Consider the following 144,179-nt stretch of genomic DNA (forward strand, 5'->3'; position numbering starts at 1 on the left):
TGGGTGTGTGTGTGAACATATTACTTTAAGCAAAAAGGTGAAATCCTTCTCTAAAAAGGTTAAATGTGAAAGAAAAACACTCTGCTGCAGAAATGAGCTGGAGAATTAATGCATTTTCAGAGGGAGTTTGGAGGAAAAAAGAGTATCTTCCCAAGATGACATATGACTTAATGAGGGGGTGAAGAAATGTAGTGGAGGTGTAGAGGGGAAATAGATAAAAATAATTCCTGTTTCCTCTTACCATCAGACTTCCAGGTGTTACGTGTTCTCTTTGCTTCTTGAGTCTAACAAAAGACTAGTGGGAGTCAATGAAAACATTTTTCCTCTGTATTCTATTTTTCCTCAATAATAAAAATTCTGAGAAAAAATATGAAACACCATGGTAGTCTGAAAGGCATTTGTTTAGGTGATGTAGATGGCAAATGATTTTCTTGCAGGACAAGCAGTGCAATCTTGGGTCATAGTTCAGCTTTTAAACCAGTTCTGATCAATTTTCACAAAACCAAGGCTTTAAGAAAAGTAATTGTCAGACAGCTTCAAAATCTACTTACTTTTGAAAGTGATATATTGAAACATACCTTTTTAAAAATAATTGAGATATCATCAGTCCATATACTACCTGAAATTAACTGTTTTATATACAAAGAGAGGAAAGAGCATGTTTCATAAACTGCTATACTGAAGCTTTAGAACTGCAGCACAGTATTGAATATCTAGATAGTCTAATTAATTGCTGAGACTTTGTAGCCTAATGATTGAGTCTTTTCATTTTCTGGTTGTTAGGAATTTCATCTCTGTTGTGCTAAGAAACTTCTTGCTTTATTTATATTTGTTTTAAACTGAAATTTTAAGCTGCTTTACTAACACGGTCCATTTATTGTGACACTCTTAAAAGTACACCTTAAAAATGGATTTTGTGTAATTGCAGAAGTGGAAAGCTGAGAGGTAGTTCTAGTAATTGAAGAAGGTTAATCTTGTATGGTGGATTTCTTGCATGGATAATAGCAAATATCAGCAAAACTTCAATTGTTTTCTGATGTCCCATTGTCACTAGTTACAATAATACACATTATATTAACAGGACAATTATATTAATATAGAAGTTCTTAGATAATTGTTTTTATAATGGTAGTTTCTAATTCTTGATAAACAAGTGGAAGAAACATCTATAATTAAACAACTGTACATAATGTTGATGGTTTTATGCCAGCCAGCAAGAATCTTTCCCTTGGAAAGGCAGCCAGAACAGCAACAGAAGCATGATGCAGGTCAGTGGACTTTAACCCATGGGTTAATGACATGAAGGTGTGTCAGGGGAAGCTTAGGCTGGATATTAGGAAAAGGTTCTTCCCCCAGAGGGTGGGTGGGCACTGGAACTGCTCCCCAGGGCAGTGGTCACAGCTCCAAGCCTGACAGAGCTCAAGAAACATTTGGACAATGCTCGCAGGCACAGGGTGTGACTCTAGGGATGGTTCTGTGCAGAGCTGGACTCAGTGATCCTGACGGGACCCTTCCAGCCCAGCAGACTCTGTGATTCTTTGCTGCTTGAAGTCAAACTGCAGCTGCAAGTGGTGAGTGATTTCAGTTGAGCACCTTCCTGTGCAGCATCCAGAGGAGTGGAGGGCTGAGCTCATCCTGGATTTGCTCCATATGTGGAACAGGGTAAGGGGCTCATCAGTGTCCTTGTGCCTCTCAGGTCCAGCCCCTCAGCAGCTCAGTGGCTGTGCCGTGCTCATTTAACCAGGGAGCAAAGGCAGCTGTGCCACCCCAGTGCCCTGGGGTGTTCAGACAGAACTGCAGCACTTCCACTGTGCTCAGCCCGTGCAGTGAGCCTGCAGCTTCTGGAAAGTGTTGGATCCACTGAAAATGTGCAATAAATTTAGCACTGAGGAGGTATTTTGGGCTGACTGTGAATGTGTGAATCAGTTGTGCAGGCTGTTAATGGCAGATCTGGAGAATCCAGGCAGTGTCAGACCTGTGTGTGTGAGTGTGCAGCCAGAACCACAGGTGGCTTGGCTTGGGTGGGACCTTTGAAGCCCAGCCAGTCCAGCCCTGCTGTCATGGGCAGGGTCACCTTTCACCAGGCTGCCAGAGTCCCCTCTGGCCTGGCTTTGAACATTTCCAGGGATGGGGCACCCTCAGCTTCCATAGATGGCATGGTCTCCTCCCTCACCATAAAAAATCTATTTTTTATTCCTAATCTAAATGTCTCCTCTTTAGATTAAAGCCATCACCCCCAGCCCTACCACTCTAGATCTGGACAAATCTTCAGGAAATGCATGTCATTTCCAAATGACAAGTAGCTGGAAAAGGGGCCTTGTTTGGGAAAGCCTAGGATAAAGCAGTCCAGCAGAGATTGCTGCAGAGCTGCTCAGCTGGGCCATCTGACAACTGGGAGACTTCAGCCTTCTCTTAGGTTTGTTGTTTCTTTAAGAGGGTTGTGTAAGGCCAGGAAAAAAAAAAAAAAAGAAAAGAAAAAGGAGAAAGTTTTTTTTTTCATTATGGCTTTGCACTGTGTTCCCATAAACTGTGTATGAGGCAGTGATGGAGTGGAGAATGTGGAGCTCCTGGAGATGAAGCATTTTGGGGAAACAAGTATAGGTATGCACCCAAGAAAGCAAAGTGTGCTTTGCCTCTTGCAGCAACAAATCACTTGAAGAATGGATTTTTTTAAAATCACATTTGGAATAATTTTGCTGCCTAGTCTTGAACCTGGAGGCTATTTTTAATTTTAAGAGGATTTCTCTCTTGATGAGGTGATAACCTAAAGTGGCACAGGAGGATCTAATGCAGCATGTTTCCATTCAGGAACTCTGTTTTACAGTCAAGCCTAGCAATACAAGAAGGAAGCTTGGAAAGAAATTGTTAACTTTATTGATCCAAAGTTGTTCACTTTTTTTGCACATGTGTATTTATGGTTTTGAACATTACACCACAACTTAAATGCCAAAGAAATACTTGGATCCCATGTGGTCCTCCAGCTGCTTATGTGTATCCAGAATGTTGCTGTATATGTAGAAATACACATATTTGCACAAAAAGTGTCTTGGAGAAGAAGCTAGGGAAAGCTGCCCAGCACAGGGCAGGAAGGGATTTGAGGATGGACTCCTAACAAAAAATTGAAGAAAATCATCTAATCATAGAATTGTTTAGGTTGGAAAAGACTTTCCATATTACCGAGTCCAACCATTAACCCAGCACTAAGTCACCACTAAACCGTCTCTAAGTGCCAGCTGTACACTCATTTAAATTCCTCCAGGGGTGGGGAGTTGTGAAAGACTGAGCTGCTAAGTGACAATGGCTCAAAGCATTCCCCCATTTGTGGGGTGTGTAGTGGGCAAACCTCTGATCTGGTAAGACAGAGGTGAAAGAATGGGGGGCTATGAGCGAGATAGGAGATGATCTGACTGTACCTCTCATCATGTTAAATTTATTGTTGATCTCTGCTGATGGGCCGTAATCCACCCATCTGCGCTGGTGTGATGAGCAGCTGTGCTGTCTTAGAGGGTGTCAAGGGCTCCCAAGTGTCCCATCAACACTATTGCATCAATCTCCGGCCCCAGGGGAGGTCTCTGGGGGTTCCTGAGTGGAAAAAACCCAACAGAGGGTGCGCTCCAGAGATTTTCCCTGCCACTTGCTCGGGACATCCTCCTCCACCTGATGGATCCAGTCTGTGACCAAGACTACCAGCAGCCAAATCTTGTTGCAGGGCCTGTGGTTGGTGAGATCTTCACTCTGGTCCCTTCTTTCTCTCTCTTTATTTTGTGCTTCATGCTCTTGTCCTTTCTCTCTTTCTTTTCCCTTGTGCATGTCCTTGGATGATGTTGTACTTTAATATTGCAATGCTTCTATGTTGTTCTATTACTGCAGATAATAATAGCCAAAATGGCTGCATACCTGCTTTCCTTTGCAACCAAATTGTTCTACAATAAACCCTACATATGTGTGTCCAGTGACACCAAGCCTTCAGTTTTGTTTCACTCTAGCCTGCCCCAAAGGGTCTAATAACAAGAACCTGGGCTACCCTCACCTCCTGCAGGGGGTTGTGACAGGACTCCATCACTGGGCAGCTTGTTCCAGGGCTTGATAACCCACTTGATGAAGATTTTCTTCCTAATAGCCAATCTTGAATCTTCCCTGATGCAACTTTAGGACATTTCCTCTTGTCTTATCACTTGTTACTTGGGGATAGAGACCAACTCCCACATTTTAAGCAGAAGTACCCCAGGACAACCATGACTAGCACTTGCAGGACTTCTCCCAGTTGCTTATAGAATTTCTCATCTGCCTCTTCATGTTTGGGAGGTCTGTAACAGACTCCCATCATGGTATCTGCCAGGTTCTTAACCATAAAGATTCAATCCCACTGATGCCATCATTAAGCTCCAGACTGTCAAAACTGCCCCTAATGTACAGGGCTTCCCCACCTTCTCTCCTTCCTTGCACATCCATTCTGAAGAGTTTATACCCATCCATTGCAGCTCTTCAGCTGTGTGAGCCATCCCACCACGCTTCTGTCACAGCAAATGTGTCACAGTTCTCCTGCACAGCAGCTTCCAGCTGCTCCTGTGTGCTGCATTGGTGCAGATAGATTTGCACTGGTCACAAGGTTAAAGCCAAAACAAAAGCCAGAGGACAGAAGGAATGTCATGTTGGGAAATATGCACTCACAGCTAATACTGTTGCTGTAGATGGATTTTTTGGGCACAATAGCTGGTAGCTGTGCCAGAACCAGCACAATTGGTGCTTCTGCCCTACAAACAGCTGATTGTGGGTGGTGAAATTGCTGCCTTAAAATCAAGTCAGGCCATGAACATCCTTTTTCTTTGCCTTTATTGTTTCTCTGTAGAGCAACTTCCAGGGCATCTTTAATATCCTTTCCTTGGCACATACACCAAAGATATATTTTTTCCACCTCCCCCTCCCCAATTTTTACCAGAACAGCTGCATATTTCTTCCTGTTTGCAGCCCCCACCTTTGCCCAGAGGACATGATAGTAGGCTGTGAACTTCTGGAGTCAAGGATCTGTCCCTTAACTGCCATAAAAAGTAAAAAAAAAAAATCTCAATGAATCTTGGCATATTTTTCTAATTGATGTGAATGAGATGAAAGGCATAGCTGACTTCCATGACCTCTGCAGGATAATTGTGTATCATGTGTTGCATGAATAAAGGGGTGTGCCATAGCTGCAAAAATGGGAATTGACACCCTTCTGCTCTTTAACAACATCCACTGGTGTGTGACATCCAAGTGCATTAACAGCTGTCACCCTTCATTTCTCTTCTGCTCACCTCCCACTTTCTTTGTTCATTTGCATGAAACAAATGAAACTTGGTGAGTGAAACAGTTTGATGCTTACACTTGTTGAGACTCTTGTTCCAACTTATTTTCATAAATGTAACTGTAATTACCAGTCTGCTGGTAGTCTTTCCATCTTTACCAGAGCAAGACAGCAGGAGAGTCAGCAGAACATCTGGGCAGCTTCTTCCATATCTTGCAGTACTGGAACTTGGAGGAGGAGTGCTTTGACAAAGGTCTATGTTACAGATAAGATACTTATCAAAGGAATAGGTTCTTTAGTGGTGCAAACTGACACATGCACTGTTAGGACTTAAATTGCTCTCCAATATTTTTTTCCAATAAAACTATTTTGAGTTGATTTTTTGGTATTTCTTTCCCAGTCAAGAATGAATAGTATTGAAAAGGTTTTGAGAAAAATCGAAAAATTATATATTTGTGAAAGAAATACTGCTTGCATGTTTTTATTTCATTAAAGCTTTTGTGTCTGGCTGCAAACCAAGCTTCTGTCATGTCTTACTCCTCATGGGAGGTTTTGCGGCAACTGAAGCTGAAGAACATCATCTTCCTACACCATTTCAGTCAACTTAGAGTTGAAATGGTCATGCTTGTGTTTTAAATTATGTATTTAAGTATCTTTTGGAATTGAGAAGGTCTAACACAGACAGTGCAAGCCTGCTTTCCCTTCCCCTGGTTAGGGCAGAGAGTTCTCCTGTTGCATAGAGAAGCTGCATGGTGCTGATCACACTGTAGGAAAACTAGCACATATTCTGTGTGTATGCTGGAGCTGGATTTTTTCTGCTCTCATCTGGTCTGTGGGAATTTATTTGACAGTTGAAAGGATGTTTGAGCTGGCTGCTAAGTACTACAGGAGCATTAGGCAAATGGGACTGAAGATTCTGCTCAGGAGAAGGTCTGCTCAAACATCTGTCTTGCTAACTCATTATACTTATTATAGTTATACTCAGTAAACTTTTTGGTGAGAATTTGACTCTCCTTTTAAAGCTGCAGTTATGCTGTAAAGCTTTTAGTACAAGAACAGTCATATGTCTTATGCTGATACAAAGTAGAATAACTTCAATAAGCATCATAAGGAAATACTGGGATATGGGCTAACAACATAAGTACTTTTACCAGGATGTATCTAGATCCATGGTAAGACTGGAAATTCGAGTTTATGTTGGCACTGTTAAAACTGCAACACCTTTTAGTTTTACAGGGACTAATTTGTGTGAGTCATGGATGATGAAAAGGTTATGCTTGAATAACCTGGTTCAATAACTATTGAATATAGAAGGAGACTTTCCTGGGCTTTGGATCAAGTTATAATTTTCAACTCAAGTTATTTGTAAGTTAGAAAATATTTCAAATGCCTCTGGATTTTCTTTTGATGTGTTGAATGTGTTCCAAAGTGAATAATGGTTTGAAGGAATAACATGTGCTTGACAGAGTGTACTTAGAGTGAAATAGTACAACTTGCTTTTTACCATGTAAATCTTTGCTATAGGAAACTCATAGCTAAAGCCAGACCTGATTGTGACTGCACAGGGGGCAGTGCAAAGGAAGCTGATGAGACCATTTTCTATTATTCTGATTAAAAACCTGAGCACTGCACTCTAGGCTGTGAATTAGTCTGGAAGGTAACATTTTGATTTGTGGAATAAACAGAAGGGGCTAAAGCAGTCTTTGTGAAAAACTTCCTTAAAAAACACATTAAGCTACATAGGAGGTCTGTTTAAAATTACTCTGTTTAGCAAAAAGCAACAATTAGAATTAGAAAGTTTGGCAGATAACATCTAATACTGATTTCCTAATTTAGCTGAGACTTCATGGCAGTTATTTGTATTATATGAAAGACCTAAACCCAAACATTGGTCAAAAAATCCTGAGAAGGTCTGGAAATAACATTCCTATGTGGTCCTTCCCTGGTTTCTTTGAACTATCTGAACTTTTCCACTTTTTATCTTCAGGAGAAATTGTAAAATGTAGCCCTCTGGTTATGCTTGGCCACGAAATCATGTTTCTAGGAGCTGGCAAGTCCCTTAACTCTCTTATGCAAACTCTCTTCTTTAGCTGCCCTATGTAATGACAGAATGTATGCTTGGAAACATTGCAGGTCTGAGTACATGGGCTTTCTTTCCAACCACTCCTTTCTCCCAGACAGACTCTGTATTTATGTGGGCTGTGGCTGCCTTGCAAAAGCTACAGCTGCCCTGGTGCCCACGAGGTGCAGCAAGCACAATTCTCTGAGCAGGGTCCCAGCAGGGTTTCTGCTCTACTCACAGCTTGTGCAACTCATTTGCTCCCTGACTTCAGTTACTCTGATCCTATTATGTCCCAGCTGCATTTTTCACACTGTCTGCCTATAAAGCATGGATTAATTTAAGCTGATAATTTTGATCTACAAAGCATTTAACAGCATAAAGCTTGGCTGTTTGAAGATCATCTTCAGCCTTCACCTTGTGGGTATCTGTGGTCAGCCACGGTTCACTGTGTAATATTTCCCAACCTCTTGCCCTAAATTAGAGATGGATACTTGTCCTTACTAAGGTACAACATGCTTTGTTTCTCACCTGTATGAAAAAGCTTATTTTTTAGTTTCAGTATGCAATGGAATTTGACTAGTAACAACAGCTCTGTAAATTCTTTCTCTGCTGTGAAGCCATTTTTGTCAAGAATCAAACAAATGCTGTTTCAGTAATAATCTTGGTAGTAAGTGTACAGTTGCTCAGTGGCCATGTAGGGCACTGTGCCTTTGGAGAGGGTCTGGATAATGAGCCCTGACCACCAGCACAAGTCAATATATGACAGCAGCTCTTCTCTGGATTTTTTTAAGTATAGAACCCCATTTTGGGAAAGCATTTTTTATTTAAAACATTTTTTTCTAATTTTTCAGAGTAACCATACATTAAAGCATGAGCCTTCAACTGTTATATATATATCAGACTAGGTGACTTTTAGGATATGAGCTGTGATCTGCTTTCCACTGCAGCATCATCCATTGAATGGATGAGCCACATGATGCACCTTCCCTAAGAAGGCAAGCTAGAGCCCAGTTTGCTAATTTAAGGGCTGAACTGAGGGTTCAGGAAGGAAGAGCTGCTTCACAGTGGAGCTTAAGAGGATGACAGTCTTTTCACACCCATCTTCTCATTTGAAGACAGTTCCTCTATCAGCTCTCCCTTGCCCAAATGTGCCCATGAACACAATTGTGTTAGGCCAGACAGCTCAGCACTCTGAAGGAAGCCACAAGGTGTTTGTGGGACTGTGTCTGAGGCAGAGGCTGAGTTAAAACAGAGGGAGATACAGGCTACACAGAGCACGAGGAAATGTTTCTGTCCAAAGAATAGCCCACCCAAACAAAACATTTCCAGACTGGTTTGGGTCACAGACAGAGCTTATTTTGATGATGGAAATGTTCCATGTAGCCATCTTCCTGCTCAGTCTTTTCTGTATCAACATACTGTTGTATGACCCAAGTCCAGCAGTTCAATTATGTTTTACAGGAGTATCTCCTTGAACCTTCTACTACATTGCTTTAAGATATGCTGTGGGTTTAGGTTTTTTAAGGGTTGCTATCATCTGCTTTCTAGGCTGATCAGTTCTCTTTGATTCATTCTACTGCTCTACTTCCAATCTTACACCATAGCATGTTCCCATTATTTTGGCTGAAAAGGTAATTATTGTAAAATGCTTGTGTAGTGTTGTCAGTGCAACAATTTATGCCTTTCCTTTTGCATCATAATCTTCATGGTCTGAGATTCTTCTCTTCTCCCATGTGAGACTGTCCTCTCTGACCCCAGAGCAGATGCAGATAATGCCTAACCCAGGAAGTATATTCTGTGTTGCCTCTTTGTATTTTCTTACCCTCAGCTTTCTTTATTGGCCTCAGTACTGTCTCTTCCTTGCCACGTCAGAAAAGGTTTTTTGGTTTGTGCTCTACCCTAAATCCTTGTTACTGCAATCTGTGGAACCTCATTAGTGAGGAAGCAGAAGGACACTGTGAAAGACAGCATTGAAAGCTTTACAGAAATCCAAAAATCTCATTGTATCAGCGGGCTCCCCTTGATCAACCAGCTGGGTTACCCTGTCACAAAAGGAAATCAGGTTTGATGAGCAGCACTTTCCTCCCATGAAGCCATGCTGGCTGTGCCCAGACACTGCATTGTACAGACAGCACGTTCTTCTCCCTCCAGACCAGGACCTCCAAAAGCACCAACGTACTGCTGGGTCTGTTTCAAGGCCACAAATGCACTCAAGTTTTCCCTCTTTCAGCTGACTCAGTGCCATCCCACTCTCCTGCATCCTGGGGTGCAAGAGCTGCCTAGCACAGAGATGCTGCAGCCTGTGGCATGTGAAACACAACTTGCAAATTTCTGCTCCAGAGCACTTCCCAGTGTAGTCAGATCAAACACTGTAATTCCTTCCACACAGATCTCTGCTGATTGAAGCAGCAGAGCAGTACTAAGCAGGCCAGCATGCATATCACTGCTTAACTAAAAGCAGATTATTTCCATTCTACCCTATGAAGAGATGATCATCATTGCACAGTACAATTTGATATTTTAACACCTTAAATAGAAAGTCGTTGGTGCAGGTGATGTACAAATAAATTTCTATCTACGACTTACTTCTGAACTAAGAGAGAAGAGTGAAGACTTTCAAGGCAGAAAATGTTTTGTTGTGTTATGCAATTCCACAGTGTGAAAGATAGGGCCCTGACCCAGAGTGTAAAGTTCAATTTAGCATTATGTGCATGGTTAAAGTAGGCACTAATTAATCAGACCTACTTGGCAGAAAGGATTCTTTTGCATCACTCAAATCCAAGGGATAAACAGGCACATCTTAGGAACACAGGACTTTCTCTTAACCAGAATCAAACATGACCCTGTTATCCTCAGGTGATGAAGACAAAACAGAATTGTTGTCAGCCCAGCCACTGGAGCTAGCCCTTCTCTCTGCCTTGGTATGACATGTGCACTCTAGACATTACAGTGACTGAGATATTCTTGTAACAAAATAGCTTTATGCATCCACTTAAAAATATAAAGTGGAAAAGAAAGTAGAGTGCTTTGGCCTTGGGCAAGGTGAAATACCAGAAATGTAATGAGTAAAATTACCTTCCAGGCTTGTGTGGAAGTGCTAAACCTCTTCAAAACACAAGGTTCTTACACAAACACCATTTATTCCAATAGGACACATATTGCTAAATAAAATGAGTCACTATGAATGAATGAATAAGATAGAGTTGGAACAAAGTAGAAGCTTTCTATAAGCTCAAAGCATATTGGGCAATAACTAAAATGCCTTTAAATATTCAGAGAACTGGGTAAGAATGACTTTATGCTACCCTGAAAGAAGTACTTTTTGTATCTTAATACTTCTGCCCAAATAATTAATTTATTTGATTATCACTAACAGAGATGAGACAGGATGCTGTGAAAAGGGAATATGATGAGAAAAGCTAAGATGATGACATTGTTTAGTTTGGGAAAAGAGAAAAGCGGTATTTTATTGCAGTTATAGCAAAAACTACAGCTAAGGATTAGCTGTGCTCATATGGAGACTGCACTTTGTGAAAAACAGCAATTGACAACTTTTTAGTAGATGGTAAATTAATGGCTACAAAATTCTCAGAATAGAAATTCAAGAAGCACCATTTTAACTTTTTTTTCTTTTTTAATTAGGCATTAGAGAAAATGGAATAGGCCATTCTGCCTTGTTCAAGCCATTCTGATAATTTTTTTAAATAAGAGAGGGAATATTCAATTTAATATGTGCAAAAGCTAATATTTACACTGTTCAGTACATAGAGGCAGGATCACATTAAGAGAAACTGGAAGAGGAAGAGAATAAAATGTTCTTAGAGTCCACTGTAGATAGAACAAATATTAATGAGCTTAAAGCATAGTAATATAGTCAGGTAAGATTTTAGAAAAACAAAATCTTCGTAACGATAGAGCTAGTGAGGCATGGAAAGAGATAGCACAGAGAAGTCATGGAACTACCCTCCCTGGAAAATATTAACCCAATTTTCACCACTGTTTATTTACAGCTGAACTGCTTTGGGACAGACTATAATCACCTCTTCAAGTCCTCTCCAGACCTCTTTTTTTATCAGTTTTAATAAAACAATTGTTAATGATTTCATCTTATGCACAAGGCCTTTGTCACTTGGCATTTTATTGGACATGCTGACATCCAGAAACAATTCCTGCCATAGAGAAATCAAGACAGAGGTGAAACAGATTTCTCCTTTAAGTTAACTGCTCTCTATTTTTTGTTTTTTTTCCCCCCATTAAATGTTTGAATTTGAGAGAAAAGCACAGCACATATAGAGAGCAGACACTGGGTAAAGGCAGGCTTTGAGACCATCAGAATGCAACAGTCCCACTTGATGCAGGGACTTGCTAATTAGTGTTACTTTGGGAAATAATGTGCACGAGGGAGGGAGCTGGAAATTCAGATTATATGTTTAGGTTATATAGCTGACATAGAAAATTATTGTTTCCAAGAAATTTTAATTTAATAATTTATTTTATTTTATTTTATTTTTTAATTGCAGTCCTTGCATTAACAAGCCAGCTGGATCTCCTACATGGAATATCATCACTGCCTTCAGGAAAGATAACCTTTTCTTACACATTGCCATATACAACTTCTGCTGCAGACAGGGTCCTGCAGCTGCTTGCTGCCCACCGTGGCTAATGGGCCACGTAATCTGAGCAGCATTCCTTGAGCACCATGTTCACACTAAACTCTCAGCAGCTGGAGCAGCTGTGTGAAATGCAACCTTTGATTACTAGAGACATCATTAAGTGAGTAATTAAGAAGCTGAATCTCTCCACTCTGTCATCTCACCTACCTTTAATAGAATAACTCCTCAGCTGCCTTGTCTTTGGGGTATATCTACTTTATCATTAATTCAGTCATGTATTTTACAGGTAATACTATTGGAAATATTGTTCTGCTACATCTGTGCAAAAAACTGAAAAACTCAGAAAGTGACAAATGTATTAAAAGAATTAAAAGTTAAGTTAGAATAAAGACAAAACCACACTTTTCTGCCATTTGCCCACAATGTGCAGTACAAGCTGTATCATGCACTGAAAGCCCCAACAATCAAAGTCTTGAAATTCTAGAACAGAAATCCTTCCCTCCTTTCCCATGAAAGTTTGTACTTATTCCCAAACACTTCTAAAATAATTGGTTTAGCATAAGATCACAGCTAGCAAAGTTCTGCCAATTCTTCTATCAATTAACTATTGTGGATGATCTTCCTGTTTTGATATTAATACTAGGATTTAGTCCACAGATTTGCCAATTACAAACCTCAGTATTCACTCTAAGAGCCAGTCTCAGTCCCAAACCCCAGAGACTAAATGTCTCAAGCCCCTTAAAGTAAGCATGGAAGAAGCATGGTAAAATCTAGTGGAAAACCTCAAGTTTAAATTTTGTCTTACTTTTTTCCTTTGTGATACAGGCATTTAACATCCAAAATTCATCCATAAGCAATCAAAACCACAGGTGAAACACAAGAACAAAGGATTTACCTAGTGAGTCATCAAAGTGCTTTATTTTATAAAGCCTTGCTCATGTTTGGAGTGTAATCTAAGCACTAACATACACAATAAAGAGTCTTCCTTGCCCTGTCCAAATAAAGAGTTTATCAACAAGAGTGAATGACAAAAATGCTACACAGACAAAAAAGAATGCTTTGCTGTAAATGTCTAAAATGGTCTAAAAATGTACACTGGTTGGCCGCAATTAAATACGTACTCCAAGTACCTTATTTTTACTCCAGGGTCTCCCCGTGGCCTCACACCTTCAGAAGCTTCAGAAAACGAAACTTGGGCGACAACCAGGGTGTTTAGGGAGAGGACAGAAAAAAAAAATCAAGCCACAGTACCAACTTATTTAAATACATACAATACAAAAGTATACACATACATTACAGTGCTGCAGACATCACTAAGTCAAACGTAACAAAAAACCCTGTGGGAAAGGTTGGGGAAAGGAAGAAGAATTAGTAGACAGCAACAGGGATAGTATTGCCTTTGGCCACTGAAGAGAGTGTAATTAAGGGGTTGCTGTTGTAGGGGCTCCTCTGAAGTGAACCATGACACAGTTATGCACAGTTGCAGGCTGAGCAGCACTGACATTAGTTATGGAGAAGGCATGCTGGCACTCCTGATCCCAGTTAGAAACCATGAGAGGGAGGTTTGACTTCTCTTATGTTGCCTACAAAATCTAACAATTTCAATAAAGAAATTTTAAAGGCACAGCTTTAGCACAGTGTATAAGTAGATAAACTTTGAAGCATATGTAAATTTGTCTCTTTCAAGCATGGAGTCTTTCTGGGAAAAATACAAGAGGAGAAGGAATACAATGTTGTTTAAAAATTTTAAACAAGTTAAACATGATCAGCACAGTTTCAGGCAATGTACTATACAATCAAAACTGAGTAAATGGTAGGACAGGTCATTTTGATGCTGAAAGACAACCATGGGAAAAATCCCCCCGAAATATCCTTTCGCATTTTATTGTAAAAGAGTCTATCATGGAGCTGAGCGAGACATTCACTTTAGTACACTACTGCACATTACCTCTTGGAAGATGACAAACATTACTTCATTTGTACTGCAAAATAACTTTACATGTAAACTCAAAAGTCTTATATTGTACACGGCTCTGAAATTCAGAAATATCCCTGCTTTCCTAATAAATGTAAACAGTAAAATTCAGGGTTCATTTTTCAAGGGATAATCTATAATAAAATACCGCTATTTCAACAGTACAACATAAGCATTTAAACTTCAAATTCCCAGTAAATTACAAGGGAATGGAATTTCTATCAGTGTGCACATCTTTCAGGATGGGTAGAAGATGGAGCTACTACTGCCCAAAACTATGCACTTCTTCAGATAAGCTTTCTTTACACTTGTAACATTATTAGTTCCTATATTGCAAGAATATAAAACAAATGAAAACTTCAGGTAACAAAGAGAAATAAGCAAAGTTTTCCCTTAATGTAAGTTTACTACAGCAAAAATGTACACATAGCATGAATTATGTTAGCTCTTTGTAAGGTAAGAGATGCCAGCTCTCAGATGTCCGAGAGGCTGAACTTCCTGACACAATGTGCTGAAAAAGAAGACAAAATCCAGGAGAATAAGGGAAGAAAAGAAAAAACCCAACTGCTAGGAACCAAATGGGAAAAGCCTCTGGCACCAAGAGCTGTTGCAGCTGTGTTTTTAAGGAGTGCCAGTGTGCAGGGTGTAACATTCGCAGTAAGGTCTTCATTATTATCACCATCATCATCATCATCATGAAGAATACTGTCATGTATCTTTTTTCAAAAAATAAACTGATCCACAGTTTACAATTTGTTATCAATATTGTAGGTTTAACATGCATTTACTCTTCCCCACCCCCACCCCACACCTCTTTGCTCGTTTATTCAATTTCAGCTGGTAGCATCAGAGTATTACTGTCACAGTGCACTCTGAGTAAGCTGTTCTATTTATTTAAATTATTTTAAATTTTTTTTTTTTTTGCACACACAAAAGAGTCAGAAATAGCTAGAACTATGCTGGGAATATCAGGCAGCTGTTAAAGCGAGTACTCCACCCCACTTCAGTCATCTTTGCCAGCAGATGTAAACAAAGGGGTTGCTTTCTGTAAGATGAGTGCTTCTCCGAGTTCCATTTTTTCCCTACACTTGTAGCCACTGCTGCTGTCCCCAGGTCTTGTGTCTGTCCTGTGTAACACGATAGGTTACGTCAAGATGTTGGCAATAAAGTCCAAGAAGCGCTTTGAATACTGTTCTGGATTAACAGTGGAAATTTCTGCACCAGCCTACAGAGAGAATTGGGAGAGAAGAAAGAAGGAGGAATCAGTGTTTTATTTGATACTTTTGTCATTGATGATGTTAATAAATTTCATGTGCAGTATCAGAACCAGAGACCAGAAACACAGATTGTAATGGCCCTCAAGTAGAATCTTACTGGTGCCCTTTTAGTCTTGACAGGAGGACACAGAGTCAGTACTCACTCCTGTAACAGCTATCTTCCATTTCTGAAATACTTTTTTACTCTCCATGCTTCTCTTTACTTTCACTGTACTTCAGCCTTCTGTATGAATTTTTACAGCACATTAGCCATGCTACCCAGTGATTCACCAGCAGATTCTGGTCTCTTGAACAGCAGTGCCTTCATACAGAGAAGACTGAATTGCCATACTTACATCTGGCATGTCAACAGCTGTGTAACATGTATTGTCATCTGAATGCTACATAGCCTGGTTTGAAATGCATGGTAAGAGTTTATGCATTTAAACCTGGACTCACTGAATAAGCCATACAATTGTTATTTCAATGCAGTCATGATTTCATTCATATTTTTACTTGAGTTTTTCAGAGTGTTACTCACATTTTTATTTATATTTTTCCTGTTTTACAAAACAGGAAAGTTGCATATATGCAATTCATCAATGAACTTCAGTGTCACATGGCTCAGGATGGAGACAGAGAAATAAACAAAATGGATGTACAAAACCAAAGTTCTGCAAAAAGTTCTAATCACAATCACCTTCAATAATCATATCTGTTACTCACAATGTATTTCTGTTATTTAAGCCAGAAGTGTGAGTTTTTAAAGTCTGCTACTTTCAAAGTTCAGTAATAATTGCCAGATAATGGCTGCATATGGTCTGCATCAACTTCCAGCTGCCCAGAAAGCAGAGAGTAATGAGAGCATTGCTTCAGAGAGACAAAAAAATACCTCCTACAGGCCTTTGCAGGTCACATCATTGTCTACTGTAAATAAAAAGCCCAGAGCCCTTTTGCCTAAAATTTCTCACAATGCCCTGACCCTTTGGACAGATAGATACAAGAGGGATTTTAGCCTCAAGAATTAATATGCTCTTTTTAAGAAGTTTATTAAATTTGAATGTTAAATCACCACAGGACTGATAATGGTAGGTATAAATCATAAATCTGGAAGACTGAGCTGTTTCACCATGGTTCTTTGGTGTCTGCTGCTAAGCACCAATTTCAGTCAAAATTAAATAATGGCAGTCAAACAGAAGCCTTCACTGAACAGTCACTGAGTATTTAATATATAAATTATATTTTTATGCCTGATTTTGTAAATTGTAGGTTTTTTTTTTTTAAAGAAGTCTTCTAGAGTGAGTCACATTATATGCCGAAGAACTAACTTTCAGCAGGCTGTATCAAAGAATGAAATTATCATTAGGACCCTGCATCTGAAATTAGATCCATGACAGCTTTCACAGAGTGGTGAACAGCTTTGTTTGCAAGAATAAGGTGCATCTCAGAAATTTAGGACAAAGTCTTAAAAAGCATCTCACTGGAGCTCTTTGTGGGTGAGAAAGCTGTGCACAGCTGAAAAAGGAGTTCCACTCCCAGTATGTAATGCTTAGCAGTTACTCTGTACATTTTCATTGCACATTAAACTTGAAAAAAATTGAAAAAAAAAATTGGATCTATTTCCCCTTTACCTAGATTTACTGTCCTGTATCAGGGCACTAAACAAAAATGCATAAATATAAATGGAGTAAAAGGAAGAAATCAACCCAGGTACTTACCCCATGCTTTACTGTTTTTGCAGCATGGGCAGCTTTCTTTTTTGCATCATAATGAGTAAGAATGTCAATAATGGCCATGAAGTACACTTCCTTCCTGGGTGCATCTGCAAACAGCAAACACAGAGCAGTAAGGACTTCTGAAATCCCTTAACAATGAGCCCTCCTTCTAACAAAGGAGACTTGCTAAGACTCCATCAGCAGCTAAGACAGGTAAATGTCAGTCATAATGAAACTGCATAAAAACCACAAGCTCAAGCTGTCCTTAACTGAGAATTTAACTGCATTCATATATAATGCAAAACCCCTAAATGAGTGCAAAATAAAAAACTAGCATACAGAAATAGGAATTTTTGCTCAGTTAAAGTAATGTGGATTTCATCATTGTGGAAAAATGATGAATATTATGTGAAAGGTAATACTTCTGTGTCAACAAACAGAATCACAGAATTAACTAGGTTGAAAAAGACCTTTGAGATCAACAAGTCCAACCTATGACCTAACACCTCCTCACCAACTAAAACATGGCACTGAATGCCACATCCAGTCTTCTTTTAAATATGTCCAGGGATGGTGACTCCACCATGTCACTGGGCAGACGATTCCAGTGCCCAATCACTCTTTCAGTGAAGAATTTTTTCCTGACATCTAGCCTAAACTTCCCTGGTGCAGCTTAAGATGGTATTTTCTTCATGAATAAAACCATGTATTCATCCATGTCAATGCTTATAAACAAAAAGAAAATGTAATTTTTCTGTCCTGAACAGCTATAGGTACCTAGTTATACTTAATTTTACACACTAACATTAAACTCAGTTTCAGGCTTCTTACACACTCCTTGTAATGACTTTCTCAGCTGCAACACAGAAATTGGGTATGAGTGCACAAATTTTCAAAAAGCAACCAAAAAACTGAAATATAACTTGGAATGCTTCTTTTCTCATTCTTTTTAGACTGTGTTTAACAGTGTTATCTGCCAGAAAAGACCAATTATAGATATTAGACTTTCTGGAAGGCATGAAAACCCCACAAATTAACTGCTGAAGAACTGGTAAACAGGAATAGCTAAGCATTATAGAAATTTTCTCCTTTCTGCTGCATCAAAGAGCAAATTTCCATTTCCACAGAGTGAACTTCTGTTTTGCAGTTTACATTTGCCTTTACATGGTTGTGAGGACTTCAGGATTCTGATGCAAGAATCAAACCACCATAACATAAAAAATATTTCTTACTGCTTACTTTCATGGGATTTTATTCCATAAACATCAATAGCTGGATCAAATTCCCCTGGAGCCAAAGGCAGTGAGCTGTTCAGTGTATTTCCTGGACTGTCTGGAGGGGTTCCAATGGGGTGGGTCCCATCACTTTCACCTTCCTCTTCTCCATCATTCTCTTCACACTCTATTTCTTCTTGTTCGGCTCTTTCAACATCATGAATTCCAACCAGCAAGCTGTAGTCCATGAGTTTTAACTGAGCAAGAAACTAGAAAGTGATAATAAGCAGTCTATCAATATTACTGAAAAATATAAGCTCCACTTACAAACAGAAGTTACATGAAGTTTCTTCCAAAAACCTCAGGGAAAAAAATATGTGAGTAATGAAGACCAGTGTGCTTGCAAGCTGACAACTGTTACTTGTGTCTGTGTTCATTTAAATCACAGATTCATAGAATATCCTGGGCTGGAAGTGACCCCCAAGGATCATCAAATCCAACTCTTGGCCCTGCTGTACAGAAACATCTCCAAGAGTCACACCATGTGCCTGAGAATATTGACCAAATGCTTCTTGAACTCTGTCAGGCTTAATGCTGTGACACCATCCTCTCTGTCCTCCTTTGGACAGCTTTTTATCTTCCTTATGTTGTGGTGCCCAAGACCACACACAGCACTTGAGGTGGGGACTGCTCAGTGTCCAGAGCAGCCTCTGTGCCATCAGGTGTAGACCACACTATGATCTGGTGCTGAACCCACTCTCTCAATCCCTTTTAAATCTTATTAAAGAATCATGAAAAAGTGTTTTAATATTCTTGCAGTGGAAAGTTGTTAAGTTTCACACCCTGAAGACATGAAATGATGTTGTATTCTCTTCACATCTTCTTTACATCATGAAAGGAAAACATGTACGTGAGTGAAAGGGTGGTTTTGAGTAAAGAATAAGGATGGGAGATTTTAGGAAATTGAAAGATAAATACACTGCATATATAAACAAACAGTTATTTTAGTCGAGGAGGACAGGATATAGAAGAAAGAGGAGGATGAAATAAAGAAGGCATAAAAGCAGGAAAGCGGGTGCTCAAGGGGGTGAGGGATAGGCAGGACAGAGCTGTGCTGCAGTTTAAAAGCAGTACTGTGATTTCAAGCTTGTGAAGTCCATGCTTGTGATATACAGATAAAGTGACTGAAAATAAAAACTGCTTCATTTTTTATAAACTTTAATGGTTACAAAAAGGAAGTTAGAGCAGACCAGGGAAGAAGGCATCTGAGCTAGACTTTGGCACAGAGACAGAGATGGTGATGAAAATACTAGGTAATGAGAAACTCCAGTTTGTCAAAACCTGAATCTGAGAAAAGAGACAAGCTGGAGATAACTATAAATTCAAGTGCTAGAAGAAATATTGTGAGATTGAGAGGAGGTTTTAAGAAGAAAAAGAAACTGTTTTTTAATGATTTCAGTATCATTTATTTCAATACAATAAAACAATAGACTTCACAAGACTGGAAGGGATCTAAGTTTGAAGAGATGATGCACAACAGTATAAAAGACAAACAGATGAGACTGGCCAAAGGCAATGGAAGAACTCCAGGCATATTCACTACTTAGTACATACAGGGGGAAAAAAAAAATCTACCAATAATAATACAAAACAACATAAAAGAGAATGGACTCTTGGGGAAAAAACAGTGAGCTACAGATTGGAAGGGAATGGCTCTTAGAAAAACATGTGCTGCTGCTAACAACAAAAAGACTTAGGGAGATCAGCACAAGGAAAAAAATCTGATTTTAAATGGAAAAAATATGTAGTTTTTCTCAGGATACCTGCAATGGAATAAGAAGATGGGAAAACAGACAAGGGGACATCAAAACAACAGTAATGATTTGTACAGGAAGGGGTCATATGACTTGATTAGGAGAGAAATACAGAAACAAAGCTTAACAAAAACCAAGAACAGACCTAAAGCTATATAGCTCAGAACAGTACTCCACAATATGTTAACCATGATATGTTAACTATACATACTGTCTGATAAGATAGTAATATACTAAGTGTTGTGCATTTCTTTTCATTATAGCGAAATGTGAGCTTTTATACATTGGTTACAAAGTGTGTCTATCAGATATCTAACAAGGGCAAAAGAACCAACAAAAGAAAAACAGGGTTAAAGAATAGCTTGCCATTGTCAAAATCAGGAGTCAGATCACTTCACACCAGTAGTTTACATGGATATTAAACAACTCTCTGTATAAACTTCAAACCCATAAAGATAGCCTCTCAAGTCATAATCTAGAATCTGCCATTATATTCCCAGTCTGGTATATGATACAGATCACACACAGCCTACTTTTTGGGGTAAGAAAGTGTCTTCCACATTCCTTCCACACACTTGAGATATTATCTGCAACCTACTTACTGTAAAAGCAGTAGTCAGCAACAGCAGTACATGCTAAAAGAGCACAAAATTTTAACCCAAATAAACTTATCTCTAGAGCTGTGACATCAGTAGAGCACAATATTTTAAATATAAAATAAACACACATTGATATTTCAGAAAGTATTTATGTTTTCATCATCCTCACCACCATAAATTTCGCATTGTTACTATGATGGGAAATTAGATTTCCTCAGAAGCAATTTATTGGGTAAATTCTAAAGTAAGAGTATTTTGTTTTGTACAGCTAATGAGATACAGATCTGAAGAATTTGGAAAGTCAATTCACAGAGCTCTTTTGATATAAATAGCTGAAAGTCTTATTAAGTCACAGACACATTTTGCTACCAAGTCTCTTCCAAATCTGCCTTTTTACTTGAAAACAGATTTTAATCTTTGAGTATAAGGCTGCAAAATACTGTTTAGGAAAAATATTTTAAATTATGTAAACTAAAGGCAAGTTGTGTGAACAAGTTAATCTGATATTTATTTTATTAGCTGAACAAAATCAGTAAAAATATTTCATAAAATTCATACATTAACACTTTTCTTTCAAGTATTTACTATATTCAGCCAAACAAATTACATATTTATATGAAAGACTACATTAAGCTAATGAGAATTCAATTGCTGTATTTAGATTACTGAAGCACTGTACTGCTGTGATACTAAGAATGATTTAAAACTGGATTAGTAATATGAAACAAAAAGAGCATGCACAGCTGTGAGCAGGGGAGATGCCCCTCCTCTATTATAGACTAGTCTGTACTTGGCCTTAGCTCTGGTGGACCCCCACCTGTAAAATACAACTAACAATACTCACCTCTCTCTCGGGGGCATTTGGAAGTACTAGGCTTGTAAAGCATTAAAGTACTAAGCAGTACCATCACTTTAACATCACATCATCAAGGCAGGAACAATGTATGGCAACCAGCTATGGCAGCAAGCCATTTATCACATCAGCAAAGCAGTGATCAACTCCTGAAAGTTTAAATTGTGTTTCATTTAAAACAGCCAGTGTTTACAGTTTTATAAACAAGAGCTTTTATTAATGAATTACAGGTATGATTTCCTGGGATAACCATAATTTGCCACACATTTTAATCACATGAACAGACATGTTCTTACCTCAACATCCTTTTTGAGTTTCTCAAGGAACATCTTTTTGTTATTCTCATCAATATGAATCTTTTGGCCATCATTAATAAAATCATTGTCTTTGAACGTCGGCAGCTCCTTGGCCTAAAACAAACCAAAATTCCTGTAAGAGCAGGATTGCAAAGAGGAGTCTGGTGAAGCTGCTGGCCTGGTGAAGCCCCTGTGCCACCCCTGAGCTGCCTTTCCTCCAGGGCACCCAAGGAGCTCTTTCCTTAGCTTATCCCTCCTGGAAAAGGCCTTGAAGGTTTGTGTTAACTGGGCAGCAAAAGTGGCTGGGACAAAACCTCCACTCAATACCAGATTTGCATTGAACACTGGTTTGCATCGAGCTTCTTCCAAGATGTCATTTGTCAAAGTGACTGGCAATAAGTGAAGTCAAAAACAATCTATACCTCATAACAAAGGGCCTGCAGCAGGTCTTACACAGGATGTCAGACTGGATTGCATTTTGCATAACTATCGTGAATGTTTACAAGTGCCTAGTACAAAATAATTATTGGAAAGCATCAAATGTGAATTATGAAATTCTGCTTAAAAGTAGCAAATGTCAGAGAAGACCACTGCCTCTTCAATATATAATTAAATATTCTTGATGTTGGAATGACTTGATTACCTTCAACTCCCTCATGAAGTGATTTGCAACACCTCAAATGGGCTCTGTTTTTAATTGACAGTGACTGCAAGTTTATTCAAAAAACCCCAGCAAATCAACAAGTTCCTTCAGGACATTCAAGCAAACTAAAAATAATACTAACTCATGTAATCAGAGGTTTTCAAAAATTGGCCCATTAATAGCCTTTCTCCCTGCCCCATCTTTAATCAATAGTATAGAAGAACAGGTTTCCTTTACAAAGAAATGTCACAGGACAACCAGCTATAATTCGTGTTAACTGTCAGTGGCCAAGAACTAGTGAGTACCCTGAATAAAATAATTTCCTCTTAATCTGAAAATCCTCCTGCTAGGAATAAAAGGCAGCTAACATCAGCCTACAGGAATGTCCTCCAGAAGTTTAACTAGTCAGACTGTGCTTATAATCTTACTGGAGATGGTATTTTTCATAAAGTTTATTTTCTTCCTATGACACAGCAAGGAGAAGAATCTGAGAGCTTCTTTCCTCCACTCCAATATATCTATCTTGGAAAGCACAGCATTAAAATGTGAGCACCACAGCAGACTCTGAAAGGCCCTTATGGATCTTCACAATGGCCAAAAGCTCTTTTTGCTGTTGGGCTGTATGCACTGAGGTGGCCAAAATACTCTGTTCTCCAACTGTCCGAATTCATTTTTTGGACCTGGAATTCATGAATTGCTTGGGATCCCACAACGCTACTTTTGCTTAGAAAAGTGATTCTTTTCTTCAAGTAACAGCTCAAAAATACTTAAGAAATAAGTAACATTGTAATAGTTACAAATCCATGGCATCCTGATACTTAGAAAATTTGAAAATAAACAAGGTCCTAGTCTGGCTGCTTTGAATTATTATTGTCCTGCATCTCTGATTCATTAAAATACCCTCTAATAGCAATCGTCTATTTATATTTTTTTAAAAAAGGAAAACAAACACCCAAGCAGCTATAACTACTCATCCGTCCCAGACTCCACTTCCAAATCCACAATCATTCAGCAGTGCTCTCTCTCCTGCTTTACTCAAAAACAATTCTGGACACTTTTTGAAGCTCACAATGAATTGTTTACCACAATATGACTGCACAGTATGCATTGATTTTCTTTCTAGTCAATTCAGTAAGAGATTTAGGACAAAAATGAACAGGGGTAACAATAGGTAAGCATTCCAGGCTAACAGCTGTACAGATTATCACACTCAATTGACCATAGTATCCCATGGACAGGCCTAATTCTGCAGGGGTGGATCTGTGGATCCAGGGATGTTGCCAACACTGGAGGATGGAATCCAGTGCGTGGGATGCTTAAGAATGGAGAGGAGATTTGGAAGAAATAATTTAAGATGAAGCAATAATGAAAAGAATGCAGGAAACCAAGCTTCCTTCATTTTCAGCCTAAAATAGCTTAAAAAAAACCCCAGATTATTTTTCCACCTAGTATATCCAAATGATCGATTAAATTAGGCAGAGGTTAAAGTGAAACACACCCATAAACACAGAACCCCCCCCCCACTAGTGCTGTTTAAAGCTGCAGGGTGAGCACAGAGGGAGGATGTGCTCGTGGGTTAGGATGCTGAGATGCTTGTCTGCCTCCAGGCTCTGCCACAGGCTTCCTGCAGAGCACAGCCCAGCCACACCAGCGGGTGCGAGGGGAAGCTGCCTCGCCACTGAGGACACTCCTATGGTAGTAAAAATAAACTTAAATTACAAGCAGTGTCTTTTTTGGAAGATGCTAGGTCTGGTAAGCCAGTTGTGCAGGTGCAATACTTCACTTTAACCTTGTCTCTGATCTATTTTTAATAAAAGTGAGCTAGCAAAGCTGACACTGCTGAAGCTCTTGCCTGCCATCACAAGACCCAAGGGGCGCTCCCAAGGACATTCTGGGCAGTGACTCAGCACTCCCAAAAAAGCCACACTTGTCACTGCCTTGTATGCAGGTTCCCCGAGTCCATGATCATCCCTCTGACAATATATATCTGAGGTACTTTTTATTCACCCAAATACCCACAGTTGTAAAGACTTGGCAAGTGTAGAACCATGTAAGTTAAAAGCCAATTCTGAAGCAAGTGAAGAAAAAGGACAAAGTAAAAGCAGTGGGTCCCACCTAAGCAACTGAAGCTAAAGGGCTCTGTGCCAGTGGTTGCCCTCACTACATTATTTGCATGATGTGTGTCAGCCTGGTCTCTTCCCTTTTTCTAGGTGTTACTAGACAAAGTTTGATTTTTTTTTTGTGTACTAGGCAATATTATTCTCCCTATTTCTTTAAAGCTGAATAGTCCCTAGGATAGTGTTGCAGTCCCACATATTACTAATGATAGCCACCAGTAGAAGGGATTCTATTAGTACTTTAACTGAAATTTGTCTTAAAATTGATTTGTGAATTTAAGAATCAAAACCCATGAAATATTCAACTAGGAGGGGCTCTTGAAGTTATCCCAAATTAATAATACATTCATTCATGTTGGAAAAATCCCACTATGATCATTTCTTACATGCTGAAATAAACATAAATAGAATCCCATCGTGGCACTTTAGAACACTGAGTGAAAAAAATTGAGACTTTGCTTTAATGAAATAATTGATATGGTTAATTTTTTATGATGTCTCTAATTTTCCACTGAAGCAAAATCCTTGTTGGAAAATGATTCTCCTAGAATGTAATTCATTATAATGAACATATTACTGTCATTAAAGAACTAAATATTTTAAGAGCTGCACAGGAGATGAGCATCTAACTACTTCCACTAAATTAATAATAGATTTTCTTTCTGAACCACCTCCACTTTTTAATCTCCTACTTAAAGACGCAAGAAAGGCACAATAGATTTTACAAATATAAAATATTTATTTATTAAAAACACATGTTATCAGCACATTTCAGGTTTGCATTGACTTCAAAGTTTCCATTCCAAAGTTCGCCACGGTCACAGAGAATGTTAATGGCAGGAAGATTTCACTTCACTGCCTTTAAAAGGCTGAAAATCAATAAAGATTTCTTATTAACTAAGATGACAGAATGTAAAGCCTCATTCAAAATAAAAGTATAGTGTAAGAGCTGATACTGTTTCAAGTTGAAAAAAAAAAACTTGGAATGTAAGAACCAGGTGAAGTTTTATTTCTAGATGAACATGGAAATAGTTTTTGTATATTTCTTAGGACATCTCAATTCATCTAACTATCCTAATGAGCTGAAATGAATATTAGCAATTTTGTTTCCCCCAAAGGGATTTTGTACACATCATGACATGAAAAATAATGGCCATAGCTAACATTAATGCTAGCATTTTGGAAGCAGCTTGCTAAAATAGCAGAAGGTCAGGTAAGTTTCCAAATAAGTGATTGAAAAGGAAAAAGATTAATTGTCCTTGTGACCTGGTAGCAATTTCTCATCTAGCTAAGACAAGATTTAGGTTTTAGGAGAAATGTTGCATAGCAGCCTTATTTTTTCTCTGGAATTAGCCACAAGTTACATTATTCATGCAGCTAACCATGGGAAAATCTGGCTTACCATTTATAAATTTTGGAAATTATGTAAAACATCTGCCAAGAGTGAAGGTCCACACCCTAGACTTTTTAAACAGCAATTGGCCCATATACACCTTATTTTTTAAGTATTGGGCTCATCAGCATACATGGAAGGCAGTGCTTGGGAAAAAAGAAGGGCCATAATACTAAATATAGTTTGCAGTAATTTGGAACAGCTGATGTTGAATTGAATCAAAACTCTGGAGTCACTGGAAGGATAACTTCCTTTGGAATTATGCAGCTTCTTGCCTCCAATAGTTCTGTGAGCTGGGTCCGAACTTTTGTTGAACAAATTGCCTTGTCCTAGACAGGGATTTCATACAAAGGGTCTGCAGCTCCACATCACAGGTGTGTAAAAGGCAATGGAAATAGAGCTGTAACCCCAAAACAGGGTTTGAGAGGAAACACTGGAATGACTTTAGGCAGTACAACAAACATTTTCTGTAGGAAAAAACCAAAAACATGCAAGATGCTGTAGAAGGGTTAAGTACTCAAGCATGTACCAAAAGAGAAACTCTCTTTTCAATGCTCAAGGAAATCCACCCAGAATTATCCCTAGCATTAATGTCTTCCTGCTGCAAAATGAACACGTAACATAAAATGCAACACAAAATTCCCATTATTTTAAAAATTCTTTTAACATATGGAAAGCAGACTTCTAAACAAAAACATCCCCACCGCTAAAAACAAAACAAACTAGTGATTTGTTTTGAAAAACTGGAGTGTGATGTTTTGAAGGTTATAGTCTCAAACTGCAACGTTTAGATTTGTTTCACAGATAAATCTAAGACTTCACAAGTCTTTTGTGTGAGATCAGCACGTGAAGCAGACTGAAATCACTAATAAGATAAATACAAAAATATTCTGAAATTAGCAATTCTAAAACAGCAGGAAAAATAGCTCAGATTTCGGAATTATCTACCTTGAATAAAGTTTTACACAGTGACACCAGAAGTAAAAAAACAGAGTCAAGACTGACTAATCATGTTGCTATGCTCCTCTACTAAAGCCCCTCTTCCTTAGGTTATACTTTCCTCTCAGAAATCAGTTAATTACTATATGTTGCAATATATAAAGTAAACCACAAAGCTAATGTCTAGTGACAACTTCCAATCTAATTATCACAGCTATGTATTTTGCATACAATTTAATTAAGATGCAACATAGCTGTCAACTATGACAATCTTTTTCCCAAAAGGAACTTTAATAGAAAATCCTTTATTCAATTGTATTTACTATAATTTTTCTGCATTTATGAATGGTGATTTATGAAACAACATTGATTTAAAAACATGTAATAATCTCTGAAATTGCTTGTGAAAGATGGAATGTGATAGGCATTGGTTCTATGAGGATTCATTTTTCTTCTTCAGATTTCTTTTTGAACTGCTCACTCACAAGCAACCGCTTCCATTCTTTTATCAGTACAAGTAGATTCAGCTGTTACTGATAATTTAATGTTGAAATGCAAGTATGGCATAACTGTGAGCAGCTAGACCACCAGGGGAGTTATGCATTATCCTTATTTCACTTAAGAGGGCAAAACTGTCCAAAGAATGAATAGAAAATGCCCACTATTAAAATAAAGAAAATTTTAAAAAGAGTGGTAAAGCCCAAAAACCAAAAAGGAGCAGCTGTCAGAATTTGACAACTGTTGAAGCATACCATTCTTTTAAAGTCCAAGGCATCTGTAAGTGCATGTTATGATACATGTTGCCAAGAAAGTGATGCCTTTACTATTAAAAGTATCATTTGTAACACAAATGAAAGGAATTGTGTGTTAAGGTGAAATTTAAGGGAATGGAGCTAGTTTCTGCACTGATTATCACAAAATATTGAAGTGACAGTTTTGGAGCTCATCCATATGTTAGGATATTAAACAGCTGAAGACAGTCAAATAGGAGGTAAACTGCAAACAGGATGGAAAAGTACCATTCTCAATCAGACAACTTTTCATGCTAAAATCTGACTTAAAAAAATGATTTAATACTAATACCTATGCTACACTACCAAACTAAAGTAGAATTATACTATTTTCTCCAATTTCTTATCCATTAAATATTTTTGCATATTTGTCTCTTCTTTATTAACTGAGTAATAACTCTTAGTTTGATAGGAAGACTCAAGAACATATATTTCACCAAATTTGCCTTTACAAAGTAATTTATCTAAAATTTGAGGTCTGCATTACAGCGAGACTGAAAGACATGCTCTTCTGTTTTCTGACTTCTGCAGCTTTAAGTAAACATATTATTCTTGATATTTTGAAAACCATTTGATTACTTGAATGTTGTCATTTGAAATTCAATATGAATTACTTAAAAGCCCACTTAAAAACTAGCTATTGCCAGACAATTTAGCCATACATTTTAGTACCAAAAGCTTCCTTTATTAATCTCATATGTGATTAGGCATACAGTTATAATAAGCAATTATACTGTAATTAATTGAAATTTATTAATATTAATGTAATTTCAAGACAATATTAACAAATTGATGATTTTGCTTGCATCTGGCTCAAAATAAGCTAATAATTTATTATATCAGCTCAGGTTTTCAGATTGTCTGGTTTTGTTTAATTGCTCAGGGCAATTTCTTCTATGATAGGAGACATCAAAATGTCTACAGAGAATCTGCTAAAACACTTTCCCCTCCCTCTTCCAAGTAAATTTTTTCCAGTTATTTTCAAATCTTAAGATTGATTTTTGACTCTCAGAGATGACAACAAAAAGTTTGAAATACTGACATCTACTTAAGAGAAAATGGAAGTAAAAAACCATGCTACAGGGCCCCACTTGCCAGGAATAGCGGACCATTTACACATATTTCAGGTCCTGAAATCAGTGGCACATGTGCAGAGATACCTCTCATGACAGCAGCTCTTTAGCACTGCTGAGAGTTTCAGAACCAAACTTTCCTTGTCTATTCATGTAACTATACAACACCCTTTTAATTTAAATCTCAAAGCTGTGTTTTAGAAACATTTAAGTAGTTTAAGTGAGTAAATCTGTTGTCATGCCTACTGCAGGAGATTCAGACCATAGTGATGACAAACCTGAATATCTGCAATCTACAAGCAAAATCAAACTCCAAAACTTAAACAAAACCCATGTAATAAGCAAAATACTAATTTTCCCTTGCTGAATCCCTCAGAGTCTCAGTGTAAAATGTTGTTCCCTCTATGAATGTAGAAGTCAACCCAATAATTACCTTTCTTAGAAATCTTTTCTCTGAATGCAAGCTTGTCACTCCCCTGCTGCATTGCACTGGGGTTTGAGGGGATGATGAGTGACAGAGACCTGTTCCAAAAGCCTCAGACTGCCTGCTTACAACATCAGTAAGCTTTGTGCAGCTCCATCCCCAAGAAATCAAACTATTAAAATAGCAGAATAAGAATTGGGGGCATAAGGCTTTTTTTTCAGAGAAGTACTCAAAATCAAAGGGAAGGTTCTAGATGTGAAGTTGGTAAGAATTTTTCTTATCTGCCTTATGGAAGTTATGGTTTCACATTAAATTTACAGAGTAATTGTTGTATGCAGTTATATAAAACTGCACAATTTTGTTTCAATTTATCTATAAGCAAGTTCAATAGTAATTCTGCCATGAACTTACACAGTAGCAAAATTAAAGCACTGTTTCTTTGAGGTTCTCACTCAGTGTATTAACTACAACATATGTGTACTACTATTAATCTATTACTATGAGCATATTCCCAAAATTGCCCAAAACTACTTTGCTAAACATCTGTGTAGTATCAGCTCCCGTACAGCTGACTATACGTAATACTTTTAAATTTTATGTTACTAGCTCAAGCATTAATGTTGCAACCTGAAGCAGTCCCATCCAAATAAATTGTCCTCATCCTTTCTATCAGATTATTTCAATAGTACAGCAGAGGTTTTCAATTACATTAGGTACTGTTTGTAAGACACTGAAGGGTACTGCCTGCACTTTAAAGACAGTGCAGTTGTCACTAAACCAGAACAAAAACAGATGACAAAGGAAAGAACAGAGAGCATTCAAACCATGATCTTGAGGGCCTGGTACAGCAAAAGAGAGCTAATGCTGGCAACTGTAACTGCAGCTCACATGTGGGGCTGTGGTATTGCCTAATGCTGGAAGAAGAATGTAAAGTGCTCCATCATGCCTTAGGAAAGGTGAAAACACCTGACACAGAGTTTACTATGCAGTGAGAACTGACAGCTACTGCATGCTCCTTACGTCTTTAGAGCAGTTGTGTGATCTGTAGAAGACTCAGAGAGGGAGGTATGACACAACTACTGCTTAGGAGAAAAACAAATGACCTGAATGGAATCTGGGGACAACATAAAATGAAGTCTATTAAGTGAACTGTTGAACGACCTCATGCTAATTCAGAAGGAATGTGCTTGAATAAATTAAGAAAACAAGGGCCAGGGGTTGTTAGACCTTACCCAAATTTGAGATCTAAGAAGTCTTATATGATGGAGACTATGTGCCACTTCTAATTATCTGCAGAATCTCCAGAGAAACCTCTCCTAAAATGCCATCTGGCTATTTCGCTAAAACCACAAAGAAAAACTGAGAACATGAAATTTTCCAAAAGAACTGAAGTTGGAGGTGAAGAAAAACAAAGCAATCTATTTCTGTTTAGAGCAAAGTTTCAGCCCAGAATTTGAGGGAGACTGTCTCATTATAGCTGCATGTACATCTCAGTCTGTCAGTGATTTGTATGAGCTTTATATAGCCAAGGGTTTTCAAAATTCAAGGTTTGGTTCATCCTTGCATTCAGTTTAGAAGAGGTTCCATCACATAATTCCATTAACTGACATGGAGTATTCATACATCTCAATATTAAAAGAGGAAGAGAAAAAAGATGAAGGAGGAGAGAAGGAAAGAAAGTTCTGGTGTTTTCCTAAAACAGGGCAGGCCCTGAAGAAACTAAGAGAAAATGAAAAGGAGGAGGTAGAGGATTGGCTCACTTACCTCTGAAATTTCAACACCTTTGCAAACCAATATTCAAAGGTCTGCAGGAAATAGAGGACATAAAGGAGGGATAAGGTAGAACTCAAGAGGTAAGAATATGGCAGAAAAAAAAGGAAAGGGTCAGAACCAGCACTGGTTATGTTTGTTCTGAGTCTAGCTAGAAGGTTAATTAATTGAAAAAGAAACAGAAATGCACCATACCTTTTCTTTGTCACTGGCTTCTCGAGCCACAGTAGAGCCCTGAAACAGAAAAAATGGATCTAAAAATGTGCATATGTCAGAAGCTAATTTGAAAATGTTATGATAACAGGTCAAAAAGTGGATGAACTGCATCCTTTTGAACTTGAGAAATGTTTTAAAGAAAGTACAGAAAGTAAAATGCCCAGGGGACTGCTGAGCTGCTGCAATCACATGAAGAAGATGCACCATGAGAGAAGAAAGATGGATTAAATCCTCAAATGCTCTATTTCTATAGTCCTCCTAATTCCTGGAGCTTTTCCTCATCCCTCATCCTCATTTTGAGTGTATCATGCTAGAAGTTTAGCTTGCCTGGCAGACTTCTCATCTTTTTGTGCCAATTTAGCTGTATGGATATGGAACAGCCTATTCGGTACAACTGTTTGGACATTCTTAATACATGTTTGAAAAGGATGTCACACAACAAACACAAAAAGTATTTAGAAGATCATGAAGTAAAAACAAGAACAATGCATCTCACAGCAACATGGAGTAAAAAGAAGAGAAGAGACCATCTGTGGATTCACAAGACTCACAGTGCTTGACAAAGACATTCTGTATTTTCTTTTAAAATTTATTTTTTAGATTAAAACTAGTGGGCAATATGCTGCTTTCTGAATAATGTGGAGCTGACAAAAAAAAAAAAAGACTGTATATATTTTCTTAAAAATTTCTTGGAGCAGGACTACACCTTTAAATACACAGCATTTGTTTATCACATAACAGCACTGCAAGAAATAGTACCTGCAAATAAGGTAACTGAACATTGAAAGATGGGTAAATTAGCTCTGCTGTTTGTTAAAGGGTGTGCATTGTGTAAAGAAGTGCTGGTGTGGAGTCCTACCAGTTTAAAGAATGTGAGAATTCCCAGTCACACCCTTTTACAGAATGTTTTATTCTGTTTACAGAAGAAAACTTTAAAAACTCAAGTGATGGAGAGAAAAGATATATGGGACAGCATTTCTTAGTTATTATGTATGGCCCAGCAACCAGGGATTTAATTAAATTATTCTTAACTGATAATAAAGCCTGGTAAAAGCCTAACACTTTAGTTTACTCAGGAGACATCTTCTACATTATATTCTGTGATCCAACAGACTATTAGGCCAGAAAAAAGATCATCTGACAACCAAACTGAAGGAAAAGAAAAAGAGATTCACAATAGTAAAAATTAGGGAGGATGTAAAATTTGACATTTGCCTAAATATGATATCAAAATAGTTTTAACAAAATGCATCCATGGCAAAAAAAAAAAACACCTTGAAATCCTATGCTGATCTGTGGTCTTTTTTACTTGGATCTACAGAGGTAGAGACCTGTGCTACAAAGTGAGTTCTAAGCTGGTGTCAAAAATATTCATATACAAAAATGGACTCTGAATCTACAACTGCAGATACCATAGCAAAGAATATCAAGAAAAAGTAATTTATAGTATATGCAGTGTCACTATAAATCTGTTCATTGAAGGAGTTTGTTTTCAGGAATATGAGATTGATGTTTAATTTGAATTGCATATGAAGTTAAAGCAATGCTGTCCAGCTGGACAAACTGAATAGACTACAGAAGCATTCACAGTGGTAAATAACATAAAGAGCTGTTGACACCAATGCTAAGAACATACTGTATATAATTACTGTTTCATTCTGTTGTGTTTTCGTGCCCTTTTTAATGCATCGGGACATTATGATGCTCTAAATCACAGCTCTCTCAAATTAAAAAAAAAGTAACTTTCTCTAGTAACAATTGCTGCCAATAATACTGAATATCAGCAAATAAATTGTTGACAATCTGGAAATCAGTTCTTATAAATCAAGTTCAGTCAACTATTTAATCAATTGCTACAGAGACTTGACAGGAGGAAAGGATGGTGCACTACACAGCATTACAAATCTCTTAATACAGAATGATAAATGAACACCTTAAAACAAGCTTGCAGATGCACTTAGTGGTTCAGCACATAGAAATTAAATGTATTAGAAAGAAGTAGGTTTCTAAGGGGATAATTTACAATGGAAATTAAAATACCATCCCTTGGGTAGAAAGACTAAGAATACATTTTGAGTATTTGTTGTAAGCACTGTATATCAACTACTGTCAAAATTATGATGAGCAGATAAAGCTGCTGAAATAAAACTAAAACAGATCTATTGATAAAAGCAGATGTTTTGGTTTTTAAAGACTCTTATTCTTTTCACTTGAATTATTTTAAAAATATTGGCTAAATTATCAAGCTTTTCCAATAGTGATGTACTTTGCTAGCAGCAATTATTAGTTTAAATGATGCTATTTAGTTGTTTTTTAAAAGCCGTCCGCAGAATCAACTGTGGCTTTCCATAATGTTGATAAAAACCTATAAGAAGCAGAATTATTATTGTACTAGTGTGAAGGGTTTTACCTTTAACCACTAGCAACATTTAGCAAACATATCTGGCTAAACTGCTGCAGTTAAAAAAGCACAAAACAGATAAATTTGGATAATGTCTATAAAACCATCCTTTAGTTTTGCTAAACCTAGGTGTAGAATTAATATAAAATTCTGAGCAATATTCAAGCACCAGCATGATCTAACATTTATAGTAAAGATTTTCAGCTACTTTGCCTGTTATTTAACCAGCAGTTATTTCTCACCTTTAAATCATATTTTCTATAAACAGATAAACGATGGCTGAACACATTTCTTGTAACAACCATATATACTTCAACTCCATCAACAGTAAGCCGGTACATGCCCAAAAACTGCGGAAGAAGTGTATTCCCATGACACTCCACAATAAACTGCAGAATGAAAAAAGAAAACAGAAATGATGATTAACATATATTATATAAATATATATTTCGATTTTAGATATAAAATACCAAGAAACAACACATTTATTTGCTGACTATCTGTGTGGCGACAAAGCTTCAAAAATTATGCAAAAACAAAGCCCCTCATCAGGAAGCTACTCTACTTTTAGGGTAGTGTTTAAAAATTTAAGTCTTGAACTGCTTAACTTACAACTCTTGACTTCCACAGACAATCTCATAGAAAGAGGAGACTCCATTTGACAGATGTTTTAATTTTTATGTTAACACACCAAGCAAACCTAAGCAGACAGCATATCTGGTAGCAGATAGCATATTTGGTAGTTATGCCAAAACCCAAGTATTTTTTTGAACACCACACTGCTGTGATCTGTACTGTGTTGTCCCAGACCATATTTAAATCATATGTTTCTCCATTCTCAAAATTTGTTTATTATGATGAACATTTATGGTGTTGTTACCAGCAAGGGGTATTATTTATTATCACCAACTTTCTGCTAGTTCTTATGTGGTGGTTGCATTTTGGGGTCAATAGACCTGAGCACTGAAGTGCAAATTCCCTGTATTTTTTTTATTTATAAATCCTTACATTTCCTTAAGGTCACCATATTCCACTAAAAATGGGCTATTAACCTTGAAAAAATTTGCCACCTGCAACCTGCCTGCTTTTTTCTAATCACTTGCCTTACAAGTAATTGTTCTATTAGAAAGACCACTGGAAGAAGCAGGAAAAGAAGACATACATTGAGGATGAGAACTACTGGAGGACAAATTTTTATTCCCAGGATAAAAATACCCATACTATATTAATCCTGTTCAAAAACATTCACTTATATATTTTGTGGAACCAAGGAAAAGTTATGCCACAATGATGCAAACCAGAAAGGACTCGCCAGCTTTTTTCTTTTTGTTAATACGAAGTCTTAAACAGAGGAACTTGGAGAAAATGTAAAAACTCAAGGCCCAAATAGCAAAAGTGAAATCTAGCCAACAGTCAGCTTTTAAATATTAATTCAATACTGAGGCTGCTGTTCCTTTGTGCCAAAGTGCCCCAGTTCTTAGAAACAGATTTTAAAAGAATTTAGAACAAGTTAACTGAATAAGCAATTTCAATTGTTTAACAAAGGCAGGTAGTATTTGGTAGCAAATACTGCAACAAAGCTCTTGAAACCCTGGAGATTTTGCAATTCTGGGCTCCTCTGCTAATTTTACGGAATTCTTCTCACTAACTTTATACTGGAATCTGCACATATCACAGACACACCTTTTAATTTGCAAAATAAGAATATACTTAAGACTCCTGAAAACAATGCTGTCTACTAAGAAACAAAGAAAATGAACAAATATAGAAATTAATGACTGTCAATTGAATCCAGTTTTGACTGACACATGAGCTCTGTTGGATCTTGCCTTTGGGCTGTAACTCTGCTTTCTGCCTGCCCTGCAGCTGTACTGGGGGTGCAAGCCCTGAAGTAATGATGTAGTTGTACCACTTCACAGCAAAGCACTTTTAAGCTCAAACTGCTTTGAACAGGCAAAATATCTTAAGGTGCTGCAGAGACTCAGTGAATACAAATCAGAATCTTAAGAAATGAGTACGATTGTATGCCCCAAAATGCAAACAGAAGTTTGGTAGTAAAAGGCCACAAAAGCAAGGTCAGTTGTGAGCAATGCACAAAGATTGACCAGTTTGCACCTGAGAGGATTTCTGTATTTAAAAGATAGATAAGTTTTAAGTTGAAGTTCTCAGTTTGGAGGATTTTCAGTCATAGGGCTGTCAACACCATCACAAAGCAGTTATTACACATTACAAGATACACAACCTATTTAACCATTGTTTCTGTTAAAGATCCAACCATAAAAGTACTATCCATAGCAAAAATACATTGATTATTTTTAAATAAACATCAAGTACTTGGCATATATCCTAAAGGTAAGTACTTTTAAAAAGCTTTATAAAAAGTAAGAAGGGTTGTTCCTATAAAAGCATCTACTAAGTGACTTCTACTTTAAGATGATCATGTTCTACAAGATGAAAATGAACCTAGCTTCCAACAACAGTTTAGTGTCACAGGATTTCTAGCTACTCAACTCTTTAATGGACCCAGCCATTCCTATCTTACAGCTTTTAACTACAGAACGTGAATTAAAATAAATATTATTGTTCCAATTTTCCATAAGGGTATCTGAGATGCAGAATCTTTATCTGAAATCATACAGAGTTTGTGCCATGTGACAGAATGCCAGCTAGGCATTTTGAGTACCAGACTAGTAACCCCCTGCCTTTCCTCTAGCTGTGACTGCCACCATACTGACACCTAAACTACCTAAGCAAACTATCTCTTCTACTGCTAACACCCAGATTTTAACCTTTCTGGTCCCAAGTTTACCCATCTATAAAATGGTAATGCCATTTACCAGAGCACGAGCACCATACACACTGTAATATCATAAAATAAATTATTTGGTTACCCTCCCAAACTGTTCTGTGTATGTAACAAGAACAAAAAGGCCACTAGTGAGAGTTGCTTCAGTCCTGTTTGTAAGTTAGGGGTTGCCATTTGCTAGCACTGTTGTTTCATTATCTTAGTGTGCAAACAAAGACTTCTGAAAGGGCAGTGTTACCAGCATGCAACACAAGACATGAGAAACTCTGCTAGTCTTGTCCTCTTGATAAAAAGGGACGTGGCTGTGCTCTTGCAGACTTCTAAGTGACCCTCTCAAAGCAGACCAGGTACTACACTGCTGACTGTGGACACTCATGCCATTGCAATTGAAAGAAAAGCCTCTACAATTATTTCAGTGTTTCCTAAGACAGTATTTCTTATCCTGATGGGGAGACAAAGGAAAGAGGGAGGAATGCCACTTGCTTTCAGCATCTACAAGGTTGGTCTAGAACTTCCTACCTTTGAAACTATCAATCCCCCATATCTGCATCACAGAGGAGGCAAAACGTGTCATCTGTTTGGGTGGGAGTCCAGCAGGACTTGCACTGGTGACTGTGGTTGGCAGATTTTCAATTTGTCCATCTTGATATAAAGGAAGTAGCAATTTAGTCACCTCAAGGTGCTTTTTAGGAATGATTTCCTGAAGTTTCCCACTCACAGCTGGAAAAAAAGTGAGCCTAGAAAATAAGCCAGTACATGCTTAACAGGACTGCTAGATTTCAGTGAAAGAAAAAGACCTGCACTCCTTTAATCTTTTTCTAAAAAGAACATTAAAACAATTCTACTAAGCAGATTTGCTAAATAAAACTGCAATACTCAGCTAATACAAGTCTTTATATGTAGTAACAAAATCAACTTTTTTTAATGAGTGTTGCAATAAACACTCCATCATTTCTTTGTTAATTCAGACAACTTTCATGTTTCTGCACAGCACAAGGATAATATTACTATTAACACAGTAAAGTAACATCAGCATATTGACATATTTTATCAGCTGTGCAGCACAGATTTCAAATAAGGAAATTTCTGAGCTCTCTTGAACCTCATGCTTCAAGTTGAAAATCAGTAAGAAATTCTCTCTGATCCTATTTTCTCATTAATTTTTGCATGAATACAGTTTCAAGATTCCTTAGTAAGAATAAAACTTCACCTCTCTAATTAGCTTCTTGCTTCCCTATGGCAATACTAGCAAGGTATCACATACATAAAAAGGTAACATAATGCATACCATTTATTGGCAAAGAAGTTATACTACTTTTGGCTCTTTCTGGAAAAACAGAGAGTAAAATTTCTGTTTCTACCATTTCTCCTCCTCCACTTGGAGATCATCTGTGGGATGATTTGACATCGGTGCAGATTAAATCCTGATTAATATCTATCTTCATTCTATGTGAAAAGTCAGCATTCTTATTTCTCACAGCCCTCTTTTGCAAACATTAATTCAGAAATACACAACATGCTCATCTCTGTTATCCCTTCATATATAATTTTCACAAATTTTGGTATCATGATTAGGGCGAGCATTCGATAATTCAAGCACATTTATGTGACAAGTCTATACATTCACCAGGATACTTTCATTAAAGAAGCTGAATAGCAAGTTATAGAATTCTTTAAAGCCATTTTGGACCTTGTGCAGGATTAGACATTGATAGTAATTTTTGTGCTCAACTTTTTCTTTTATATCCTCTTGTCTGCAACCCAGAAATATTCTTCACCAATGTAATTTGTGCACAAGCATTGACATGTGGAAATCACTCCCCTCAAAAAAGACTGAGAACTTATTCAGAGTTATAAATATTCCACCTATTGCAAATTTCCTGTTCCCTAATAATTTCACAGAATATTATGCATTGGGTACTTATGTCATACATTGCAAGGATTAGTTAGCCAAACAGCACACATCAGAAAGTTACAGATTTTCAAGGCATATAAAGCTGTTTTCTTCAAATAAGCCATGTAAGAAAGTAATTTCATTTAAAGAAGCAATCAATAAATATACAGGTTTTTATACACAAGCTTTGTGATTCACAGCACTTCACATTGTTTCAGACATGGCCAGCTATGTTTACTTCTAAGTGCAGTGCAATTTCAATGTTAGCACCACACCTGATTACCTCAGCTGCAGATCTGTTACCAGGAACATCATACTTCACATTGCTACAACTGACTCACTGTGTGGATTGATCCCTTCTGAAAAGTGCTGTGCACAACATCAGTAACTTATATATATAAAAAACAATAAATATATAGAAAATACCTGCTGGTGAAACCCAGGCCTCAACAGAGCCAGTGCAGCCAAGACCATTCTGCTATTTTGTGCAATTATTTACCTATGAAATGTTGCATCTTTCAGGGAAGACTGTCAATGTGTTTTTTTTTGATTACAGTTCCAGTCTGTGTGGTCCCTTTGCGTAGCAGCCCTCTGCAATTCCATCTGACAACCACACTAGTGAGTTTCCCATTTTTAGGGTCACCTCTTCTATTGGATGCAGGTGAAACACAGACTGTGTGAGATGAGAACATGTCCATTCTCACATCTCCTTTTCCTGCTTCTCCTGTTTTTTCAGATCAAAGCTGCTTTACAAGTCAGTTATCTCAGCACAGGGCAGAAGCTGCGTTCTGTGCTGCCTCTTGATTCTCACATGGAACTGCTGAGAGGCTTTTTTCAACTGCATTTCTTTGCAAACCTCTCAGAAATCTTCACCTCTTACTATTCCAGGACATACAGAGTCAGGGTCACCATTACATCCTTCTTCATTCATGTTTGTGTTTAAGTAACATTACATTATACTGCCTTGTTTTGCCTTTTTACTTTTTTCCTTTTTTGTGATACATATGAATGCCAACTTATGCAGCTAAAGCAGAGATGGGGGGTGGGAGGAAGCCACTGATAACTTGTGCAAGTATTGTGGTGGAGAGGGAATGATACAAACTTTAATGTAGCTCTGCTTCAGCAACCTACCAGCTTGACATACCCATCCATACCAGTGCAAATTCCTGGGCACCTAGTCCCCACTTTCTTTTCTGGGATATTCTCCAACCTATGTCTCATCAATTCTTTGACAAAATTGTTTTTAGCCTACCATATTTCTCTAGTTCAGTATTTATCTTATTTCTTTCCTATGTTCCACAGATCAATCTGCTGCTATTCCTTGATTCCTGTGTAGCCCTGAACTGTTATTGGTGCAATTTCTCCGGTTTTCACCTTATTGCCTACATTTCCCCCCCCCTTATTTGCTTTCCTGTTTCTTTCATATTTTTTCACCTCCAGCAGCTAAGGTTGTATTTTTCTGCTTTTGTTTTGTCTTTTATTTTTGTCTTTTGTCTTTTATTTGTCTATTTATGTCCATCACTTCCCCTTTTTTGCTCATTCTATTCTTCCCTTTCACTTCCCCATCACTCCACTGTTTGCTGCCTCTGGTAAGCAGGCAGTCCCTCTCCTTCACCACTATTCACTATTTCTGCTGGTTGCCAGGGAGACAAACAGGCAGTGCAATAGGTGTCAGTTCTGCATACAATTACCTGCCTAGGGAGGAGAACTGTGCCACCAGCAGGGACAGCTGCCTACCTAAAGGGAAGGAAACCTAAAGGGGACTGGCACTCACGAGGAGTTTTATGCTGAAAGATTTGTACAACAGCAATGCTCTCCTGCTCACCTGCTTTGAGATGGCTTTACTTTTCTTTACTAAAGTTACTTGTGCGTCAGCAATGAGGAATAAGTCATACCTTTTGAAGTCATTTTAAAGAAAAAGAAAGTGTTTAAAAGGTGTTGGTTTATCTGAGACACTAAAACTGCTTTATTTTTAAAAATTTCTATCCTGCCCATCATCTGTTCTCAAAGAGCAAAGGACTCCTCTTTTACACCAATTTAAGGTTTAAAGCAAGTTAATGTCACTGGAAAGGGCAGGATGTCTTGATTCTGACATTTCAGATACTATAAAATCTGCCTTCAGAATTTTACTCAATTGTTACTGATTTCTGCCCTTGAAAATAGCATTTGTACTTCAGAAAATATCTACAAATACAGCAATATCTGCAATACATAATTTATACAGATTAATAAACTTTGTGCACAAGACAATATATCCAAAAGAAATATATAAACATAAAGAAAAACTTTCTATTTCATTATATATTCTGAGTTAAGAGGAAGTGGGGTATTACCCATTCCTTAAAGACAGGATGAAATTCTGAGAACACATTTACCACAGATGCCTATGCTGAACTCTCCCTAAACAATACCAAAGGCAGCAGTAGGTTTTAACTCAGTTTTTCTGTTCCATGCTCTTGGGGTCAGGAGTCTAGGTTTAAAACAAGACTGCACTAGATTTTGAGATGTTTCCAATTAATATTTGATTTTGCTCTCAAATACTATTTGATATAAACATGCTTGATTAAGTTGCACAGTTTTAAGTGGTCCAACTACATCTGTGAGCCCACACAACAGTTTTCCTAATACTTGAAAATCTGACCCATTTGAATACATCAATGGTTCAATTGCATTTGATAAATACACGACATTCAGCTGAATAACACTGAAGAGTGGTGAGAAGAGTTCTACTTGTAAGTGACCATGTACCAATGATACAAACAGTCCAAAATGATTGCAAATTATCAATAAATGTGACAAAAAACAGTATTTACCCTAACACTTCAAAACCTAGCTCTAGGCCATTTTGCCTCTCAAATGTAGACAGAAGGCTGATCCATGCATAATGGTCTTTAATAGTCTAGTCATAAAACACAAGATGTTTGCTGCCTTAAATATGGAGAAAGGTATTATTCCTACTGTTTGCTTTTGTTTTGCTCAGTGTTATGTTTTTATTCTTCTTATAACTTGGGAAAAGAAAATAATTATCTCTAATGTTTTTACTCAATACTGAAAGTGTGAGACTCATCTGATGAGCTGACAGAAAGTGTCAGTGTTCAGACTGAAGTGTTCACCATCTGTCTGAGGTTGTGGGCCTGATTCCCACTACAAAAAAGGCATCATAGACAAGGTAAATGATTTTTGAAAACTCATATAATTTTGGATAGCAAGTATCATTTACAATTGTCAAAACTTACTCACAATTCAACAATTTAAAATTAGAATCACTATATATACACAAAAATGCTGTTTCTGTAACTTTTAACACTCCTTCAAGCCCAGTTCACTTCCAGTTATTTACATATTTCCAGCATGTAGCCCTGGGCTTGCAATTTATCCTTGATCAGATCATCTTTGATGATTTAAAAACACCAATTTAGATTTGGGATGCATCTACAGGCTATGAACAATTCCTGCTCATTTTGTAAACTCCTACATACACAGACTGTGTAATTACAACCTCAGTTCCTCTGAGCTCCAAAGAACAGACAGGTTATTACACCTTCAGACAGATGGAGAGAAGGACTAAGGGAACTGCAAGGGCTTGAGAACTATACATTTCCATGATGTCCAGTTACTGATAAAATAATTAATTTAATTTGCCAGTGGGAGTGTACATATCTCTACCTGACCCTTTGGTGACTTCCCAAAAAAATAACTAATACTTGGAATTAGATTTTAGCAGTTCAAGGGAAAAGCTGCTGTGCTACATTTCTCTGCCAACCCCACAAACTCCCAGATGCCTCATTGGTAGCTCTGTAGTTCAAGAAGGTGCAAGGAAAAGAGTTTTTTTGCAAATGCCAGGATGAAAAATGTTTTGGTCAATGAAGGACACATCGAGTCTCACACACTTCTGCCTTGTGATGGTTCCCTCCCCAGCACTCTTTGTTTCAAGATAGATGTCTCCTCTGGTATTTATTGTTAAGCAGCTCAAGCAGTCTTGGAAAATATTTGATAGGGCTTGTTTGGTCCCTAAGCAAGGACAGAAGTGCTTTCAAGGTTTAGAATGATTCTATCAGCCTTGTACTATTAGCCTTAATTAGAAAACAGGTGAGTAACTTATTTATGATTTAAATGAAATTCATTCAGAGTTTCAAACTGGGAAAGGCACCTGGAATGAATTTGCAGAGAGGAAAAAACAAAATCTCCAAGAGATCATCTGTCACAAAAGGCATGAATTTCACTCATTTTTATGTGAGAAGTAATGGAAAATAATTACTGCCTCCTTGGGCACTTGAAAAAGGAAGCAAGATAATGGTTTACAAGACACTTTTTTAATGGAGAGATGCTCTAACTTCAGCTCCTTTGACAGAACAAGAGAGAAAAAGCCTAAAATTCACATAAATCCCTAGACTTCATGCACCTGAAAAAGGCTGTCCCTTCCAGGGTGATTCCTGCACTACCTAACTGGGTCTGCAAACTGCCTTTCTTGGAAAGCTGAACCTTTCAAATACAGCTCTGTTCTCAGAGCAGACCAGCACAGAGCATGCTGCAGGGCCACCAGAAGCTCCAAACCATTCCCAATCACACTTGGGCTGTGAAACACAGCTTGGCCAGGGATTTCCACATATGTGGTGAGTGCTGCTGACAATCATAGAACTGAAACTGAAGAAAAGCTAACAAGCAAGACTTCTCCCTAAAAATTCCATATTTGGCACTCTAGTATACAATTATTAACAATCAAGAAAGACAATGGACAGTAGGGTAAGAAAATCAATAGAGGGAACTTGACAATTCCACTATAGGCAGAAGGGACTATGCCAAAATAAAACTGAACTCATGAGAACTTGTTTTTTTGCCAAAGATTTCTACAGGAGTACCAGGGCAGCATCTGAAAAGTCTTGTACTACTGCAACTGTGCCATCCTATGGAACCATAAGGTTACATCCACACCAGTGAAACAGACAGGTCTTGGACAGTGCTCAGGTATCAGCTCCAGCTGGAATGGAGTAACTCACATCTAAGTTTTTAAGCTCCCCTCTTAAAAAAAGGATGTTTATATGCAAGTTCCTAAGTAGGAATATTAACTGATCTTAGTTAACACCTCTATTCTTGCCCAGAATTATATGGGAGACAGTAAACTGGCCCAAATCAAAACCACAGTAGGAACCATTACTGAGCTCAAGTGCCAGTGGATGGTATCTGGCATTGCACTGTTTGATAGCAGAAGGCCAATCTGTGTGGGACAGCTTGGTCAAGGGAATTATTAATACCTTTTCACCAGTACAATGGGTTTGCAAGACTTTGAAAAGCAAGTGAAGATAAGTTTTGCATTCCTGAAAAACATCTAGAGAAATGGGAGGACAAGTTGCTGTACCTAGTGATCCCAAGCATTTAATTTCCAGCAGCAGCACGGAAGACACAGTGTCAGCTGTCATTAGAGCTAGTGTATTTAACTGAGCTCTTGTTCAGTATATTGCTGAAGATTCTAAAATGAATTTATTAAAATAAAAAAGTCCAATTATTAAACTGTCTTTGTACTTGAGTGCTTCTTTATTTCGAGTTTCATACAGTGCTTTCAAGTTCTGAGACAAAAAGAAATACAAGTTGTATCTTTATGAATCTCTTAGAGGCACCACTGAGAGCTATTTTATATGAAAGGATTTCCAGTATAAAATGAAATTAGGTGTCTGTTAGAGAAAAATTTTAGATCATTATTCCTGGTAACCTAGCCTAATATGAACCCTGATACTTGAAAGCATTAATGAAAAAGATTCCAAATTATTTAATTCATTCATGTTAGCACTGTCTTTGTTGATACTCTTGAAAGATTACTGTTTTAAAAAGCAAAATTACTTTTCAGCTGGAATAAGTCTCAAAATTTGTATCATTAATACTAGCCTCTAATATCAAATATGAAACAGACTAAAACTTTAATTTTGCTGTACAGCTTCACAGATCAAACCCTTTCAGATCAAAACTAGAATTGTAAGTTTGAAAACTCACATAAAAATAAACCCCAAAATACAATTAGATTTAAGTAAGTTAAAAAATTTCTTTGGTAAAACTATCATTGGGAGATGTCTTAAGAATATTTCTGATACTAATATTTATTCACATTAAAACAAACACAAGATGGTCCTACATGTTTTTAAACAGAGGAACACCACAGGAAGAGAGAAAAGAGTTGACATCTAACATCCTGAAGGCTTCCCAAGTGACTCTGGACTTGAATGGCCTTCAGAGATCTCCCTTTGGTATTTACAGAGCTGGCTGGCAATACCTTCAGTTACAAGTATCCTGAAAGAATGCTTTGGCCTCCCACCTCTGAAGTTAAAACTAGTTTTACAAAAGTAATGTATTAAAAAAAAATCTACTACAAACAAGAACATTGCACAACAAAAAAATAAACTACCTAAACAACAATAAAAAAGCCCAACCCCAAATGTCCTTAAGTCTTTACCCAGATTTCCAACACACAGAGAGGAGAAGGAAAGTATAAAGAGGGACAAACACCCCTGCCTATTGTGTAGCATATTTTAGGTGATTTTTTAGAGGCTTTTCTGACTTCTGCAGCTTTAGAACTCATTCAAACAGACGCAGGCCTAAGAAAACTAGCACTGATTTTATTAAGGCTTTTTGTAACTCCCAGGTTCTGCTCCCCTCTGTGCAAGCCACACAAACTATGCACCAGCACAGTACAGCAGCTATCAAGGCTGATTTGAGGGTCTCCACTGTTCACTTTTACCTTTACTGTTGTGTATGGAAATTCATATTATCAAAACAAATCCTTTTAACAGAAGGATTTTGCATTAATCACATGCAATTTTAAACTTCCTATATAATACAACTTTAAATCCTGGAAATCTATTGTGAAAGACAGAACATTCATTGACTAGATCAGAAAGAAAAGGTCACCTGCAGCATTCATACACATGTACACAGACATTTCCAAGCAAGCCCAGAATAAAGTACCTTCTAGACTGGGAGTCCACTAGCCAAAAGAAAGACCACCTTTTTAGTAAGGCAAAGGACCTTACTTCTATCATGTAGTCATATCTTTTTATCAAATGCTAGTGCAGATATTTAGAAGGCTCCTTGTGAATCACAGACATACAATAAATTGCTGATGCAAATGGGAGAAAGACGGAAGTGACTCTTTTTCTATAATTATTAATTTAAAACTTTTAGGACTCTAAAAAAGATTGGCATTATAATATTTAAGAAGACATCCCACACCTGGGTAGAGTTCATTTACTTACCTGATGGTACTTCTTCAGTATGTTGTGCATTTCTGCTACATCTTCACTCGTTATCGTTTTGATGATGTACCTTTTGTCGTAGGATGTATGAAAGCGGGCACCACTGCGTGCTTGGGAATCATTGGCAAGGGGTGCACTTCTTGTCAATGAATTCTGTCAATTGATTTCAAACAAAAAAAGCATAAAGTCAGACAAAAGTATGTAACTTTGATTTAGACCAAATGTAAACAATTTACATTTATTTTAAAATGTTTTTCAATACATCTGCACCAAGCTGAATTCTGTAAAGCACGTATTTGCGGACAACATTATCCTGAGAAAACCCTTCAAAAATATTCTGAGAAGAAAAACATGTTTGAGGAGGAAGGTATTGCTCAGCAGTGGTTCAAAAATTATCCTCAACATTTAATGAGACTTTATTGGACATTGATACATATACATTATCAGCTTTGGGGAATAAAACATACAGTAATTAAAAATCCAGAAGCAACATGTGTTACACTACAATCTTTATAAACAGGATTCATCCACAGTTATAGCTTAACACAAGCAGCATTTGCTCTTGAGACAGCGTGATCATGTACATAACCAAGGTCACAGTTACATTTCTGAGTTCTAAGTTTCTGAGTTCTAGTACCAGAGCTATTCCAATGATTTCATATCTAGAGTTCAGCAACTAAAATTGTACAATACCTCCTTTCGTAAAATAAGCCTACCTCCATACTGTCTCAAGAGGAGAAAATCAGTTCTCAAGAGGAGAAAATCAGACTATACAGCATTTAGAAGAGAGATTAAGGACTATTTTTAGAGTGAGGTTTAAAATTACTGGTGCTTCAACAGAAGCAAGACAAACCCTCTGCTTTTTTTCAGAGAATAAGTACTATTTATGTTAGATTTCTTTATATTCATAAAAACAAAACAAATAAAATTAGACTAAGTATAGCAACTTCTTTTTGCCTGGAAACATCTTTCTTAACTAATAAGAACTTATGCTAATTGTTACATGCTTGAATTGCACTAAAAAAAAAAAAAAAAAGTAACAGCAGCAACACAGCCATGAGAAAACAATGTTTGGGAACCCTTGTGCATTTCCATAAATATGGACACACTCTGAAAAGGTTAAACAAGTTAATTATAGACTACTGGAACACTTCTATGTTTATGAAATAAACTTGCAGTAACCATCTGGTATATTCCTACTCGTAGCAGAAAACCCCAGCTCCTGCTGTCCTTCCTCATTGTACCATGATGCACAAACATCTCTTGTTAAACTGAAATATACCCCCCCTCTTTCCACATTCACACAGCATGTTTTTCCTGCTAGGTGAAAAGCCATTTTACTTTCAAAGACAATTTTAATAAAATTTTATACATAAATGCAAACATTGCAGATTCCTAAACAGCAAAAGTTCAGCTCCAACAGTTACAGAATGAATGTTTGTGTGGTAAGGCACCATGAGCTAAGCCACAGAACATATCTGCACTACAAGAATGAAGATGCTTTGAGAGATTAATTACCAACACACTTCATCTACCACACTCAAGTACCAAACCCACACAATTTTATTTTTGTAGGACCTATGTTTTATTTGGAGATTTTAACCATTGTTAAATCTGTTCACATGATCTATGGACTTCAGCAGGAGCTGGGCATGCAGAAGAAGGTCAGTAATTATTATAAAGTAATAACCTCAGCCAAGAAATTAGGGTATCTATAGCCCCCAATTTAAGAAGACACTTGAACACATACAATTATGTCTCTGTATTTTGGAGACCCATTGATTTCAATAGGCCTTCAAGAATTGTTTAATTTATCCCAACTGTGGGGTGCTTCCTGAAATCAATTTAACATGAAATAAACCCATTTTCCCACAAGGTTACCTAGTTCAACAGAAATACTCAGGAGTGGCAGGAATAATAGTAAATCACCTAAAAGCACACAGCTCTACAAGGGCTTGTTAGAATGAAAACCTTAATTATGACATGTAGGAGAAATAAATCTTTTGCACTTCCTTCTGTATATTTCTAGGCTTGTACAATGAACCAGAATAATTACTGATGTCTATGATAAAAAGTGACATCTTTCTCTATTATACTCTCTGCTCAATAATAAAAAAAAAGGATCTTGGTGCTTCTCCAAGATTCATAAATCAACAATTTTTCTAGACTAATCAGAAGAGAGGACAACACTTTAAGGATACCACTGCAGACATTGCAGTTCCTTCTCTGCATTGACTTTTGGACAGTTAATTTTAACTGATATAAGTCCTGATATACTATCACCCAAAAAGATATTGAAAAGAGTAAAGAATTCAAGTATTACAGCAGTTTTCTTTGCCTGCTTTCAGATTTTTTTTGTTAAAATCAATTTCCCACCACTGAAAAGTTTTTATGTACTTGACTGAAGTCTATCCAAGGAAATAAGTATTATAAACTAATTAAATTTTCTTAATGCTACACTTGATACCAGTACTCCATTAATTTTCAGATTGAATTGAGGAGGGAGTGGTATAAACCTTTTGTGCTCTACAGTCAGAACGTGGTTTTGTTTCCAGGCCTATATTTAATAGTTCAAGATGAAGAGCTGATAAAAGAAGTTAAAATTAAAAAAAAAAAAAAAAAAAAAAGTACAAATTCAGTTGCCTTCATCACAAATTGAAAATATGATGTAATATAATAATTATTTTTAATTAAAAAAAAGCGAATGCATAGGTAACCATTAGTGCATGTAGTGAATTAAACTACTGCTAAGTTATTAGGCTATAATTCAGTTAGTAATAATAAAAGCTACTGGCAATTACTTGTTATTGTTCCCAGCAGAAAAGGGTACATTATTCTGAGGTTAACTATTGCAATAAAGCAGTAACCACAGTATTCTGAATGTATTTTTCCCACAGAACTTTAGTCTTCAAACTGTAATCCATATAACATAAACCTTGAAAGCAATTAACCTGGCAGGAGACTTAAGTTGTTTAGCTATAAAAAGCTGCAAAGAAGGTATTGGCTAGTCAGCCACTGAACATCTGAAGGAGGAGGAGAAGGAAAATGTGAAAGACATGAACTCAAAGTTTCAAGGTGTAGCTCAATAGCCTTCATGAAAAGATTTTCATATTTGAGTGAAATACAGGCCTGTGTTGTACTGGGTATGAAAGAGATGCTAATTGACTGGATATTAAAAATGTGATGCCCATCTACAAGAAGATCCAGAAGGAAGCTGACCTTTGTGCCAGGGAAGGTCACAGAGCAGATTGTCTTGAGAGCCACCACATGGCACATGAAGGACAACCAGGGAATTGACCTCATCTCCTTTTCTAGCATAAGATGACACACTTAGTGGATCACTGAAAGGCTCTGGATGCGCCCCCCTGGACTTTAATAAAGCCTTGGACACCATTTCCCACAGCATCTCCTGCAGAAGCTGGCTGCTCATGGCTTGGCCAGGTGCTCTGGTGGATGCACAGAGAACTGTTGGGATGGCTGGGCCCAGAGGGTGCTGGTGAATGGAATTACATCCAGTGCTGATCCCCAGGGCTCAGTGCTGGCACCAGTTCTGGTGAATACCTTTATCAATGACCCACGTGAGGGGATCCAGGACACCCTCAGTGAGTTTGCAGCCACACTGAGCTGGGTGGGAGTGTTGATCTGCTGGAGGGCAGGAAGGCTCTGCAGGAGGATCTGGACAGGCTGCATTGATGGGCACAGGCCACAGGTCTGAGGTTCAACAAGGCCAAGTGCTTGTGCCTGCTCCTGCCCTTGGGTCACAACAGCCCCTGCAGGGCTACAGGCTGGGGCAGAGTGCCTGGAAAGATGCAAGCTGGAAAAGGATTTGGGGCTGCTGGTCAACAGCAGCTGAACATGAGCCAGTGAGTGCTCAGGAGGCCAAGAAGGCCAATGGCATCCTGGCCTGCATCAGCAACAGTGTGACCAGCAGGACCAGGGCAGTGACCATCCCCCTGTATTCAGCACTGGGGAGGCCACACCCTGAATCCTGTGTTCAGTTCTGGGCCCCTCAATTCCAAAAGGACACTGAAGTGCAGGAGAGAGACCAGGGAAGGGCAATGGAGCTGGGGAAGGGTCTGGAGCACAAGCCTGATGAGAAGCAGCTGAGGATGTTTAACCTGGAAGAGGCTCAGAGGAAACCTGATTGCTCTCTGCAACTGCCTCAAAGAAGGTCACTGCCAGGTGGGAGTCAGTCTCTCCTCCCAGGTAACAAGCAAAAGGACAAGTGGAAATGGCCTTAAGTTGCCTTCATCTAAACAGATCCTTGTTTTTCCAGCAGCAGCTTTTTCTTTCCCCTAATGAAAATTTATTCTTGATTGCTAACTATAATGAAAATCAATTTGCAAATATAACTATCATACCAAAAATGTTGCTAACAAGAGAAAATAATATATCTCTAGATAATTATTTAGCTGCACTTTTTCTTAATGTTTTAATGGGCTACAAATAGTGATGCATTTATTTTTTAGTAGATATTTTATTAGTAGTCATGTATTGCGGTATATCAAGATTAATTAAGAATGCACATAGCTATCATTTTACCACATGCATATTAATTTGTCAGAATAAACCAACCAACTTTATGCTAAGCAGCATCTTTCCATACATGCACAGATAACCCAAGTGCCCTCTCTCAATACATTGTCTCTAGTAATAAATTAAGATCAGATGTTTAAACATTAAACATGTTTAAATAAAAAAACCCTCTAATTAAACAACCTCTTTGACACTTTATTTTTACTAACTCTCCACTCTTGTAATATCTCTCTCAATCTCTCTCAATACAATGCACTTTTCAGATACAGAATGTAGTTACTTTGAACTTTAAAAGCATGTGGAACATGGAAGAAATTGAATATTACTATTTTCTGTCTTTCTTTTGATACTTAGTCAAGTTTGTTAAATATCTGTGGTCTAAAAAGCAGAAAAAGGAAATCTAATTATATCTTATTATGCAGATTACTGGTAATTGCCACTTTCTTGTGTTGATAAATACATAGTTGAGTTCTGTGTGTAGATGATTTTATTTGTAATGGCTAATTCTCACTTCTGTGAAGACAGAAAAGTTCAAATTCCTTCTAAAGTAAAGCTTCCAGGTACCTTGCAAAATCCCCTGTCCCTTAACTATACTAGTTATACTTGTTTATAGATAGAAATCAGTCTTCAGTAAAATACATCTACTCTTGCCTGGTGATGACAACAACGAATCTTTAAGGAGAGAGATGACAAGAATTGGCTTGCACTGGCAAATCATCACTAACAAGATTAAAAAGCTTCACTGAAAGGATCAAACTAGGAGATTTTAGGGGCTTCAAAGAGGAAACAATATGGCTTTTTAAATCCACTGTGATTCTTTCCTTTTGATGTAGGTGAAGCTAAGTTGGACTTGGACTGTTCAGGCATCTCATGGAGCCAAACACTAACAAGTTAATAGTACATGTTTTGGAATTGAAGGGATTCTTCACCAGAAAATGTTTCTTTTGTATGTTAAGACACAGAATGGCCAAGAAGATCCTGCACTTCAGTCACTTTGAAGCACAGACATTAGAAAACCTCTAGTAAGAAATACCAGAAACACCACATGTAGTATCAAATTTCACTTTTAAGTATATCCAGATAAGTTAATAAGTTTAACTTACTCTGGGGTTATCTTGTCCAAGTTTTTAAGTCAATGAACTTTATCTTAAGGCAGATAATAATAAAGTTATGCAGTCGAGCTCATCAGACAGACTAAAAAAAACAAATTGTGAATTGTATGCTCTGTTGTTCAGACAGCTATTGGTCACTTTGTACAGAGTTCTCCTACTGTTGAATGCAGTTTTGAGATATAAACAGTAGCTTCTGAGATCCAGACAGCTTTTGCCAGAATACACAGATAAATTTCAGGGATGATTTGTACAAAAAGTAAGAAAGATAAGTTGCACTGTAGACATCTGTGCACAAATTCCTTGGAAGCAAAGCTGATTGAACCTGTCTAAAGAGAGCAGTGTAGTGCTTTTCCTCTGCCTGAATCCAGCAAGAAAATTCAGTTAAGAGAGACCCACTGGGGTCCCTGGCAGCAGTATCTCCTTCTTAAGTGAGGCATCTCTAGTGGACTAGGGAGGAAATAAATAATGAAACTTAAGCATCTCCCTTTTCCAGAGAGAGAGATCATGGCAAATACCAGATTGAATTCCCTCTGGCTCTGCTTCTTAATTAGGGGAAGACTAAGTGGAATACGAACAGATGGGAAATGAGCCACTCCTCACTTAGCACAGACAGATCTATGAGCCACAAAGCCAGAACAGGGAGGATATCCCTCAGATGGAGACAAAAAATGCCCAACTCTTACCCTCCAAGAGACACAGGTTTGATGCTCTTGTGCCATCACTTACTGCCAGGACACAGATCTCCCCTACCATGCCAGGAGCCAGCAGATCACATCTCTAGCTGTACATTGGAGGTATTAGCCCCATTAAGTTAATAAAAATCAGCTGCTTATTCAATAGCACTAGTGAGCTCAAAATTCAAAGAAATAAGGGTCAGATTGCCCTGTCCTCTTCAAATTTTCCCAGCCTTCTCTAACTCTTCCACAGTGTGCCTTGGATCCCTGGCACAATTAAAACATCTGTCAGCCAGGCATACCCTGTTCCACTTAACAGCTTCACTTAGCAACTCACTGCAAGTCTCCTGCTCTGGGTGTGCGTGCTCTGCCAATTCCCCATTCACTTCTCATTCGTGAAGTTTTAATCTTGTGCCTGCTGGTTTTTGGTCTCAGGAGAAAAAAAGGTTTTGGACTTTTAAAGTGTGAATACTTTCATGAGGTCACGTGAAGACTACACTACATTACTAGTGTAATTACTTATACAACTGAAGACACATTTAACATGCCAAGCTCACAGATACCTCTACTAGTTAAATTTCTCCATACATTCCCCTCTTTTCCAAATAGTTTCCCTCTGACAAGTCACTGGCTGGAAGCTTAAGTGCCCTTACATAAATGAATAAAAAAAAAAAAAAAAAAAAAATCACCCGTACTTCACTGACTAGCAGGCAACTAGAAATATTAATTTTCAGTGCTGAGAAGCTACACATCACAAAGAATTTGCCCCATACACAGAAATAATTTCTGATAAAATAATAAAAGTAAAAAAAAAAAAAACACAAACTTTAAATATAAATTACTAACAGCTACATAATTTAGTAGTACTTAACTTCCCAGAGAGTTCTTGAGAAAAAAAAGTTAATCAGCACACCTAAATTACATGCCATAATCTTACCCAAGAACAGCATATTCTTCAGCAAATTAAAAGCTTGTTTAACTTCATGACAAACCCACTCTCTCTCTCTCCTCTTTCCCAAACTCTCAGCAATCTGCACAGTTTTATTTCCTACAATAAATACGTATCAGGTAAGGAAAAAGAGTTTTTTTCCATAGGTGTTTTTAGGACTTGATCCACAATTCTTTGATATTAACAGGAGCTTCTTCTGGAGATTTAAACAAAATTTCATAAACTAGAATCCAACAGAACTGCTTCCCATCAGAAGCTATTTAATTTCATCCAGCACTTCCTATACTGAATTCCAATCTCTACTTTTGGATTAGGTAAGTTCCAGAAAGGCAGTCGTGATTTTTTTCTCTCTTAAAAGACCAGGGTTCACCACGGCAGTTTTTCTACTATTTAGTCATTTGTGTTGCTGGAAAGGTGAGTCTAATTTTGAATTTTAATTATTTCCTTCTCTGGTCATTCATATTTATTTTACTCCTGAAGAACCTAGTATTCTTTTTCTGCAAAGATACTCACATACTACTTCAGAACTTCAATTTTTGCAAGTGCAGCAGGTCAGACTGGTACTCCCAATCAAATGGCATTCTCTATGTCCTTAAATGCCTTTGACATTTTTTCTACATCCAAATTTCACCTTCCTTTCTTAAAGAGTACTAGCATCAAAACTATATGTAGTGCTAGCTTCAGGTATAAAATAAGCAGATGTCAAAAAGAAGTTAGAACTCTTTCTGATCTTATTTTTATGCCTTCTAATTCATCCACCCTAGGGTGCAGTTACTCCTTCTAGTTTGGTCCCTCTAGTGCTAAATTCTTGTCCTCTTGTTCCTTCTCAGAGCTACCACCTCCTTGAACACAGCCCTTATCTCTGCAATTCTACACTCCTTTTATAATCTTACAAGTATTCAACTCACTATATTAAAAGAATCTCATTTGGACAGGAATAGAATGACAGGTGATCAAAGCAGGTTTTGTACAAAATCTTTTACTTTATTCTGCTTCAAAATTTGAATGGATTTTGCATCCTCAGCAAGATCTCACTACAAGAAGTGTCAACTGCTCATTGACAATTAAATTTTGACTGCTGCAATTTAATTATCCATTATTTATATAATTTTTGAGTTTTTTATTATAAAGCTATGCAATAATTAGAATTTTCAAAATCCAAGACACAAAATATCAAGGCAATTATTTTGTAAGAAGCATTCTCAAGAATCCTTAGAAACCAGCTAAAACACTACCTAATGCTTTAAGCTTTGGAAGTCTATTTTTACTTTGCACATTGGTCAATAGAAATAGCAAGCTATTGTAATTAAATAACAATAACAATCACTGTTAGTTATATCAATAGCAGATATCAAAAAACTAACCTAATTTCCAGAGAGGCTTTACTTTTAAGAGTAACAAGTTAAGCTTGTTTGGAGCTATTTTATCTTTTTGAAACTATTTTTCTGAAAAAAAACACATGGAGCAAAGCCACTGAAGTACAGGAAGAACTTGTCCCCCATCTCACACCATAACTCCAAGCTATATTTATAACTGGCAAAGTATTGCCCCCCTCTTCAAAGACAAACTGCTGGTGAGGCTCTTCTTCCTCTGCCCACTTTGCTTAAAATGTTCACAGCATGAATTTTTATCTCCACAGTGGGAGGCCAAGGATTAGCCCCAGTCTCCAAGAGGGTGGAGAGATTTAAAGGTCAATTTAATTAGCTCATTCTAATCTCTCACACGCCTAATGTAAATGTCATTGTTTTCTAACTGCTACTTTAGCAGACAAGATTGTATTTTAGAAACTTTGAACACATGAACTATGTGTTGGATGTAATACAAATACTCTGTGTAACTAATTTTAAAAGGGAGCCTAATAAAAATTGCCATTGAGTCAGAGCTTTTCCTAAGAAAGAGAAAAAGGGCAATAGGAAAATTCTGGTGGCAAAGCATAGAGAGCTTTAGAACAGTAATCTTTCAAACTGACTGGCTTAATAGCTTCTCATTGATTTAAATCTTCCCCATTTCATGATGTCTGGACAAAGGCAAACAACAGTTTCTGGTGTTGTGATCTCATCCAAAAGCTGTGGAAAACTAAAATGAGCTTCACAACCTCAATGTACCCTAAAGACAAATCAGATCACATCCCAGACTATTTAAGAGTGCCTCTGGGCAAACTTTGCATGAGCAAATAGGCAAAAACAAGTGCACAGATGATGCTCTGTGATGACTGAAATCATAGGTCAGTGGAAAAGTCTGGCAGTGGCTCATGGCTGCTGGAGGATGATGTAGACACAGTCTGGCTGTTCTTCTGCAGCAGAAGTCACAGTGCTGCTCTTTGGCCCAGGCACAGCTTCCCAACAAGACAAACCTGGAGCTTTCCCCAACCTCTTTGTTCTTTTTTAGAGGACCTCAGGAATCATGGATATGGAAGTTAGACCAGGATTACTGATTAAGAAGGACACTGGAGAAACAGTGTCATACAACTGGCAGATGCTCCAAGGTTATATGCTGTAATTTGAAACAAGTAGCCCACTTCTGAGATGATTTTCAGGACAGTGTTTTGTCAGTGATTTGTAGAGGGAAGAAAGGCAAACACTGGTGTTTTTTTTAACAACAGAAGCACCAAACCCAGAGATATCTGAATTGTCATACAGGGACAGGATGATTTCTGGGTCTATTTTGTATGCTGACACTGTGAACTCTTGCCATTAAGCCAGTGCTTATCTGGAAACCCTGTTGTGGAAGCATGACCAGGCAAACACTGATCTCTGACACTGGAAAGTGTGTATGGAATCTGATGTGGAAAAAGGCATACATGACCTACCAGTAACATGTGCTACAAGCACATTCAGGGATGTAACCTCCCCTGCCTTTGTCAGATATATGGAGAATTTTGCATGATGATTTCTTGACAGCTCATAAGCATAGCTCTCAAAAGCTCTCATGGCACCTCCTAAAGATGAAAACAGGATACCACTGGTCCTGTGCTGTAATCATCAGAAATATGGAGCTTCTTCTATGATCTCATTAAGATGTGCATATACACATTCCAAACACCTTTGAATATTTATTTTAAAAAATTGCATTCAGGCAGTGGTTATTACTGTGGTGAAAGACATGAAAAACTTTGACAGAGAAAGGAGAAACACAAACTTTTTCTTTTCTGCATTGAGCTATCCTTCCAGGAGAAAGGTTATGGGTTCCTTGACTTTATTGAATAAAAGTTAATGAATAAAACATGAAGGTCTTTCCTAAATCAAGTTATCCTATTGAGGCTGTAGATCTGGATTTGGAGCTGTCAGCTTAAGGCATGCACTTGTTTTGGAAAGAGGGCTCTTTTTGTGGGAGCCTTTTCCCTTTAGCCCTGCAAAGCTTGGCTTGAAGCCTTCTTTTCAATAGCTGTGTCTGTAAGAACTTGGGGAATACCTATCAGTTCGTTCTTTTGATGTTGCCAGCACATGCTAAATTACTATTTTCCAGTTGGAATGCCTGTTTGTGAATGATACTCAGTTTAGGCAAGGAACAGCCGAAAGCAAAGCAAGTTAAATGTTTTCTAGGGAAAACTGAGAGAAACCACAAGTATGTGCTAAGGTTAAGTGCCATCATCACTAAATTATTATTTGGGCTGACACTTAAGCTTAGAACATTACATTTCGATTGCAAACTACATTTTTTACATGCTGGAAAGACTGCAAACAGCACAGCTTTTGTTACTACATCTGGTTCAACACTTGACTACCACCAATGCCTACACTCATACCAAAAAAATGCCAGAAGTTCTGAACGGTGTCAATGTCCATTAGGGATCTACAAACTGTATCCTCTGCTACAGGAATCTCATCTCACAGATGAGCCCAGGAACTTTGCATGTACTGACAGACTTACCATGCTAAAATAAAATGACTAGCACTGATATTTTCTTTACAAGAGAGTTCTTGCTTTGATGATTTTGAATGCATTTTGTGGAATTAACTGAAGAGATTGTCTTAGCAATAAGCTCCAAATCCTAACATAGTTGTTGTTAACCTTGCTATCTGTTGTTTGATGCAAGAGGTGGCTTGTTCTGTCCCAAAACAAGGGCCAAAAAATAAAAGCATGAATTTTAGAGTAGAAGCACCAGCTGAGAGCTCTGATTAGTATTTGTTTGTTTGAAGAAACACAACCTTGGATTGCAGAGTACATTTTAAGTTCTTACGACGATGTCTTAGGACTGGATAAGTCTTCTAAAATTAAAAATATTTAGAGATTGATACCAATTTTGATGCTCTGAAGTTTAGATACCTCAAAAGAAAATTATATTGAAGGCTGACATCTAAATGCAGACCTAGAATTTGCATTGCTTTCCTGATGCCTTGTTATGAATCTGGACTACAAATCCTCCTGCATAGAAAGCTCTGGGAGATACTGAAAAGTCTCTTTAACAGCCTTATCAGAAGAAGTTAAAGATATTGAGTTCATATGGTTTGTTATTAGGGAAATTGCTTAAAAGCAGGAATTCTCATTAATTATTTTAGATTTCAATCTTTTATATGGAAAAATGCTTAGAGAAATATCAAGCATAGGTAAATAAAAAAGAACTTACAGAACCATCTGCTAAAAGTTCTTTATGAATTCTTTGTCCTGTACAGAGAATCTCTACAAACTGCTCCTGCAGGCAGGAAAAGTCAGATCTGAGCCTGTCTCCTATTACACCAAGTACTAAAACTTCAAGGGAAGTCAGTTGTGCTCTCCCTCATCCCCAGTAGAAGGCTCATTAGGTGCACTGGGACACTGGTGCCCTCTGGTATGAGCAATTGTACTTTACTGGGCAAGGACCCAGTCTTCCTCTTTTGCCTAGCAGAATCCAGATGTAGGATTCAGCAATAACTTTAACCAAGAACAGATGTGCTGGAGCATAGAAAAAAAAAAAAAAAGCTTCCCTTCCCAGAGCAACTGCAGCAGAAGCATTTGTAACAGTAGTAGATCCTATTTTTCTAGATTGTTGAAGGGTGTTAGGTGGGTTGCCTGCCTGTTAACCTCTTGTAATTTTGCAGTTTACAGAAGTTAACCCTGTAATTCTCCTAACAGAACTCTACTCTTGGATTTTTTAAGAAAACAAAGTATGTCAACTGACTTGAGAAGAAACCCTAAAGAAAAACAGCTATCCCATTATTTGGGCAGGGAGGGGATGGGGGGTGGGTGGGTAGAGGAGGACGAAATCTTTCTGTATTGAATAACCTTTACAGTGTGTAAAGCTGAGGGGAACGCAGAAACCAAAATTAATTTAGAGCTTAGTGAGGGAATTTATAATATCTGATCTGATTTTCTAATAATTTTTTTCTTTTCTACTATAAACAGTTAATGCTCTCAAGTATTCTGCTGTGAATATTAGAAGGTTTCTTTTCCAATTAAACAAGAAAACACTAACAAAATTACATAATTTACCCTATCAAGGCAAAATCTGTCACTACTTAATGCTCTGGCTTTTGAAATTATTTTGACACTCAAAAAATAATCTTCAGAGATCCATATGTACTTTCTTGTCACATCCAACAGTACAAAGCAAAACCATAGTCTCTTTCCCTTTGATAATTTATAGTCTTTGTAAGTGGTTAAAATGGTTTTAAAGTTTTTCCATCATTCAAATGCAATTTTGATTCATACTGACTGATCATCACTTGTGCTCCCCCTTTTAAGAAAAAAACAGCCAGACCAGTTTTTAATTTAATGCAGTAACTGTTTTAGAAATTTTTAAATATAAGAACAAAATTTCTTAACCTGAAGACTTCTTTTGTCCTAACAAGTTTGTACAGGCAATCTTTGAATGGAACTCAAGGTTTCACTAATTTCATACTATATTTTCTATGCTGCTGTCCATTATAAAATTTGAATCACAAAAAAAGTCCACATTCAGTATTAGCAACTGCACATGTATCTCCATGAAATTTCAATCCCTGTTCAGTACTAAATGTCTCTTGGAGATGCCCAACTAGCCATGAAATATAGACAGATGCAGGATAGATTACCAAAAACATCTCAAAAAAGGGAGTTGTTTTGTGTCATGTGAAGGGAGTTGATTCCAGGAACTGTAATTGCCATTACTAGAAAAGGCTTCCTGTAAGGTATGAGCCATACACAATTCAAGGAATTCCTCTGATTCCCAAGTCAAGACTACTTGTAGGAAAAAACCATATACTTTATAAGGTTTGAACTTCAGAGACAAGAAGAGATCTCTGCAAGACAAGTTCCATATATTAATTAATTATTCAACATGTGAACTAAGTCTATGTGTTAAGCAATCCATAAAACTACTACAAAATGAGAAACACAATGTAAAGAATTAAAATTAGTACAGACCACTGTTTAGAGCATATGCTACCAATTTTTTTCATGAGGTAGGTTTTGTTTTTTTAGTGCTTACTCATAAGGAAGGACTATTTGCCCTCTGGAACAACTCATCAAGGATATCAGCGGAACACTCTGAAAACAAAGGCATTTAAAATGAATATTCTTCAAGACTGTGACTGATGTGTCTGACTAATGAAAACAGTAATTGGGTTTGTTTATCTAAACCAAACCTTTCTGGCTCAATAATGGGAATGACATTGTTCACAGCTGACTAGGACTCCCATCCTGAAAAATCACAATATAACAAAAACTATCAGAGAAAGTAACTTGATATTTCTTCCATAAGCTTTCCCTTACATCTACAGTGCAAATAATTTTTCAATTTCAGGTTTTATTCTGAGTATAAGACGATAATTTTAACCAATAATAATTGGAATAAATTCCTTGAAGATAAAGGTTTTTCTGAAGAAAAGTATATATAGTGAAACTCCCTTTGTCAAATTAGATTCCCTTTTTAAATCACAGAGACTGTAACATTAAAATGAAAGCAACTTCTACTTTTAATAGGGATAATCTCTCTTACATGTGGAGAGGCAGATTTCTTTATGTTTAGTTCTGTAAAAATAATTTTGACAGCGAGTCCAAAATACATTAATACTTTGAGCATTTAATTTATTTTCTTTTTAATCAGATTAGTCCAGTAGAAAAAAATCAGAGTGATAAATTGCTTGGGCTAAGGAAAAAAGCAATACTGAAGGCAGACATTGTCTTCCCTTAGGTTAAAATTAATATTAACTGTCTTCTGTTTTTCACTAAATATGCTTTAAATACTAAAAATCACGAGATTCTAATACATAATTTAGTTGTATCAAAAAAACAGGACGTAGTTACATGTTCTTATTTTGGACTGTTGATTGGTTACATTACCAAAACACATAACTATAAAGAAGTATTTTTGGTTTTAATCTGAAAACATGTACAGTTTATCCACTGACAGTTCCTTAATGCTGTTTTATCATTGTTATCATTAATAAATCCAAACAGCAGTAAAACAGTTACAACAGGAATTTCTGTTGTAGAACAGCAGTGCAGATAGAAACATTTCACAGTGCTGTGGAATGCAGCACTTTTGATTATGCCAAGTTTGCCACTTTTAACTCATTATAGCATCTTAAGTCTTCTAACATTTACTGAACTCTATCTTCCATTGTCTAGTAACATCAAAAGCCTATGTTCTAAAGATAGCAAGCATGAGTTGACACTGCAATTTTAAGAGCAATCATATATCTTCCTTCTTTGACACTCATCCTTTTCCTTTGTCAAGAAAAATGAAATCTTCATATAAAGGGATCAAGTAACTTCTCAAGCAGTAGGATCCTCCTTGGTCCATTAGCAAAACTGAACCAGGAATGCAATTTGATCTGTTTAAAATGCTGGCCTCAGTCTTGGTGCATTTCCTTTTAAATAGTTCTTCATAAATAGGATCATGAAAAATCATAGAACACAATCATGACAGCTCTACCAAAATAAACCAACAATCCTCCACTGACTGGCAAAGTGTCTTAGGTTGTAGTGGCTCTATACTGAGATTCATAACCTAATCTCCATCTAAGCCCTGCAGATTTTAACCCACCTATGCATTTATAACACATTGTTGGATCCTGAAAAGGGACAAATTGGTAAAAAGGACTGTTGAAGGACTCAGATATAAAACATTCAGCTTGCTCCACTGGCAAGAATGGGAGTGTTATTGTACAAATGCATTTTGTACCATTTGTTTAGCTACTTAAAACCACTTCTTAAAATTCTCTTAATATGTCTTAGTGACATTATAAATATAACTGCTGCTCAATTCAAAACAGTTTAAAAGAGCAAAAGAGTACGAGAGGAAGCAGTACTGGGCTCCACAGCAAGCATTCTTTAGGACAGAACATCTTGCAGTGTGACTGCAGAAGGAATTATCCCTGTGACTGACACGCTGTGCATTAGGAGCTGTTAATGGAAAAGGGAACTGTCTGTGAGAACTGGCAAATCAGGCTGAAGCAGAGTTCAAGGACTTTCTTTTGCAAAGGCAGAAAGAACTGACTGCATGGAACAACCCTGCCAAATCTAGAGCAATTTCTTCCTTTGCTGTATCTGCTTTACACAAGCAATTTGTTTCCAGATCCTCTTAACAACAGGAAAATGAGACATGATGAAGCAGGAGGAAACTGACAGGGCACAGGTCACTCTTCTAACCAAAAAGAGCATGAAGGGAAAAACAAACAGCTGTGGTAATTTCAGAAACCACATTTCATACAGACAGAACACTGAAGCAACTGTTATCTGACTCAGCTGAATATAGAATCTCTTTCCAGAAGTGTCCAGACATTATTTTTCCTCCTTATTGCAGGAGGTACTACCCTGCAGCTTCATTAAATGTGGCTTATATGGAGGCACACTAATGAGGAACACAGAGGACTAAGGATGGCAGAAGGGCAGGAACCAGAAGACAGCTGGGGCAGGCCAAAAGGTAAAATAAATGTGCATTTCACCTGCCTAGGCTTTTTCTAGTGAACTTACCTGAAAGTCTTGATCATCAATTCCAAATCTCTCTCTTAGATTACGGAAAACCATTGGACAATATTCTTTAAATTTGAAATGACTTGGCATGTTTTCTCTGAAAGAAGATAAAACCAATTCAACTTCATTACTGTGCATATTCTAGAGAATTTTGTCTCAAAGCTGTTCACAGAAAGCCGAGGGTAACAATCACCTTAAAATTTCTCTTCTAATGCTTTCTCTTTTTCAGTGAGATTGGGCTATTTTGCTTTTCTTCACAATGTTTAACAAATGATTATTAGCTTGCTATAACATCATTATATCATAGATAAGTAACTACAGCAGTGATAAAATGAACACAAACTGTATTTTGACAATTCTGAAACACGGACTCAAAAGAAGAAAACAATTCCCACTGCCCTAACTTACTTCAAAGGTGACATCTCAGATTGATTACACATTAATTACTATACCATCTGTGACATCAAAAAGTACTAATAGTGCCAAAACTTCAATCCAGAACTAGTTTTAATATCGTAGTGTTCATTTTAGAGAAGTTATTTTGACCTTTGTCACAGAGCTGAAGACTCAAAGTAGCAGAATTTTTCTTTTCTACATATATTCTAGAATAAAATTCAGGTTATACACAAACCAGTATTAACAATTTTGAATGCCTGTACATACTGCCCATGGGGCATTTTATTTTTAAGATATAATGGATATTACATGAAATTGCCATAGTACTTTTGGAGCCTCTGTATGATGGATATAATTTTGTATTATGGAAATAAAAAGCTGAACACTATTCACACTTGATATAGGCTTTAGATTCTCATTCTTATTCAAATACTACACTTCATAAAGAGCACATGCACATGAAGTTATGTTTTTCAAAATACACAAATAAATGCTTATATCAGCCATGAATAATCACACCAAGAAAGGATCACCTTCAATATCTAAGATACTCATAAGGCAATAATAAACCATATGGAGGAAAAATTCTACCCAGCAGCCTTTGCTGTTGCTTTTTAGAACAGCACAGATGGTTGTGTTTATCTCAGGATTAACTTAATCATCAAAACTTCAGTCCCATGCACGGAAAAATAACAGAGTTCATAGTACTTTATAAAAATATCACTGCCACTAACCACTTCTACACAAAACTGTTACTTGTACTTACTTGTTGAAAAGGTGATTGTCCACCTTTATCTTTGAGTATGCTTTGAAATCATCTGGCATCAACATAACAGGGATTTGAACATGGCTCAGTTCATTGATCTAGAGAAAACAGAATATATTTAGTTGCTGCTGTGTTTGCAAAGATGCTACATACATATTTTAATTCTGAAAGTCTACTATTTCCTGTGTAAAGATCTCAGGAGTGAATGCAGGTAACAGGGAGAACGCAAAAGCAGTGTTATTCTTCCCAGATCAAATGCAGTCTCAAGAGTGGCACTTTGGAAGAGAAGAAACAGCATTCCACATTTAGACTTGCTTCAGAAATTTAAAAAGTGCTTTAAAGCACACCTGGAGTGTACTTTTTATGGAAGGTCAGTGACAATGCCAGCAAAATGGTCTCCTATACTAATACATTGTTCTTATCTTGTCAGTCAAGCTGTGCTTTCCAAAGAGAATTCAACTTCCAATGACTATTTACCCCTTAAGCTTATGAAGTATTCTTACATGCCTGTGTCGTGAACTGTTTACAGAAAAAGTGAAATTTTGCATCCATGTGAATGTACATACTTGCAGTTCAACAAGCAAAAGTTTGTTTCTTACATTAGTGAAAAACTCATCTGAGTTTTTTTAAGTCCCAGTATTCGGCATTTCTTTGATTGTTCGCAGTGGACAAACCATTTAAATAGATAAATTTTTGATTAGAAATAAAGGTGCATGTAAGTCCTAAGACTTCCCTTATTTTCTTATGCTTATGTGGATCACCTACTCTTTCTAGCTTTGAAAAGAACATTGTTAGTATTCTCCAGATTACAATTTTTTCACTTTTAATTGTGATTTACTTCTGACCACATCTCTATTATAAAATGGAAACAACTTTACCATGGCCTAATTTGTAGGCATAATTTTTAGTATTGCATATATTAATCTACCCTTACTTTACTTAAGTTTAACTATAAATGTAGATATTGTATAAATAGAAGACAGAATTGTTAAGCTTGCAATGGTCTTTCCAATCCAGGAATGAGATACCCATCACAACAACAGTCACTGAATACCCATGACATACATTTTATCCATGTTTTTACAGCACTCTACACCCTGGTCACGCATCTCAATTTACCCAGTTAAAACTTTTTGCTCATACAGAGCACATTTTTTCCTCAGGAGTTTTCCACAGGGTTTAGAGGAAAGCCCTACCCTATAAGAATGGAAATGCTCACTGGGGCTGGATGTAGCAACACAGGTGTGCACCTCTGCTCCCCAGCACTGCTTATCCATCAGTGTTTTCCAACTAGGAAGATGTTATTTGCCTGTAAATGCTACCCTGCTTAAGAGCAGCTTTTGGACAAAACCTTCCCTGAAGCAGCTATTAAAAATACTGGAGAATAAACCAAATGCACTCCCTGCAAGTATGACCTTTAGAAGAACTGAAGTTAAACAAAATAGGAAGAGTGAGCAGTCTTCTAGCTCTTAAGCAGAAGAAAGAAACCAACAGGGGCAGGCAGGTCAGGCGGTCTCCTTACCTTTCAATACTTTAAAGCCCCAGAAATGTTCCCTGCTATGTCTCATTTTTATCATTCAGATCCTTGCAGCCCACATGAAAACTGCTAAGATCTGTTGAATTTTACAGAATGCTTCTTTGGAAAGACCTGAAATGTTCTAGATAGAAGCATGGCAGCTATAAGCAGAACAGAGAAAGGAAAGGAAAGATGTCTGGGATGAGCTCAAAGTGCTCCTCTCCTCAGAGTTGTAGGGAGAATGCTCCTTCCCCACTCCAAAGGGAGAGAAAAAAAAGAAACTCCAATAAATTTTTGAAAACACAGCTGTACAAGCCTAATAAATCACGATGACACCTCATTAAATATAACATAAAATAACAAGATGCTGATTGAAAAATCACTACATCCAACATAGATGCTCTTTACTGAAGTTGATCCCGCCGTACATCAATCGCACCCTGAAGCCACAGGGCAGCTCACGAGTCTGCAGAACCAGTCTAGCTGCTGGTCATACAAAATAAAATAAAACTAGGGACATGTAGATACATTACACAGAGATATGAAATCCTGAATTTGCTTCGCAGAATTACCATCTCTTTCATATTGCCAGATGACACAAATTTTACACATGAATGAATAGTAGCAGAAACATACATACACATTCCAGACAAAAATGATCCTAAGAACACCTTCTGCTGAATACTGTCAAAATTGCTGAATTCAAACATCTTCAACTATCTACAAAGTTTGCTTACAAATTTGCATTTTAGATTACCAAAACTGCATTGATCAAATTTTTGTGTACTTGCTTCCTTAATTTGCTGATACAAAGTTTCTCTGCATACATCATCTGTAGATCAGCTTTCATGCTGTGGATATTTAAATTTGTGCTATGTAATAGCAAAGTTTTACTTGTGCCTGTAGGCCTTGCAAGCATCACCTACACAGTGGAATGAAAAAGCCCTTTTATGTGTGTACTTTGGGGGATTCTTTGATTTTAAGAAAAAAATTCCAAAATACTTCTCCTAAGAAGCTCCCTACAAGATATGAATATATACTCTCCCCATTCCTCAACCAAGCAAAAAAAATGCCCACTAACAGAAGGTTTGATGATTTTATTTTTTTCAGAAGGCATGAATTTTTCAGGGTGCTTTTTTTTCTTGGTATTTTTGGTTGGTTGCTTTGGTTTTTTGGTTGTTTCTTGGTGGCGATTTTTTTTTTTTTTTAAGCCTAATCCAAATCTGAGGTAAGTAGAAGTAATTTCTCTAATATTTTTTGGAATTCCTCTCTAGCAGAATAGGAAAATAAAAAAGCAGGTGATGAATACACAGTAGAAGTGACCTTTGGTATAACAGCTGAGTAATGGTATATCCCAGCAGCACAGACCATTAATTAATTTAAACCTTTCAAGTATAAGGTCTGGTTCTTTGTGCAATAGTACATTTTTGGATAAATTTGATGAGGCCAGACTGGAAAATGCACACAAGACAGAATGGAATACCCGTGTCATTAGATCTTGGTGGAAACTGGAACCGCACTGGGGGGAAGGGAGGAAGGAGAAACAATATCCAAAACACCCCCCCAAACAGCTCTTGAAAAGCTAAAAGAAAAGGAAAAGGTCAGAGGGATCAATTCTCCACTCTGCCACCACTGTGTGAAGAAACAGTCACATCTGAAAGACACTGAATATGAAAAGCAAAGAAAACATTTTGACTCTCCCAAATTATCTCAAGAATATTTTGTTTCTTTTTCTGTGTTTGAAAGTTAAGCACAATGGAAAATGTGTTAAGATGCATGTGATACCTTTGACAAGTATTATGTCCATCTCTTCATGTTACCCATTAAATACAGTTAGCTCCCTTAGCAATAGCATATGAGATGTGTGTGAGGATGGAAGTTCAGTATTCCAAATTACAACAGAAACTGTGTTACAATAACTATAATAATTGCACAAGAAATATCCATTTTCCTCTAAGGGGTGCTTTTGAAAGGAAAAAAATCATAAGCAAGAAAATTTCCCACAAGAGATAATTGCAAAGCATAAATGAAGCAAAAAGAGCTCACTGGACAGAGAACTGAGGATCAAACATTCATTTAAACTGCAATTACTTCTGAGAATCCTCATGTACAGCATCTCTATAACAAATGTATGTGAATCATATTGAAAAGGAAAATTCTTTTAGTCCTGCAACCTACATCCTTTAATTGCCTTGAATTATTTTTTTGCCAATGCAAAACTTTGCTGCAGTTTGCCTTTTTTGAAATGGACAATGCTTGTTATATATTTGAGGAATTCAAATCCCATAAAAGAGCCTTAGAGAATGTATTGTTTTAAATATAAATGACTAAAATTTTAGTTGCACAGTAACCATGCATATTATGTATAAATAACTCAGGTGTATTAATAACATTTGTAAACTCATGCACACATGATATTAACAAGTGACCCAGAAACCTCCCTTTAAGTAATTAATTCAGTATCTTCTGTGATATTACTATAAACAGGGGGTTATGCAACTTGGAAACATCTCCCAACAACTTACAAGCTTTAAGACAGAAGAATGTTAAAAGCCTTAGACTGGCATTGCCCCTTTAAACACACACACAAAAAACTGTGGCTCAGAGTGGTGGCTTGGCCATGGGAGGTGGAAGAGAGCCAAAGCAAAAAGAAGCTTTCAGGCAAAAAACGAGTGACTGCAACTCATTTTGCTCCTGCAGGTTTAGGATTTAATTCACACTGTCAGGAAAACAGAGGTTGTAATTAAACTGCAAATAAGGGAATAATAAAAGCCTACTGGACATTGAATAAATAGTAAGACTCAGCTGGTAATGATTTTGAAATTAGCACACAGAGAGGTGTTCCCACAAAGCCATCTTATATTGGTGACATTTCAAATAAGCTTCTCTAATTTATATGATTTGAAATCAAGCAATGAATATATCATAAATTGTTAGGCATTATTAATGGCCCTTATTTAATTCAGATACATTCACCCTAAACACCACATTACTAGGGCAATGCATAATTAAACATTAGTTTTCATTCTGTCAGAACATAAGCAGCAATAAATTGCTTGTATGCAAAGGAGACAATGAGATATTTAAACTGCATATAATAAAGGCAATTTACAGCATATACTGCATGTTTAGCTAGAAGAGTCAGAACAATAATCCTGTTTTTCAACAGATACAAGCTGGTATCTACTGCTATGATACTACAGCAAGAAACCTGTGTAACACATTAGAGCTGCTATTACACGTTTAAAAACCCAAACAAACCAACCAATCAAAACCCCATGAAGGAACCCAAAAAAGCCATACACAACGTCCAAAACTTAATCCCAAGCAGACCACAAATCACACTCAGAACTACTTAGCAATGCCTGGTTTCTTCTGAAACTCTCTTCCTATTTGAAGCCTTCATACTCTATGGGGCTTTTTGCATTTAATGTACACAGCATAGATATCCTTGCCTTGAAATTTAACATGTCAGCCTGCCAGAATGGCTGAAACTATGGAGGGATGAGCTGTTTTCACACCAAACAGCCTGATAAAACACCTCAATGGCAGTTACAGCTCTTGGCAGTTTCACACACAGGAAAATTCCTGCTGTTCCTGATGCTGGATGTGGAAGAAGTTGTGGAAGTGCTACTTTCTTTTCAGTTGTTTATCTCCCAGCTCTCTCTCAGTACTGAAAGGTAATTCACAGAAGTCTGATCTGTTGAGACAAACAAGCTACAACTGGTTTGTTACTTAAGGAGAAAGTCAAGTGCATTTTTCACAAATCTGTGTATTTTTAAACACTGATTTTGGAAGACTTAGGAAGAAAGAAATTATTTGGGTATAAAAATAGAACTGAACTTTTAACACTAACAGCAGTTCTGAGATTATTATGTTCATGGTTTTACTTTCTGCATCACAGCTTCTACTTTGGGAAAGAAACTTGCACAGAGATCCAAAGAGAGAAAATATTAAACCGTATTTTTGGTTCAGACACAAAATCACCATTTTGAACAGGCCACAGACTTCCTCAATGGCACAGTTAATTCATTTACTGGTAGTTTAATGCTTATGAAAGCAAGCCTATGGGCTTCTAGAGGACTGGTCTCACAAAATGGGCTGCAGAACAAGAACACAGAGGAAACTTTGGAGGATAAAATTTCACATTTAGGGGACTATTATTTCTCATTTGTCCAGCACCTTCTTGATACTGAACACCCTGCAGGTCTTACCAAACAGAGAATTTTCCTGATCACTAAGCACAGTAACCTAGAAGATAAAGTTTCTTAATCTTATTCATTTTATTGTTGTATAAAAAGCCCTTTCCAAAGCTGCTCCTATTTTGTAAGGAGCAGAGGTTTAGGCTAAGGCACAACAGGCCAAGTGGTGACAGGCAGAGCTATAGGCAGGCATTTACATCCTCTCCTTCCCAGATGTGGAACACACTGTGCTATTGCTACCAGGACAGTAAACGCCTTGTGCTGAAGTATAAACTGAAAGTGAAGTGATTATTTTACAACTCTTTGAAATCTACCTTGAAGGGTCTGAAAAGGGTGGATGAGGTCAGCAGCTAATCAATTTTGTGGAAGACATTTGCCTGTTACAGGGCAAAACCATCATTTGATAAATGTCATTTGACAGTTTAAATTACGCTCAAACCCATTCTTGCAAGAGAAATAAAAGGTTAAGCTAAGTTCTGCTGTAGAGAAATAAATCAGTTCAGCAAAATACTCCTTAATTTGTTTTAAATGAGGTTTTCATCATTTCAATCACACAAAAATTCATCTCTTCCCCTGCCTCTCCCACTACTCTGCAAGGTAAAAACTATTCATTTTTAAAAAAAATTTTGCAATGTGTTAAGACTTTAGAAGGCACAGAAGACTTCTATATAAGGAATTTCCAGTTACCTACTCAGAATCAAGTCCTGAAATTAATGCAATTATATGACTAAGAAAAACAAAGGCTAAAGCCATTTAGCTTTTTCTGAGTCTCTAGAATCATTGCAACTTAAGGTATTTGAACAGAAAAAAAAAAAGTAAAAAACAAATGAACAAAAAATCAAACCAACAAGCAAACATAAACCACCTTGCTGCCAGGTAACAGGCAGCTACATAAAGGAATCTAAATTTTAGATGTCTCAAAATATGTACCAGTAATTACCAGAGCAGCTTTGTGTTTTTACAGCTCAGGTGATGCCTGTCATTAGATTTCTGGCTTTCAATAAAATTCAGAAACTTATTTCTAGAAAAGTAGGCCCAACTGAACCAAAAGTATTCCAAACTGCCTTAATGGCTACTTTTCCTAAAGTACTAACCACAGAATATCTGAAACACCCTGCAAAAGTATTAAATATATATCATATTTAGCAAGAGCAATGAACACCTCAATTACAGCTTTCACATTTGATCAAAAAGAATAGCATGATCTTTCTGAAGTCTTATGGTCTGCCTTTGAATTAAAAACAAACAAACCAACCAAAATCAAAAATTTCACAGCAGACCCTAGATATTTTCATGAAACTTCTTAGCTGCTGTTTTCCCCAGGAAAAGGATCTGTTTGGGCAGGGAAGGTCTGTAGTACATGCTTCCATGTGGAAAACAGGATATTGTGACATACTCAAGAAAGCTCTGGACAGGATATTGTGACATATCAAACACAGCTTAAAACAGAGCAAAGAAGTGGTTTTCAAAGAGCATTCATGTTTAAATTTGCGGTATTAGGGTCCAAAAATTTAGACAAAGGGTTTTACAGCTTGGTTATCACTCCTGTTTAGAGAGTTTGGAATGTCAGGGTTTAAAGAACAAAAGAACTCCAATCACATTTCCTTCCCAAATATTTTGATGCAAGCTTTTAAGTCTTTCAAGTCTCTTGGACACTTGCACAGTCTAGAATATACAGAACAGCTGCTGTATATTGTCAGACAAGCATTAAGTCACATTTCTACAGATTTGGTTAAAGTTCTCATGAATCTCCTTACATATTTCAATGACTGCAAAAATTAACACTTCATAATGTGCCAATAAATCAAAGGCCAGAAATAAATTAAGCAGCTCAGATATAATGTCTGCCATGATAATCCCTCATTCTCCTAAGAGCTAGGTCAAATGCCATAATATGTACAAATATATTAATACCTATTAACGAAATGGGAAATAGAATAATAGAAATATGACTTATTTGTACTATTTTTGACAAGCTAAACACTTCTAGGAGAAAATGGCACACAAAATAAAGTCCTATCTCAGTCCAAAAGGAAATTGTAAAGGACTGTAAGCTCTTCATATTTGGATGAGTTGTGAGGCACACTTTACATGTGAGCTCATCCTTGTCTGCAAATGCAAATTGTTAAGAATTGTTAAGAAGACAACAAGGGACAGTGCTCAGAGACCAATTTGCAAGCTATTAGCTTGCCACAAACCCGATAAAATAATTTTTTTTTTTTGAGCAAAAATATTAACCCATCCTCTTGAAACTTAAATTTGTGCTGGGAGGTTGATGCACTTTGACAATCTTTCATATCAATGGGCATTCTCAATTATTGTTTGGAATACTGATTTAAAATATACACACTTGTCACAAGGTCTGATAGCCATCTGGTCTGTATTTTTCTAATTAAAAAACAAAATGCTTATCTGGCAACAGAAACTTTTGGCTCACTCAGCTTTGTCCTAAAAGCTTCACAAAATAATGACTAAAAAGAGGAAGATAATAGGAGGTACCAGGTATTTATTATGACACAGGGAAATGTTTAAAGAAGATAAGTTCAATTCTACACATATACAGCTCAGATAGATGTTCTGCTATGTTTCTAAATTACCTATTTATTGTGGATTCCAGAGAAAGAATTCAACAAGGAAGAAAAAATGAAATAAAATTAGACTTATATTCCATGAATCATGTTACTCAGATTTGGAGAAAAGTCAAACGTAGCATCGACCAGAAAACAAACCCAAAGGAGCCTATTAAATAATACTTATAACAGCTTTCAAGATTATATTTTTCAAGTATAATGTTTCTGAACAGAAAAAGTGATTTCATGAAATTAAACATAAAATTCCAATAAGCAGTTGAACAAACAAGGAGATGCTGTAGCCTTACCTGAATGCTATAACTGAAAAATAAAAATCAATAGAAAAAACTTCTCTCCAACACAGAAAAGCAAAGTACAATGGGAAAAGAAACCTAAGGAACCATTTTGCCTATAACACTCAGCTGCTTAATGAAGAGAAAGGCTTTAAGAGCATCTTGCCTAAGAAAAACATCCTGGGAAGTATGCAGAACAAATGCCATAGAGCAACAATTTAAGGCATCAGATGGGCCTCGTTATTTTTCACAAGTTATAACAAATGCAGAAAAGCCAATTTTTTGCCTATTTTTACACTGGTATAATGAAGGTAACACATTTCATATTATTAGTAGTAGCAGCAACAGAAGAAGAATTAAAAAAGACCAGTTGTGAAGGGGGTTTAATGTGCTGACATATATTCCAACATCACAATTATGTTATTATTTAGAAAACTGTTGACTTGTGAAAAGATGACATTAAAGCATGATTCCTTTTGGCCATTTCTGACTATGCATTAGGTGAAGGCTGAAGCTGTGAGGCAAGATTTTTGCAACTAGCAGCAATACAATTTGCATAATAGAAATCTAATTTATAAAGTTAATTAACTGACCAAGAGAGACACTAGAAGTACATGAAGGTCACACCACCCATATTTCCCTGCTCTGTAAAGTGGTACAGCAGTTGCTTTTGGTAACATGGACCAATAGAGTAATTGGAGAGCACAAGGGACAGAACTTGCTCTGCCAGCACATCTTACCCTGCAGCTAAATGAATCTTTTTTAGCCTCAACCTAAATCTCCTATCCTTCAGGAGAAGGAATAACTTTACATGTAAGCACCATGCAAAACACTGTCCTAGAGGTACAAATGGGCAAGAACTGCATTTCCTTGGTTTAGAGAAATCCCTCCATTCACCTCTCTGATGCCTCTTGGTTGCACTGTATATTTACCATATAATCTACTTCAAAGTAGTGTAATGCTTGAGGTTGGGCTAACAGGTCTGTAGTCACCCTGTGAGGGTTATCAGCTTTCCAGGTTTTATCAGGATTTGTGCTGGTGCATTCTCCTCTATCCCCTTTCCAGTCTGCACTGTGATCTGAGAAATGCTCTTCAGACCTCAGCCTTGAAAACAGCACCTGGGCTCAGCTCCTCTTGAGCTTATCAGAAACAGTCTGCTCCTAGGAATGGCTAATGAGCTCCTGTTCTCCTTATGAACAGCCTTGGGAAATTTTTCTTGCCTGAACAGCATAATGTTCCTATTTTTACACTTTCAAAGAAAGTGCTGATCCAATCTGTGGCCAGGATGAAACACTTATGGCTAAGGCCCATTCTCTTGTGACCCTATAAGTAGGGGTCCAAAATGAGTCCTTGGAGCTCTTCAGGGGTGCTGTGGCTGGGACCAGTGACCTCCCTCTGAGTGGGGCCTCTCAGAGAACTCTCATGGTTTGCCAAACTTGGAGGAATGCTGAACAATACCTCCACTCCTCCAGGCTCAACCCTTCACCCATCAGGGGATGCAAGACACTGAGTATTTCACTGATCTCCGAGGGGAATTTTTCACAGTGCCTTGCTGGGACTGACTCCTAATGCACGTCTGTGTGCATGCACAGGAGCTACAGCAAACCTGAGAGGAATGCTGCTTTCTCAGATGCTTAAATACCTTGGATGTTGAAGAGAGATAGGCCTGTAAGTAAGCTTGTGACATACAACTTAACCTTACTTAAACACTGCTAAGTGTTGTTCTTTTACTGAGTTGCTAAGTAAAACTTCAAAGTTTAGGTTAAATGCTACTAAGTGTTATTCCTCTGTTAAATTTTCACGGTCAAGTCACAAATTAGGTTTAAGGTGTAAGTTAAGTTACTTACAAATGAAGTGTTGTTCCTTTGTTAAAGTACTTGGTTTAAGGTAAAAGGTATAAGTTAAAGTACTGTTTGAGTGCTGTTAAATGCTATTTCAGGCCATATTCCTTTTTATCCTCACGCACCTAAACACACACATCCCTAGACAGTTCACAGTTCATTTCTGTTTTGATTGCCCAGATTTTGTTTGGTTTTGTTGTTGCTTGTTTTTCCTTGCTGTGCCTCAACCATTCTGTGAGTAGTGGAGTGAATCTTGCCAGTGAACTTTGTCATGCTGTTGCTTAATACTAAACCTGGCTTTTGCTGATACCTTGCTGATGATTTTGTCAGTGATCTCAAACACTCCATCACAACAGGATGCCATCCAGATAGTTTTTGCTGCATGAAGCCACTGTATGGGCTTTATTTATGAAAATGCTCTCAGAGCAAAAGCAGAAGCTCTTGCTGGTAAAGACACTGCTGTTCTGAGCAGCAAGCTCACAACAGATATCTGGGATTGTTTATAGGGTGTTCTAGCACTTTCTTGTCCACCTTGTGGTCACTGACTGCTCCTATGTATAGTTTCTAAATATGCATTTATCTCCCCTTCTCACAGACATTCAATCTGCAGCTTCTGGCTACTGAAGTTTACATGCCACTCTTCCAGCATTTGGTAAAGACCAGTATCCAGGTATGGTTATAACGAACTGGGTTTTGCTACTGCTCAGGATATCCTTTTTCATCACAGAATCACAATTTATTTTGGCAGTAATATTACACACAAAACTTCATTAATTTGTTATCATTACTTCTGAGATATTAACTGCCCAGATATAACAACTGCAATGTTCATTTTGCTGAAGGCCAAGTATTAAAATTACTGCACATCATTTCAAAACCCCAGAAAGCCTTCCCAGCCCTGCAGAAGAAGAGGGGTGTAAGGGGAGGGTATAGCAGAGCCATCAGGGGCTTATTGTCTCCCAGTCCTGTCACCCTCCTAGTCCAACTCAACTGAGAGTTGAGATAATTATACAACTCAAGGTAAACATTTTCTTTATCCCTTGATATGAAATAAAATATAATTTGTTAAAAGCAACATAATATAATTGCACAACCTTTTTCCTCTGTTTGCAGGTCAGAATTTTGCTATCAGAGGATTTCACAAGCTTAGGGGGACAATAGGACACATTCAATAGGCAAGATGACATAAATCCGCTTTCTATTTATACTTTTTATAGTGCTTAAATAAAAAATGGTTGTGGTGCTGGTAATCTGAACATGCACCAGTGCCACAGTGCCTCTGAAAGGAGTTAAAAGAGAAATTGCTAAACTCTGTCATTCAGTAAGCATCAAAACATCGCTTCAACTGTAAAGACAAAACCAAACTGTAATGACACAGTTTTCTGCAGCAGTTTCTATTACACTAGCCAAGGTAACACTGCTCCAAATCCAGTCAAAAAGCATTTCCCATGATGAGGTGGTTGGTGACAGTATTTGATCAGCTGCCACTCATTTCCTCTTGAACTCAGGAATCACATTTCCACAACTCAGAGCAGAACCACCCCAGAGAAACTCTCTCTCTCATCACTGACATTTGACTCAGGTTATGTATTGCTAATGAACAGAATGAGAAAGAAAATCTAGCTTTTTGATTATTTCTACATGAACATCCAAATTAACAACACTTAATGATTTAATTTATCCCTTAAGCAAGAATTTCATATACATACGTACATATTTTACATATACACATAAATAATTTAATAAAAAAAAAAAAACCCTGAGCTGCCAACATGCATTTTCAACCATTAATGAAAATCTGAACACAGCAAATTCTCCAATGCAAATTTAAAGAAAAAAATGAAAAAAAAATAAATTAAGAGCTCTGAATAATGCACCCACAGTGAGCACAACATTGCATTTTTGAAGAGCTGAAGCCACGTGGTATTAAACCAAGCAATATTTTTGGGAGCAGAGGCAGGAGCGGGCTGCCTGCACAGCACAAGAGCCAGTTAACTCACAGCTGCTTTGCATCACCACACCAGCACAGGAGATCTGGAATGTGCACCCTCATGCCCTCCACGTTCCTCTGTGCACACAGACTGAAAATGGGAAAATGAGTAAGAAATATCTTCTGAAAAACAGTGTTAAAAAGGAAATACTGCCCTTAGCTTTTGTTTAAGTATAAAGATCTGAAAAACATATATTTAAATTTTTTTTCGAAAGAGAAACTCACAGTAAAAACCACTGCCCTTTTTCTCAAGAAGACTGAGACCACAAGCTGCCATACTTTGTAAAATACATTGTAAAATGAGAAGTAGCAGTAATCTGCACTAATGACATCACAGCCACTGATTTCTACTATTGATCCCTACAGCAGCTGCAAAGTGAAAGGGCTGCAGGATCAGGTGTGATGTGCTGGCCCTCCAAGCCACAGGGAGTCAGAGCAAAGTTCACATGCAACAAGTTAAGGATCATGCTCGTGGCTTTTAATTCATCAGATAACTGACAAAACCCAGAATGGATTAAAAGTCTCTGCTTCAAGCTTATAAGCTCAGGCTTTTATTTCTGGTATTTGATGCCCCACCATTATTTATGAAAGCAATTATGACTTCGGACAAATTTGACTGAAAATGCACAGTTAATGCTGGGGCACTTAACAGGAAACCTAGAAGAAACACCTCTAGTTACAAGAAAGCTTTTGAGAAGAAAACAGGCTCAGAGAGCCACAGATGTTCTCAGAAAAACATACAAAGGCCTGTGCTTCAAACAAGTCAGTGTTGCCACCATCACCACAAAAGTAACACCTCAGATCTGCCCCATTCTTTTCTGCTTTTGCACCAAAATTTTTTTCCCAGAGCTAGAACCCAAACTAAACCTGCCAAAAAAGGATTTTTGTTCATTTGGATGACTTGCCAAACCTGCTCGCTGTGAGGCTGCAGGAAGTGGAGGCAGCAGAGAAAGGTTTCCTTCTGCAATTCCTTAGCTCAAAGTGTTTGGACTATGAGCCCAAGTTGGGAGTGCTGCTTGCAGTCTGAGACATGATTATTACAAAGCAAAGAAAAATTCATCCAAATATGTACTTTAAAATATAAATGAAATTTTAACTTTAATACCTTGTAAAACACATGACAAAATGAAAAATAACAGTAACCAGAACTAATGACTGAACCTCCTGCACATAAACTTATTCTGACATTTGATTTTGCTGCCAACATAAAAGCACTTGAAAAAACTCGAGTTTGCTGAAGTGCAAAACTAGCTTTGGGTAACTAACTTGTTTTTCAGGTGCAGATAGAATATTATTTTCTTAATTTCTGCTAATAAATTGGAATAGATCAGCCATTCAGAGTTGAGAAACCAATTGGGACTCAAAAAAAGAAAATCAACTTGTTTTTGCTTTCTGGTCCCCTAATTAAAAATGTTATTGAAGATGAGATCTAGTTTTGAAATCTTAAAGCATGTTTGTGAGTTGAACTGATTATAGTCTCCAGATAATACTTCCTTTGTTTAAAAAAAATATTATGATGTCAAGTATAAAACTTGGTTTGATTAACTTATTTTCCAGTTTGTGTATCCAGGATATTTAAGGCTGCTTTATTTAACTTAGGAAAAAGAATGCTGGTTTACTGCATTGCTTTGTAATTTATCAGATGGAGCTTGACAAAGGGGATTTAAAAAAGGATCTCTCTTAAAAAACAAACTCTTGCCTGTCAGCCCACTGTCAAGAATCTCCAGAGGAGACTGGCATGCAGTGGACCTTCCTATTTAGTACTGACTTCATTACATACAAAACAATTAAAATCAGTTACATACCAATACCAATCAGTTGCTTATCAATTTAAGCTTCATTTAAACTTCTGCTTTAGAATTCAATACAGTCTGCTGCCTAAGAGTCACTTAAGCAGAGCCTTGTTTGACATGTTTTTTGTCTCATGCTACCTTTTGGAACCTGAATGGATGAGATTCCTAACACCCAAGTAAACAGAATTTCATCTACTCACAGTAAGAAAATGTACAACTGCTAAGAAGTCATCAAGAAAATAGAATAATCCTCAATTCTTGGCTAAGAACTGCCATATCTAAGCATCAACAAGACTGAAAAAGTATACATCATTTAAAAGAAAAACATTAGGGTTTTTTTTGTCTTAAAATCTCTTTCTTTAATTCAAGTCTGTATGACAGGTTTTCAATATCTACACATCTTTCCCAGGTAAATTTACTGTCTCAATATAAAAGAAGACTTGTAAAAAAACTTTGTGTATTTGTCAAATGCAAGACAAATATCTTTTTTTGGACAGCCAGATATTAGAAAAAAGCCCATTTACTCCAATGATTCTGAAGTTCTACAAACCTAGTGTTAAATTTTTCTTTTTAAAGTTTTAATCAACAAATAGTGACACACACTATCTCTGCCTAGGCTTACAGAAGCAGTTATGTCAACCAACTCTATCAGCCAACAAACTTTACATCACAAACTCTGAAACTTGAATTCAAACAGCAGTGAAACCAAAAGCTCTGCTGAACTTTTGGCTAGGAAGATTATCTTTCCAATTCTTGTCTCTGTTTCCCCTAGACTGAAGACATCTTTGCAGGCTTCAAACACAGGAAGGCTGCCAGCACTGTAAGGACATCTTCCTGTCTTCAGGCTCCCTGTACTGTCTCCCTCCCACCTCTACTGCCTAGTAGTAGATAAGCCCAGAAGGCAAGACAGATCAAGTAAAGCACATTTTCAGAGCTGCACTTGGCACAACATGAGGAATGTCGTTTTTATAGGGTCATAATCCAGGAAAAAAAAGAACCACACCAGAAAAAAGATTTTAAAAAAAGAAGTAAAAAAAAATGTTTTGGACCACGATTCGTAAATTCAATGGGATAAAAATGACTCATACAGCCCAAGCTAGTTTAAGTGACCTCAAGTACTAACACAGATACCATTAAAGAAAACACTAAATAAATACACACTCTAAAATAACATACCATCTATCTGCCAGTGCTAAGAATAGCCTTGGACTAATCTCTTAAAATACTGAATGATGGATAAACAGATGCTGTCATACTGTGATCTCTCTAACCACAGCAGTGGTTGTGCTTACCAGACCCAGGACAAATATATAAAAGCAAGCACAAGTATTTTGTGCATGTCTGCCCACTGCCTAAGAGGAAAGGTCCTCCATTTCCTCCAACACAAGGGCTCCTGAGCATCACCTGCTGTGCAAATGGACTCTAGAGGAACCAACGTATAGGTATGCACAAACAATCAAGGTAATTTATCTCTGAAGAAGCAGAGGTTTCTCAGCATCTTCCTAATGAAATAAACATGCCAAAGAAAACACAACTAGCTCAGATGAATCCCACAAAGAAAGCAGCCCAATTTCCTCAACAGTAAGGTGGAATTAAGGACTAGTACCAATCAGGAAAGCATTTGAGTTACTTCTTTTGAAGTGTTAGTACTCACAAAACATATATACGGAATACTGTATTCTCATATTTCATTCTGGTTTACCATCTGGAAATGAATTTTATTCAGCTTGCAATGCAGTTACAGCTAGCTCTGCACACGACAATGTCACTAGTAAACCACAAAGTAGGCCTAATTTATGTTAGCAAAAAATTGCACCTCTGCCAGCATAGCTTCCTTCATCTCACATGAGCTGGAGACATTGGTACAAGCTGTTTCAGAATGAGTGCAGTTTCACAAACAAATCTAAAACAGAAAGCAGCTCTTGTCTATCAACTATGCTTGCCAGAAACTAATTGTCTTTGAAAGGATGGCTGGTGCACCTGGGTCTTTTGCACCCAACCTTACACAGATTTTTGGGTGCCCACTTTAGAGTTTTCACCTGGTTTTCAAGAGAGTGCAACAAACAGTTCCCACTGACTTGTGTTAAATTTTGGAAAGTCTGTGCTTCTAAGAACTAGCTAGACAACATCTCTAATTGAGGTTTGAACATGAAAAATTAATCTCTGCAGATAAGGTTTATGTTAAAGCTTTCAAACTGAGGTAGCGTTAATTGTTGAGATGTCTCTAAATTACAATAAAAATAAAAATCCACTATGGACATAAGGTGGTATTAAATTATGAGTTTAAATTATATGTAAATTATGAGTTACTGGCACTGTACAAACCATGCTTTTTCTGTAAAATACACAGCACTTACAACCTAAAAGTAATAAAAGGTCAATGACATAAAACACAAACAACTTTAGAAAGGATGGATTTTGCTATTTAAAGAATCTCCTGATAGAGCAAATGCTGGAGAGAGTGTGATATGAGAACAACTATTGTTCAATTTCCAGTTTTCAGAATTGCCAGCCCACAGACTATCAGCAGCTATACATTTTCTTTGTTTCTGAAAAAACAGGAACGATTTTTAAAACCAGTATCACTGCAATAACCCCTCTCTCAGTTCCTGACACCATCTCACACACCAGACATTTCAGCTCTATTTTAACGAGCGCTCTGGAGGAAGCGAAATATCCAGAGGACTTAAGGTTCCACTCAGAGATAAGAGATGCATTTGCAGTAAAATTATTGAAATGCTTATGTGCCTCTTTAATAGCATCCATCCCATCTTTATACAATTAGTCATTTTAATATTTTTACAGTACATTCTTTGAGAAGAAGGTGCTTAAAGGAAAGATGTTCCTGAGGTCACAAATTACTGCAAATTTGTTGTTTTATAGAACCTAGGGGAAAATAATTTATCCTCAAAGCATCCACTTCATTGTTAACACTCTAAAAGTATATGGAAAACACTTGGCACGATAAAGAGGAAAATAATACTCAAAACATTAAGTAAACTGTTTCAACAAAGAAATTTATTCAACTTGCTTTTTACTTTAGCAAGAATTACAGATTGTGCTACTAATGTATTTCAATAATAGGATGAATTTGGCCACAAAGTGCTTTTTAACAGTATGCTTAAGTGCTCTGGGTACATTAATGCCTTCAGGCAAGCAGTAAAGCCAGAAGTAAATCTGGCCCTCACTAGCTGAGGTGGAGGCACTTTCAAAGCAGTTTACTTGTGTGCTTTTACTAAAAAAAAAACCCAAACAAACATCCCACTTCCAAAATAACCCTGAGACACTTCACTAGCATCTACTTACCTGTCAGCTTGGTTGCTGTTTCAGTTGCTCTGACACACTTCCCATTCACGAGTGTAAATCATATCCAAGATCCAGCCTGCCACAGCCTGTTACCAGCTCACAGCTACATGGTGACCAAGAGCACCTCAAGTGCTCATACCAAGCTGTTAACAGCCTCTTAACCTCCTCTCTTCTTCATCCCATCCAACCAAAATCATCCTTTCACAACTCCTGATGTACAGGAAATACAGCAAACACCTACATAATTTCTCACTTGCTTCACTTCCTCTACTCTTCAACAAATTTTGGTCTTCCCCAGATAGAAATTACATTGATTGCAGGATTTAACTGTAGGCTGCTTAAAGATTCAATGCACTCATAAGTTATAAGTAAATTCTGCAACTATTAACTAAGCAGAATTCAACTGACAATGGAAATAAGAGATGAAGCACAAGGCCCAGCCACACTTACCAACTTATCATGATGGCAACTTAGCCAACAATAAACTGGGCCCAGAATGACCTTGCCATGGTCGAGTGTTTAAAAGAGGCCACAAGATATAATGAGCTCAGTGCAGAGAAGAGGTGCCTTAATTCCCAGTGGAGTCAAGGGTGACTAGAGTTCAGCTCTAGACACCTGCTACTGTAGGGGCATGGAGGATTGACTTCATTTATCATTCCTTTGCTGCTCTGCTATTCAAATATTTGCAAAGCACCTACTTACTGGGAACTATTATGCAGTATGAACAACTTTTGGAGACCAAGGATAAAGAACATTGACTGTCATGCAAAATACATTTTCGCTCACAGAGAATATAAATACACACAAGCAAACAGCCAAGGGGTCATGCAAAGGTGCTAGTCAAAATAGCCCAAACCAGACACACAACAAGCACAAGGCCTGAGAGCAGCTGCTCCTTTTGCAAGAACTAGACCTCTGCAAGTGCTCTGAACTAACAGTAATGCTCACTGCAGGCTGAGGAGGGCGAACAGAAAGAAGGTAGAAAAAATACAAAGCCTTAGTTTTGGTTTCTTAAACTTAATTTGATGAGACTTTTATAAATAAGCATATGTCTTGTTAACACATTTCAACATGAAATATGCAGTGCTATGGACAGAAAATATTTTCCTGGCTCCAAGTCTGAATTATCAGTCATCTACACCGTAACTACTTTGAGATCTGTTCTGTTTTAAAATACGTATATTATGTTTCCTGAATATTTTTCTGATGTTTTAAAGTTGTATTTAGCAATTAGCCACGGATTATAGAAGTACAGGTAGGGAAAAGAAGAAAAAAAAACCACTAGAGCTAAAATAATCCTAGACTAGGAAGAACAACTAGCAAACACATTTATACCACCAAAAATTATTTATTCTTCTCTCAAGTCTTAACCATGCCCGATTTTCCACCTCATGTGGAGTGAGTCTAATTCTTTGATTTGTATATAACATTAGCATATGTAATCTCCATGTGGAATCATTCTATTTCGTGCACTAATTTGCCCATACTTTCAACTGTAGAAATACTTTAAATATAAAATCCTGGGTGCACTATTTAACCTATAATCACATAAATTTTCCTTTTGAGATTTTTAGTTAGGAAATTAAGTTACTTAAAAGCAAGAGTGCCACAATTCAAGGACAAATTATGCTCTTCTTATCAGTCATTGCCCAAATTAAAATATTCAGTTATAGCCAAAGCACCGATAAATGGTTAATGAACTGGAGGTGCTTAATGATATTTTAGGAAAAGGCTGACAGGCTTTTTTTTTTTTTTGTAAGATCAACTCTTACAAAAAGCAACACCTTTATCCAAAGAACACAGAGGCAAAAACCTGCTGCCACATTGCTGAGGAGCCATTTAGCAAATTGGTGACGTACAGCACCCTGGAAAGCAGGTTTGTGCTAAAAATATCACTTTTTGTTTCACTGGAAAAATCAAAACACATTCAACCTCCAGAAAGCAGTAATCTGCATTATCAGAAAGGGCAGATTGCAACAACAATAAGAGTCATAAATATAGTTTCTACATGTAATGCAAATAATTAACTGATTACAGGATAGATTTGCTTTTTGAGAACAATCCCAGGAGGATGCTCTGTTCACAGTAGTCAGTCACTTCCCAGTGTTTCAGCACCAGAGAAGATCTCTGCCTTAGGGCAAAGCAGCATTTAAATCCAAGCATCCCCATTTCCTTCTCCCCCCTCCCTCAAACTGTGCTCTACAAGAAGCCTTAGACCAGGTGTGACAAATCTGTGGCTGCAGACATAATCAAGTGAGCAGTTAATATGAAAAGTGCATTAAGGTTTACAGCCACAAGTAAGATTCCTTGCAACACTTTCAGCAGTCAGGAATGGGGACTCATCTCAATGGTGCCTTTTATAAATGCACATCAGGGTCTCTTCCAAAATAATCGCTCGGTTTTCTGCTGAGTCATCAGTAATAAAAAAAACCATAACAGATTAAACCAGTTTCACAGCAGGTTTTCTGTGGGCAGCCTTCCTCTCTCTCTGAAATGCCACACCAAAACACTGAATTTGTGTTAAAACAAGCCGGAGCATTTAAAACAAAGAACAAAACAATTATTTTTTCTAGAAGAGGGGAAAAAAAAAGCCACCATTGTTTGCACAACAGAATGAATGCTGATGGCAATATTCAGTTTCAAGAGAGGCTAACTCTGTATGGAACCTCCAAGGTAGGACAGATACCTTAAAGACAAGGTGTTTGAAGTACCTTTGACTGGAGTGCTCAGACAGGTCAGCAGTGCTGAAGAGACCTTTAGTGTTCCCAACTTTGACATAACCACATCTCTGAGTGGCTCAGCCAATATGCAGCAGGCTGGTGTCTCCTGACACCAAACATTATGCACAGACATCATGTTATAAGCTGCTGCTTGACTTTCTATCCCAAAGGTTGTGGGTCAAAAATATCTATGATTATGTCTGTGGAGCTGCCTCACAGAACCACTGAAATAAAAAGGTGAATCACACACTCAGTGTTTGTCTTCCCTATATCTAAGAAAATAAAAGCTAGGCTGCAGTAACTTAATGGAAATACCCACTAGTACTGACAGGTTAAGAGGAAGAAAAGCCAAGAGCTGTGTAGAAAGAAAGTAAATGAAGGAGAGATAAACTCAGTGGTAGGAAGGAAGAAACAAAAAAAGAACCAGGCAACTCCCAAGGTATCAGCATGACGCTCAACCTAAACCAGCTATTTTTGGAATTACAAGTTGTCCTGGGCACATCACCTGGCCAACTATCTTTGTAGTTGTGCATGTTTCTAAAATAAACAAATCAACAGAAGGTTACCTGGCCTTTCATTTAGTGATTTGGAAGGGAAACAGAAGGCTAAACAGTAATATGGGCAAAATGGCAATTCTGCATTGTAAGTAAAGCACTGCAAGCTCATCAGTGTTATTCTTGTTCCAGTCTTTGTGACCCAGATCTTGTTATTGCAAGGAATAGCAAAGTCAGCAGCTTTCTGAATTAAATTTAACTGCTTTTCTGTACTGAAATTTGAACAATGAAAATTGCAAAGCCTCAGTAAGAAGAAATGGCAAAAAGCCCTCAATACAGTATTTCCTTTTTTCCTGAAAACAACTTTTCATAGGAATCCTAATGTCAAAGCAGTTTTTTGGTGGGAAGCTCCAAAGAGCCTGACAATCTGGTGCATACCATCCTTGTGCCTCTCCCTTTGCTGAACCACAGGAACAGCTACTGTGATTGCTCCTTCTCCCTTTAGTGGTTGACTGGCTGAGATGGCTCATCACTGCTCATCAGTGCCACAGCCAGAGTGACAGAGAGGGACAAGGTGACACAGCACGATGGCAAGCAGTGAATTAAGCAAAGTATCATACTGTTGTACAGTATTTCATCCTGAGCAGTGCACAGCATGACCCCATGACAGTCCTTCTGCCCATATCAAGGCTTTCCATTCACTGGTGTCAAGTTATCAACTGGACCTAAGCAACTGGTGTCTTGCCTCAGACTGAAGGGGACTTTGCCAGGAGATAAATGGGACATGATAGTGACAGTCTAAATTGTTGGACCACAGATATAAATAAGCAAATGGCATAGCATTTATTCTGAAGCTCCAGAAGTCTGCTGAGCTTTCCAAGACTTTAAAAGACTGAATTAATAAAACTAATTCCTCTCATATTATCCTGCATTGCAAAGTTAGCAGTAGGTTCTAGCATCTGATTATTCTAAGATATCTTCAGTTAATCAAGAAATGCAGAAATGCTTTTCATCAATGTTAAAAACAAAAAAAAACAAAAAAAACAACCCATTCAAGCCCCCAGTAAAAACCAGTGTTTGTAGTAAATCCATTCTACAGTCTGCTAAAACAGGGGTATTTAGTGCTCCACGTGCAGTCTACAGTTTTAGATTTTTACTTTACCTCTTTAGATAATTTCTGCTTACTTGAATGACAAAGATCCTTATAAACCACCACATTTATTGGCTGATATTAACTTGTGTAGTAACTCCCATTGTACTACCTACACACAGCCATAATAAATTATTATTATTAGAAAAAAAGTCACATTTTGTTAAACAATTATGTCTCACTGCCTGTTGGAAGACAGTTTTAACACCAGTGTGAAACTGCACCTCCCAGTAGTAAGCTACCACTGTTTTCCTGAAAAATACAATTAAATCAGGGATTCTCATGAGAAGTTATGTACTTGATTATAGCACCCATCTTTCTGGAAGTTTAAAAATTAATTTAAAAATACTGTGCCCCAACTTGAAAATCCCAAAGGTAGCTCAGATCCAATAGATCAATCCAAAGCAGATCTTCAAGATTTGGAAACACAAGGCAAGTTTTTAAAGTTTCCTCCAGCAGCACTTAAGGAAGCATGTGGCAGAGCTCAGAACATGCATGCAAGTAATTTCAATCTTATCACACCTGAAATTTTGCCTAGGTCTACATAGAGACAATAGGAACTCTCACAGGTACATATTTAAATAGGCCCCACCTGCACAACAGTGAAACCCTGCCCACTTAGAGCCTCAACCAGGCCACAAAACCCATCCCAGAAGCTATAAAGCTTGCACTTCTGGGAAGCACAGAACTCTGTGTTTCTCCTGCAGTAACAACAGATAAGTGCAAGTAACACCACTGTGAGTATCTGCATTTTTCTTTAGAAATCCCTAACTAAGTAAGGACAGGTCTTGGAGTTGGATGCTATTTACACTGATGGTTAAACCTCAAAGCAAAAAGAACTAGGACAGAAATAGAAGGCTTGAGTCTGCCTTCAACTATTGTTATTTCATTATTTTAGCACATTAAAGAACCAGTAACACTGCCTCCAACTCAAGAACTACATCATTTTGTTCTCATGATAAATATTTATCGTTACAGACAGATGTAAGAACCTTAGAGTGGACTACTGTAACAAGTCCTTCTAGTCTTGCTTTATTCAGTCTTGTTTTGACCTTTCAATAAGAGTTTCTCATGTATACAAATCACATTACATTTCCTAAAGATCAATGAAAAAGCTAGCATGAATTCAAGACCAGCATTTTTCCCCCAGAATTGCTGGAAAAGATAACAAGCTCACTTGTTCAAGTCTCCTGGAGCACACTGGCACACATCCTACCAAATCCTGACCTTTACACATCCCTACTGTGCTTTTTGAGAACTACAGGGTGCTGCAGCAAAACACGTACTCTGACTGAACTACAGCTTTATGGACTTTTCCTTAAAAAGCAACAAATGCCAAGCCTTGCTAATTATTCCAAAGATTTCAAAGTAACAAAGATATTTCTAAAATAGGAATGGTGAAGTCACACCACAAAATACTCTTCTTCTGTCCTTGCAGAGGTTAGGATTAAACAAGTAGTAGTGCAGGTCTGTAGTCTGGCTGTATTTTACTCAGTGCACACTTTCAAACCAGTGCCCAATTAACAGGAAACCAAAGATCTACAAAACCTGTATCTTACAGATTTTAATACATTCATTTTGAAGTGCAGTTCATGAAATCTTGAGCAGGCAATATAATAAAAATACTGCAGATCTGGTTTTGTCTTGTCTTACCAAATAACTGTTAAATATAATAAATAGAGCTTCTGTAACTCCTTCACACTTTCTGTTTGGCAAGGAAACCAGGCACACCAAATGTAAGAAGGTGACTGTTCATTACATGAATCATTCCTTCCACAGGAAGGAAATTCCTTTTTTTCTTCCTGAAGCCCCATCAACTGCAGTTTGGTATCCCAGGCTTTGCAGAGCTGCCCCAGTCCCACCTCTTTGGTTCAGTTCCCAGCGAGCACAACACCTCAGGGCACCAGTTGCCATTCCAGTTATGGGCTATTGGTCTGATCTGGTTTTGTTTTAGAGGAGAAAGCACCATTTTCCAAACCCCTAGGCTGACTACAGATGAGACTGCCATTCCTCCTACAGTAGCAATGACAAGGAAAATGCAGCAGCTTGCTCAGCTCCTGTGAGGCTGTGGATGAGGGCAGTTTTGGGAGATGAACTCACCACCGAGCACTACAAGCTGCTGGAATTGTTCTGGAACAGTCAGGAGCACTGCCACCTGCCTTGCCACACTCTTACAGCTTGTCTCGGTACAACAAGAAAGTGAATCATGACAAGGACAGTGAAAATACCCAGAAATTACCTTAGAAAGATGCAGTCACTATTTTTTTTTAAAGCATCAGAGATGAGCGTGGGCTAACAGAAGCAGACTATGCCTGCTCTGATGAGCTACTGTACAATGCCAGAATGAAAAGGAGCATTTTTCTTCCCTTCTGCACAATCCTGAGCTGTAGGGATCACACAATACCACAAGAATCTCTGTTCTGTTTCAAGCCAACTATCATCAGCTGACAGCACGGTAGAAATCAAAGAACCCATTTAATTGCTAACCACTTGTTGTCAGATCAGCTGTAGATGTTTCTCTGACAAGGGTTGCATGTAATTTAAAAGAGAAAGATACCACAAGAGTGAGCTGATATTTCTTAGGAAGATGACGGTGCTTGTGTACAATTTTTTCATTGATACTACTGAATTTGTTATTTCTGATACATCCTTCAGCCCATAAAAGCAGAGGTCTATTTCGTTTGCTCTGGTGTTGATCAAACCATCACATGATCCAAACACTTCCATGGAAAAATGCAAGATGTTACAGGAGCCTTGCCTATTTTTCTTTGCAAGTTTATACAGTGCAGTAACAGCTTACAGCAGCATTCACACGCTCCAGTATTCCACCTTTTGTCCTTAGAATCTCCACTTACATTCTGCAATCAGATAACTAAAGAAATCTCTTTACTAGTTATTTTTTATTATATAAAGAAACCAACTTTTTACAGATTGTGATACAAGTGTATGGAAGAGTAGCAATAGCAACAAGAAACCAAGAGGCTTAAACTCCTGGTCTAGCTGTGGTGAATTATAAACACCATGTTATCTCAGCTGTATCTTAAAATGTGAGAAAGGTCTAAGTGATCAACTCTCAAGCAATGAACACCTCCTGCTGAAAAACAGACTACCACTACTGAGTGAGGTTCTTCTCCAGAAAGCAAATTCACTCCTAAAACATCTACTGCTGGTAATGGGAACAATATCCTGTGTCATTTACACCCTCTTTTTCAACATGCATTTTTTTCAGAATAATGAAGCAAAACTTTAGAAAAACAGATTAACATACTGATTTTTTTTCCCTGACTTCACACAAAAAGAAAAACTATTAAACGCTTCACTGATAAATCTTCATAAGTAAGGAGAAAGCAGCACAAACACCATCACTACTGAGACATACCACTTGGTTAACTAATGTTTTTAAACCCTAAGGAAACAGTAAAACTGAAAATTGAGCGCTGTTTCTAGCACCAAGAGAGCTAGGCAGCAAGTTTTTCTTGGGTGCTCGCTAACCAATCTCCAAGATGCTTTAAAAACAACTAAAACCACATTACATTTGTCTAATTCAGAAGTAGTCACAACTAGATATCAGAACGATTAACATTCCTTTTATTACTTTTTAAAATCATAACATATTTAGAATAGAGAGTATTAATGCAACCCATTACTAAGATAACAAACTGACCTGCTCACAAGTATGAATAAAGACTATTTGATTAAGGAAAGTCTCAGCAGCAAGTTTCTCGGCTGGTAACAGCTCATTCTTTTCTTTCTGGAGGCGTTTGAAGGAGTAAGGAGGGAGTGAGATCCCCTGTAGCACAAATCTGGAATCTTCCACTGAGATTCTCTGCACATTTTCACAGCTGCATCAACTCCTGCTGCAGGAGCCCTTGCTATTTACTTCAGAAACCTATTACCCTGAAGACAGTATCCAATTCTCTGAGCAAGCAGGAACTGATATTCCATTCCATTTCCATTAGACTTCAAGTCTCTACAGCTATTTAACTCTGAATTTCATATTCCCTATGTTTTTAAGTTTCCACAGAAACTTGTGAACAAGGCAGTATATTCTAAAAAACAAATAACTTATTGAGTAAAGGTTATGCTACAGCTGGCTCACTATTGTTTCCTCTGCGGCTTCAATATTTAGGGTTTAAAATGAGATTTCAATGGAAATTGTCAGTTTGATTTCTTTAATGAAATCATCAATTGCCTCCTTATTCAAGGATGTTTTTTCATTGCAGGAGGATCTATACTAGCCATTCCCATCTCGGGAGGAACACAGTGTCATTAAGTGTCACACGGGGCTCTGAGGCTGCATAAACATCGCCAGGCTTGGCCACTTTCTTTTCTCTTCTCAGTCAATATAGAGACAACTGTAAGACCTAGACTAATTTATGCATAAAAATATTTAAGTGCTGGTCTGCAAGCTGTATTGCTTCTAATTTTCCTGTCAATGTTTCTAAACATTCATCATTTTCAAAAAGCATTTATAAAGAGTCATGATAAAGTTGTTACAGCTGCTTTTTAAGATGCATTTAGAAGTCCAGCAATAGTATTTTAATTGAAATAGTAAGAAAAATGTGAAGATGAAATTACTTTTAATAGCTCAAAGGCATGCAATATGAGCAGTCAGTAACAAAATTAGATTGAAATGTTTTAAGAGCAACTATACAGAACTGTAATCCTCTGGTCCAAAATGGCAAATTCCAGTGTAAACTGATTATAATCCTAAGCAGAACCATGGTAGAGTCTGCCTTTTTCTACTGACAGAGAACACTCCCACCCACGCAATCCAGTCTTGTCAGTTTGGAATCAGATGCTGAAAATATTGTTAAAGAATTTTGAATTGCCTTATTCTTCTCATTGCTCAATCATGGTGGTAATAAGCAAGTAAGAATTATCTACGTTCATCAACCATGAATAATTAGCTATGCTCATAAACCATCTTTACATACTTACATGGTAATATGAATATCTGTGGTTCCACAGAAGTATTAAATGCTATTAAGTCTTTGCATTCAGTAAGAAAAAAAAAAAGGTTATTTCCTAGAATGAGGTACAGCTTTCCTTTTTCCCTATCCTTACATTTGGCCACAGTGTCTTCCAAATGCAGATCCACAGACAGTGTTTGCTCACTCATCTACCAAGAACCACCTCTTCTACCCCACAAGTCAGAGCATATTTTTTCTTTGGAGTTGGAGGTTTTGCAAGTTCCTGTATCCACTTTAATTAGTTCACAGTTTAATGTGGTAGCTTCACATGCCAGTACATCTGGCATATCTCTACTATGCCCCTTGGCATTCCTCACTGCTTTCAGCAGCCTCATGTAATGCTGTAACTATGAGGCAGAAGGACACCTCTTCAAGAGCTCATAGAGCCCTCCAATTTTTACTGCAAATTGTTCTCCAGAAATCTTTTAGAGCCAACATACTCAGGCAACAACTTAGGTGCTCTTAACCTCATTCTCATCCTCAGTTTTTCATCAGAAGTGCTGTCAAGACAAATGTTGAAGATTCACCAGGAGCCCTGGGATAGTCCATTCCTAGATAAGGATGGCAGAGAAGGTGCTATTTCCCTATGGTAAGTACTATCAGCACAACAAGTAATCCCAAGTAACATCCCAAATATAAGATAACTTCCTTTTTTTGTATAATAAAGACTACAGAGTTCTTAGCTATCCCCCTGCATATCTATCTACCTCCCTGCCTGCAGAAAGCTGAACTGTAAGATAAAGATACCTGATACTGTATTGCTTTTCCAGCCTTTCTGGATTTTGGGGATCTTTTAACCCATTTTTAACAAACTTCAAGTTCCCTAACAACTTCAGCAGTCAAAAAGAGTAAAATAAAATAGCAGCAAGTTAAATATTTATCTTCCAGAAAGCTATTGTAGGGGAATTCACACCATGCAGTCCAGTACAAAACTACAGAAAGGATAAAATAAAAGGAAGAAAAAGCAAATTGATTTTACACCTTCACACTTTCAGATTTCACTCACGCTCACTCCCACATAATCCTAAGTACCAAGATGTTGTTTTCACAAATTTTGACAGAGGGAAAACAACCAGTCTTGTCCTCCTGAAATTTTTGGGGTCCCCAGCTGGTGATTAAAAAAAATTAATTTAAGTTTTTTTTTTATTTTGTGTTCTTTAGGAATCACTCATTAATACTGGGTGGTCCTTTGTCTCAAAATATCACTAACTTCAATCTCAGTGAGCATTAGGTCATATTGTCTGTCCATTATCAGGTTTTCCTCCCAGTTAAGAGGAATGGGGATCACATGGGGCATGCTGCTCCTTCATGACTGCTCTCCTGGTGCTAGGATGCAGCATCCTCAGGGCCTTCTTTTCAGCCTTTTGGTCTTGACAGAAACAGCACATTCCTCACATTTTACAGTTAGGAATGGTGACCTTGGTTATCAACACAAGCCACATTTTTAACCCTTTTTTCTGCAGTTTTCTAAGACCCTTACTACACACACTTCTGTTCATACTGCATTTGGATCAATCTTAATGTTTCTTTTTTAAACCTTCAATTCCACAATTTTTTCAAATTACCAAAGTTTGTGACTACATATGCTTAAAGGATTAAGTCTCTAAGATATCTTCAGGCTTTTCTGTGGTCTAATTTTGCTACAGAAAAGACACAGAAAACACAAGGCACCTTGTTCTCTCTCCTTTTGACTCGCACGTAAATGCCCAATAGTATATCAGCACTATTTCCAGCTGAAAAACATGTTTGGGATGTCACAACTAACCATTTGTAGCCTTGAAGCTTGTTTTTCACTAATAACACAGTAAGAGGTCAAAGGAAGAGCTTGTTTCAGAACAGAAGAATACTGTTGCATAAAACAGAATGGGTATAACATGAAGGGATGCATCACTCACGTCAAAACCCCCTTGATTTATATAATACACCTTAATCTTAATGCTTGAGCTTTAACTATAATTTTAATTTACCAGTGACTACATATACTTTCCACTATATTAATTCTATTTGTTATGTTTTGCTGAGTAAAAAGGTACGTGCAAGCATGCATGTAAACTTGTAGAATACACAGAAACCAAAGACTTCCTTGGCTTTTTAGAATATTACAAAAAAGCAGCTGACAACTGTTTATTATAAAGTAGCTTTTAAATTCAGAATTTGTATATCTTACAGAAAAATAGCTTTAAAATGGAAACCAGCTAGTAACTGCCTGAATAGTCTTGACTAATGGCTTTAGCAAAGCTGCTTTTTACAAGTTATCTGAACTTTTCTACTCAACCTGGTTACTTTTAATCACTTTCTTTCAAGAGTTTGGAGGCAGCATATTTCCCTCTCTCTTACCTCAGTTTTATTCACAACTGAAGCAATAAGGAAAACTCTTGAAATTTTCAATTAGCAAGCTAAATAAGCCTAAATCAAAAACCCTCTTAACACCTACAAATAGATCTCTTCCAGACAAAGCTAATTTTAGCAGTCTGAAGTTTGAATCAAGGTACTTGCTGTACATGAGCTTTTATTCCAGTTTAGCATTCTAACTTTAAAATATGAAAAAAACCCCCATACAATACTGCAGAATTTCAACTACTGTAGCACTACTGGCACTACCACTTTCAGCTTTAGAAAATGACTGATATTGTTGCTTATTGAACCAATTAAATACAAAAAAATAGGGTTTTAATCATATTGTGTAAGAGATAACTGCCTGCCTGAGTAACTTATCAGTGCAAAAGCATTAGCTGATGCCTTCACTGGCACCTCCTTATAAAGTTATTTTAAAAACCCTAGACAAAAGCTCTTTTTAAGATATTTTTATTCTTCAACCATACCTTTCACCTCCTGAAGTACTAGGACAAATTCCTGTGCCTAGGTGGGGGAGATCTGGTGAGCACTAGGCCTGAGGAAGAGAGCTCAGCTTCCCAAGGCAGATGGGAGCCACAGGGGATGTACAGCAGGGATACAACTTGACATCTCTGCTTTAATTAAAACCAGCACACATCCAAACCACACTTTGCTTTTCAGTCCAAACTCTGGGTCCAGACAAAGCTGCTGATAGTTCATTTGGCAGAAGAGTCAGATCTGGGACGAGAAGGGAGTGCCAGAAATAATTTTCACATTGAGTTGGGAGGAAAATCAAGTCCCTTGTGTCCCCAAAGCCATCAGCAAATGGACAGAATGAGAATCAGAACTCCATTAGGATCAGTTAGTCTTATTGATTTAACTGGAAACTAGATAAAGCCTTAGATATCAGATTTTATAACAATGCTTTTCTACTGTGCTTCAGCCAAACCATGGCTTGTGCCACCAAGCCCAGTGGTAGCCATTCCTTCTCCTTCTCACAGGAATCACTATTTTTCTGCCATTTCAGTTCTTACTGTATTTATCTCCAGTAATGGTCAATGCATAACAAATGAGACTACAAATTCATTAGAGAAAATAAGCCATATTTATGCTCTTACCACACTCTTCATTCTCCTATTCAGCAAAGAATTTATGAGATCATTTACATGTTCAAGAACACTTCTTGACTATTAAAAGCTCAGACTCTAATGTTATACTTTAAAGCTGATGGTGACCATTGCTAGGAAGAAGACCCAGGAGAGCTGGCAATCAAGTGAATATACACCTTCTGCCAAAACACACCCATGGCAAATCCTGGACAAACCAAAAACCCATTGCTTGCTGCAGTTTATTCCACTGTTGTTTTGCCATGAGCACTTACCCCTACCATTTGTTTTGTGAATTCATCTCTTGATAGGTATTTAAAATGGTATTGCTGCAAGATGTTAGAAGGGTTACTGTCTTCAAAAAGTAAGATAAGAAAAAAACTTGCATCTATTCCAAAGATCTAAAGAAAAAACCACAATAGCTTCATAAACTATAAATAAAGTCCTTGCTTGCTCCAGTTACATACAAAAAACTGTCACTATTGACCATTATGGTGCAACAACATGGGTAGTAACCCCTGCTAATTTATAAAAAGTATTATCAGAAAGTTCCAGTTTCTAGAATCATTGCTGGCTGTCTCTACACAAGAGCAAAGTCAAAATGTCTAGTCCACATGCTTGCAGAAAGAAGCCCATGTATATAACCTATAGAAGTTGGAAAACAATCACTGAATGAGCATTAATCTTTTCCCCAGGTCTTATTTTCACATATGTGAGACCTGACAGTGATTGCTCTATTGGTATTCAGTCTTTCATGTTTTCCAGACAGAATTAACCAGGTGACATCATTCTGTAGGTAGCAGGGATATTAACTGAATTTATACCCTGGGACAATTTCCTTCCAGGTTTCAAAGAAGCACTTATTTAAAAAATCAGTCTGTTAATTTTCAAACAGCCTCCTTTATCTTTTACAACTTAGTCTCTCCACCAGGAAAAAGTCTAAGCTTCTGCCTATTTTTTCCTGCATTCAATAATCAGCCAGATATAGTAGATGATTGGAGCAACCATGACCCTCAAAACACTATTGTATTGTAGTTTTAGAGGAAAGGATGTCAGGAAGGAAAAAGAAAGTCACATCTCATCCCCTCTCCAGCTTCATCTGGTATCAGTCAGATTTTTCCACGTCACCCATTAGAAATGCAGTATTGGGTGGAGGCAGTTGGGGTTTTTTGGTAAAAAGGGGGAAGAAATGAAAGGCAGGAGAAAAGCAACAAACCACCCACTGCTGCCTGTCTCCTTCCAAAACAGCTGCCCAACCATTCTGCTGGGAAGCTGTTGATGCAGCCAGAAGATGAAATAGATGAGACCTTTTAATGTATTTTCTCATGGCTTATGTTTAAAATCCCTACATTATGAGCACTGGAACCTAGATGTTTATAAATATATTTAATGCACTCTCTAAAAACTGAAAGAAACCATCTGAGTGCTTCATCCACCTGGAAAATGGGATGGGCACACTGTTGACAGGTCTGTGGCATGGAGGGCAGAGCCCACTCTTGGAGAGAAGAGCTCCTCCTCTACATCACCACCTCAGCCCACCTGACTCTGTGCACTTTAAGTTTCAAGACATTACAAAGCTCTTTAGATGTCTTTTATTTGTTATGTTTCTATTGTTTGCTTTCCCCACTCTAGACAAGGCAGAGTTATTTTTAATTTTGGGGGGGCACTGACAGCTGTTACTGCTGAATTCAGGCTGCAAAATGTTAAAGGGAAATTTTAATTCAACAAGATCAAGTGAAAGTATTTGCAGACGTAACATCAGGCTTAAACCTTGCAATTGCACGTTTCTGTACATGTGTCAGGGACACAAAAGACAGGAACATAACTTGCTTTAGTATCAGGAAATCAGTTTTGAAGTTTTTTCTAAAAATTTGTTGATATAATTAAATTTATGACGAATTTGACCTCATTCACTGCAACAGATGGTTTCAACACACAACAGTTTGAAACAGGTGTATTTCTCCACATCCCCTCTGGCCCCTGCACAGTTATCAGCAACTAATAGCTGAAGACATACACGGAATACTGAAGAATGCAAGAACAGCTTTCTTATTCCTTAAACTAAAACACATTTACACTTTTAAGCTCAACATTTTCCCTTAGTACAAAAATACTTGCTCCTTATTGAGGTCAGCTCGGCTGGGGAATCAGTCTTGCAACATCTTCTCCCATGTGCTTTAGCCACCACCCAGTGAGTGTATTCTACTCAATCCTGCACTGTTAAATAAAATTAGGCTCGTGTTCCTTCTTCCTTCTAGGGAAGTCATCAGATGAGACCTTATACACAAAAATTCTCTTTTCTTGATTATGAAAAATAAACCTGCACTAGAATGTTTTTCCTCCAAAGCAGCAAAATTAAGTCAAACACAGGAGTTCAATATGCTTTTCAGGGATGACAGTTAATGACTGGACCAATTTTGCCAAGATAGGATTCCCTAGCCAGAAAAACAGAGCTGGTATCACTTCTACCAGATATTGGCAACCTTATAGATTTTTAAGAGTTTAGCATCTTCTAAAGATATTGCTAGAATTTGAGACCAGACATCTATTTTTAAAGACGACTCTACTTTCTTATTCTTTTTTTTTCTGCATATATGTAAGAGATAGAGGCAAACAGAAAATAAAACAACCTTGTATGTGTGGAAATTATAAATACTTAAATTATTATAAAGACTTAATGTTACTGGACCTAACAAGATGCATCAACAAATGAGTAAACTACAGAAGTTAGAACTGTAGCCCAAGTTCTTTTACATTCTTTGAAGCCTTACAGCAATTTACATCAAAGAGCAGAAACATTATCAGCTTACTAACAGCACAACACATCAGACCTGGCAAAGGTGTACAACCAGAACTGCCTTAGAGCATGCACTAAGGGGCAAGACAAAGATGAGACTCTCATGATCCTAAACACACTAAGTAACCTCAAATGACTCTAAAATACTCTAAACACCCTTTAAATCAAGCTACAGATTACAAGTCTAGCAATGCAGACAGCATTTTTTCAGGACCACTAAATGGTTTTGAACATTTCAATAACACATTGTGATGCCCTTTATGAGAGAACAGAACCAATGGTGTGCACATCCATGAAGCCTGATGCTGAGGAGCTTGCAGATTCAACTGTTTAAGTTCCAAATAAAATAAGTGAGAAACACAAAAAACGGGAGAAGCTATCACATAGAAAAAATCTTAGGTATATTTTTATTTTCTCTCAGGCACTGCAATTAGACTGACAGGCTACTGAGAATACATGGAAGCTTATTTATAACTGAGACTGCATACAGTCATATCAACGAGATTTAAGAGGTTTTATATCAAATTATGTTTAACTGTCAGCTGTATTAATTACTAGCTTTTCAATCCATCTTCTCCTGTAAGCTCAATCTAAGCAATTTAAATTATAATCTTACAGAGCACATGAGATCTGCTTTATAAGTGGGCAAGTGAATCTGATCACAAACTATCCAGAAACAAGTCCACCAGAACATAATGAATGCAAGGCATTTAAATTTCATGTTGTCATATGAAAGCCTTTCTTTATTAAAAATATTCATCTGAATTAAAAAAAACCCTGTCACATTAATAAGGGGACTCTGAACAGAAAGCATCACGTAGACAAGTAGGTAAGTAGTCATTAATTGATTTCCTTTAATGCTTTGATGTTTTGTTATAAAGTCATGTTAGTAACAGCTCAGATCCTGTTAAAGCCAAAATAAAAGCATCAAAGCAATTTTACTGTTTTTATTAGACACTGTAAAAAGATTGCCTAGTTTTCACCTCTGACAACACATTGTAGTTCCTTTATTTTCATTTCATCATTACAGTTTTTCATTAAGACTCAAACAGAACAAGCGGCTACCTCAGACTTTGGTAAAAGGTCACTCAATATTGTACCCTACTTATCTCCTGAAAGTTGTACAAAAAATTAGAATTACAGCTTATTCTTATATCTCAACACAGAGGAAATGATATCAACTCCATGCAAGAATAGGTTTTAGTTATGTTTTCAAAAAATAGTATGAGGTGAAACTAACACAGCACATATACAAATATGTAAAAGGAAGCCAGTGGTCATGAAAACAGGCACTGCAACTCCTGGATGATGTAAAAGTGAGGTGAAGTTTTGAAACTCATCAACTGTAAAATCCTGTGTTTAAAAAAGCTAATTAACCAAGCTGCCAGCTACATGATTTAAATAAAGCAAGCAATCTTTAATGAAGCAATCTTTAATTTTAGCTGACAAGGTGTGCCAAGGACAAGGGCAAGATTTACTTCTTATAATAAATTCTTCATCAGAGCTTTCCCTCCATCTGTCCCTTTAGAAGGGTCATCTCTTTAATTATTCAGATGTGCAACTGAAAGCACTAAGATTAGATGGTGAAGCAAAGACTAAGCAGGTCTTGATTATCAGCTACCTTCCTCACAGTGATGAGCTTTTTGTACAGTATCTAACATAAAACTCATTGAACTCTTAGAGCTTAAACTGAGGAAGAGAGCATCAAGCTTGATCAGAACAGCATTCCCATGTAAACTTGTACAAGTAACTACTAATCACAACACTTAAACAGCAGTATTTCTCTTTGGATTTTATTAACAAATATGAAGCACATAAGCAAACTTCAACTAATTAGCTAGGAAAGGTTTTACATTAAGCAAAACAAACATTAAAAACAAAGACAGCATTATTCTGGATTGATTTCAAATTCACTACAGTGAAATCATTAAAATTCAGTTAAGTTTCTACTGTGCTGTAATAGGTTGAAGAACATAGAAAATATGCATTATTTTCAAACTGGAACAGCAGCAATAGCTTGCCACTGACAAAGTAGATGTTTATGATCCTCATAATTTAAAATTCAGTCCTCTTGCAATGTAGACAGCAAGTCTATAGTACATCATAATAATTTGTGCTCAAAGATGAAATAAAAATTGTTTGTTTTTATCTTCTAAAGTCTTGAATTTGCTGCATGAAAAACCACTTGGTTTTGAACCCAACTTCTACATCTTTCATGGAAAAGGCAGAAATCACTTCCTGCCCAGTCCTCACTTTAACCCATGACTTTTGAGACTTCAGATCTCCTTCAATCATCTGTTTTCCATCCTGACAACTCTTGATGCTTAGTCGAGTATCTACACCAAAGATGTTCTGCATTTTTCATCATCCTTCATGCCCTCAACTGAGCTTTAAGCTCTACTATACATTCTAGCAGGAGAAGACCATACAAAGTATTCACAATGCTGATACAAACTAGCTTTACACAGCAGCACATAAACCTTTTTTACTTTACTCTGTATTCCCCTTCTGGTAACTGACATTGTTTGTTTGACACCTACTAAATAGTAACAGTAACCTACTAAATAATAACAAACCTTGCTCCTGCACAGCTATGGCCACTTTAGCATCCATCACTATAGGTAAAGCTGGGGTACTCTCCTCAATGCAGCTACCTGCTCTTCTGACAAATGAGCAATTTCGGTCATATGACTTCTTCTGTGGTTCTTTTCAGCTGTACTTCACCCTTACTATCCCAATCAATCTGGTATCAGCAGCAAGCTGAAAGGTAAAAATTTCAGGAAATCTTTACAAACCACCAGACTTCTTCACTGGTCACCAGGGCTTTTAGGTAATTTAGCAGTCTCAGATTACTAAAGCAATTTGTCCTGCCTAGAAGTGACTTTCTTTACTGATACAGCCAAGCATTTACTTCCACCTTATTTTCTTTACAAATTAAGGAATTATTTATCAGGACAAAGTCCACCCCTTCTAATCCTATGGCTATTAACTCCCTTTAAAGCTACTGAAGGACCCTCTCAAAATTCACTTAGAAACTAGAGACACCTAAATCATTTTTATCCACATAGTTATTGACCCTCCATCAGCCTCCATAAAGTTACAAGACAGGTTTCCTCACAGTCAAGGTGCCTTTTGTAAGAGAGACAAGGACAGTAAGTAGTAGATGGCTGCATAAGTAACACTGCTAACTGGACTGTGTCAGACATTTGCATCAGAGGCTTAGAAATGCCACAGTCTCCCTTACCTAAGTTTTGGCACCCCACCTGCCATTCTCTATAGAACTGGCAACACGGTAGATTTATACAAGAATTCACACATCAGCAGTCTGATATTTCATCTTTGAGTATTTAGAACCAGAGTGAATACCACCCTGGTCTTGTACTTTGCTGCTGTAAACTCTTATCCTGCTTCTACCATGTTAGACCCACCAGCTGAGACATCACTTACAAAGAAAAGTTCAGAAATCAAAACCTCTGGTTTTCTTCCCACTGAAGAAAGACACAAGTAATCTCATTTCCCTGCAAAAGCCATATCTACTATATATGCTGCATTAACATGCTCATTCACAATTCCTACAGGCAGTGGGATCCTTCTGATCTGTAGGAAGTAAACATTATTATCAGTTTTGATGCCTTTTGTTAACCACAAAATTCTCAGTGTGTTTCTACATTTAGATTACTAGACTCATTATTTTAACACATTTGATTATTCCTTCTGCTTTTTTATTTGTTTTGAAGGCAGTTGTCTCCATGCTACCCAAGCTTCTTCTGCTCTCTTGTAATTCTGCTAGATGGCACACACTGGCACTCTGTTTCACAATCAATCTCCATGTCATACATACCCCTGGCTTCACTGTGGTCTATGTCAACTTGAGAGATCTAGACTTTAAGAGCTGTCTGGTTACTTTCTTTTTAAGGAGGCTTTTTTTCCTATTTTTCCTCTCTTAGAATGAGATGGACTTTGATATATGTATTTGATAATGTACAAAAGATTAGAATGACTTAAATCTTCCTTTAAACAATGCAAATTAGTCTGTTCTCACCTACCATTTCTTTGACCATCCTGTGTGGTGATAAGTGACTAAGCACAGTTGGGCCACATCACATGTGTGCATGTTACACAAGCAGACATTTCCACGACTCGAGTTAGGCTCCAACACCCTTAAACCAAAGCCAAACTGGGGCAGGAAGGACAACACAAAAAAAAAACCAAAAATGAAACAAAAAAAAAAAAAAAAAAACCAAACCCAAAAAACCTTTATTCATTCACCACCTTACTCTTGTTGCGAGATATGAGCACTGGAATAAATCCAGTTTCCACATAAGTAATTCATATGCACCTATAACATTACATTCAACTTATAAAACAAAACTTGCACTGAACAAGAACAGTTAAAAGTCTGTAAGATCTACAAAGATGGAACAGTATCATTCAGGCTTAATTTTTTTCATTTTCCCACCCACAGACTGCAGACTGTGCATCACTTCTTACAGAAAAGAGATAGGAATAGCTATAATTTACACCACAACATTAAATTTGCATTAGCTATAGAATCAGTTCTCATCAGTTTCCAGAATAATGGTGTTTAGAATGAGGCTAATGCATTTCATAAGTTTACCTTATAGCTCAAGGTTGCAAATGCAGGACTTATCCACCCACAAGACAAGGTGGAGGTTCAGAAATACTATTTCTTCCATCTTGCTCAAAAATCTCAGTGTTTAAAACAACATTTTAGTACTTGGCATATTTAACATCCAACTGACAGTCACATTTCACTTCCCAATATTTAATATTCCTTCAGAGTAGAACACCTACTTTAAAACACATTGAAATAGGTATATCTAATCCTCACCACATCATAGCAACTAACAAATCACTTAGTGACATTTTTCCAATGAGGAACGGAACATCTCCCTAGTTTCACCTACCTTAGATTTAGCCTTAGTCTCAAAATAAATTCCTTTTTTCCAGCTCCTCTATACAATAAGCATTACAATTTTTGTAAGAATCAAGGTACTACCCTGCACATAACAGCCTCCTCTCACTACAGAATCTTGGTTCATCTCTTCAGCATGAAAAAAAAAAAAAAAAAGTATAATGAAGACAAACGAGTCTTGCTTAAAGAGGTAACACAGTTCAGGATTTCTGGAGCCTCATCACACTGAGAAGTTTAGCAGGAGCTTTGAAACCTTGCTACACAGACTTACATCTGTTCACTTCCAACAATTTGCAAGCTAATCAGCATAAGTAATAAAAGTAAGACCGGAGAAAGAAATGCAGCAATAAATCAGATTTTTTATAACCAGAAAGTAATTAAGATTCATAGACCTCTATAATATATCACATGTAATGGCACCCTAAAACAGTGCAAGTATTACAGAATTTAACAAAACTGAAGATATGAAGTATTTTTAAGATACTAATATCTATCTATATGCCATCACTGCAGTTGCATCATAGTTGTGTGATATATTAATAATTGGAAAGTAAAAACACCTAGTCAAGAACCTAGAAAGTTTCTCAAGTGATTCAGATGAATGACTTCTCTTACAGGTACAGTCTTCCTTGAAGGTTTCTCATCAACAATTCTTTAAAATAATCTTGAGGCATAGCCATTCATTTTTGTACTCTTATGCAATTATGTTACTGCATTAATTGTTTGAGATATTTTCCATTAATAGTATTACCTCACCTTTTACTGCTGACTTCAATTAGATTGACTCCTTAACCTGAAAAATTCATATGGTAAAAAAATAAAAAATTCTGGCACACTTCTATGTAGAGAGCTGAACTAATCCAATATATAGCCACCTACTCTGTAGGATCATACCAGCACTCACACAAATGCTACAGTAATCTACTTTCCCCTTGTCTCAAGCTATTTGTGGTATTGATGTAAAAAGCATTTGTAGCCTTTTAACAGGAGTGCTCTTGTAGAACTGAACTTGCCTTTGGCACGAGCCTAGCAATTCTTATTAATTTATTCTTTGGGGTGTGAAGTCTAAGAAACTTCTCATTTCTTCAAAATTAAAAGAATAACCTCATCCTAAAAGCCATCTTACTTTAATATAGTCTTCCTTCCACTGACATATCTGGAAGTATAATGGATTGCCCTATCAGTCCATTTCTTTGCAACAGTTTCAGCTATAGTAAATTGGAAAACAGTCAGTCCAGCAGGCTCATGTCCAAACTACCACCCTGAAGACTTGTCAAAGGCCCCACTGACCATGCCACAAATCTATTATATTAGATTTTATTTTTTGTAATCAGTTAATTATGTCAACTATTGAACAGACTTCACATAACTAATGCAGCAGTGTTTCTTGGGAGGCTGCAAGGCTGCCAGCACAAGTATTTCAAGGCTTTTACAACAGCTAGATTTTATGGTAAGGCCTCTCTCATGCTGCTATGTTTCAATCTTTATTGTGCTTAACATAAAAGAGAGATCTATGTCATGAGCATAGATCTGTAAAGCTGCCTTTGAGTATTAAAACAGATTTTAAAATTAAATATTAATTGTTAGAAAAGCATACATTAACACATACAGAGACAAGCAGACCAAGACTCAGTGGCCACAGTAAATTTAATCAGAACCCACACTCCATTAACAGCTGGAAGAGTTCCAGAAGCCGCCTGTGCCCTTGGCCATCTGCCAAGACCACTGATTGTGTTTTAAGTCCCCTGAAATTACAAGGATTTACTCGAATATGCCATTCTCCACTTTCAGTGCAGTATTTACAATTTTCTTTTGTGGCACATATAAAAAGTAGCTGTCTACCTCACCACCAGTACACTCACATGTTACAGATGTACACAGTCAGACATAATGCCACCTAAATTGCAACTCTGTTTGGTACATTTTGCAAATGAACTGTAGAAAAGGCACTAGTGACACCTAACATCAACAAACTATAAGCAGCATCTAAGATTTGAATTCAAGTATGAAATTTAATCTATTGAGACAAAAAAAAAAAAGCTTTTGAGCATTTACCAGAGCTGTCTACAAGTATGTTAGAGACAAGCATCAAAATTCTTGTCCCAAAAGCTTCATTCATACTGCTCATTAGTCACTGCATGCACTAATACATAGCTCTTACAACAGTGTTGTGCTGAGAATCCTGAAAGGAGGAGGAAGTGTTAGAACTAATTACAATACCTGAAAGTCTTTAACATCAAAATGAGAAGTCAGTTTGGCCACATACCAAGAAATCCGGTGAGCATAGCTCCCAAGAACATCTGCAATGTAGTCAGTTCTCTTTGGAGACCTTAATATGATACAGTATTTTACTGAGGTAAGATATCAGAACATCCAGGTCACAAAAAGAAATAAAAATCAAGGCAGGTAGCAATGACTAAAAACTCTTCCAGAAACAGTGGTAGAAAGGGAAGCAGAAAACACACCACAAAGGACAATTCATGTTCAGTTGCAGGTCCAGAATACTCTGGAAACATTTGATGTACACGTGGTATGTGGAGTCAACTCAACTCTGAATTCCTCAAGCCCACACCAAGACCTGCCATCATTAAAGGAAGAGCTAGAATATTTGCACAAAGTATGTGTATTACAACTCACACAGACTAGAAGCTGCTCTTGAAAGCACATCAGTGCAAGTACCCAAGTACTGCCAGGTGTCAGGTTTGATGTATGGAAGCCTAACAGCATAAGAAAGGGAAAATACTCATTGTCAGAATAACTCTTTCAAACTCAGAAGACTACTGTACAATACAGTGTAGCACTGCAGTGCTAACTTTGCTCATCACCTTCTCCAAGGTAGCTCCATGGCAGAGTAACCCAGCTTGTCAGCCAGATCCAGCCTCCCACCCCCTGGCATTCAACACGCCTTTTGTGGAGCTCAGCTGGTGCCTACCAAGGCAGTAGCCTGCAGCAAGACCAGCTCAGGCTGTGGTTTTCCCAGCCTTTTGCTTCCCAGCTAAGCTGAATTACATGATTTGCCATTTGGCAAGTGGGAATAGTCCTGCCTCCTTTTCCCCTTTCAACCAACAACCCCTTCGATCAGAAAGCAAATTGATTCAGCCTATGAACCCAGCAAAAATGAGAACAAAATAAAAGCCCACAACAGAGACTTTTTGCCAGATTAGTCTCTGGTCTTTTAGCAAGCTGAATTAATTTACTGGATCATCAGACAAATACTAGAGCCAATATAAACTAAGCAGTAGGAACTCAGGCTCCTTTTATTATAGCCACAGACATAGCTGAGAAGGGCTTGATGAGAGGTATTTAGCCCTGTACCTTCAATCACAGGTAGCACTGCTGCTCTGCTGCAATTCATACTGCTGGAACACAACCTAATAGAAAGACCACATGTGAAAATACAAGTGGGTCACTCAGGAAAGAAACCATTTGAATCTGAAGCATGTCTCTTATTGAAGCAGTGGAGAGAGTAGACGTCAGTCTCTGAACAAAGGCAAATTAAAACAGTATGTTGGACCAACAGTAGATGCTGAAGGTCTTTTTTAGTCAGCTAGTTAGATGTATCATGTAAAACACATGGCAGTTTGTGGCTGCACAAACACAAGCAATTTCAACTAGACTTATCTTAATTTTTCACCCATGTAGATATTATCCTGCTTGCCCATAGCACCTATTGAGAAGCACTGCTGTGAGAGTCTACAAGTGTCCCCAATATGAGTGAAGTTAAAACTGGGATGCAAGACACCAAAGCCAATAGTTTACCCCTTCCACAAGGGGACAGACTCATTGCTTCTGCATCCCACCAGGCAGCTTTGCCTGCCCCTTTTGCACTGCCTACAATACTTATCAGATCCCACCAGAAACTAAGTACTCAATTTCCTAAAAATATTTTCTTCTCTCTAAAAAAGTTTGGCCAAAGGTACAATACTGAAAAGAGTGGGAAAAAAATTGGATGAAACCAACAACTGTTGCTGAAAGGAGGTAGAAATGAAGCAACACCTGAAAAAGAACCACAAGTTATCCCTTCCAAGACTCCTACTAGGAGCATATAGTCAGAGTCCCTAACGACATATAGAAGCAAGCAAGCTAATACAGTATTACCTATCTGGCAAACTGTTATTCAGAGTAAGCATAAATTGTCCCTCAGGGGAAAGATTTACTAGAAATTTTACAACCCTAAACTGGAAGGGAATACAGCAATGGAGGTGTAAGTGATGTACATTCAAAAACAGAAGGAAAGAGACTCAAGGCATGGAAAAAAGGTTATCCTTTCTGTGAAGATTTTCAATAATCTCATATAATGCCAAGAAGGACTCAGAGGAATAACAAAGTAAAATAACGATCCCATTTCTTGACAAAGAGGCAGGGGAACAGTTTGTTCAGGTTTCCTTATCACTTACTGCAAAACCCACAACATTAAAGACAGAACACTACGATAAACTAAGTCCAACACACTCATTTTAAGGTTCAGCTATAGACTGAAACAGGTGTGTCTCCCACTGGCAAAAGCAGAAGCATTTCCAAGATATGAAAAGCTATCATGGATATGTATACTGTATTCCATATGGATTTTTACAAAATCCCGTACCAGAGACTATACTTTCATTTCCTTTACATTTCAGTTGCTTAGCATTTGCTGCATGTACTTCTAAAAGCATTTCCCCTAAAAGACTGATATTTAAACTAGCAATGTCAGAGTTGTCAGATTTTACTGCTTGTTTTCTTGACATAGAAAGCACAAAATTGATTAAGTGTTAAGAGACTTGGTATCTGTTGTTAGAGGACAACAAGCTTAAGAATAAAGAGGGTTATTAGGATAAGGCTGTTGGTAAAACCTGTAGAAGCAGAAACTTCAAGCAGCAGCTGACAGATTTTACTTTTTCTATCTATTGCTCCTCCTCTGGAGGATGACCATTACAACCTTCCAAGTTTCAAAATCGCTACCCTGCACACGGGGAGAGAAACCAACAGGGTCCCAAAAAGGATCTGGTTCACAGCTGGCACAGATCAAGGCTTAGCCTTACCTCTGCAGCAAGGCATCACCCAGCTCCAACTCAGTGTGCTCTCCTGCCCACTGCTCCCAGCAGTGCCTGCATCCCACTCGTGTCCTTTCTGCTCCCCCCTGCCTGCCTTCAACAGCATCAGTTTTCAGCAGGCAAGCAGCTGACCTGGCTGACCAGAGACACACACACACTGCTAGCAGCTGAGCTCACCCGTGGAAGGTTTAGGGAGGCCCAGGATGAAGCTGTGCTTTTATGTAACAACTTGGCCAGAAATCAGAGAAAGACAACTGAAAGCCATATAAACCCCCAAACAAAATTCCCCTCTAGTCTGTAAAACACCCTTCCTTTCCACATGTGGAAAGTGAAGGTACAATGCCAGATTTAGATCTTCAGAAACCTTTAGGAATGAAGGTATTACACTGCAGTATTACTCATGTCAGGTTAAGTTATTTCATACTTCCTGACCTTAAGTATACCTTGGGGGGGTCGGCAGGGTAGCCAATAAATAATTTAATTAGCTCATCAGTAAATCACTATGGAAAATTAACAAGATTAAATGTCTTTGGTTTCATATTGTTGGAGCTAAGTGACAACAAAAGTGTCACTTAGGTAGAAAATGTTTATACTAACACAGGATATATTTTATATTTACAATAATGTCATGCAACAATTCTGCAGTCATGGCCTGGATAATTGAAGATGACCAACAGTATTGTGGAGTTTTCATTGGTGGTTAGCTTAATTTGGCTTTGATGTAATGTTGCACAATTTTTTATTTCATTCTAATTTTTGCAATCACCATTCCAAAACTTTAGACATCCACAGCATGGGCACCTCTCTCTGATCAGTCACCCTGGATGCTTTAAGAGCAGATTTCAGCATCCACAGCCTGTGCCAGCTTGACTGGCCCAAAAGCAGAGCTGCAGGCTGGATTTGTTTGACTGCACTTCTATCATTGGTCCAATTACCATGCCCCTCCAAGGTGGCTGCAAAGCTGTCTGCTCGCTGGGGGAGCTGTGAAACAGGTACCTCGTGCAACAGTGAGCACTGCCAACTCCACCAGAAGCACCAGCCAGAGCCTCTTGAGCACTTTCCTTTGTGCATTACTTATGCAAATACATGTAAATGCACAGGATCTCAAGGCTTTAGGAAATACTTCAGAAAGCAATAAGTTAATTAGGCAGGAAATAAGCTTATCTGTCCTGGAAGATACAGTAAAATTCAACAATACCAATTCTTTGGACAGTCCCTTAAAATAATTAAAAACTTGCAAGCTCCCCTCAGTTATACAGTGGAAGTGCTGTGACTCACCACACACTGTTTATTTTATGTCCAAGGAGTACACAAGATGAGTATTTTCACTCCTGGTTTGTCTGGCCCCTTTTGTCCACTCTACCTCAAATTCTGAGACATCAGATATATCTGAAAACTTAAATAAAACTTCATGTTTTTCAAAGAGTGGTTAAGTAGTCTAGCACAAACTGTAGAGACATAGCTGCATGGCATAACTGCATCAACAACTAAGATGTAACAAAGTTCAGCATTCCTGGACTATACAAACTTCAACAACAGAGATCATTTCCATAAACTAAGTACCCAATATGGTTATGGTCCACAGAATTACATTTCAAGTATTTGAGATATCAAGCACTCAAGGAGAGAGAAACAGTCTACTACCTAGACAATTATTATTAGTCCATATTGCATGGTATGGAAAAGCAGAGTGCATCAAAAGTGTGGAGCAAGGTTCCAGATACACTCCATAGTACCCAGAAAGACAAGTCTTTGCATCCCTCAGCAGAGCTGCCTAGCATGGGAGGTTACACAGCAACTTCTGTGAAAAATTCATATTCAAGTAAGGGGAAAATCATAGCAAGCACAGATCTGACAAACCAATTCTGAGCTCAGACTTGACAGCTAGTGAAGCAAAGGTAAGTAATAGAGAAAATGTAGCTCAAGGATCATGCTTTACTACCTTGGCTCTCAATTATTTCTTCCACCTCCTTGAAGCCATAAAATTAAATTTCATCATCCAAATGCTCCATTCCAGCTTGCACCACTATTTAAGTCTGTTTGCAATAGCAGGTGAAGAAAAATCAGGGAAACCTTTGCAGTAAAACTACTTGTCTTATTGTATATAGCTATACAACTTCATCTTGAAAAGTCTACACAACCAAATCTATGTTTTTTCTTTAATGAAAGGCCTAAGTTTTTTATTATTTAAATACAATGCTTCCCCAGTCAGAAATCAGTGTGTCCCAAGTCACCTCTTTTCAAAGCCTTTGACCAGCAAGTCAAATAATCACAGAACATTTCAAACTCCCCCACTTTTTTTTTTTTGAGGTGTAGGCTATATACATTTCACGACTATCAGCAAGACACAGATGATCTATGTCCCTTTCAGATTTGCTTATCAAAAAGCCACTATTGGTCAGAATACAAGTCTGACTGAAAAACAATAACTCCTGAAATCTCAGTTATGTGCTCATATATGACACAGATCTCCTGGATGATGTCTTCAATTCAAAAGGTGTCCCATGGCAACACAAATAAAAGCAAGCAGGTTACTTCAGGTGTTACTTTCCACCACCTGAATTCAACCTTGATCCAGGTTCCAGCTGACATCTTGGCCAACTCAACTACATAAAGTAACACACATTAAAATACGATGGCTTAAATAAATTTCACCTTGTAAATAAAAAAAAACATTGGATTTCTTAAGCAGCAAGTGCAGTTTTAAAGTGAATTTTAGCTCTGCTATTGAGATAATCATAAGCACATAGCAACAGCAACTTCAGTGACAATTACTGTCAGCCAGCTAGACATATTTCTATATCCCTCATCTGTTTTTCATTTCTGAACTTTTCAGCATTGAGTGCCACAAGAGCAGTATACTATCTTGTGACAAAAATCAAACAAGAAGAATGTTTTCATGACCCTAATAAGTCTTAGGGCACATGGATAAAACAAGCATTTTTACATGTCAAATACTATAAGGCTTAGCCACTTCAGAAATACAAAGACACCCCCAAAACAACCAATCATTACACACATTCTCCTATAAAACAGTTAGAAACATGGCTTTTCAGGGAAGAGTCTCTACCTTTTGAAGGGCATTTATAATGGGTGAAGACTTCAGGCACATTGTTCCAGAGTAGTTAGCAAGAAGCAGCCCATTGTAAAAGAGTCATCACCCACAAGAACTCAATAAATCTTTCAGGTGACCAGCACATCATGCAGGAGTAAGCATTACTTTCAGGCTCTTCCAATAACTTCTTAGGTGCTTAACCTTTTATTGTGAAACAAGTCATGTTCAGCTAGAAACCTCAGCAAGTTTTCACAGGAAAATGAAAAACTTGACTTAAACATGAAAGTCTGGGATATTTCCACAACAAGACAGGAATATTAAAAATATGCTATGGAATGACATCTTCCAAGTACAAACTTACACTGCAATATACATCTCCAAAGGATTTATCAAGTACAAAAGTGTCTGAAGAGTAATTTGCTTGTAAAGTGATAAAAGCACCAATACCAACACCAGGTAACTGTTGTAACATGGGGAAAAAAAAACCTCCACAGGTGGAAGAGAAATCCACTGCACTCACACACTAGCAATAGTCAAGATACTCAGTATTTCAATACTGTTTTGCTTTGATGTACTGCAAAGCAAAGGAGCAACAAGGGGTGCAGGATTCTGTGAGCTCACAGACATCTGAGCCCTATTAACATCACCGAGCCAACACAGCCTGAAGGACATTGCTCACTCAAATGAAATAACCAGCCACAACTGCCTGCAGCTGTAGGTAGAAAGAGAAAGCAGCATTGTTGAATCAGCTGAAGCCCAAAATAACAGCTGGAAAAGCTGCTATATCAGGAACAGAATGGGCAAGAGGTTCCAAAATCAGCAGTTGCAGAGCTTTTTGCTTGCAAGCAGGTACATGGGTCTGTTAACAAGCAGGTTTTACAGAACCAAGATTTTGGTTCTGTAAATAACTTTTACTTGTGTTCTGTAAACCTGAAGAATATCCAGGAAGCTTTTCCTGTTTGGACCACTGTGTCATCACAGGAGAAGGCTGGTTAACATACCACACACTGCAAAGTGAATCATGAGTCAGACTGAAAGCACACTTCTGCTTAAGACCTAAAAGAATTATTAAACAAAAACATTTCTTTTCAATTCTCATCTGCTACTGAGGGCAGGTGGAACATGCACTGAGAGCAGCAGGGACACCCTAATTTGCATCATCCCCAAAGCACTGCACAGGAAGCTGGTGTCAAGCATCTGACACTGCATTTCAGTTTGAGTGAGTCACTTCTGAGCCCTCTACCTGCAAGTTCGTAGTGATTAAAGAGGTTTGGAATGGGCTTTCCAGTAAAGTCAGCTTGTCTGAAACTGCAGTCTTTCCCAGAGAGAAAGCCTGCTCTTTTGAATAGCCAGCTGAGACAGCATCTGTTGATAAGCCCTTCCTCTTCCAGAAGTAAAAATAGATATCCCCATTCCTCAACTCAACTGTTTTCTCAATTTTTGGTATTTTGCAACTTGGTCTCCCAAAACTAGCTCTATATTCAGCTCAAAATACAAAAAGTCAGAAAGACCAAAGCAGGAAGCTCAGAGATTAGCAACCTTGCTTTTGTTATGTCAATCTTCCAACTTTTGCTCAGCTCCAGGAAACCATAATACATGAGATTTGAACATTGTAAAGGGCCCCAACAACCACAAACTTTAACAACTATTTCTCTCCTAGCTCCTCTAGAAAGTTTTGTTATAACCACCCAGAACCAAACTCATGAAGGTCACACCACACCATAACACCAATAAACACTGACTACAGAAAACTTACATTTCTGAGAGGGAAAAGCACATTGAACAAATAAAAAGCACAGCCAGGAACACTGACATCATAATCTGTTGTATTAAAAATGCTTTTGGTAACCACATGATTTAGCAAGGGTCTACAAAACACTGGGCAACATGATTGAGGCTTGGCACCACAAACTAATCAGATATTTCTCAATTTCAGTTCAGTATAGTAAAATTATCAGCCACTAAATAACAGTATAGTAAAACTAAAGTCACTTTCTTAAAACTGGTCTTAGGCTAACCAAGTTGGTAATTTTCCTCTCTCTCTGCCATCCAAAAGAGTCAGTGATGCTACAGCCACATACTTGATAGGCTGCAGGAGACTAGAGGTAGGATTCTTAAGAATTGTTATTGTTTAGAAGTTCTTTGAGATGTTGGCAGTTTCCTCTAAAAACAACCTTAAAAACTCCTACTGATGCCCTAGGAAACCATTATAATCTTTCTGAAGACATTTAATGTCTGGATATGCAAGTTATGAAGTTAGGAGTTTACCATGTTCTAAAACCAAGATTGCAGAAATCACCTGAAACCAATTGGTGCCATATAGATAGTTCGGTCTTTTTCAAAACAAGCTATTATTTCAAGAAACTAAGATAGTTGAGAAAGGTGTCCCCATTAAAATTGCAGAATGCAGTGAGAGTTCTCTACTCAAGTGGGTTTTTTCACTGTGGACAACAGTTTGACTTGAGGTTACTGCACATGAAACTGAGCTATAGATAGGAGATGAGTGGTCAGTCACAGAGCCCACTCTAGAGCTATACAAGTCCCTCCAGCTGTCCTTAAGCCACTGTAAGTACACAAACAGACTCTTCCCTTTATGCTCCCTGCAATTCCTCTTTTAATTGGGACTAACACTTACAAATATGGCCTTTTGAGGAATACAACTCTTACGACATTCACTTTTCTGAATTTGTTTTTCTGTTAGCCTATCTCCCCAAATGAACTTGCCATAGGATCAGACCAGTACCAGAGAGAATGGAAACCAGTCCAGCAGCCCCACCTTTAGTAGGCTTCAGTATTATGGAGGTTGTAGTTTGTCTAACCTTACACTAGCTTAAACTGGCGCTTCCTTACAAGGAAGTTATTTTCCTCTGTCTCTACTGTTTTTGCATCAACATTCTTTGTGCTGGCACAGCTGTTTGCATAGCTGGACCATGAACTTCAATGAATTATGGGCCATCTAAAAAACTCCTCAAAATGTATTTTTGCTGGATTATTACTTTGGAGCTGAGTAATAATAAAGAAAACAGATATGGTTGAACTTGTTAACCAGGAAGACTCTAACGGCAGAGATTGATAATATGCAAACACAGATATAGCTGAGTTGTGAGACAGCATATGACTAAGACATCAGGAGGGAGATGAGGAAAAGTGAAAGACTAAACTAGTTAGCTCAAGCAGATGAAAGGTGGTTCTGTAAATCTCAATCTCACCAAGGAGCTACACAGGCTTTCTAATAATGCCACATAAGGGAATGTGATTTTTTTCAGTTTTGTCTTACAATCTAAAAGGATCATGCATATATTCACAGCTGTGTTAAGAATATTAGGATTGTCTTGGGAACTTAAAACACACAAGTAAGAGCTGGATTAGACTAATTACCTTGCCCAGTGCACAAGGTAGCTGTTCACCAAGCCTGATGAAAATCAAGTAGTCTAAAACATGTATGGCCATTAAGTACTTCTACTGCAACTATTCAACCTCATCCTTTGAGGAGAAAGCTAATGTTTTCTTTTCAGTTTGAGATCCATCACTACAGCATCCGCTACTTCAAACTATTTTCACAACACCCTTATTAAGCAATCTCTCAACACAAAACTAATGACTGCAGAACAGCCCAGGCTCAACAGGAAGATCATAAGACAGATGATCATGTAGCAAACCACATGCAAGAAGTCACCATCTCGATAATTCAAAGCTAACCATTTCACCATGTACCAGGATGCAGACTATGAAAACTAACAAGGTTTGTCATTACCATCCATAGCAAGGCAGCAATTTTTTAGACTGCCTTCAACTATTCTGCCAAGTGCAAACACATGGGTTCCAGCAGTGAAAGTGAGGAAGAGAAATCAGAACTTGTGTTAGATATTGTGTAGTAAGTACCAAGTAAAAGAAATGGAAACACATGGAAATATGCCTTGGAAATAAGCATAAAATAATGAATTCAAACTGGAGTACAGAGATGAATATGTACTACTTTTAAACCTTTAAAACCTCATAGTTAACCAGGATGACTAACCTCTCAACAAGTCAAGATATCCATAACCCAAAGTGACTACAACTCCCAAGTACTTAGTTTTGGCAAGATTACACTGAAGAGATGTAAATAATGGGCTGTTTCACCTCTGAAGGTGTCATGTGGTTGCACAATGTACAGCTAGTGTACGGATCCCTACAGCACAAGATGAGATCTTTTCAAGGAAGAACAGAACAGAGGACTGTAGAGGAGGAACTGAATAATGAGGTGAGTCAGTCATTGTAAATAAAGTTTGCCACCCTGAAACTACAGAAGGAAAATAAACATCTACCGGGCCCTGGTAATGGGCATAATGCAAGTATCTGTTTTAATGAGCAAGGAATTAAAAAATAATACCCTAGAGACTCTTAAGGCATCTGGTGCAGGATACTCAAATAAGACAACTAAGTTGAGCCAACAAAACAAATTCATGCTGCCTATTTGCTTCATAGACATTGTCCAGCCCTCTCTGCTGGGGTTAATGAAATTCAGTTTCAAAAACCCACAGGAAAAGAAAAAAACAACCCTAGCCTTTGTAGCACCTTATCTTGTAATTTGGAAGAAACTACAGAAAGTAGTTTTGAAACTGCAGTCAGAGCTCTTTCATAGCTCTTCCACTCTCATCCCTAACAGAAACTATTGTATGTGTCCCTTTCAATAGTTTACAGAAGGACATGAAATATTACTCCCATTTGTATTTCACAGAGGCATGTTTACTACCCTTAACCTAATCATAATATTTACAATTTATTTTTACTAGTCCATCCACTCAGTTGCAAAAGCAGTAGCAAATTAATTTCTGCAGTACACAGAGCCTGACACCCAAAAAAGAACCAAGTTTTCAATAAATAGCTCTTCCTGTTCTGCTTCCTTCTATATGCAAACATCTGGGCTGAGTGCCCAATTGACTATTTAAAAATAGTTTTAATTGCTTTATTATCTGCTGTGATGTAATCGATGCTTTTTAATACATTGTTTCTTCCAGCTTCTTAGAAAGAGCGTTCTCCCATAGTCTAACACCACCTCCATTAAACAATTCAAAAGATGGTTTGTTTTTTTCCAAGCTCACTGTTGAAAACCTTGAATAATACCTTTAGTTTTATTCTGCATTAGTTTTGAAAAACCACTTATAACAGCTGCAGTAACGATGGTCTGCATTAAACACAAATAGTAAGAACACACCTGACAAATGATGAGTAGCCCTCCCCACCCCAAAATAGTTTCCAACCAACCTGTTGTGCTGACAGCCAATGCCATGAGTCAACATTATGGCTCCATATCCTCAGGGTGCCACCAGTCATATAATTTAAGACTACATTAAAAATACAGACATATAATTTATCAAATCCTTTAACTTTGGAAGGCATACTGCTAGTACTAAGTGCTATGGGCTTGTTTTCAACCGATCTCAGCCTTTCTTTAATGGAAACTGGTCATAAGCATGGAGTTTGCATTCCAGAGGGTATCACCTGATTTTCAATTATTTAGGTTTCATCTTCCTACAGAAGAACTCTAACACTTTTACAGTGTTATTTTCCAACATGTACAATGTGTCAGGACAGAAAGTTATTAGGAGAGATGCTAGGTAAGTCAGGACTAAGAAAAGTGATTTATGCCACAACCAAGAGGTTCTACTTTACTTAACAAGCTCCCCAGTGGCATGATAAAACATAAATATAGGTATTAATGAATTACCTACTTGTGTATCTGTCTGGATAAAAGTTTGTAACAGGACTGGTATATCAGGTAAGAAAACACCCAAACTAAAAACTTACTGTAGCACATATTTTATAGCTTTCTGCAGATACAGAAGCATTCTTAATGTGATCAAATATATCTTACTGCATGAGAGGGGAAGAAAGATGCATTTACTTGTCATGCTTTTTCTCCTCCCAGTTTCCAATTCTAAGGGGAAGGAATCCAAGAGCTACACTGTAAGACAGGAGTCCCACAGCTCTCTTTTCATTATTCTGTCCTGGTGTTGTTCCACTTCTGTTAAAAATATCAAGCAAAAATACAGGGAAGAGTGCAACAGTAGCACAAGCGCACAGTGCCTCATGTGAGCAGTTCAAGATGGTCATGGAGTTCACTGTGTGCTGAATTCTTCAGCCACAGAAAGTACACTCCTTCTGATGTACTCCACAAAGTGCTGGGGGGAAAGTAATTTTATCCATGTATTCTTGATTCTCCACTTGCTTATTAAGCAGCAAGTGCCATTGAGAAATCAGGCACTGTTAAATTTTTGGATCAGCTTGTAATCATCCAAGAAACAGATGGTGATTACAGATTCCAGGGGCTGGGGGGAGGGGGGGGGCTTGTTTGTTTTTGGTTGTTTTTTTTTTTTTTTTTTTTAAACTTGTACACTACAATCAATAGCTTCATTACACATTCATGCTCTTCTCCTAAATACATTTAATTTAATGGTTGACACAGTAGGCAAGCTCTCCAGCAGTCTGTTCTTTATCTCAAAATTAGTTACAAAAACTCCCACTTGTATTAGTTTTCTGCTATCTTTCAGGGCGATGTTTTGAAGGACCTAAGCCTACAAATTCCCAGCTTTCTTAACAAGCTCCTAACAGAAACAGGCAACTAATTCTAGTGAGAACACACTTACCATCATTGTGCCTGCAGAAAACACAGAATCTGTGGATTTCATTTATGGGCCCAGAAAACAAGTTACATGCCACCTTCTTCCTTTCCTCTCCTCCTTCCTACAGTTATTGGAAATCCAGCAAAAGTGACATTATAGAGATGTTATTTACCATATCAGTTGTAAATTAAATATAAATTATGGTGCTAGTTAAAAATATAGCTTTAAGTCATACTAACCAGTTTAGTTTAAATATTTCAGTAGCACAGCCATATTATCTTTGACACAGGGTAAAAGACCAAGATAAAATCAACTGTTAATGATGCAGATGCCTGCAAGATCCAAGCACTGACAATTAGTCTTTGCTGCTACAAGTCATCAGTATTATAATCAGCTCTACAAAATAGGACACAGTTGCTTTCCCTTTCACTTAGAAGCAAGCTTCATTCCACAGCATATGTCAGAGTACTGAGAAATGAATTTACAGTTCCAAATGTGAACACATTTTTTCTTGCTTTGTAAGACATTTGGGTAACACTCGCATGTTTTTCTCTCACATGCCCTTTGAAGTTATTACTGAACTTGACTGTACTACCAAGCAGGGTTTTGCATTAGGTATCTTGCTACTTCTACTTAAATAGCAACAGTGAGTTGCTTACAGTTTCTTGAATGGGTGGGTAATTGATAAGAACCTTGGGCAACAGACATGCCTCTGCAAATTTCTCCCCTCGTAAAGAATTCACACTTCTGCTGTCAGCCCTCAGCTTTGTGGCACCAATGTTTAGGTTTTCCCATTAGAGTCATGTTTCCTCCCAGGACAGGAGTTAAGACAACAGTTGGGGGTTTTTTTTCCTTCCTTAACTCCTTCACATACAATTCCAAACTCTGAAAATCCTCCAAAACTCAACAAACAAGTATAGTCCTAAGATTAAAAAAGGAAAAAGATGATTTTTCTGCAGGTTTATTATCTTCACCAAGTGTTTCCTTCCAAAATATGCAGCAATGTCAGAAATGTAGGAACTGCCTCTCAGCTTCAGTTTTAATATATATACTTATTCCCCAAGACAGTTAGTAAGACTCAGACTTCTACTGTCTCATTAATTGATAGGCACTACAGGCAGTCTTAAATATAAATTTTCAGATGATCACTGTGCTCTAATTTTAATTGCTACCATCATGAGCTATGATCTATGCTCAGTTCCTATTCTAGCCTTTGCTTATGGATTTCTGTTTATTCTGCTAAGAAACCTAAGGATTCTTAATTCCTGTTCTTAATTAATCCACACACATTGTTTGTATTTCTCCCACGACAAACTCTTATTCATGATAACAGAGTTAAACCATGCTGCACGCTTATTTGCATTTGCTGGACAGTGCCAATGAAGCATTACAAAATGACAGGAAAAGCATCTAACAGAGGAGCCTGCAATGCTTCAATGCTGCATTCTTGGCCAAGAAGAGATGTTTAATTTGGACGCATCAAATTAACTTTTTTTTTCCATGCTCTCTCATTCAGCAGGATTTCACTTCCACAGGGCCTCCAAGCATTACTCATGACTACATTTTGAAGTGGGGAAAGGAAATGGAATGCCATCTGCAGAACATAACAGATATTCACACCTACAACCATCACCTTCATGTGAATGTGAGACCTCTTTTCTCTGAGCCTGTTGTGTTGCTGGTGTTGTTTTTCAAGCCTCTCCAATAAAAGGACTTCAGTACACAATTTTGAATCTTCTGTGCATGAACCAACACACTTTATGACGTTTTCTACTGGTACCAGCTATGCACATACAGCACATGACTGCAGGATGGTGAGGATCACATATGGCGCTGCATTTGTCACTATTTACTTGGTTATTACTTGTAGTGAAGAGGTCTTTCTTCTAAACATAGTATTTCCAGTGTGAACTCACATAGCAATGAGCTGTTGCAACAGGAAGATCTCTGCTTTCATCAGTGATCTTCTCCCTCTCTCCTCCGGGAGACAGTGAGCAGCTAGCACACGCTGCCATTCAGTACAAGTCTCTCACCCTGCAATTACCAGCTTGCTTTCTTTCATTAAAGAGGCCTGTTTGGGAATTTTCTGTAACAGTAGCCACTGAAAGAAGAGCAAAAGAAACGTGTGCATTTCTTCCCAGTTCAGGCAAACAGAATATCAGGCACTCTCACAACTAAAGACACTTCTGCTTTGCAGGTAAATAACTACTGTCTCATCAGTTCATGACATAGGATGTCACTGCTCACAACTGACCTACAGAAAACTTGAAATCCTTTGTCACCATTTCCTACCGACTCACAGTGCCACCTTAAGCAGACTATTCAACTTCACTGAAGCTTCTGCTCTGTCTGGTACATACAGCCAAAGCATTTTCTCATGATCCTCACTTCAGGCACTGTGCTGTTTAACACAGCTCTAACAGGGCTCAGTCTTGATGCACAGACTCCAGGCTTTGGGCAAAAATTACTGAAACATCCACAGAGGAAAAAAACCTCATGGGATATGGATGTGTGGGAAACAAAAGGAATAGCAAACAAATACTACAGGCTGCTCTGCCGGTTTCATGTGGCTGCTTCAAAATGTGTAGTCTAATCTCAAACTGCACGCTGACATTCTTATACGCTCGTTACTCCGCAGCAGACGTAACCCATGCAAACCCGACACAGGCATACAGGCTTCGCTCCGCCAGCAGAAGGGAATACGTTTTTTACTCGATCGTCCGGATCCCCGATTTTCGACGATCTTTGGGCTTTACACTTTTAACCTGCCACGGTAGCTGTTCAAAGACGCAAAGGTGCGATGTGAACCTCGTAATGCCCAAACCACGAGACATCTTTACCAGGCTCCTAATTTTAAGGCAGACCACCACCGGGCCGGGGGCTCGCCCGCGCCGCCCGTCCCCGCAGGGTGATGGAGCACTTGGCAAATGGTGCAGTTCTGCCGCCTTACCACACCGAGCCCTTCCTCCTCCCCTCCCCCGCGCACGCCGGCAGCGGACACTCGCCGAAGCGAACCGCACGGACATGGGACGAACTTGGCCAGCTCCCACTGATAACCGGGATTTTTCCCAACTGGATGCAGCACATCCATGCGGCGCCTGCCCGCGGCCGGCGGCAGGAGCGGAGCGAGTGGCTCCGCTCGCAGCACCGTCCCCTCCCGGGCACCTCCCGCCCGCTGCCAGCGAGCGGAACCGCGGGGCGAACGGGCGGACACGGGCACCCGCGGGCAGCCCGCGCATCCCCGCGCCGGGCAGGGCGCTGCAGCCGCTCCGCGCCGCTCCGCGCTCCCACGCTCGGCAGCGCGCCCCGGCCCCGCCGGCGGGGGCTGCCCCGGCCGCGATGCCCCGGCGAGGCGGGCGGGCTGCTGCGGGTCGAACGGCGGCGCTTACCGAGTGGTTGACCCCCCACATGAGGACGCTGAGCAGCGGGTCGCTAGCCCGGAACAACTTCACTTTTTGCGCCACGAAGTGCTTTTTCTTGGTCTTGGTTTTACTCGCCATGACGGGCACGATGCTGCTGGGGGCCGCCATGGCGCCGCCGGCGGCAGAGGTGGAAGGGGCTGGTGTGGGGTAGAGCGGCGGGCGGGCAGGAGCGCAGGGCAGGGGCGGTCAGCGCCGCAGCCCCGCGGGAAGGCGGGCGGCGGGCGGACAGCCGCGGGACGCCGGGCGCATCCCGGCCTGGCGGCTGAAATGGCCCCGCTCGGCGCGGCGGCCCCGCCCCGCCCCCCCCGCGGGGAGCGGCCGCCGCCCGCCCGCCACGCACGGCGCGCCCGCCCCGCCCCCGCGGGAGCCGCGGAGCGCCGGCTCCGCCGCCCCTCTGCGCATGTTCCCCGGCGGCGCGTGCGCGGCCGCGGGCAGCGGAGCAGCGGGGCCGCCCGCGCCTCCCTCCCCTCAGGGCCGCGGGCCTGCGGGGTGCTGCTGCCGCCGCGCCGCACGGGGGAAAACGAGCCTGGGGCTCGTCCTTGCCCTCACACCCAACTCCAGTCCTCTGGGAAACCAAACCTGCCGTCGCCCTGCTCTTTAGCTAGCCAGTCGCTCACAGCGTAACTTTGTACAGTTTGTGATAGTTACTCCGGTTCCAGTTCCCTCTCTGTAAATGGATCTGTAGGAAGGAGAGGGATCTCTGGCAGGGCACTGCCAGCTGCTGCCGCACAGCAGGGCTCCCTGAGCAGAGCGGTTCCTTCCACGGGCGAGCAGCAGATACAGAAAGCTCGGTCCCCTAAAGAGTATTGCACCCCTGTGACCTCACTGTGCTGTTACACCACTGCAGAATGTTTCTTGATTGCCTTCCTGGCCACAGAGGATGTGGACAGTGACAGGCGACATCCTGCAAAGGCACATCTGACCAGAAATATCAAACAGCACATGTTCTTCGCTCTGCTGTATGATGAGGAACTCAATGACATCTGCTGCCACTGTTCGGGGTCAGTACCCACGGGTAACACACAGCATACATCTCCTGTGCCTTTACAATAATTCATACATCAGCTTCTGAATAATACAGACTGACCTGCCTGCTGTAGATCTTGCTTTGTTCATCAGCTGATGCTTCAGCAAGGTGACCAGATCCTCAGGGAGAAGCAAGAGCAGGGCAGCTCCATAAGGTGGACAAACTACAAGTGAGGGTCACTGCACTGTGCCCAGTGCCCTCAGTGACAGGGCACAGGCCCACACTCAGTGAGCAGGGTGCTGGAAAGAGCACACATCATCACGTCAGCAGCCCCAGAGAAGCTGAGGTGATGAACCAGCTCCATCCAGGAAGGCACAGTGTCAATCTAGGGCCAGGAACAGCAGTGTAGGCAAGCTGCTTACAAGAGAAGCCCAAGGTATAGCCAGAACACAGAGCTTGAGACCAGTTTACCTACATCATAGCTCAGGCAAAGACCTAAACTGTGCCCTACGTGGGCTTAAGTGGAGGTCCTGTGCAGAATGTGTTCCCAGGTGTGGCTCTTCAGGACAACTAACGTCAATACATGAATACAGAGGCTTACATGAATTTAAAAATGTGTAGCATGTCTCCATTTCTCTCTTGCCATTGTGATCTCAACAGCAAAGTTATCTGTCATGCTGGAATCTGAAGCAGTAATGTTTAATTTCCCTCCTACATAAAAACAGCTACTGGAATTTTTTAATATGGTCCCTTTCCTTCATCTTATGAAGAGTAGGACAAAACAGAGATGTATTTTATTTATTTAATTTTCTGACCTTTTTTTTTCCCAGCAGAATTACTTAGAAGTTACAGAGATATTTAACTGTAATTTTTGTTCTTGAAAATAGATTCAACAAGAAAAAAGTCCCTTATATTCTGCTGCAGTCAATGGAAGCAGCTGAGTAGTCAGCACCTCTCAATAAAAGCAGGTCACTTAGATGCCTAAATATAGATTTGAAGTCAGACTTTCGGAAGAGTTCAGTACCCATTTTATCCCTTACATTATGCTTAGAACATGACATCTGAGCATTGTGCAATGCTGCACACATCAACATGACTAACATCTGCCACATACATGTCTTTCATCATCTTTCCAGAGTAAATCCATATAGTGAAGCATTTTGATTTATAAATAATAAATAATAAATAGAACACATTTTAGTAGGTTTTTTATGGGGAAAGCTGAAGAATGAAGTTGCTCTTTTTTCCAGAATAATTTCTTGTCATCTTGGCCTAGATTCTAAAGAGCTCTTCGCTGCAAATATGAGTTCTCACTAAAAAAGATTGTTTTTATCAGAAGAACAATAGATGTTGACCCTAACAATTACAGCAGAATTTAAAAAAATTCAAGGGCCTAGGCTATCAACATGACAAAGTCTGAGGCAAAGATTAATTCTCTTCAGTTTTAAGTAACACAAAGATGGTTGTCTGTATTTGCCTTTCCTGTAGGAACCGCTGTGGGCACAGGTTTTCCACTGAATCCGTGATAAAGATGCTGCTGGACTCAGGGGTCACTTGAAGAGACAAAACTTGATTACACTTGCATACTACACTCCTCTTGGGTCTCTCTTTCCCTCAGTTGTAGTCCTTAAAATGGAACAGAGTCTGAGGTCCTCCAGCCAGTGCCCACAGTAAAAAATTTCCCAATCCATTTCTTGCAGCCTAGACTTCCCTTTCAAACCTCATTTAACTCACCTTCAGCTGGAGCTCCAGGGCTCTCCCCTGCAGTTCTAGCTCTAACCCTGAGGGCAAATGTAATTTTATGCTGAGTCACAATGCAGGGTCCCCAGCCATTGCCCACACCAAAACGTTGTCACAGCCATGTTCTTCTCACAGTCTACCCTTTCCTTTGACATGTTCACTTTTAAGCTCCCTCTACATGCAGCTTTAGGCTCTCTCTGTCCAAAAGCCCACCTTAACACTAACACAGATACCAGGACTCACAGCCAGTGCCCTCAATAAAATATTCTCCCTGCCACATTTGGTCTACCCCACATCTTTTTTTTAAGACCTCCTTTCTAGCTCCATTCCAGCTGCAGCTCCAGATCCTCTGTGTCTCTCAGCTTTAACCTTAAGCCTCAAACAAACCATATGCTGGTCTTTGGATGTGGTGCCAGTGCCCACACCAGGAAGTTCTTGCTGCCAAGTTCTTCTGGCAGCCTCCACTTCCCTGGGACTGTCACTTTCCAGCCCTGAGCCAGCTGCAGCTGTTGTCTCTTTCCTTCTGTCAAACATAACCTCAAACCTACACCTAGAAGTTATGTTGAGCCTTGGACCAGGCTTCTCAGCCATTGCTTCCCCAACAAGTTTTTGCAAGCAAGCTACCCCTGTGGCCCAACATTTTCACTATCAGCTGCTATCAAGCTTCCCTTCATCTGGGCTCTAGGCTCTCTTTGAGACTTCAGATCTAGGACTAAACCTGGTACCCTGTTGCCTGTAATGCCCATGGAGAGATGTTTCCATTAGGAATTCGGTTTAGTGATGGTCTTGGGAGTACTAGGTTAATAGCTGGACTAGTCCTTAGAGGTGTTTTCCAACCTAAATGATTTTATAATTCTATCTCTTGGATCACATATCTCCACAACTGCATTCATGCTGCATTGCAGGCAACACTTCTTGTTTCACTTCACAAATAACTGGTGAACAAACTAACTTAAATGTTGAGATAATGGTCCAGACATTAACAAAAAAACGAAGGGCCAAGAGCTAGGACTAAACCTCTTTTTAAGTTTCAGTGCATCCTTGGCTGCATCTTAGAAATCTAGTCAGGATCTTGTTCCCATGTAAAGCACTTAGGAAAATAGAAGAGGAGATTAATTCTCTGGGTTATTGTGCATTTCAAATCCTACTGGCAGTTCCTACTCAACTTTAAAGAGATCCACCCCTCAATATATACAAGTGTTTGAAACTTGGAATCACCAGTTATTTGATAATTGAATGTAAAGCTTTAGCACTCCACAAGGACTGAATAAGAGAGCACAACCAGGGCAAACTCACATTGCTTGGAAACCTTGTTAAAGAGGTGTGATGCCACCAGTGGACTAAGCTGATCTTTTTGCAAGAGAACAGAGTGTATGTAGAAGCATCAATGGAGACCAAAAGGAAGAGCCTCTAGGCTTGTAAAACATAACAAAATTGGCTTTGTTATTATTTATTTATTATTATAGTTTGCATTGTCCAGTCTGCTCCATTTTTTCTGCCATTAGAACTAAAATTTCTGCTTTGTCCCATTTTTTGGTGCAAGATACTCCCAACTGGAAGCTGGTGGACAAGGAAGTGAGAAGAATCATAAGCAATCTAGCAAGACTCTGCTAATGAATGGCTGCCTTTGACTGACTTCATCAACTTTTAGAATAATTTAAAACAAGAGTGTGAGCTCTCACCTTTGATTTTAAGAAAGGCCTGGGATTAACCATGATTTAGCAAGCTTGCTTCTAAAAGCTATGTGCTCTTTTTGGTGCTTGCCACAGACTTTTTTTTTAGCATTATTGTTTAAATATAAAACTCATTTATTACTTTATTTCAGTATGAAAAAGTATATGAATCACTTGCTTTTTCTCTCACTGGTCACCCAGAGTATTTCTGCTGGTGAGTTAGGGTCTCCAGTTTGAAGGATGGGGATATCACATAGTTTGTGAGGCTTTGCCTAGCTACTGGAAGGTAATATTTCCCTTTACAATTATTTTCTGCAGCTGCAAAGAACAGAAGGCTCACAGAGTTTCCCTGGGCCAACTGCCATAGAAACTAATTTCAGCTAAGGCAGACTCATAAATTGTTCCATTACTCCATAAATTGGTCTGGGCACATGTCACTTCAAGCCAAGCTGAGTTACTTTAAATCTACCCCGTAGTTCTAAAATGCTGCCACTTTTTAAAAAGAACATGTCTTAAAGACATGACAAAAATAAATAATGTCTGAAATCAGTTAATATTCTACGAGAGCACAAAACCTACAAGGATGTCAAATTATTAACCATTGCCTTTTGGTGGTGTTTTTTGTTGTTTGTTTGGTTTTGGTTTTTTGGGTTTTTTTTTTTGAATTACAAAAAGACCAGACCAAATATTTTTAAAACAAATGTTTTCTTTCATTTGAAAAACAGAAAAGAAGAAATAGAAAACCAGTATCTACCAACTGTTTAAAATGCAGACTCCTTAATTGCTCCATACTCAGAAGAACAAGTCAATCTGTATGGGGGAATGATTACTGGATACATATGTTTACAGGCAGAGAACATTTCCTGCACTTTTCAGATGTGCTATTAAGAGCTATAGGATTCACAGAATTTCACATTATTACAGAAAATTCCAAGTGGTCTACAGAACAAAATTTAAAATATAAATTCAAAATTGCTAAAATTATTTTGCAAAGATAAATGTAATAATTTCTTAAGCCAAAAGGATTCTGACATTTCGTTTTAAGCACTACCAGTTTATTTTTGTTCCTCAACAGGAAGCACAGTACAAAACCAAAGCCCTGCAAAGAGATTATCAGCTCCAATTTGAGATCAGGCCTCTAACATAAGTGATGCTTTCTTTTTTTCATTTGGTTGACTTTTTTAAAAGTGAAAAAATAGCATCCCAATTCAGTCTAGGCTTGGGAAATTAGTACAGCCAGGTGCAGCTCCTGTAGTCACAATTCTATAACCAGTAGAAGCCAGGACAGCTGATTTTCACCTTGTTTGGCTCTCCATAAACAAGCCAACTAAGTGTCCCCACAATCAGCATGCAGCAGTAGCCGTGTCCATTTTCGTTCAAACAAAGTCAATTCTCCAAGGCAGAGAAATGCAAAACCCCACTGTCCTGCTCCCTCTGGGGCCCTCTGCTTCCCTTTTATGACTTCCCCACTTCGGCAGCACAGCTGCCAGTTCCACCTCCCAGCAGTTTAACAAGCCACAACTGCCAGGTTTTGCAGCTTATATGGTCTTTAAGGGCTAACCTCTTCCTTTTTCTGTAGAAAAGGCTTTTAACCCTTTTTAGGTTCACAGGGCCTACAGATCAACCTTGTGAGTTGTTTGTGTACAACTTTCTACAGTAACTGAGATTTTCCAGTGTCTCTCTGTTGAATCAACAATTGATTCAACTCCTGTTTTATCAGGTGTTATCAGCTAGGAAATTGCTGAACTGTTCCTGTATATTGTTACTCCAGCTGGGGGGTTAAAGGGCAGTATATACAATATATAAATCTCTTTTCCCCCAGCAAATTCCTCAAAATTACTAGATTTCACTATTAAAATAACGATGCTTTACAGAAGTCATCAAATATAAGCTTCATAAGGACATTCTGTATATACATTTTCTTGTTTACTCTTCAACTTGAAAGGTGTTTTGCTCAACATCAGGTAATAAATGTCATTTTGAATAATCTATTAATTGCTCTTGTGCTGGTATAAAAGCTTTCTCTTTTTTCACCACCCGCCCCCCCCCCCCCCCCCCCCAAAATATGCTCTTCATCGTATTGGAAAGATTTTAAGCTTTCTCTATCTACTTTTAATAACCCTTAAAACATAAAAGGACACACAGTTTAATAATAGATTGAGAAATAAGATGTAGTGTTTAACTGCACATCCTTTAATAAAAAAATGCATGGTGAAGAGTTTGTCTAATTTTGTAGAAAACCCCAGAAACTGTAGGTTCCATTTTCCTCTAGCTGTTATATTTATAATTTTCAAAATGTCAGAAGACTTTTCAGTTCATAGCCCAGAAATGCAGGTTCCTTTGCATCTGCCATTTTAGCATTTTGTGCTTACTGTGGTTAATCACAGGAACTACAATAGCTGAAGATCTGTCACAGACTCACAGTTGTTCCCACGTGTTCTAATTTGGACAGTCGTCCCTGGAACTGCAGGTTTTGTTTTGAGAAAAGGTTATGCTTGTGCATTCTTTCAGTGTTGCTTTATGGTTTTCTAGCATTCTTCTGCTGGAGACCTTGAAATGCACCACTGATAACAATTAGATTAGCCCTGGAAATTCATGGAGAAGTAAGATAGAGTTTTCAAAGCTTAATTCACAGAAACTTCCTTTTATTTTGAAGGCCTCCATTCAAAACCTCAGATACCAAGACCCTGAGTGCTGACAACAATAACTGAACTCTGAAGCTCTGGTAGACCTTGTGAAGATCAGGTCTCCCATGTATCTATCTAAACAAAGTACCAGGTAAACATCTGCCCAACTGACACTGAAAGAAATCCCATGGTCACCATTGCACCACCTATCAGTTTGATCCATTCTGAAATATCCAAAGAGGGAAATCCTACAGCCTTTCCAGTATTTGGCCACCTGCACAGGGGAAATATTTTCCAGTATATCTAATAAGAATTCTAAATGGTCCAACTTGTGGTTGCTTCTTGTCCTGTCACTGGGCTCCTCTGCAAAGAGCCTGGTTCTGTCTTTGTGCTCCTGTCCCATTAGGTGTTTGGAACCAGCAGCAGACCTTCTCTTTGCCTTCATTTCTCACACGCCCAGGCGTCTCAGTCTGCTCTCACAAGCACATCATGCAGCTCCATAGCTGTCCTGGTGGCTCTCCACTGCACCTGCTCCAGCATGTCAATGCCTTTCTTGTCCTGGGTACCCCAAAGAGACACCTCAGACACAGCCTCAGAAGTACTGAACAGAGGGCAATAAATGCTTTCCAGACAAGCAGCTACACTGTTGTCAATACAACCTATTTAATCTATCCCACATGCAAGATCCCAACCTCATTTGCCCTTGACCTTCATGAGTTTCTGTCAGATCATTCTCCAGTCTGTCCAGATTCTTTGAGCCACAGCTGCTCCCTCCAATGTTATATTGCCTACAAACTTGCTGAGAGTGCACTCCATCCCATCATCCAGGTCATGAATAAAGATATTGAATGGTGTTATCCCCACTATATTTCCCTGAGGGAGGCCACTTGCACAACCAGTCACCAGTTCTGCTTCATATTGTTGATTGCAACTCTTCCAGCATGGTGGTCCAGCTGATTTTCTACCCCTGTTATCATCCACTTACAGAATCCATACCCACTAATTTGGCTCTGAGGAGATAATGGCAAACCATATCAAAGGCCTTGCTAGAATCAAAGTACACAACATTCACTGCTCCTCCCTTCATCCCAGAGCGAGTCATCTCATCACAGAAGGTAATCAGGTTGTTCAGGTATAATTTATCCTTGAAATTCTCTGCTGGCTGTTCTCAATCACCTTCTTATCTTTCCTGTGCTTGGAAATGCTTGTATGAGAGTCAGTATGTAACATTCCCAGGGAGTGCAGCTCAGCTGAGTTTGAGCTCAGCTCAAATTCTCCTTGCTCTTCTCAAAGATGGATGACCATTTGCCTTCTTTCTTTCTGGCTGCTTTGTAATATATTATTATTTCAGTCAATTTTAAAAAAAACCTACAATGCTCTTAGAGGGCTAAACTTATCAGGTCTCTCTTTTATGGAAATTTAATATTCTAATGTAAAAAAAACTTGCAATATTTAGGTTTCAGTAAATTGTGATGTGGTTCTGATAGAGAAACTTTTACCGTAGATAACAATCTTATCTCAAAATATTTTGATTTACATGAAAAATACACATTTTCTGAGAAGAATTCTGTAAGAAAATGAAAACTACACATAGTAATCTCCTTAAATCACTTTTCATTACTAAAAAACCTTCCCTGATGCCAAAAGATATTTAAAATATTACTTTTTAAGTAAAATAAATGCAAACAATCAGCTTGGTAAATACCAGAATACAAAAGGATAGAAAACAGATGATGTCCTTGTCCATCTAACTGCTTTGAAATTACTATGTAAAGAAACTGATTTCTCATGAGACCAAGAAGATTGGTGTAGGAGCTGCTTAGGCACAAAACCAAAAGAGATTCTAATGACATCTCCAAGAAACTGCACAAAATGCTGTAGACCTGAAGAGAAGGTGTTTGAGTGCATGTAATGTGCTGCAAACCTGTGCTTGGACTCGTCCTTGAGAGGTCTATGCAGCTGCAAGCCACAAGGCCACCACTGCTCTGTGTGAGGCCATGGTGGTGGCTTTGTGCAGTTTACTGAAACTCTTTGCATGTTTGAAACAACACGTGTATGAGGCCTGATCTACACATTTCTTTTTTTGCTAATGTTTTGTCATTAGATGAGTAGTGTAATGTTTAATGTAAATAGTTGTCCAGGTGCAGAGGTAACTGCAACTGTTTACACGAAACAATTTTACTAGCAAAAGGTAGGTTATTTCCTGTTCTTAGGAGAAATTGCTACACTGTAAGAGCACCTTTTTACATGTATGGGATCTTCTACCCTCAGATATTGTAGTGCTTTGCCTGTTCTGGTTTAAAAAAGTATGCTAAACAGAATCATCACAGCTATTCTAGAGCTGAGGAGGTCCTTCTTTGCCCAAGGTTTCTTCCTTGGTAAGTTTTAGCAGCAGAGGTGGCACCTCCTGGCCATCATAGGGATGATAAGACACTACTCAGTCTGCATGTGGGGCTTGGTGCCAGTAACCAGAGTCCTGGTGTGAGATTAATTAGCAGGGATTATCAGTGTTGTTCAAGCACTGTGACCTATGTGCAGACAAAGCTTTGATCATTATACAATGTCATAGAAAACTTCATAGCAGTCTTCAGCAGCCCATCTCCCAGGTTTGTTATCAGAGCTAACAGGTTTTAGGTTCTCTCAGTTTCACTAGGGAAGCATAATAATTTCCAGAAATTCAGCTTTGGAGAAAGCCGGTGGTCCCATGAGGAAAAGGACCTATCATAAGTAGGAGCTGGATCAGTTTGTTTGCTCCAAATTGATTGTGTTCCATCACTACCAAGAGGTAGTAGAGGACTTGGGAAGCTAGATATGGCTAGGGCTAGGACCAGCACCATTTACATTGGAGATACTGTGTTGACAAGTAAATGAAAGTGGACTTGCCCCATTTTTCATTGAGGGCAAGTTGTAAAAATATGGCCAAATAATATGAGTAATGTTTTATTTTAAAGTGAAACAATATAAGCATGTGATTCATAATAGCTTAAAATTCATTATTAGTGTATTCTGTGTTGTTTTTAACTACTTTCCTTATTTTTTTTTTCTTTTGATGTTCAAGAATCCAGTTTGTATTTATTTTGCATGAGAGCAAAATCCAGCAGAGTGGGATGACAATTGACATAACACAGAGGAAGTGAGGATATAGAATTATCTCTGTGAGTTACTATAAGCAAAAAAAGCATGTCTTTTCTAAGCATAGAATGTACTTTAGCTAGTTCCTTTTCTCACAAAAGGAAAAAAGAGCATAGCTCCTTTAAAATCAAAGCAGCTACAATGTTTAGTACCAGGAGAGCATCTTATCTGTGATTAAAGTAGACTTGGTGATTGATTCATTGTGGGGTTGTGGGGGGGAGGGCAAGTAATATATGCCCAAAGCTCGCTCTCTAACGTAAATGGGTTTATGTGCGTGAGGTGGGTAGGATTAGAGGGCAGAAAATGGAAGCAGAAGAAGAAATACCACAAACCACAGCTAATTTGGCCCTCAGCTTTCTTATGCTGTCACTGTTTCTGCACTTGGAGAGGAAGCTGCAGCCACATTTCCTTTGCAAGGCAAGCAGAAAGGGTAGCTGAGAAGCTTGCACACTGCAGACTTCAGTGCAGCGCTGCAGGACTTTTCATAGTGATGAAAATGTCAGCTCTTTGATGTTAGGTACTGCACAGTCCTGCAAAAATTAAGGCAGAGCTCCCATCCTGTGTTGAAGAAGACAACAAGGAAGCAAAGAGGTTTTGTTTTTGCTTTGAAGCAAAGATAAGCAGAGGCTGTCTACAAATGAAATAGTCACATGTTCCAGTGTGTTTTTCAGTTCCTTGAATAACTATAGTTTGGTTTGAGCTCAAGTGTAAGAAATGTTTTAAACTCCCACTCCATGGAAGGAAAAGGCTCCAAAGCCTAAAGGCTGTACTGAGTACAGCTTCAGAGTATTGGTGACACTGGACCAACACTACACTTACTGTTGCAGACACTTATAGAACTAATATTTACTCACAGAAAATTGTAAAAAAAAATAAAAATCAGACATGCTTAAATATTTATGATGGGGCAAGAAAGCTTTTCCATCCTGCTCACTGTTTGCAGACCACATGGTTTCTGTTCAGGTCCTGCTGGGAAAGAAAGGGGAAGAAAGAAAATCTGGAGCAGACTGTAGAGTCTCTTCTATTTCCAAAGCAGAAAAACCACCAGTAAATATAACTATGTAATCTGATATTTTTGTGTCCTTTTCTGTATTATTTTGGCTGCTGAACATTGCAAAGGAGAGGCTTTAGCCATCCTTATCCATGGCAAACAGGTCAGCTCTTTTCATTAACCGTTGGGCAGAATCTATTTTTCAAGATCATTATCTGATTTCCAAGGAATAGTGCCAAGACACCATTAAAAATTACATGAAAATGTTATTTCTTGTCGTTTAGGCTTGCACAACTAGGCAGAAACATACACACAAATACATGAGTCAGAAAGACTGTTCCAGTGAAGAGCTCAAAAAAAAGGGGAAATGGAGTAGAGACAAATACATAATATAATGAAGAGTGAGGGAGAAAGGAGTGGGTGCTTTCTTTCCTCTTCTGCCTGCTCTTTGTGACAAGAAAATTACTTTGGAGGTTTAGGCATCAGATATTAAAAAAACAAAGTAGCAGAGAAACCATAAATGGGACTGTTCTTTTGAAATAAGAATTACATTACAAATGAAATTAAATAGCTTCTACTGGGACAGCAGGTGTCATGAAGTATGTCATCAAAGTGACCCACTTTGTCAGATAGCAAGTTGTGTTTCCCCATTTGCTCAGAGCAAAGAAAAAACTTGTATGACTTGTCACTATTTTATTAATTTGCTTTCTTATCCATTGCTGGGATGTTTTCTATCAGTTACTAGGTTTCTCTTGGCTCTGTCCTTATGTTCACTTGCAGAAAGTAGTATTAGCTTGAAACAAATCTCAAGAAGAAAGATGTATTCCTCTAAGCATTCCAATAAGCCTGAAATATTGTTGCTTCCAACAGTTTCTACGGAAAAGTAGGAAAAAAACCAAGTCAGAGTATCTTTTGGATGAGAAGCTATTAAAAAATATATGTAGTCTTTTGAATCTTAATTTGGTTTTTATGAAGAGAACAGTATTTGCATGTCATTGAGCAGAGTGTATGGTACAGCTCTTCACTACCTTACAGGAGTATCACAGGCACCTTTCCCTGACAGTGCTCCCTGTCTAACTTTAGATCCCAGCTGGTACACAAAGAAATTACATACTAAATTCTTACCATTCTTCCAAATACCACACCACTTGTTAGGTAATAACAGTAATACCTTAGTAGTAATTATGAATATAGCAATAGTAAACATTGAAAATATAAAAATCTTCTCCTGTGAAATTTACAGGAGAGAGTAATTTCTCTGTACTGTAGCCCTGAGATTATTCCCAAGTGTTTCAATAACAATAAGAATTTTAGGCTATGGTTTAACAAAGTGGATAGATTCATAAGTGTAAAACAGAATGTAGGATATATGTGGAAATTTACAGCCATGTAAATAATGTGAGCATAAGGGATTAAAGTTGATGGCTGAACCAGTTAAAAGCTTCAGTTTCTAAAGGTTTCACCACTGTCCTGGAGAGTTTCATAATTGATTTTCACATGAATAGAAAATTTTAAGATTTTAAATCTCATTCCTGAATACCATCCATAAATAGTCAGGCATATTTTCCATGAAGTCAAGGTGAAATTTTTCAAGCTTTAAAGTAATGATCAGTCTCAAAAATCAGCCTCCAATCTGAAGATCCCTTTTCTCTTTTTCTACACTTATTTCTGACTCTCAAAGTTCAGCAGCATAAATGATGCCCTCGTTGATTCACTGGGTGAACTGACTGGGCTGGACCTCAGTCAAGAGTTTTGGTCACACCCAAAGTCCTTTCAGAAAGATGAGCTCAGGGCTGTAGGAGGTAGTGAAGCACTGTAACAATATTTTAACCACTTCAGTAAAGAGTCATCTCAACAAATATACACAAAGGAGGGCTCTGAGGAGTAGGAAAGTGTCATTGATAGCACATTTATCAACTGAGCAGAAGTGCACTTAGAAAAACGTTCAGACAAAAAGAACTTCCTGAAAAAGAGCTATCCTATGGTAAAACTACTTCAAGCTGGTACCTAAAGTAAAGAAAATATGAATAACAGCATCTGAGGACTGCTTCTTTTGATTTTTACTCAGGAGAGTCATTCTAGCAGAGGAGAACTTTACCCAAAGCATGAGATCCATTGGGTGCCTTGGTATTTACTTATACTGCTCTTGGCAAAACCAATTTTGCCTTGAAAATGAAAATCAATGGCTTAAAGGGAAGGCCCTGTTCCAAAAAGAAGAAAGCCTTGAGGCCCACATGAAGATACAGCAGGGTTTCAGTTCATAGCAGGTGACCATAACATGGGAAGCTGTTGCAATGAAAAAAAGAGGCAGCAGACAGCCTTAATGCCTGAAATGAAATTAAACCATGCACTCCCATCTCTAAGGCTAGAAACAACCAGTTTGGGCATTGTTAGCTCCCTGATAGGGAGAAATTTCCAACACTCTGGAAATTTCCAGAATGGACATTTTGCCTGCTAAGCCTTTTTCTGCTGAGAGATACCTGAAGTTTTAGTAGCTGACAGGACACATAGGACCTGTTGCTATCTTAGGAAATGTTTATAATTTATCCCAAAGGAAGTTATTGGTATTATTTAGTATTTATGTATCATATTAGCTTTTTAAAGCATGGAACAAATTGCAGTTGATTTCTTAATTAACTGATTCACAGCAGATGGGGACAACAGATATTGAGAGGTTGAATAAATTGGCCATACAAGTAAATGGCAGTCAGGAACATGAATCAGTATCTTCTGGCAAATAGGGCACAAGTCTTTGCCAGTCTGTGACAATATGGCCTAATCTGATTTCCTGTGCTTGCTTGCTCCTGTTTGCCTCCTGCCAAGAGGCTGGAAAGCCCCTCATCCTGGCATGTGGGATGGTCTGGCCACAGCTACTGCTCTCCCCCAGTCCTCTTTACCCAGTGAAGGACTTTATTGTTTATGTACAAAAAAGCCTTCATTAGTGACTTTTCAATACTAAGTAATTTAAACTTTTCAAAACTAAGTAGTTTTTCATGTCTTATTTTAAAGGAATGGTAAAAATAATTACAAAGACCACCTTCCTCCACCACACACCCAGTAATGTTATTTCTTACCCTTTCTAAAGGTTTGGAAAAAAAATGGGGAATGATCCAGTATCACCTGTCATGCTCCTAATGTACAAATTGATGTTGAAAGGGCAGCTTAGGGAGCAAATACTCAGGACATGCAAAGGCACTGAGCGGTTACTCATATGCTGAGTTTTTCTCTTCACATTATCCTGCACACCAGTCTCTAGCATTCAAATTGTACTTCATCCTTTTGTTCTGTTCAGGTCTGATCCCAGTTTTTAAATGGAAAAATGTATTAATATAGTCATAATCATATTGCTCCCCCTGGTTCCACTAGCTTTGGAAGAACTGCATTTCATACATTATATGTAACCAAATTAAAAGGCTCAAATTTTTTTGTGTGTGTAATTTCTGGCTCACAGGGTCTGGGTATAATTATTTCTTCTAGGGTATTGCATTATACTGTAATTTGCACAATGGCCCAAAAGCCTTCCAGTGTGCCAGCAGAAGCAAAAACTCCACCACTTTACAGTCAAGTGCAGTGCTGCTGCTCTGTTTGTTTCAGCATGGGTAGATAATGAGATAAATAGGGTGGAATTAACCCCCTCATCCCCAAATTAGGGGTTGTACTAATATAGAAAAAGGAACACTGAGGTTGGAACATAAACCTATTGGTTTCACTTCATCAAAAGTCACCAATGTAATATTAAATAACATACAAATTAATTATTTTGAAGTGTGCAACTTGAAATGTTGAAGAGGTTCTATAATAGATTTTCATACTGGGATTCATGAAATTGTTTCCTCTACGGCCTTCAAAAGCAGAAACCATCCCTTCTATTCTTCTGTATGTGTAAAATTATGTACCATTGAGTCACAGCTGTCTCAGTGGACAGAAAACATTTTTATTGTGACAAAAAGTACCCTCATATGAAACATTTCAGTAATGTCACCATTTCAGCTGTCAGCTGACATTCAGCTTGACATTTACAAGGTGACTTCAATGACATTTCTGTAATTTGACTAACTAATGAACTTGAATAATCAAGTGATGATAGCTGAGATAAAACACAAGCATCTGAAGCACATCTTCAGCTTACATTTATGTCACAAATTGCTATGAAATTTTGATGATTCTAAATATTTTAGTGGTCTCTTTAAATCTTGGTTGGATAATGAATATCACAAAAGCAAAAAATGCAAAGGAAAATTAACATCAAATCATTGTTAAATTTGCACACCTGGGCTCACCATTCATTTCTTACAGAACAGAATATCTTATTCTTCACATCACAGATATTTGTTAATAGCTTATAATAAACCTCAATAATTTTTCTGTTCTCAGATTAAATTGTGTTTTCTTGATATTAGATTATTGCAGTAAATTGCCACTTTCAAGACATTGGTTGAAATGGAAACAGTAGCCTTACAAAAGAGAAATACCAAAAAAGTAAGTTCAACTTTTTCTTTACTTGTCTAAGCAATTGTTTAAGGTCTCATTTAATGAATTTTTGAAGCAATTTCAGAGTTTCCATTATATTCAGAAAATGATGCCAATTTTCCTGCATTACCACCTTTTTTTTTTTTTTTTTTTTTTTTTTTGGATACAGAAAATAAATGCTCAGGGAAGCATATAATACTTTATTTTTCATATACTTAAATGCATAATTTCATGTAGATTTTCTGTTAGTGTTCTGAGTTCATCTAGTACTTACTCTGCAAGTATTATTTTAAGAATATCTGGATCTGGAAAATTAAGGCATGTCACCAGAATGAGTTACTTTCACTCATTCTTTCTCTTGCTATAGCATGGCTAACATCAACATTGCAAGACATTACATCTATTCTCTTAAATATGTTTATTCAGATATATCTGTTTTCTTTTTTCCTTTGGAAGTGTTGGAAGCTAAATATATTCCCTATTATTATAATTTTCTAAAGAAATGCAGTTTCTTTTAGTAAGTCAAAGAAACCTGTTATCTTTCCATCACTTCCCTCAAGTCATCCTCTCTCCTCTCCTCTCCTCTCCTCTCCTCTCCTCTCCTCTCCTCTCCTCTCCTCTCCTCTCCTCTCCTCTCCTCTCCTCTCCTCTCCTCTCCTCTCCTCTCCTCTCCTCTCCTCTCCTCTCCTCTCCTCTCCTCTCCTCTCCTCTCCTCTCCTCCCCTCTCCTCCCCTCTCCTCCCCTCCCCTCCCCTCCCCTCCCCTCCCCTCCCCTCCCCTCCCCTCCCCTCCCCTCCCCTCTCCTCTCCTCTCCTCTCCTCTCCTCTCCTCTCCTCTCCTCTCCTCTCCTCTCCTCTCCTCTCCTCTCCTCTCCTCCCCTCCCCTCCCCTCCCCTCCCCTCCCCTCCCCTCCCCTCCCCTCCCCTCCCCTCCCCTCCCCTCCCCTCCCCTCCCCTCCCCTCCCCTCCCCTCCCCTCTCCTCTCCTCTCCTCTCCTCTCCTCTCCTCTCCTCTCCTCTCCTCTCCTCTCCTCTCCTCTCCTCTCCTCTCCTCTCCTCTCCTCTCCTCTCCTCTCCTCTCCTCTCCTCTCCTCTCCCTTTGTTTTTATGCTTATAAGCACATTGATACTAAAATCTATCAAATAGCAAAAGACAGGGGGATTTTATTTTCAATACAGAGTGCTTTTTTTTCAACTTCTTCATCTGAACCAGTCACCTGGACTCCTTTCTAAGCACTGAAGATCCAATGATCATTATAGCAGGACCATTGGACCATGCTTGGGGAATTTCTGTTTCCTCACAGTGGATATGAAAGGAGATTAGGATGACTTGGTCTGACAGAGACCTCTTGTTGTTGCCACCCAAAGTTAGAAATGAAGCTCTTCCAAAGCTCTACCTGCATATCAGCTATAAAAGAGCCACTGGAAACTGTCAATTCTGGCTATGAAGAAAGTCAGCCTGCTTAACAAAACCAAACCACACCAAACAGGTGGGGAAAGATTTGTTTCTGATGAGGCAACATAGAAAGAGTAACACTATTAGGCGTCTGGTATTTGGCTCCTATTACAGGGAACAGGTCAATGATACAAACAAGATAAATTAATTTCCTCACAGAAAGTGCACTGGGTATCTTTGTAATTACTTCTGTTTCAAACGCTTCTATTTTATGACTTTGAAAATGTGCACTTTTTACTTCAGTGAGTGATCGTGTGCCTTTTTAGATGGGTAACTAGAGTGTATCTAGAGAGTTTTTCTCCAAGGGTGAAAAATACCTCAAACCTCAGAGCATTTTGGAAAACTTACAGTTTAATTGGTATTTTGGATCAAATAGGCATTGTATGGAATAGTCTATATTGCTACAGAACTTCTAGGGCATCACCCCAAAACCCATTTGCATGATTATACTGGAATGCAGCTACTTTTATGTAGCCACCCTCACTCTTCTTGTTTCTAAGTCTGTCTCAAAGGTAGTAGCTGCCTCAACTAATCAGATATTACCTGAGAGAAAGAAGTCTTTGCGCAGACAGAAGAGGTTCAGAAGTCCTCCTAACTTGAAGTGTTATTTATAGGACTGAGTGGAGATTTTCTGAATACACTGTTTTGTAATTTTTTTTAATTTGTCATTTATTTAACTTAACAAAAAATATTTGCAGGCACATTTGCACCACATTTGTAATGGTTTAGACTGCCAGCCTCCCACTTGCCTCTTGGTTGTTCAGTTCGATTTTTTTGGTTCATTCTTTCCTATTCCACTGTTCTTTTCTGATTCATTATCTTTGCCACTGAAGGGATATATGCCTGGGAAATTGTACAAGCACAGGGCAAGCTTGCCCTCTACAAGTTCCCTAGTAAAATACTCCCAGTTCTCAGTAATTCTTAACCCTGAACTACATGTTCTTTTAATTTATTGTGTGCATCAATGGATTTCACACAGGGCGGGATCAGCTTCAAGTTCAGCTTCACCTCTTCCAAAGTATAGCTCAACATAAAGAAAGTTCTGCATTGTCTCTGAGTCCTCAGGTTGCAAAGATGCTCTTGAGAAATCTTGGCAATCCTGGGAGCTGTCAGACACGTGGCTTCCCTAAGGAAGGTGGAATTTGCCCACCTTTTCTTTTCAAAATGCAAAGTTATTTACTGAACATGAGCAATCTGTGAATTTACAAGAATTTACAAATCTTATAAGAAGGGAAAATTGACTATCTGAATTTTTTTTTTTTTCTGTGCAAGGTGGACCTTTTTAGCCAAAACTGCTGGGGATGTGCAAAGCTACAAGTAGCAGGGGAAAAAAAACTCTGTAACAGAAAAAAAAAATTTGTTACAGAAAGTATCAGCTGACACTGACAACTGTGTTATTCTCTGGCCTGCTGCACGGTCCTCTGCTGACCTATAGGGCATGACACTCATTGCACAATGAATTAAGTACTGGAAATGCTGTTTACCCATTTGCTATAGACAAAACCAACATTGTACCACCATACTAGGAACACATTCTTTCTCTTAACACTGTGAGTATTGGATATATGCAACAGCTTGACTTTCCCTGCCATCCCCTGCCCTTTCTGCCCTAGACAAAGCACAGGAATGATGTGAGTCTCATTCACTGGGGATTTCAAGCTCTTGCCCCAAGCTCATCCTTGAAATGTGGGAGACACACTTGAGTCTTAGATCTGATCATAGCAGTTTTTGCATCTTGGCCGCTTCAGTTGATGTTTCATGTGTGTAAGGCTGCATCTCACTCTGCATTCCTATAATTTGCTGAGCCTGGGCCTAATATGGAATCACCCTTGAAAGCAAGGAGGAGCAGATCCAGCAATCCTCATCTCCATCAGGAGACATTTCATGTACTGGCAGTTTAGATCAGAAAGTTTTCATCACAGATTTTGCAATCTCTTCTCCCAGCATTTCGAAGAGCTTTTTTTGGGCACCACAATACAAAGCTATTAGAGAGAGTTCAAAGGAGAACCATGGTGAAGGGTCTGTAGGGGAAGCCTTACGAGGAGTGGCTGAGGTCACTTGGTCTGTTCAGCCTGGAGGAGACTGAGGGGAGACCTCATTGTGGTCTACAACATCCTCACAAGGAGAGGAGAGGCAGGGACTGATCTCTTCACTCTCATGACCAGTGAAAGGACCCGAGGGAGTAGCCTGAAACTGAGTCAGGAGAGGTTTAGGTTGGATATCAGGAAAAGTTCTTCACCAGAGAGTGGTTGAGCAGTGGAACAGCTCCCCAGGGAAGTGGTCACAGCATCAAACCTGACAGAGGTGAAGAATTCTTTGGACAATGCTCTCAGGCACATGGTGTCATTCTTGGAGTGCCCTGTGCAGGGCCAAGAGTTGGACTCAATAATCCTGGTGGGTCTCTTCCAACTCAGGATATTCTATGATTCTGTGATTCTATGATTGTATGTTCTCATCCCTCAGATCCCTGCAATATCTTAATCTTTTTGTAAAGCCTATAATTTTAACAAGGTCTACTTCCATGACTGTACACCTTATTGCTCTTTATTGCAACATGCATATCGAAGCCAGGCAGCTAACAGAGCACTGTACTTGCTTTTAGCCTTCCTCCTATACACACAATTGCATGTAGAGAAACAATCATTAAAGGACACAATGGATTTTTGTCTACTTCTATGGAAGCCTGTATAGCTAGGTAGAAAACAGAAAGCTTTAAGCTGTATTAATGTCTCTGACAGTCTTCAGGATGTATGGTTATTAAACTGGAAAATCAAAATACACTAAATTAGTACCAGAAATACTGTTTGTAGTCCATGGTCTTATAATATTTTTATTTGGCTAAAAACCCCCAAGAAACAACAAAACCAAAAAAACTAAAAGATTAAGCCAAATTCACCCAATAGCTCAGTGTGTCTCAACTTCAAACTTACAGTCACTGGTGTTCTACTGAGGTAGCATATGGCCCATACCTTTAATCTTGTTTGATATTAGCAGTTAGCTAATATAATGCTCCATATGAAAAGATTTTGCTTACATTAATACAAATACGTTAAGTAAAGAGAAGGACAAATGGTGATGCAAGTAAGTTAGCAGAATTTGGTAAAAATATGAAGCAGAGCATTTTTTCCTTAGATTTAGACAGTGATATCTTACCACATTTATGAATAATTTCTTACATTTTTTATCATTTTCTGCCCCAGCAGCTAAATTAGTTTTAGAAGTATTAATTGAATTGTCTAACTTCACTACGCACTGGGTGATAGAAAGGATTATTAACTCCACTTTGCAGATAAGGAAACTGAGACAGGGATAGGAAACGATTAACTGGAGATCACACAGGGAATCAGAGACAGATAAATCCCAGATCTCTCATCCAATGCATTAAGCGCTGAACATTGCTACTTCTCCACACAAACAGCCATCAGAAATGAGACACATTTCAAAGAGAAACAATTAAAGCAACATTTCATCAAAGATAAAAGCTTCTGAAATTCATCCTATGCGGTGATCCCAAACGTTGTTCTCTTTTGTCTCGGTCACATTGTTTTAAGTGCAGATTATCCCTCCTTCCTTGCTCCCTGCACCATCAGGCCAGGACGTGCAGTACATGCACTCCCATATCTCCTGTGACCCCTCTGCAAATATCTGCCCTACCTACATACTGCACACTGCTGCATATGCACATAAACACCATTTCTTTTGTACAAAAGCTGTTTCCAAGTGCAGAAGCTGGTCATTCCTTAGCACTCCAATATATGAAGCATGTTTGCCTTTCCAAAAAGACAGTCTCCATACAGATGTAGGACATTTTTTCTATTAAGAAGTTAATGGACAAGTTTAAAAGCAAGTTTAAAAATAAAACAAAAAACCAACAATATATTTTATATGTCAGAGGTTTGCTTGGCCTGACCTCACACTCTGGGTGCCCAGGAGAGTTTTGGCATATTCAGCTTGTACAGCACTTGACAATTTCAGGTATCACTACTCTGAATAATGTACTTGATTAAACTAATCAAGGTGGTGTAATCAAGCTGACAGCCATTAATAAGAAAGCTGGTTAAACACTTGCCACAATGTATCAATCAATAGATTAGCATTTTCCTTGTTTTACTGTAAGCCTACATGTCTTTGTTATAATTACCTTAGTACTTAGATCTAATTCCAAAATTGCACGAATCAACAGATATGTTGCCATTAATTTACACAGGAAAAACACTAGGATCTCTATAAAAAAATATTTACAAAGCACTGTATGTAAGTAAACCATGTATCTATATGATTATGGTTTTAAAGAACTTTGGTTTCTGGCTTTAGAGCTTCTGTGCATACTCTTGTCCCAAATTAAAACTTATACATAATTTCTTTGCTCCATTTCTAACAGAGTGAATGCAGTCTAATGACTTTTGTTTAATGGGTCAGGTCTATGCTACTAAAGAAGAAATTAGAATTATTACATAGCAAACATTAGGACAAGTGTGTAGATTCATATCAAATAAAACAAAATACTTTAAGAGATCGAATTAACTATTTAAAATATCTTGTTTGAGCTACAGCATTTTTGAAAACCATTCTTAAGTTTTGTTGTGCCAGTTTGTAAAATAAAGTTTCTGAAGAGCAGCAAGGAGCAAAAATAATTGTATTTTTAAAACAGTTCTTAATGACTGCTAATTTAGTGTGGAAATAGCCTTCCAAAATGTTTGAAGTTAAATTAAAGTATGTTTGCCTGTATTGGTTTCAGTGGAATCACTGAATCTGACGAACGACTTTCTTAGTACTTGAAGACTAAGCTTCCAAAAACTATCTGGAAATAAAAAAAATACAGTCAGATAAAATTAAAAAGACTTACTAATCATTACTTACACTACAACAGTTATCTCTGCCTATCACTTTCCATAATTATAAATAGTTTACTACTGGATTGTCCTGATATCTCATACAAGGCCCAGAACATGAACACAGTCTAATTTAGCTATGACATTGCTTAGATAAAAGTATAATGCATTAAATATTAAAATTTGGTCTAGATACATTTAAAAGTTTATTTTGCTTGTGAAGTGAATATTACACTTATTGACTTATAATTATTCTTGGGACCAGTTATAATTTGTTGTAACAAACTATAATATATATAAAGAATGATAGATGAATACTTAAAAAAAGCCAAAGTGAGTGTGGTTTATAATAAGACTTTTTCAGGTTAAGAAAAAGAATTTGTAATTAAACACTTTTGTCTTCTTCATAACAGCTGTAATAGTCCATAAACTGCAAGCCACCTGTTTAGACTTCAGCTGTAGGCTATTACACACCTGTGACCTTCTCCCACTATCAGCTGAAAAACTTTGATATTGAATCTTTACCTAATGGCAATTGTGTTGTCAAAAAAAAAAAAAAAAAAAAAAAAAAAAAAAAAATCCCCAAAAAATAACAATAAAACAACAAAAGCAACCAAGCCACCAAACAAAAAAAATCAAAACCTATACCCAAAATTCTGGAATGAAGCACTGCCCCTATTCCAGGACACACTGCCCCTGTTATTTTAGTCCAGAAGGGGCTCAGAAACCCAGCAAGCTCTTCCACCAGTGTTACTCTACAGAGGGAAAAATTCATGGTGTACAATTTCATTAAATGCCTAGGGCTATGTCAAGGCACTGGATTGTCACGTCTACACAAGAGATTAATTTTCAAATCCATCTCCAGAAATCCTTCTCATCCTTGCTTTCCAAGTCCCAGTGCAGGGGCTTGGTCTGCTTCAGTTCCGTTTTAGATGCCAGGAAGAATTGAATGTTCTGCCACAAAATCCAGGCTACAGTTCCATCTCTATCAGCGCTGTGTTTTGAGGCAATGCAATTACTGCACACTCCACAGAGTCGTGTTTACACCAACTGGGTTTCCTTTCAGAGATGTCAAACCTGATGGTGGTGATCCATATGGCCACCAGTTTCACTTCAGCCCTGCTGGGGACACTCCAGACTGTAACAGTTCAGGCTGCTCCAGAGCATGATGACATTGCAGTGAGTCAGTTCCATCACAAGTGTGTGTTCGAAGCAGATCTCCTGGCTGCCCCACCCTTTGATTTGCACTGCAGAGGAGTCTCATAGAACCTAAACTGGATTCCTTGGAGGTGAAACTAAACTAGAAAATATATCACAGTTTCACCTAGGGCACTGCAGCTATTAATGGACATTCAGTGTATAAGATGAGATGAGATCCAGTTTGAAATACACCCTCTGAAACACATAGAGTGTGGTCCTCAGCAACAGCTACTTCCCCCTGCAGGCCTGCTCTTCTTGCAGCACACAATCTGCTAACTTAGACTCAGCCTCAGAGAGCTTCAGGTCACATATGTTGTCATGATGATTGTGGGGTTTGGCAGTCCAAACTGCTGCACAGTAAAACCCCTGGACTGCACATAATGTAGATGTACAGGCCTCATAACTGTTCAACTCCATAACTCTTCCTTTTATTGCACCAAATTACTCACTAATGTGGACACAGTAGAGAGCTCTTTGCCATTAGACAGTAGCCTCTGTCAGGCCAACCAGAGGACAGGTATTTTAGACCTGTGAAAAAATATATGCAGTTTTATCTCAGTTTTTGCACCTGAACACTTATGCTTATCTCTCTGTAGCTTTAACTGTGTGGCACTACAGACAGTAAGGTTGCAAGCAGGGAGAGGTGGGAGACCTGCCATCATAGAGACCCTGAAACAGGTTGAGGACATTGATTTTCATATCTCTGCTTAGTTAAGACTAAAATTCTATCATGCAGCTTTTACTGATGGTTTATTTAAATCCTGCAAATGCAGTTTTATTTTATTAATGTACTGTATATCAGATTAAACTTTGCATTTTTTTTTTTTAGCTCTGTATATCACCTAGAATTAAAAGTGGAGTCACTGAAATATAAATAAATACATAAATGAACTCAAATCCACAATAATTCTGCTGGTCTAATTCTGATTTTATGCTAGCATTAATCAGAACTAAAACAACTGAAAAAAACCTCAGAGTGATATACTTCCAGAGCTGGCACTAGGGCACCTCACAGAATCAGAAGGTTGTCATCTAGCAGCATAGCAACTTTTGCAAATACCAAACTAAGAAGGAAATAATGATGGAGCCTAAAATTAATCTGATGCAAAGCCCAAGAGAGATCCTCCATGATACTTGTCAAAAGGGAACATGAAAGATTAAACCACATATTGTTGGTCAGGATTTAAAAAGTGGAAATGAAGGTTTCCACATACCTCTGACTTCTGCCTTGTGATTTCTGCAATAGAATCAAAATACAAAAGAAAATAAATTATGACAGAACCACGGACAAAGACCAAGGCTGCTTTAGATTAAGTTACATCAGGGATCTGCACCATCTGTTTTGCATTGAAAAAGAATAATATTTTAAGGCACATTTATTTCAATATACTAAGCATCTTAAGAACTCACATAGCCCTTTAAAATATATATTGAAATTAAAGTCAAAGTCCAACAGTGGAAACTGAGGATCCTCAGCATCTTTCAAGAGACATTCAACAATTTCACAATGGCACTGTAAAGGGGAAACAAGCCTAATAGATATGATTATTGCCTGAATCCTGAAAAAATAAACACCATTAGTTATACTGTGCTAGTCACATATTTTACATGCATATCCTGTAAGTTACAAAGAATAATCTCCAGTCATAATATTTACAGATAAAGTTTTATACCATTTTATGGAGAACTTTGTAAAACAAAATATTTGGCTTTTTTTAGTCATGGATGGACCTACTGAATTTTCATACGCTAGACTTCAGATAAACTGGATTTAAAATACACATGGCCTTTTTTCCCCATTGGATATGAAATTCAGTGTTTTTGTAGATTTGTATAACTTTTCTCTCATTATTCTGATTTCACAATGTCCTTATTGTATGCTTAGTGAATTCTCTAAATTTAGGTTTTGTTAGAAAAAAAAATTGATTAACCACATATCCTTGAGCACTACATTTACAATTTCCTTTATACAATTTAGGGAACTTACTCATGTTAGGACAACTCTCAGTTGTCTTTTTAAATGAGTTATCCAACATCATGATAGATACAAAAGGGCTCTAATGGGATCTGGTTTTTTTTTAATGGTTCTCAGAAACTAGAGTTACAAAGACCACTTGTCTGCAGTTCCCTGTTTGCAGGCTCTGGCTGTCAGTGCAGCAGCAGTGCTGATGCCACAGCGGCTGCATGAGCAGCAGCATGGCCACCTGGCTCACAGAATGGAGGGGGCCTCTCTGTTTGACACTCGTATTCAGTTTTGGTAACCACAG

General features: G+C 38.2%; 1 protein-coding gene across 1 annotated transcript; it reads right to left on the bottom strand.

The window, feature by feature from the left end:
* Window positions 1-12,855: 12,855 nt before the first annotated feature.
* Window positions 12,856-119,145, bottom strand: PIP4K2A (phosphatidylinositol-5-phosphate 4-kinase type 2 alpha). The gene is made up of 10 exons (XM_056484781.1): window positions 118,797-119,145; window positions 62,694-62,791; window positions 61,532-61,628; window positions 45,387-45,539; window positions 33,688-33,834; window positions 31,024-31,062; window positions 21,679-21,792; window positions 18,142-18,385; window positions 16,906-17,009; window positions 12,856-15,156 (listed from the first exon to the last, which is right to left on the bottom strand). Exons 1-10 carry the CDS (start codon window positions 118,935-118,937, stop codon window positions 15,076-15,078), a joined length of 1,218 nt encoding a protein of 405 aa, XP_056340756.1. The 5' UTR covers window positions 118,938-119,145; the 3' UTR covers window positions 12,856-15,075.
* Window positions 119,146-144,179: the final 25,034 nt, after the last annotated feature.

The sequence above is a fragment of the Oenanthe melanoleuca genome, chromosome 2 (assembly GCF_029582105.1).
Source record: "Oenanthe melanoleuca isolate GR-GAL-2019-014 chromosome 2, OMel1.0, whole genome shotgun sequence".
Lineage (NCBI taxonomy): Eukaryota > Metazoa > Chordata > Aves > Passeriformes > Muscicapidae > Oenanthe > Oenanthe melanoleuca.

Excerpts from the sequence above, each read along its gene's own strand:
- PIP4K2A (XM_056484781.1), bottom strand. The coding sequence starts at position 118,937 with ATGGCGGCCCCCAGCAGCATCGTGCCCGTCATGGCGAGTAAAACCAAG. Across the intron at positions 33,835-45,386 it reads TACTGAAGAAGTACCATCAG|TTTATTGTGGAGTGTCATGG; the intron begins GTAAGTAAATGA and ends TTCATTCTGCAG. Across the intron at positions 15,157-16,905 it reads CAAAAACAGTAAAGCATGGG|GCTGGTGCAGAAATTTCCAC; the intron begins GTAAGTACCTGG and ends TTCTCTCTGTAG.